The 144,179-nt window shown below is 41.6% G+C and overlaps 3 protein-coding genes and 1 pseudogene across 4 annotated transcripts; 3 read left to right on the top strand and 1 right to left on the bottom strand.

Moving 5' to 3' along the window:
• The first annotated feature begins 1,898 nt into the window (after positions 1-1,898).
• ZNF280C (zinc finger protein 280C) lies at positions 1,899-46,238 on the top strand. Its single transcript, XM_063084084.1, has 17 exons — positions 1,899-2,046; positions 4,536-4,601; positions 4,702-4,835; positions 7,570-7,681; positions 11,045-11,215; positions 11,359-11,465; positions 14,903-15,123; positions 17,717-17,874; positions 18,555-18,655; positions 19,518-19,664; positions 30,514-30,645; positions 36,380-36,684; positions 37,172-37,312; positions 42,673-42,735; positions 45,708-45,826; positions 45,975-46,011; positions 46,136-46,238. The coding sequence occupies exons 1-17, from the start codon at positions 1,911-1,913 to the stop codon at positions 46,149-46,151; spliced, it is 2,166 nt and encodes a 721-aa protein (XP_062940154.1). The 5' UTR covers positions 1,899-1,910; the 3' UTR covers positions 46,152-46,238.
• Positions 46,239-64,294: 18,056 nt separating this feature from the next.
• RAB33A (RAB33A, member RAS oncogene family) lies at positions 64,295-74,000 on the bottom strand. 2 transcript variants are annotated; one of them, XM_063084060.1, is made up of 2 exons: positions 73,252-74,000; positions 64,295-64,881 (listed from the first exon to the last, which is right to left on the bottom strand). In XM_063084060.1, exons 1-2 carry the CDS (start codon positions 73,519-73,521, stop codon positions 64,426-64,428), a joined length of 726 nt encoding a protein of 241 aa, XP_062940130.1. In that variant the 5' UTR covers positions 73,522-74,000; the 3' UTR covers positions 64,295-64,425. The 2 variants fall into 2 exon arrangements, with proteins under 2 accessions (XP_062940130.1, XP_062940131.1); XM_063084061.1 differs by having other exon boundaries at positions 73,264-74,000.
• A 5,463-nt stretch (positions 74,001-79,463) lies between these two features.
• On the top strand, positions 79,464-110,386 carry AIFM1 (apoptosis inducing factor mitochondria associated 1). Its single transcript, XM_063083509.1, has 16 exons — positions 79,464-79,726; positions 86,241-86,383; positions 92,281-92,380; positions 93,348-93,472; positions 93,598-93,728; positions 96,134-96,224; positions 100,483-100,567; positions 101,312-101,388; positions 102,479-102,587; positions 103,354-103,461; positions 103,805-103,893; positions 104,349-104,489; positions 106,401-106,543; positions 107,968-108,092; positions 109,601-109,797; positions 110,139-110,386. Exons 1-16 carry the CDS (start codon positions 79,621-79,623, stop codon positions 110,208-110,210), a joined length of 1,842 nt encoding a protein of 613 aa, XP_062939579.1. The 5' UTR covers positions 79,464-79,620; the 3' UTR covers positions 110,211-110,386.
• A 2,517-nt stretch (positions 110,387-112,903) lies between these two features.
• On the top strand, positions 112,904-114,434 carry LOC134367467 (WD40 repeat-containing protein SMU1-like; annotated as a pseudogene).
• Positions 114,435-144,179: the final 29,745 nt, after the last annotated feature.

Raw genomic sequence — 144,179 nt, 5'->3', positions numbered from 1 at the left:
GACCATAATAAATATTGTTCACTGATGAACACAGTACTATGGTATTAAAATGTTATGGATACATTTCCTTTTCTCTATCTCTCTCTTTTTTTTAATATATCCTGCAACTAAAATTTTTCATTTTTTAAATTAGCTAAGTTTAACATCAAGGTCTTGGGTTGGGATCTCCGTACTGGCCAGCTGCCAAATAAATAATAAATAAATAAATTTAAATATAAATTAGCTAAGTTTATTAAAAGCTGTGGACAAGCCTTTCCAAATCCTTCCATAGCCTCTTAACTCAATTTTCTACATGATAAAACTTGTCAGATAATTTAACAATTTACTTTTTAATCTTTTTTAGGGGGTGGCAGGTCTCCTGGGAGTAATGTTCTCCAGCCCTCCTCTGGCTGGTTGCTCCGTAAGCCTAGTGAACAGCTTTTGTCGTGGGACTTTTTCCTTTGTTTTTGTAATATATTAAATGTCATGTTTTCTGCATCTTGTGTCTTCCTTCTTGATTAAATCTTACATTTTGATGGATTCTTCCTGAGAAAGAAAAAGTGAATGAGGCAAATTTGTATGATGTTGCTGGTTTCTATTCTTGATGAAAGAATGTGTACCTCATGCTTGATGAGAAGAGTGACTGAGTATACAATTCTAAATCAAAAATTATTTTCACTAAGACTTTTGTAAGCATTATTTTAATTTTCTTGCCCCCCACCCAGATTTTAGGATATTCTCCTGGAGTTTTTCTTGTATTTTCCTTTGATTGCCTCCCTTCTTCTTTTCTTCAATTATTTTTCTGGAGCTTTTATTAGGTGAATATTGTACCTTTGAAAGTGATTTTTCTAACAATCTTGTCTTCTTTATTCAGTATATATATTTTTTGTCTTTTAGTTCCACATTTACTCAACTTAGGCATTTGGGTTTTTTTTTCTAATTGAAGTTTGGCTGCCTTATTTTTAATCTTTTTGTTTTCTGAATGTTACTTTTACAAATATTCTTGTCTTATCTCTGTAAAAATGCTGATCTTTCACATAGGACGTTTTCCTCAAATTTCTAGTGCTCATTGGTTGTCCATCCATATTTAAGAGTGAGGCACTAAAATGCTTCCTAGGAGTTCTGTGTGCTTATTCAGAACTTTTAGGCTGGCGGTATTCACAGTATGTTCTTTGCTTAATATCTTCAGGTGAGAAATGTCTAATCTGCTCTGGAATGGAATAAACTTCACTTAATTTTCCTATTTTCAGTCTAGCACCTCATCTTTACTTTGCTCTGTGCCTGGTATCCCTGAATCTGGTTCAATTTTTCTAGTTTATCTCCACCTCTTGCCTCTTATTCTTAGTTTACCTCCCTTTTGTTAATACAGATGGGTTTTTTCAGATAATGGTTAGGTACAATCCTTTTTGTAGATATAATCATATTATAGTCATATAACTGAAACTCACTTTGATTGGATTTGATCCTAAAATTTATTGGCCACTGTAAATAACTTCTGTCCTCCATTATCTATCTATCTAGCTAAGTTGGGTTTTTTTTGTTGTTGTTTTGTTTTTTGTTTTTTTTAAGATGACCGCTAAGAGGATCTTAACCCTTGACTTGGTGTTGTCAGCACCACACACTCCCAAGGGAGCTAACCAGCCATCCCTATACAGGGATCTGAACCCGTGGCCTTGGTGTTATCAGCACCACACTCTCCCAAGTGAGCCAGGGGCCGACCCTAGCTAAGTTTTACTAGTTTAGATCTTACAGACTGAGTTCTGAGTTTCTTCCTTTTGCTGCCATGTACTAACTACTGATACCAATTCAGTAATTGCTGTTAGAATTATTAAAGTACATCTTACATATAATACTCTGTATTGCAGGAAAAGTATTTTTCTTTTTGAAAATAAGGTTTGCTTCTTTCCTTTTGAAAATTAGGCAGTTCAAAAATGTCCCAGCTCGTCTTGGAATGTGAAGAAGAAGATCTGGAACCATGGCAGAAGAGAGTAGAAGAATCTAATGATGAAGATGATGATGAACTGATCTTTGTTAGGGAGATATCAGGTTCGAGACCAGCCATTTCACGTAAGCATTTACTTTCAGTGAAGTGAAGTTTTATAAGACGGTTTCTAATAGAAAAACCTGTGGGCTGTCTTATATGTCCTTAATGTCTTTATTTTTCTGTAAGGAGTTGGAGGTAAGAGGAAGGGTAAAGGTCGATAGGAGCTTGTGAGAATTGGGGGGTGGGGAGTGTGGTTGGAGACCGGAGTAATGAGGTGAGAGGTTAAAATATCAGGTGGGAGAAGAGGGAAATAACTAAGTTAATTATGGGTTAAGATTACCAGACAGCATTGTAGGCATTCCGTGATTGGAAACCATAATTTTTAATGGAGCCAAGTAACCTGTTTATTTAATTTAAATTTTCTTTTCTCCTTAAAGCCCAGATGTACAGAAAAGGAAGTGTTCAGAATGCTTTGCTTAAATCGGAATATACTAAATAAGTTTGTGTTAGTGTCTGATGGGGATTTTAATGTCTAAGCACCTGCCTTATCAAAGTGTCATCTTGATTCATGGCTACAAAATGCATAGGTGCTGCATGATTGTGCAGTCTCTGGTCTGTATACCAACATGTGCTGTAGCTTCTGGCTACACCCATCTTCCAGCATCTACTGTTTATATTCATGAAGGAGGGAGGACATGGTCTTCAGCCACTGTACTTGGGCGATGCAGGCAGTCAGCACACTTTAAGTCCTAGAAAAAGGTGTCCAGTGCCTTTGGAGATTATTAGATTTCTCTTAGAGTAATCAGACTTGTTATTGTTATAATGTCAAAGTAAAGATGCTGGTGATACTTGTTAAAATGTCCTTTCAAAAACGTGTGAAATACGAGGGACAACATACTAAATTTCAGAGGAGAAAAAGGAAACAGATCCTTTCCCATTTTATTTACTTTTTTTAAGCCTGTAGCCAGCATGTAAGTTTTCTTGCCTAGTTCTTCCTTTTCTTTCTTTTTTTTTCTTGCCTTTCTTGACTCTAAACTTGGAGTAGCACTTCTATTCAGTTTTATGAGAGATAGAATAATTTAGCCAGTTAAATTCTCAGTATCATTTCCTGTAGCAAATTGGGAGGTGCTAAGTGAAATGCCACTTTAAAATGAAATAGGTGTATGTTTGGCATGTTTATTGTTGATAGTGGAACAGAAATTCTCTTAATTATTGTTTCTAGTCACTGTGACAATTTTTATGCTGAAATATTACCATATTTCAAAATTGTTACTCAAATCATCTTATTGAAAGTATGACAATTAAGATTCAAGCTGGATTTATATCAATTGTAGGTGACTGTTAGCAGTACTCAACGATAACAATGTGTATTAGTTTTAAATGATTCTATCAAAAAGAAGATTGATCCCCCAGTGGAATTTCTTTTCTAAATTTTGACTCAGAATTTAAATGATTTTATTGATGTTTTATGTGTAAGCCTTAAAATATTTTTAGCATATGGAATATGAGCTAAATGTTTATATAGAACTATCGTAAGGGGCTGGCCCCGTGGCTCACTCGGGAGAGTGTGGCGCTGGTAGCGCTGAGGCTGTGAGTTCGGATCCTATATAGGGATGGCCTGTGAGCTCACTGGCTGAGCGTGGTGCAGACCACACTGTGCAGAGGGTTGCGATCCCCTTACCGGTCAAAAAAAAAAAAAAAAAAAAAGAACTATCATAAGTGGAGTGGGGGGAGGGAGGGATTGTAAAAAATTCATGTTTGCTAGACTGCAACCACCAAAAAGTAGGAATAGCTCTTTAATGGCTTAAGTAAATACTTATCTTGAATTTCTGAATGAAAACAATATAAAGTTGTTTGAGTAGATTGTTCTCCAGGAAGACTTCTGTAGTGCTTAGTCACAAGGGTACTGCATCTCCATGATTAGAAAACAACCGTACTTTTGTGTGATCCTTTACTTTATAAAATTGTTTTATGGGATCTGGTTCTTTTTTACTAGGAGAGAAAAGGAAAAATTTTGAGGATTAATGGGATTTTTTTTTTATGCTTTGGACTTTTTCCTGATAAACAATTTTAGGTAAATCTCTGCTCTTTCAATTTTTGGTTTGATTCCTCAATATCCTAGAAGTTCAGAAGTTCACATGGCTGCAAGAGTGAGCAATCCTAAGCTGATCCAGAGCATCCTGTCAGGCTGAAATTAAGTTCTGGTGTAGTAGTAGATTTGAAACCCCTTAAGTTAATCAGATACTCTAGTAAACTCTAGGTTCAATTTAGTCTTCAGTCTCCTATAATTTCCCATTTCAGAACTCAAGAGTAATGATACAGATAATCCAATCAGCTTGTGCATAATGAAACTTTCAGGCTTTTATGGGTGTGAATGTGGAATGGGAGTTGGGAAAGGGCTTGATTTCAAGTCACGGGAACCTAAGTCTGTGCACAACCCTGTCACTATTAAGGGAAAGAAATACACTTCAGTTATTGATTGTGTATGTATATATTTTTGGAAAGTTTTTTTATTATCTTAATATATATTTTATTCAAATAACAAATTTTTAAATAAATACAATTTTTATAGATATTTTGAACAGAGGTAACTCCAGCTCATCTTCAAAGAGAGTAAAGGATGATGCTCTTGATCCAGGTACAGTATTACTGCACTCTTTTAATTTTAAAGTAAAATATTTTGACACAATTGGTTATATAGAAATATATTCACTATATTGTGTAATTTTAAAATGCAGGTATCCCTGCTATATTCAGGTCTGCAAATCAATGCTACAAAGACTCAACATCAAGTCCGGTGGCTGCCTTGCCTAGATTTAGTCCTGGATCTAAATCTTCACAAAGCTCTGCTGTTCAGAATGAGTCTAAACCTGTAAGTGTTTCTGAAATTATACAGTCAGCTCAGGGACACATTGGATATTATAACACCAAGTTAGAATTGTGAACTGTCATAGCTAGTTACCATTCCAGTAGAAGCATATTCACCATCAGACAATGTCACCATCTTTATAATATAGCTTAACCAGTATCCAAAGTAATAACTGCAGGAACAAATTATCCAGTATTGTTAAGAAATCAGGTAATATGCCTAACAGGTATAGTATTGAAAACTAGGCTATCTAAGCGTGAATAAAAAGGTATAGTCAGTAATAAATATTGCATAATGGCAACATTTTTAAGATTGTAAACGGAACCAGGTGTTCTTAACTGGGAAGATTGTACTGAAGTCATTGTTGCCATTTATTCTGAAAGCATATCTTCATAGTTTAGTTTTTAAAACTTTTAACAGAAGTAATAGATAATACTTAACATTTATTGGGCTGTTAATATGTGCAAGTCTTTGTGCTAAATGATATATGTAAGTTAATCTTACTCAGTTCTTATGACATCCCTATAAGTTAGGCATTATTATTATCCCCATTTTATAGTTAAGGAAACTGAGGGTCAGAGAGGCTAAATGATTCACTCAGGGCCACACAGCTGGTAAATGATGAATCTGTGATTTCAATCCAGGTTAACCCAGAGTTTTTAAAATATGCTTGTATACATTTTCATCCATACATTTAAGTATATACTTAAAAAATGGAAGCATTGCCTTACAGTTAAATGGTTTAGTCCACAGACCCTTGGGGTTCCCAGAGACTCAGGGGTCTGTGAGGTTAAAATTATTCTCATAACACTAAGACATTTGCCCTATCACAGTATTGCCATTTTAAAACTCCAGGTGATTGTAATGTGCAGCCAGGATTGAGAATGACATATATGAGGGTACTTCAAAAGGTTCGTGGAGAAATAGAATTGCAAGATAATACAAATCTTTCCATGAACTTTTTGAAGTACACTCATATGTTCTCAAATTGAGTATTCTATGTAAGGGAATTTTCTCTAAATTTTTTTAACTATTTCATTCTCTTCACCTCACAACTCTTTCAGGCAGGGAGGGAGATTATTATTATTATCTCTTTTAAAGTCAGTTTGATATAGCCTAAGGGCCCAGTCTTTGTGATCAGACAGATGAGGGTTCTAATTCCAGCTCCATGATCACTAACAAGTTGAGTTGTCCTGGGAACCTTACTTAACCACACTCAACCTTAGTTTACTTATTTATAAAATGGGAGATAATATTAGGTCTTTATTAGTACTGTTGTGACAGCTACTTGATATAATACATGTACTGTGAAATATGCAAGTACATTTAAAATACAAAATTATTCGTGGCTATTCAGTTGAAAGGATAAATGACTTGAAGCTCAGAAGTGACTTGCCGAACGTTGCCATAGTTAAATAAATGGACAGATCTTCTGAATTCCAGTCTATTGCCTATTCTACCTCACCGTTGTATTTGGTATCTTTCTGAAATATATTATGAGACACAAGAAATTCCCAATTGGAGAATTATTTTAACTGTTGAATAATGTGTCTGCTCTCTGACATTGTGGTACTTAGTTGACCAGAGTTGTCACCTCAGAAAGGGTTTAAAATGTTAGCTTTATTTGAGGAACTTCTGTTAAAGAACTATTTTTGGAAATTGCAAGTGAATATTTTCCATTTTTAAATGAACATATTTAGAGAAAATATTTACCTTGCAGGAAGATTGTGCTTGGTTACAATTAAATCATAGCCATTATTGCTTTTATGTAATATACATTAAGGTTCAAATGCAGAAATTTGCCTGTTATGCCTCATATTCTAGGAATGGAATGGTTTGGGTCAATTCAAAATCTGTCTCCTTAACTTCTTAACAAACCCGTGTCATTAGAAAACTTAGTAGCAGAGTAAAATTTGTAATACCTAATTGTCTCTCAACTTGTAAGCACAAAACAAGCAAGCAAAATCTTTATATTCCCATTATAAAAGTAATGTGTATGGGGAGCAGGTTAGAAAAGAGACAGAGAAGCATACATACTGAATTTTGATTTTTGTATTCTGAAGATGGTTAGTGTGGCATGTAGACTATGTCAATCAGGACCATACATATACATATTTGATACCTATTCCTCATTTTTCACTGAACATTGTATTGGGAACATTTTTGTTTGTCATTGGATATTTCTCAAAAACATGTTGTTCCATGATAGTCTGTCATTTAATTTACTTAACCATTCATCCATTGTTGAACATAAAGGTTTTTATTTTTTGCTATTATAAACAATTCTCCATTAAACATTTTCATTTCTTTAGCATAAATTTTTAGAAATGGAGGAATTAGTATAATTGATTCAAAGGATATGACCTTTCTTAAAAAGCCCTTGATAATTACTGCTAAAATTTTCTTTGCAGAAATGTTGTACCAAAATATAACCTTTACTTTGCCAATAGTATTATCTTTATTTTTTAATTTTAACTTTTTATTTCAAACTAATTTTAGATTTCCAGAAAAATTACAAAATAATACAGAGTTCCCATATACCTCTCACCCAGTAGATGCTAATTTTGGCAGAGAGTAATAATTACTTTTGTGTTTTATAAATTATTAGTAATTGATTCATTAAGGTTACCTTTATAGTATTGGTATGGAGTTAAATTTACCTTTATAAAAGTTTATGAAAAAATAAAAAATAAAAAAATAAAAGTTTATGAAACAAAAGAATTGTAACTTTTTACAGGATTTTACAAAGAATTCATCGCAAGTTGGATTGGATGATTCTTCAGGCTTACTGTTTGACTTGACCCAGGATACAATATCTCTGTCCCCAAAACCGACAACTTTTACAGAAGGTTTGGTTTAGCACTTTTTTATAAAAATCATAAAAAAGAGACTTGATGAATATACATATTTAAATGAATTTCTGTTTTGAAGTCCATAGCTTCATGTTAAGTTTTTCATATATTGTAAGATGGAACAGAGCTAATTATTCCTGAATGTCTTCTTTGGGTGATTTTGTTGTTGTTGTTGTTGTTGTTGAATTTTTTACATTTAATCTTACAGTAAGGAATGTTGCTATAGATTGGCACAAACTCTCAATGTCATAAAAGAAAAGACTGACATAGTCAAAATTATTTTTTAAATTCTGCATGGCAAAATATACCATAAACAAAATAAAGGTTGCATAATATTTAGTACATTGTAATACATAACACAGACAAAGTTTATTTCCTTTAATATTAGAAGAAATTCCACAGACCGGTAAGAAAGGATGAGTCAACAATCTTGGGTGACTTTTTATAAAATCGTATTTAGGGCCGGCCCGTGACTCCCTTGGGAGAGCGTGGTGCTGACAACACCAAGTCAAGGGTTAAGATCCCCTTACCAGTCATCTTTTTTAGAAAAAAAATAAAATAAAGTCATATTTAATAATAGAATATTTTTCTTTCTATTAAGTTGGCTGGCATGTATTCTTTGAGCTCATTCTCACTTGGAACCATCCGTAGGCTGAAAAATATTAATATAATTTCCGTGAGTCAGGGCAGTTTCCCTGATACCTTAAATACTCTGTAAAAAAAAAAAAAAAAAAAAAAAAAAAGTATTAATTATTTGGAAGGCTATTAGTATGAGAAAAAGTATGTGGTCATAGTTAGTTTCTTAATAGGCTAGTATCTATCCAAATAAATGATGTAGTTAAGTATGATTGTATTATAAAATAATAGAATTGTATTATAAAATGGCAGAACTAAAGAAATAGTGATTTGCACATAGTAAAGTACTCAGTAAGTATCCACTGAAGAACTAATGAAATTTTGCAGTTGAAGAAGAGTTACAGTTCTCTGATTATCTACTATAACTTAGTTCTTCATTAACCTGAAATGAATTAGTATGCCAATGAAGGAATTTCCTCTAGTTGAAAAATTCCCTGTAATCAAAGCAATGACTATTTCTAGATTTTAGCTAATTTGATGTATTTCACTAAATGAAGAGAGGGACACAATGTTTTTGAATGTTTAAATTGTTGACTAACAAATTTGAATATACAACATTTACCAAACCAAAACAAAAAATTTATGGTAATATGAGTACCAAAAATATTTTCCCATTTTGGTAATACTTGTTTTGATATTCACCTATGTAGGTGTTACTTATCAACTTGGTAAAATAGCCAAGAACTAAAATAAATGGGGAGATAAAATGGTTGTCTTAAGTCTGATTTTACAAACTACATGGTCTTTCATAGAAAAATTCTGAATTCTTGAAGCTTCTAGAGGGTAAAGACAGTGACTTCTACTCTCTCTCTCTAAAATTTTATACTGCAGAGAGTGGAACTTTGCCCTGAATGGTAAAAAGGGTTATAGTTGATTAGGAAGATATAGGTTTAAGATTCTGTTCTAAAGATTTTTGTGACCTTTATCAAGTTACCTAACTTCTTTATATCTCAATTTTCTCACATTATTAAAATAAATACTTCTATTTTTCTCACACAATGCATTTATTCTTCAGACCTGAAATAAGCCATTTGGAGATAAAATTTTAATTCTTGCTCTGCTTATCTCAGAGCTTTCTTGAGGCCCAAATAAGATAAGTGAAAAGTAAAAAATGCATTATCAGCTTTAAAGACTTGACAACAAACATTTGTTAGGATGATAATTATGAATGATAGTATGTACTATGTGTTCAGAAGCATGATTAATGGACTCCTGTCTAGGATCATCATGGAATGTTCTTAGAGAAGGGTAGATTTAAGCTTGATTTTTAAGAACGAGAATGGGATTTTTATTGACACAGATAAAAACAGATGAGGGTAAGGAATAGCACGAGCCAAAGGCAACAGAAATAAATAAGTTAAAGGGTCAGAATTTAAAGCTATTGAGCTCAGAGTGATTTTATTTAACTTAGATTTTCTTGTGCTTAAAAAATGTATATATTAAAACAGCGTTTTTACTATCGATCCCATTATATAATCTGTTACCTGGTTCAAAATTGGTTGTTCAGCTAACCTAAGCATCTCAGAAGAATGTTAGTGATCACAAAAAAATCAGGCCCAAGTGCCTGCAGTATAGCTGTCAGTAATCATATACTTTGAGGATAGAAAAAAATCATTTCTATGTTATTTCAAAGAATAAAACAGATTTGACAGAGGAGCGCACTAATATCATACTCTTATTTTCCTGGCATATATCTACTCTACTGCTTCTCCTATTAATATACAGTTGAAAGCATTAAAATATGATGTACAGTTTTAGAACGTTTATCACAAAGTAAAATGGTATGTTATTTTCAAAATCACTTTTGCTGGGTCTGGTTATAGCCTAAACGGCCCCATTTCTCTTGTGAATGCCCTCAATTATATAATTCTTTGGCCTTTAAGGTGATGATTTGCATACTCAAAACTATTTTTAGCAATGAAATTCCTATTCAAATAAAATTTTATGCAAAAGCACAATAAATAAAACATAAAAGGAGAATTCTTTATCTGACATACCCATCATAATCCCTAAGATGGCCCCATTAGTATCAGGGGAACATAGTTTGAAAGCTATTATACTAACTCCAGACCTCTTCATATAAATGAGTAAGGTATTATTGTTCAAGATAAGTTATTTCCACTTTGTACAGGCAATTTAATCTAAACCACCTGTCAAGTTGTTAGGTGGAAAAAGAATCAACTTGAATTTTTTATTAGACATCTTAAGTTTTTTGTTTTAAGTATCTTAAAGGGTTTATCTAAATTTTTAGAATAAATTTTTAAAAAATTTTACAAGCTCAAATGCATGTAAGCGTCTAAAGATAAATTAATTTACAGGAACTTAGCTCAGGGTGTTCTCTGTGCTTTAATTTTTATTTATTTTATTTTATTTGTTTGCTTGGAATTTTTTGGTCTGACTTCTTTCATGATACCTGTATATGTGTTTCTTTATTTGAAAGCATCTTTAGAATTTTCTTACGTAAAGTTTGTTTTATGAATTTGTCGAATATATGTATTCCATAGTAGCTGTTTTTTCAATTTCTTTCTACCCTTTGATCATATAAATTTTTATCATTCTTTTTTCTCATTTGTATAATATGATAATTCAATCATATTACCTTCAATTTAGCTCCAAGATATTCTTAATTTTAAATGTAAGGCCATTTTGGTAGCAGTTTTATATAAGCAATAGTCTATACTAAAATATTTACCAATTTCTTTTCTACTGTTTAAATTTTTGTAGGTAAAGATCAAACTTTGCCTGTATCAAAATGTCCTTCTACTTCTAAAGTAAGCAGTGTTGATTCAGAAGACTCAAAGACCTATGAAGATGTTTTTGAAATAAGTTCCTCTGGTTCATTGTCTTTAGTTAACTCTCCTTCGCTGACATCTTCCCAGTATGTTCTATCTCAAGGTAAATATGAAATCTGGCTTATAAAAAAGAAATGATATTATTTATACATAAATTTTAGAAATTGTGATAAGTTTTAAAACTTTTACTGTGGTTTTTAAGGTTTTGAAAAAATGGATTTGAGTCATAAAAGTCTTTTGTTTTAGGTACGAATACCTCAACTCAATATAAAACTGGAGTGGCTTTCCTAAAACCTTGTCCAAAGTGTAACGTTCACTTCGATCTTTTGGATCCTTTGAAATACCACATGAAGGTAAAACTTTTTTGAGAATTCAATTATTAAAAATGTTTATAAATCTCTGAAAATAGTGATACACAGTAAGTACTGGTTTGTCCAGATATGTGAATAAGAAATCTTCTCATATTGGTATTTACATATCACTTAAGTAGAAATTAATATTCACAATGATTATCTTTAAACAAGATTTAGAAGTTCTTCCCAATCATGAAACTTTAAAAATTAAGTTTATATACACTATAGTATATGCAAATTTCATTTTCATTTTAAATGAAAATAATGTATTGATCAGAATATTTTACTGACTAAATCATGCCATTCTTCAAACTTCTTGTAAAGCAGGCATTTTATTAGGTGCTTAATCTTTCATATAACTTAAAAATTCCTTTTGTTCACTTTATTTTTTGTCCATGGTAACGTATGCATATCAGTAAAAATCTTAGCTTTGCATATTGATTTTCAGCACTCAGAAATAAACTCCTGATGATGGAGCATTTCATATGAAATGATAGTTTTAACTCAATCCAGAATATAGTTCGTATAGTTATAAATGAATTCTAGCTTTATATTGGTGTAGGAATTTTCAAAGTACTAAAGAAGTATGGGGTTTAGATAACACTTCACTTAAAGTATTTTAGTAGATATTATAGTATTCTGTTGTGTCTACGTAAAGATAGTCTGTATTCTCCTTGCATGCCCAGTGTAAATGACAGGAAGAGGGGAAGGAGGCAAGAAAAAAGGCAACATAGATTATAAATGGGAAAGAAGGGATGAGAAGAGTTCAAAGCAAAGAAGCAATTTAGGAAAAGGTATTTCCCACTATTTCAAAGACTGGAAAATTTTTATTGAAATTCAGCATTTTACAAAAAAGTAGGGAATAAAAAGGAGTGTTCTAAAATCACAAATACGAATCTCTTTATTCTGGGGCAGATGTGCATTGGGTCGATCACTACTTCCACCTCCCTGAGTGTGTTTGAGAAAGGTGAATACAAGTCTCACATTATCACTATTTTCTTTGATATCTTTCAATTCTGTTTCATGGTTTTGCTCTTTAGGCTATAGATGGGCTATATCTTATATCTTCACTGTAAATGCACCGTTTAGCATTTTAATAGTGTACTTTTTTGTCTTATTGTTTAATACTTTTTAGCCTGAATTCTGTTTTGTTTGGTATCGGGCTCACAACCCTTGCTTTCTTATTGTTTCCATTTCCCTTTTATATTCTTTGCTTATCTTTTATTTTCAACCCTTCTATATCACTTTGTTTTTGGTATGTTTCTTGCTTTCACCAGAGCTGTTTTTTCTTTTGTGACCCTATATGCAAATATCCTTTAGGAGTTGAGTTAAACCCATTTATGTTCATTGGTAGGAGAGATTTAATTGATCTGATAGATTTCACTGGTCTTGGTTCTGTTACAATTTTTTGCTACGCTTTCTTGCCATATCTTTTTTTTTTTTTTTTTAAGTCCCTCACTTTGTGGTGGTTTTGTGTCTATGTACTTTGAGTTTTTAGGAAAGTTTTTGTTTCCACCCGAAATTGTTTTATTATATATTCTTGTCTTTTTTGTTAACCACTTTTTTTGAAGTATGATATACATACAAAAAGCTGAACATATTTCATGTATACAACTTGATGAGTTTGGAGATAAGTAAATAACTGTGAAACCATCACAATATATACCATAAACACATCCATAAGCTCCAAAAGTTTCCTCCCCCCCTCTTTATTATTTTCTTGTGATAAGAACACAACATAAAATCTGTCCTTATAGCAAACTTTTAAGTGTGCGATACAGTATTGGTAACTATATGTGCTGTGCTAAACAGTAGATCTCTAGGACTTGTTCATCTTGAATAACAGAACTTTTGTACCCTTTAACTAATACCTCCCTGTCTCCCCTCCACCAGCCCCTGGCAACCACTATTCTACTCAGCATCTATAAATTTGACTATTTTAGCTTCCTCATATAAGAAGAATGTTGTGGTATTTGTTCTTCTGTGACTGACTTATTTACCTTAGTATAATGTCTTCCAAATCTATCCCTGTTGTCACAAATGATAGGATTTCTTTTTTTGTGACTGAATAATATTCCCTTATATGTATGTACCACATTTTCTTTATCCTTTTATATGTTGATAGACATTTAGGTTGCTTCTGTGTCTTGGCTATTGTGAATAATGCTGCAGTGAACATGGGAGTGCAGATATCTCTTCCAGATTCTATTTTCAATTCCTTTGGATATATACCCAGAAATGAGATTGCTGGATCATACTGTAGTTCTACTTTTAATTTTTTGAGGAACCTCCATATGTTTTCCATAGTGACTGCACCAATCCATATTCCCATCAACAGTGCACAAGGGTTCCCTTTTCTTCACATCTTTGCCAACACAAGGGTTCCCTTTTCTTCACATCTTTGCCAACACTTATCTCGTCGTTTTGATAACAGCCGTTCGAACAAGTATGAGGTGATATCTCGCTATGGTCTTGAGTTGTATTTGCCATATAATTAGTGATGATTAGCACCTTTTCACATTCCTGTTGGCTATTTGTATGTCTTTTTTTGAGAAATGTCTATTCAGTTCCTGTACCCATTTTTAAATCAGTTTATTTGGAGTTTTTTGCTACTGAATTGTAGCAGTTCCTTATATATTTTGGATATTAGCCATTTACAGACATGTGGTTTGTAGGTATTTTCTCCCATTCTATTTTTGTTCTCCAGTTATTTTTAGAGAATTCTTCTAGAGAAATTCTACAGCTGAGAAGTGTGTACAATAAAGACCTTAGTTTTATCTTATTGGGGGGAAAAAGGCTCATGTATGAAAATGTTCCACAGTAGGATCAGTTTATATGAGGTCTTGATTTTACTCATGAAATTTATTTCCCCTTTAAATATTTAAGCATTCTATATAGAATATGTTGAGGTTTTCAAGGTGTAATGATACTTCTTTCTCTGTGTTCCATGCATTTTCTAGCACCTTGAGTCTAGAGAATGGCAAGTTAGCTGTGCTCAAAGTCTAGTTCCAACCAGGCTCTACTGAGATAATGTTATTTGGTAATTAAGCTTATACATAATAGCACGTCTTACCTTATAAGCTATATTCTGACAAAGATATGAAATATAATTTTTTTTGCCAAGAAACAGATTATTATTGAATATTTACATCTGAAAAGAAAAATAACAAGGAAAAAGGTATTAGATATATAGACATCCCTGATCTTGAGGTTTTCAATTTGTTTTTGAAGCTATTTCTTTATTAAGATAGTAGGTATTCATTGTTTGAATTTTTTAGACTATATAAAGGAGGAAGCCAACATTTGGTGAATATCTTTCCAGATATATTTCCAAGCATGGTTTTACATGACCTGGCTCTAGCTGTAAACACAGAATCATTTTTTGATATATAATTTTAAAAAGAGATACAAGGCTTATATATTTTTTCCTCTTTCAGCATTGTTGTCCAGACATGGCAAATAACTATTTGGAAAGTGTTAAAGCAGAACTTTCATATGCCGAATACAAAAATAAGACTGGTTCAGAGAAAGAAAAATTGGTCATGTTAGTAAATGACTTTTATTATGGAAGACATGAAGGAGCCTTTGGGGAAGAAGAGAAGACTTATACAACCTTTAAATGTTTCAGTTGCTTGAAGGTTCTTAAAAATAATATTAGGTATGTAAGTAGTTATTTTTCCTATTTGAAAATTGAGATACTACAGATATGAATATTGTATCTATATTTTTCTGTGCCATCCTAGGTAAGCTATTTTAATGTTCTGCTAAGAACAGAGGCAGGTTATCATGTGGAAAAGCTTGTGTTCTTTCCTGTATTCACCTGGATTCACCTAGTTTGACTCCTGAATTCACCTAGTTGTATTTTTTCAACTTAAGAAAGGACAAAATGTGTTTTAACTTCGGGGAAAGTTACTTATTTTTTGTGTATTTATCATTGAACTAGGAGTTATAATGAGATATTTTTATTTTCTAGCTGGTTTTGAATCTCACTTTTCTTCATATCACAAGAACTACTTTATCCAGTTTGACCTCCTTCATAGTAATCTTATTTAACGGTGAAATTTTTCAATTAATATTTATAACTCTTAGCACATTTGCCTTGTAAAGAAAGTGATTTTTTATTGTTGCTGTTGTTGGCTAGCCAGTATGGGGATCCTAGCCCTCGCCTTGGTGTTATCATAAAGTAACCTTTTTTTGATGATCTTCTTTAGAGAAGTATCAGGTCTGTGAAACATGTCTGCTTTGATTTTATAATTTAACACATTTTAAAACACAGAGATTTAATTCCCAGTGGAATTTTCAAGATTTTATACATATGCTTTAAATTTTAGGAACTTGTTCTTTGCAATTTTTGAGTTATATGGCATGTTACATATATGTCATGTTAAGTGCAATAGTAACAGGACATATCTATCAGTGTTTTACATTGCTTATATAGCTTGACATTTATATTAGGTGAAGTTGTTTTCCAACATTTTGTTATAAAATTTTTCAAATATTCAGCAAAGCAAAGTAGAAAAATGTGTACAGTGAACATCTGTCAATTTACCGTGTCAATTCTATCATTAAAGATTTTACTGTACTTGCTTTACCACATATCTATTCAGCCATAGAACCCATCTGATCTTTTGGATACTTTTCAAAGTAAATTGCAAACATTTACCAAAACCAAAAGAGGAAAGAAGATATTTCAAGGTGTACCATAACCAGGTCTAATGAGAAGTAGTGTTTTAGAGACATGAAAAAGAAATAAATGTTAAAACTTTTATGATGATTGATATCTAGGTTGATGACATTATCACTTCAAGATTATTTCCTTTAAGGACTCATAGTGAATACAGGTTGAGCATCCCTAATCCAAAAATCTAATGTCCAAGATCTAAAATGCTCCAAAATCTGAAACTTTTTGAGCTCCAATATAATGCTTAAAGGAAATGCTCATTGGAGCATTTTGGATTTTCGAATTAGGGATGATCAGCCATTTACGTATCTATAAATCAAAAATCCAAAACGCCTCTGGTCCCAAGTAGTTCTGATAAAGGATATTCAACCTGTAATTGTAAATGCAAGTAGCTGACCCAGTCTTAAAATTGTTGTTTTGATTGAATAACTTTACTTTGAAATTCAGCAAAAAGCTTGAGTAAACTCTTTGAAATAGTTATGCCCATTTATATTTTACTCTCTGCCACTGAAGGTCATAGTGCCTTCTCACAAGAAACCTTTTAGGGAAGCTGAAATAGCAGAATGTAAAACTGAAAAATGGACAATGCTACAAAAAGCAGTCTGTAAGGAAAAATGAATAGTTTGTGCTAGCAGTTACCAGTATCATTAAATAAAACAAAAGGTTCTTGTAACTATAGGCATTAAAATTGCTATTACATGCATTTAGAAACTAAAACACAAATAAAAATACCAATAATTTGTCTTTTAAGCAGCTGAATCCTGTATATCTTCAGGGCCTTCACAAGGTTTCTCATAACTCCATAGCTGCTTTTGGTGGTAGGATTTCCTTTCTTTAGGTATTTTATTTTTAAATGTAAATAGTATTTCATGCATGAAAAAGAAGCCTGCTATTTTTCTTTACCAAAAAAAAACTTTTTAAAATGTGAAATAATGATGAAGATATAAAGCATATGAGTGATATTTCATATTAACTACATTAATGAATTATTTTGAAAACAAAGATGAAAAAAATATTTAATGAACCACTTAAAGTAAATTATTTAAAGTGTGCACTTTTCTAGAGGGCTTAGAGTTGTTATTTTAGGTCACACAACTGCATTTTAAAAATTTAGGTCCTGGGCCGGCCCCATGGCTCACTCGGGAGAGTGCAGCACTGGTAGCGCCAAGGCCACGGGTTTGGATCCCATATAGGGATGGCCGGTGGGCTCACTGAGCGTGGTGCGGACCACACCGTGCCGAGGGTTGCAACCCCCTTACCGGTAAGTAAGTAAGTAAGTAAATAAATAAATAAATAAATAAATAAATAAATAAATAAATAAATAATTTAGGTCCAGATATAGGGATGGCCGGTGGGCTCACTGGCTGAGCGTGGTGCGGACCACACCGTGCCGAGGGTTGCAACCCCCTTACCGGTAAGTAAGTAAGTAAGTAAGTAAGTAAATAAATAAATAAATAAACAAACAAACAAATAAATAAATAAATAAATAATTTAGGTCCAGATACTTATTTGTGAGATTTTTCTTCGGTTATAAATCTGAATTTTTGCACCTGTTGACAATCATTTATAGGTTTATGAACCACATGAAACACCACTTGGAACATGAGAAACAGGACAGTGAAAGCTGGGAAAACCACACCACCTGCCAGCACTGCTATCGGCAGTATACCACACCCTTCCAGCTGCAGTGCCACATTGAGAGCACACACACACCCCATGGGTTTTCTAGTAAGTAACAATGTTATTGAAGACCTGAATTTTATTGATTTTGATCATCTGAACTATAAGGAAACCTTAAGAATTCTAAGAGAAAAACAAGAATAAGAAACAGATTTAGTAATTTGAGGGCAAAATTGAAAAACAAGTTATAACTTTTATACACTTAAATAAAACTTGTTACTAAAATTGAAGCCTCTCTTGTAAATAATTCATTAGTGGAAACTTCCTTGGCATAACTCAATCATTAGGTATAGGGGACTAAATTAGAGCTCCCAGTTTCAGTGGTTTTAAAATTTGAAATCAATGGCCTTGATTTGTACAATGGTAGTTAAAATTTATAGAGTCTGGGAATAGGACAGCTTAGATTCAGATCCCAGCTCTGCCTCTTAATATAGCTGTGGGATCTCAGACAAGTTTACTTACACTTTCTCTGCTTCTGGTTCCTTGTCTGAAAAAATGAGGATAAAAAGAGCAGGACCTCCCTCAGGGATGTTATAAGAATTAAATAAGCCAGTATAAGTGATGTCATTAGACCAACGTTACAGAGTTAACAGCTATGGAATTGTCAGAACTACCATCACTATTACTACTACTACCATTACTATTATTACTTGCTGTTGTTATAAATGTACAAAGTAAATATTTTTTTATATACTTCCTTAAAGTGGTATGTTTTTTTCTACTTTCAGCTATTTGCAAAATTTGTGAATTATCATTTTCAACAGAGCGTGTTCTTTTACAACATATGAAGGACACTCATAAACCTGGTGAAATGCCATATGTTTGCCAGGTACACACATTTTATTTAGGTGTCTGTTTAATTTTCATGTGCTATGAGTTAGTATTGTTCTTTTGATTTTTTTAACCATTTAAATAAAAATAGTTACTGTACTAAAATTGAAGACCTTCTTCATTAGTGGAAACTCCCTTGGTTTAACTCATGCATTGTATGTGGGCATGGTGGACTAGATTTTACCTGCAGGCCATAGTTTGGTGACCTCTATACTAGATAAAGAAACACCCTAGTGGAGAAACAAACATATGGGCTCCTCAAATAGGGAAGAAAATAGACATGCCAAGGAAATAGGAAACACTCTTTGTTATAGAGAACCCAATTAAATCCTTTGGGACTAGTGATTTTTCAGAATTTGAAGTGACTCCCAGTAACAAGAAAGCAAGATGAAGGTAAATTTCCACTGGTATGGCCTGGATGCTATTTAAAATTTAAAGAGAGTACTCTGTTTTATATAGTAGGAGAAACTTTACAGAACAAGAGGTGTCAAGAGCTTGAAAATTCAAGTCAAGGTAGGGGATGATAGATCTGAAAAGAAGAATGGAGTCTAGCTATATTTTGGAATATATCCCTAAATTTGGGAGGATAACTTTTCTGTTTCAAAGATTGTCTTTACACCAAGGTCATGGGTTTGGATCCCCTTACTGGGTACCGGCCAGCTACCAAAAAAAAAAAAAAAAAAAAAAAAAGGACTATCTTTATTACTTGCAGTAATGAAATTCTTGGTTGTATAGACAGTAGAGCTGGAGTAGTTGTACATAATGTTCTTCTAAACAAATGACCTGCCATTGATTGCTACTTCGATTGTATTGCATATAAGTTATAAAATTTCAAATTAACTAAACCTTTATGTTTCTAGGTTTGCCAGTTTAGATCATCAGCCTTTTCTGATGTAGAAGTTCATTTTAGAGCATTCCATGAAAACACTAAGAACTTGCTATGTCCGTTTTGCCTCAAAGTTAGCAGAATGGCAACCCCCTACATGAATCATTACATGAAGCATCAGGTGAGATTTAGCAGTTCTTATTCGTGCATGTTGTCTTTGTGAAAAGATATAAATATCTATAGATGTTGATATAGATAAAGACTTAGAACATTGGTTAGATTTGTTCTGGATGGACAGCAAAGTTGTTCCAAGTGGCACAATTAATTTACAGTTCATGCTCAATTACTTGTGAAACCTCCACTTCTTTTCCTTGCCTGCTTTCTGATGATGCTGAGGGTCATAAATAGCAAAAGTTCTGGAAGATAGCTAGAAATAGAAACCCCAGAGTGGAGTAAAAAAGGGAAGATGAGTGAAATATTTAGGTTGGATATTTTACAGTCTAAGAATGGTGGGAATGGGATGATTTTGAAGGTGATCACCAAGAGTCGGAAAAAGGATAAGTTTGAACTGAGGAAGATAAGATTGAGGACTCATAACCTTCTGTTTTCCTCTTTCCCTTCAAGCCTTATTTTCACTCTCTAACCCACTTTTTTTTTAAAAGATGACTGGTAAGGGGATCTCAACCCTTGGCTTGGTGTCGTCAGCAGCACGCTCAGCCAGTGAACTAACCGGCTATCCCTATATAGGATCCGAACCCGTGGCCTTGGTGTTATCAGCACCGTACTCTCCCTAGTGAGCCACGGACCAGCCCTCTAGCCCACTTTTTACTGTGAGAAGACATATGGTTGTCATCAGTGACCCAGAGTGGTCTTTTGTAGCAGCGAGTAACAAAGGAAACAGCAATGACACTTATCACCAGATACGTGAACTATGCCAGAGAATTATAGTTAGGTTATAACTTGTTTGCTGCATGACTTTTGCCAGTTCTGCTATGTAATTTTTGGGATACCAGTATTAGTGCTTACACCTTTGCCTTGAATTCTGATTTTATGCTTACTGATTCTTTTCCTGAAACTATTAGACCATCCTTTGTGCTTTGATGAAACAGTGAATCTATTCTTGAGTGTTTGGACTAGCAGCAGTGCCTTTGCCAAAATCAGAAGTCAGTGGATTTACTGAATCTGAATCAAGTTTTGCCTTCTCTGATCAGCTCATTACATTTTCTTACTATGGATTAAATTGTCATGGCCAATTTATTTAGCACTGGTGCTAACATGGCTTTTGGTTCCAGTCATTAAATAATCATGAAATGAACTTGTAGTTGTTAATTGGAAAAAACCATAAAAGTAGAATTTCCAAATACATTCAAGATCACCTATGTTATGATTGGAATGGTACCAACATACTTATTTTTTGTCCTGGTAGGCCACCTCATATTTAAGAATATTTTAAATTCTTAAATTTAAAGTTCTTAAATTTTGCCACCTCTGGCAAAATCTTTCTAGGGTTTCCTCAACAGTGTTCTATCAGATGTTAATAGATGTTCCCCTCTAAAATTGTTCCTTGTGAAAGAAATTTGGTAAATGGCTGTATTTACAAAATTAATGGGGGTTTTTGTTTGTTTTTAGAAACAAGACTTTTCAGAGTTTTTAATATGCTAATAGATATTATAAATTTCCAAGAATGGAACATAGTATATAATGTTCCCCAAACTTATTTGACCATTGAACCCTTTATATGCATAGTACCATTAGCATTTCTTGAGAAATCTCTGTTCTTGAGGGCTCTACCTTCATTACCTAATTACCTTCCAAAGACCGCACATCCTTATACCATCACTTTGAGAGTTAGGATTTCAACATATGAATTGGGTGGGGTGGAGGAGACAAAAACATTCAGTCCATTGCAGATGCTCAATTTTTTTGGTCATTTTGGAGTACCTAAGAGGTAAGCAATCAGCAGTAAAGAGGAAAGAATCTATTGACAAGAAGGATCATCAGGCATCCCTCAAGGTATTTGCAGTTTGCATTATTATTCACAAAAGACTCAAAAATCCAGAGCTGAGCAGGATTATAAGCTTGTAATGAAATGACATTACTAGTGCAATTAGTGCAATTCTTATTAAGAATTGTTAAATCTATGGTTCATTTTATTTTTGAAGACTTTGGTTACAACTTTTTCCTAAAAAGAATATATTTTCATGTATTGAGTGATTTTAGAGCTAGAAAATCAGGTTGTACAACTTTTAAGGGAGATTCCAGATGTGTTAAATATCCTCATTAGCTCTTTAATAATAACAATAAGCAGTTAACTTATACTAATCACTTGTCATATGACAGCCACTGGTGCTTTTATGTGCACTATCTTGTTTAATCCTCACAACCACCCTGTGAAGCAGGTATATGATTGTGTCCATATTGTAGATGAAGAAACAAAGCTTTATAGCGAGTAAGTAACTTACCCAGTGTCATATTCTCTAATAAATGGCACAGCCAAAAATTGACTTAGAGCCCAAGCTTTTACCACAGATTCATATTTCACACTGACATTAAATCTAAAGGCAGAAAGTACAGTCAGAATTATCCTTGAAAAATCCCTCAAATCACCCCAAAAATATAGTGTTTGTCAAAAAGTTCAACACAGACAACTTTTTCTCTACCCTTGGAACAAATCCTGTTTATTTGGTTGAGCATTATGTTATTAAAAAAATGTATTGGATCATCATTGTCCTTAGCACATTGGAAGCATACATGCATGAGAGAGATGTGCAAGATTTGAGTCCAGTTAAGGGAATAGTATATTAATGTCTGTTATCTCAGGGCTCTGGGCAAATGTTCGTTGAATGGAATGGCAGACATTTTGAACTAAATTGTGCCTGCTGCCCATGTGTACTCACTTTAAGTCTCTTGTTGTCTGCCTCACTACTTACTTAATAAATACTTATTGAGTGCCTAGTATGAATATATGCCAGGGACTGTTTTAGGTATTGGGGATCTATATATAGACATGAGCAAAGCAAAGCTTGTGCCCTCTGGAATTTGCATTATGGTGGAGAAAAATAACGTGTGTGCGTGTGCGTCTGATGTCTGAATGTATACATATGCAGCTGGTGGTAAGTATCATGGAAAGAAAATACAAGTGGGTAGGGAGTGCTAGGGCTTAGGTGAAGGAGTGGTTTCTCTTTTTTATATAGGGTGGTCAAAGAGTGCTTCTCCAAAGGGAATAAGGGAGTGATTCATATGGCTATCTGGGAGAGAATGTTCCAGGCGGAGGAAACAGTAAGTAGGCAGTGAGATGAGTATGTACCTAGGACGTTCAGGTAACAGCAAGGAGGCTAGTATGACTGGAGCACCGTAAACAAGCAGGAGGAAGAGTAGTAAGAGATGAGGTTGTAGGAACAGAATGCAAGCCAGATCGTGTAGGGCCTTGAAAGCCAGAGTCAGGATTCTGGAGTGTTATGGAAAGCCATTGGAGGGTTTAAGCATGTGAAAGATCTGTGGCATTTTAAGATCTGACAGCTATGGGAAGGATAGACTGTAGTGGGAGAAAGGGTGGAAATGAGGAGAAGATACACTATTGGAAGAATCCATGTGAGTGGCTTAGACTAGTATGGTAGCAGTGGTTGGAGATAATGAGAAGTGAAAAGATTATAAATGACTTTTTAAGGTGTTGACAGATTTTATTAATGGGTTGAATGTAGGGTGTAAGAGAAAGAGAAGAGTTAAGAGTGACCATGGTTTTTGTTTGTTTGTTTGTTTGTTTTGGTTTTTTTTGTCCTGTGCAGCTGCAAAAATGGAGTTCCCATATACTAACATATTGAGAAGACTAGGGAAGGACCAGATTTTGTGCCACCCCCCTTCCCCTATAAGATGGGTAGGAGGGAATCTAGAATTCAGATTTGTTCCTGTTGATTTGAAATGCCTATTAGACATCAAGTAGAGATGTCAAGTAGACAGTTGGAAGGATGCTATTTAAAGCCATGAAACCGAATGAGGTATCAGTAGAGGTAGAGGAAAGATTTCTGGGAACTGCACTCTGGGGAACTTTGTGTGTGCCCTGTTATCTTGCTATCTGTTTCTTGACTGAGTTTTTCCCTTTTCCCTCTCTCTCTTGAGCACATATAGGTGAACCTTTTAATGTTGACTGTACTTATGATATGATCAAATGCACCACACTTCTAAAACAGTCTGAAGATGAAACTGAACTAGTAATACACACACATTGTATTTATGAGGGGTCTTCAAAAATTTATGGAAAGATTCGTATTGTCTTTTAACTCCATTTTTCCACAGACTTTTTGAATCACTGTCATATACGTTGTTTTGAACTTTTAAAGAACTTTTATTCATCAGATGCCTGCTATGCACCAGTAACTACGCTAGGCACTTTCATATACATTACCTCATTTGGTATTCCTAAATGATTGTGTTTTTTGTTGTTGTTGTTTGGGGGTTTTTTTGTTTGTTTGTTTGTTTCTAAAAAGCATATTATTTTATTATATTACAGGTGCTTATTTGCTCTTTATGCGCCTTTTTCTAAACTAAAGTACCTTCATTCTCTTCCCACTGCTACAGGAAGCTTTCTCTTTGCTATTACTATTTTTTTTATTGGTTATGAATATTCATGAGATATAAAGATGATTGTCACCCCTCGTACCCAAGATGTGAAGGCCAGAATCATACTGGCAGCGTACACATTACCACAAATTGCATTTTTACCCCATGTCCCCTACCCAATTATCTCCAACCTCCCTCCTGCTTCCCTCCCCCAACACCGCTTTGTAGCCCAAGGAATCTCCCTCTGCAAGTCCAATGCACTACTGTGGTCTTTCTTTTCTTCCTTCTTTCTCTCTTAGCTCCCACGTATGAATGAGTACACGTGGCGTTTATCCCTCTATACTTTGCTTATTTCACTCAACATAATTTCTCCAGGCTCATCCATGTTATTGCAAATGGGAGAATTTCATTCTTTTTTATGGCAGCGTAGTAGTCCATGGTGTATATATACCACAGTTTCCTTATCCAGTCATCCATCGATGAACATTTAGGGTGGTTCCATATTTTGGCTATTGTAAACAGAGCTGCAGTGAACATGGAGTGCAGGTATCCCTTCAACATGATGATTTCCATTCCTCTGAGAATATACCCAGAAGGGGATTGCTGGATTGTATGGAAGACCTATCTGTAATTGTTTGAGAAACCTCCATACCATTTTCCATAGTGGTCGTATTAATTTACAGTCCCACCAACAGTGTAGGAGTGTTCCCTTCTCTCTACACCCTAGCCAGCATTTGTTATTCACCTTCTTTTTGATTATAGCCAGTCTAACTGGGGTGAGGTGGTATCTCACTGTAGCTTTAATTTGCATTTACCTGATGACTAGTGATGTTGAGCATTTTTTCATGTACCTGTTGGCCATGTGTATGTCTTCTTTTGAAAAATGTCTGTTCAGCTCCTTTGCCCATTTTTTAATTGGTTTATTAGTTTTTTTATTGTATAATTGCTTGAGTTCCTTGTATATTATGGATATTAATCCCTTGTCAGATGCATAGTTAGCAAAAATTCTCTCCCACTCTGTAGGTTGTCATTTCACTCTGTTGATTGTTTCCTTTGCTGTGCAGAAGCTTTTTAGTTAGATATAGTCCCATTTGTTTATATTTTCTTTTGCTGCTTGTGCTTTTGGGCTCATGTTCATAAAGTCAGTGCCCAGACCTAGTTGCAGAAGTGATTCACCTATATTTTCCCTTAGTAATTTCATAGTTTCAGGTCTTATACTTAAGTCTTCAATCGATTTTGAGTTGATTTTAGTTTATGGTGAGAGGTTGCATATCTAGTTTCGTTCTTCTTGCATATGGATATCCAGTTTTCCCAGCACCACTTGTTGAAGAGGAGGCTTTTCCCCAGTGTAGATTTTTGTTACCTTTGTCCAGTATCAGATGGCTGTAAGCCTGAGGGGTGATTTCTGGGTTCTCAATTCTGCTCCACTGGTGTGAATGTTTATTTTTATACCAGTACCATGCTGTTTTGGTTACATTAGCTTTGTAGTATAATTTGAAGTCAGGTAGTGTTATGCCTCCAGCTTTATTTTTTTTGCTCAGACTTGCTTTGGCTATTTGGGGTCTTTTGTTGTTCCATATGAAATGTAAGATTGTTTTTTTCCATTTCTGTGAAGAATATCATTGGTATTTTGATGAGGATTGCTTGAATCTGTAGATCACTTTGGGTAGTATAGACATTTTCACAATGTTAATTCTTCCAATCCAAGCGCATGGAATATCTTCCCATCTTTTTGTGTCTTCTTTAATTTCTTTCAGATGTGGTTTGTAGTTCTCATTGTAGAGATCTTTCACCTCCTTGGTTAAACTGATCCCTAGGTATTTTATTTTTTTCATAACAATTGTAAATGGGCTTACTTTCTTTATTTCTCTTTCTGTTAGTTCATTATTTGAGTATATAAATGCAACTGATTTGGGGGCATTTATTTTGTATCCTGCAATGTTACTGAAGTAATTAACCAGCTCTAGGAGTTTTTTGATAGAGTCTTAGGTTTATATATATATAGTATCATGTCATCTGCAAATAGAGAAATTTGTCTTTGTCTTTTCCTATCTGGATTCCCTTTATTTCTTCCTCTTGCCTGATTACTCTGGCTAGTACCTCCAGTACTATGTTAAATAGAAGTGGTGAGAGTAGGCATCCTTGTCTTGTTCCTGTTCTTAAGGGAAAAGCCTTCAGTTTTTCCCCACTCAGAATGATACTGGCGGTGGGCTTGTCATAAATGGCTTTTATTGTGTTTGAGATACTTTCCTTCTATACCTAATTTGTTGAGAGTCTTTATCATGAAGGGATGTTGAATTTTGTCAAATGTTTTTCAGCATCTATTGAAATAATCATATGGTCTTTGTCCTTGAGTTTGTTGACACATTTATTGTCTTCTGTATGTTGAACCATCCTTGCATCCCTGGGATGAATCCTACTTGATCATAGTGTATAATTTTTTTAATGTGTTGCTGTATTCTGATTACTAATATTTTGTTGAAGATTTTTGCATCTATGTTCATCAAGGATATTGGCCTGTAATCTTCCTTTTTTGTTGTATCTTTATCTGGTTTTGGTATCAGGGTTATGTTGGCCTCATAGAATGAGTTTGGGAGAGTAGCTTCTGTTTCAATTTTTTGGAATAGTTTGAGAATTGGTATTAATTCCTCTTTAAAAGTTTGATAGACTTCAGCTGTAAAGCCATCCAAACCCAGACTTCTCTTTGTTGGAAGATTACTGATTACCTCTTCAATCTGTTGCTTGTTATTGGTCTATTCAGATTTTCTATCTCTTCTTGGTTCAGTCTGGGTAGTTTGTGTGTGTCTAGAAACTTATCCATATCTTCCAAATTTTTATATATGTTGTCATACAGTTATTTATAATAATCTCTAATGATTCTTCATATTTCTGTGGTATCAGTTGTAATTTGTCCCTTTTCATTTCTGATTTTTGTTATTTGGGTCTTCCGTCTTTTTGTTGTTGTTGTTAACCTAGCTAATGGTTTGTCTATTTTATTTATCTTCTCAAAAAACTAACTTTTTGTTTTGCTGATCTTTTCTATTGTTTTGGAGTCTCTATTTCATTTACTTCTACTCTGATCTTAATTATTTCTTTCTGTCTACTACCTTCAGGTGTGAATTGTTTTTCAAGATCTTGAGGTATAGTGTTAAGTCGTTTATTTGAAGTCTTTCCATTCTTTTGATGTAAGTATTTATTGCAATAAATTTGCCTCTCAGTACTGCTTTTGCAGTATCCCACAGGTTTTGGTATGATGTATGTTTATTTTCATTAGTTTCAAGAAATTTATTGATTTCCTGTTTAATTTCTTCTTGGACCCATAGGTTGTTCAGGAGCCTATTATTTAGTTTCCATGTATTTGTATAGTTCCCAGAGTTTTGCTTATTATTAATTTCCAATTTTAGTCCATTGTGGTCTGAAAAGATACTTGGAATGATTTCAGTTTTTAAAAATTTGCTGAGACTAGATTTGTGACCTCATATGTGGTCTATCCTGGAGACTGTTCCTTGAGCTGATGAGAAGAAAGTATATTTTTTAGTTGTTGGGTGAAATGTTCTGTATATTTATCTGCCAGGTCCAGTTGGTCTAAGGTATAGATTAAATCCTGTGTCTCTTTGTTGACTTGTTGCCTGGAAGATCTGTCCCGTGCTGAGAGAGGGGTGTTCAGATCACCCACTATTAACATATCAGGGTCTCTTTCTTTCTTTAGGTCTAAGAGTGTTTGCTTTATGTATCTGGGTGCTCCAGTATTGGGTGAATATATATTTATGATTGTTATGTCTTCTAGCTATTTAGATCCTTTTATCATTATATAGTGACCTTCTTTGTCTCTTTTTATGTTTTTTGATTTAAAGTCTATTTTGTCCGATAAGAATAGCTACTCCTGCTCGTTTTTGGTTTCCATTTGCCTGGTATATCTTTTTCCATCCCTTCACTTTTAGTCTGTGTGTGTCTCTACAGGTGAGGTGGGTCTCTTGAAGACAGTATATATACTTGGGTCTAGCTTTTTTTTTTTTTTTTTTTTTTTTTTTTTTTTTTTTTTGTCTTTTTGTCTTTTTGTGACCGGTAAGGGGATCGCAACCCTTGGTGTGGTTTCGCCCGCACCGCGCTCAGCCAGTGAGCACACCGGCCATTCCTATATAGGATCCGAACCCATGGCGGGAGCGCCGCTCTCTCCCGAGTGCGCCACGGGGCCGGCCCTGGGTCTAGCTTTTTAACAGTGAGTTTTGCTCTTTCTTGTGTATTTGTGATAGTGGTCATCATTATTCATATACTCCCTTGAGAATTTCTTACAGGGCCGGTCGTGTGGTGGTGAACTCCCACAACTTTTGTTTGGGAAATACACTATTTCTCCCTCATTTCTGAAGGAGACCCGTGGTGAGTAAGGAATTTGGGGCTGGCAATTTTTTTCTTTTAGTATTTTGAATGTATCATTCCACTTTCTTCTGGCCTGTAGGGTTTCAGTTGAGAAGTCTGCTGTTAGTCTGATGGGGGTTCCCCTATAAGTGACTTGGCGCTTTTCTCTTGCTGCTTTTAGAATTCTCTTTGTCTTTGAGCTTTGCAAATTTAACTATAATGTGTCTTGGGGAGGATCTTTTTGGATTGAATCTGTTTGGGGACCTTTGAGCTTCCTGGATCTGAAGGTCTATATCTCTCTCTACACCTGGGAAGTTTTCTGTTACTATTTCCTTGAATAGGTTTTTAATACCTTTTCCTTTCTCCTTCCCTTCTGGAATACCCCAAATTCAGATGTTAGAACACTTGAGATTGTCTGCTATCTCTCTCAGATTTTCCTCATTATTTTAAATTCTTTTTTCCTTTTTTTTTTTTTGTCTGCCTGAGTTATTTCAAAAAGACCATCTTTAAGATCTGAAATTCTTTCTTCTGCTTGCTCTACCCTGCTGCTCAAGCTCTCAGTTGTGTTTTTTATTTCATTGAGTGAGTCATTTCTAGAAGTTCTGCTGCACTATTTTTTAAGGTATTAATCTCTTTGTAGATTTCCTCCTTCATAATCTGGATATTTTTTCCTGTTTCATTGTGTTCTCTAATTCAGTCTTTTATTTCTTCAAGTTTTCTTAAGATCATTGCTCGAAATTCTTTTTCAGACATTTCAAGGATTCCCTGTTCCGTGGAGTCTGACATTTGATCATTACTGTATTTTTTCGGTGGTGTCATTTCTTCTTGTTTATTTGTAGATCTAGTATTTTTTCGTTGACATTTGGTCATTTGGTAGAGGGTTTGCTTCTTCTGTTACACTGAGGTTAGCTGTGGAGTGGCCTTGACTGCTACTGTGGTGGGAAATTGTCTTTGCTTGACAGTAGGTGTGGTGGTGGTTATGTTAAACACCTTGGGACCTGTTCCAGAATCTGTGGTTGTAGAATGAGACCCCAGCACCATGCAGGTCTCCTGGGCTCACCTCAGCGGGTCGGGCCATGGGGGCTGGCACTCCCTTCCGGGTAAATGATTATGTTTTATGTGGAAATAATGTGCTGGTGAAGCTTCAGCTTTAGAGAAAACATTCTTTAGTATTTGTATGTTGTTCCAAATTTATATATAAATATAATTTTTTTAAATTAATGAGAGCATATACATGAAGATTTCAATTGATAATATATAGTAGAGAAGACACTACCCAGCTATGGGAAAGCAACTTAAATTTCTCTCGGGTCCTATTTTCCGTTGGTAAAATAATAATAGGACTAGGTTTGAGGAGGGACTCAGTCAATTGGTTCTCAAACAATAGATTGGGATCAGTTTTCATTTATGCTTCTATACCTATGCTGTCCAATATCATAGCCAGTAGCTTCACGTGTCTATTTAAATTTAAACTAATTAAAATTAAATAAAATGAGAAAATCATCTTCTCAGTTGCACTTGCCATATTTCGAGGTCTCGGTAACCACATATGGCTACTGGATACCATCTTGGACATTGCAGCTATAGAACATGATCATCATTGCAGAAAGTTCTGTTGGACAGCACTGCTTCATACAACAATTTCTGTAGCATAACTTTCTTGGCAGTGTCTGGTTAGATCTGTTTTTAGAAACTTTAATGTATTTTACCAACTTGTGAAACAAATGGAAATAGCAAAACTTAAAAAGAATTTACTGTTTGCAAGGATAAAAATATAACTTGTTTTTACAGTATAATGTGTTTGAACAGTTTATACTTCAAATTTATAATTAAAAGAGCTTTCACACTATAATTGACTTTTCCCATTAGAACCTAATTGATATAATTTTTATATTGGATGCTTATATGGTAATAATAAGTACTTTTAAAACTAAAATTCTAATGCAGTGAGTGCTTTTTAAAAATGAAATAATATTTTGCTATCTGTAGTGGGAGATGGTAAAATACTGGTTTTAAAGTTATTTCAATATTAGAAACAAGAACAATTTCCAGTCCCAGGATTTGTGGTGGTACAAGTTATTATTTCTAATATCAATTATAATATTTTCTGTGAACAGAATAAAGGAATTCATCATTGTACAAAATGCAGACTACAATTTTTGACCTTCAAGGAGAAAGTGGATCACAGTACACAGCATCGTACATTTATAAAGCCTAAAGAACTAGAAGGATTGCCTCCTGGAACAAGAGTGAGTTTTAAATATGTTGAATTTTAACATTTTGTATGAATGATAATAGAAATAAACTCCTGCTTGGTTATCTATTGAATGTAATATTAAAAATTGACTTCTGATTGTTATTAAAACCTTAATTTTAGTTTTCATCATTTTTATGCTTAAAATGAAAATCTAACCATTGTGTTTTGAGTTGATTGACATGTGCTTTGTTGGAGTGGTATTCCTTTGTATCAAGTGCAGCTGGATTGACTACAGACTGAGTCAAGGGGTTGTTTCAATATGCTGATTTTGAGCTATTCCAGTTGGCAGTGTATACATTTTCAGTTGCTAGACTATAAGGTGTTTGAGATCAGGAATTATGTTTAATTTATCTTTGTGTCCCCAGCATCTGTCATAGTGCCTTGAATGACATAGGTTTGTTGAAGTTGGTATTATTGAATCTGTTCTCGGAGAAGCAAGTTCTGCTCCTAGATAGCATTGCTGTTTTTAGTGAGCAGGCACACATCTGACTACAAATTTCCTTTTCCCTGTTTGCCTTATATGCCTGTGTTTTCTCTGACTTCTTTTTACGACTATAAAGTGAGCTTTTGCATATTTGCTCCATTAGAAGGATAGGTAAATCCAAAGCAGAATAATCCCCAAACATTTATATTTGTCTTTGAGTACATACATTTGAATGTGAGTGTGTCTACTATTTGAATTTCCTAAAATAATGTAAAGCAATGCTCTGAACATCTTGAGTGAGAATAACTATCTAGTGTCCTTCCCTACAATCCACTCATTCCACATTGGGACTAGACATGCAGAATACTAATGTAAGCAGTGCAGTCCTTTGTCATATCTTCCCTTACTAAAAATATAGCAATAGTAGTGACAATATTTTAATAACAATGATATTAAGTGTCTTGTAGCACTTTAAAATTAAGCTTTCAATGTACTTTCTCATATGTTCTATTATTTAATTCATGTAGTGATCCAATAAGGTAGGCAAGGCAGGTATTATCCCCATATTATAAATGAGGAGGCTTAGAGAGGATAAATTCCTTACTCAAGGTCATATGTCTAGGAGGAGATACTACTGAAATTTAACTTCAGGTCTTTTGTCTCCTAGTCCAGTGCTTTCATATGATACCAAACCCCGTGTTATTTCATAGGTCTTCATATAGGCTGTTCCTCAAGTTCATTGGGGGAGTTTAGTCAAATAATTAAAGAGAATGTTAGTAGGTGACTGTTTTCCATTATTAACCAATGGATATAATTGAATATTTTCTTTTTCCAAATACTAAGTGATAAATTTTATATTAGTTCCTGATAAAGAAATTCTGAGCATTATTAAAATCTTCATGCTGTATTGATATAATTGATGTAACCTCCACCATAACCTTTGGAAGCAGAAATCCCGCACAATGAGTCCCCAGAAAGAGATCCCATTTAGTGGATGTCTGTTTTACAGTAACCAAAGGGTAATGCAGGCCTTTCTGGAGTTATTTCAGGCTTTAAGATTTAAATTTAACCTAACCTCTATATTTGTGAAGCCTTTTTAGGTATATCAAAGCGTTAAAATAGCCGTGGAATGTGCTCTTTTGATATTCATATAATTTGCACTAACTACTAATTATTCATTAATATATGTGTTAACATATAACTGCTATCAATATAAAACTACAATATAACAGCAAATAAATCGTCAAGGTAAATTTTATTTAATTAATAATTACCATTTAGAATAAATGGAAGACTTATCTGATTGTAGTTTATACTTGCTATTTCCAAAAAATGGTTTTTAACTTTTTGTAACGTAGTGATTTTTTTAACAGCTTTATTGAGATGTAATTCATTAACCGTATAATTCTCCCATTTAAAGTATACAATTGCATGGCTTTTAGCATATTTGCAGAGTTGTACAAACATCACCACAATCAATTTTAGACATTTTCATCACCCCCATAAGAAACCTTGTACCTTTTAGCAGTCACACCCTATTTCCCCTCTATCAGCCCCTTGCAAACTTTGATCTACTTTTGGTCTCTGTGGATTTTTCTACTCTGGACTTTTCATATAAATGGAATCATACAATTTGTGATTTGGGGGGAATGGTTTCCTTCACTTAGCATAATGTTTCCTAGGTTCATCTATGTTGTTGCATGTTTCAGTATTTAATTTCTTATGATGGCTGAATAATATTCTCTTGAATGGATATTCCACATTTTATATATCCATTCATCAGTTGGTAGGCATTTGGGTTGTTTCCTCTTTTGGGCTATGATAAATAATGCTGCTATAATAATGTATGTACAAGTGTTTGTGTGCACATATGTTTGCATTTCTCTTGGGTATATACCTAGGAGTGGAAATGCTGAGTCAATATGGTAATTCTTTAATATTTTGAGAAGCTGCAAAACTGTTTTCCAAAGTGACTGCACCATTGTACATTGGATTCTCATTTCTCTACATCCTTGCCAATACTTATTATTATCTGTCTTTTGTTGTTGTTGTTGTTGTTGTAGTTGTTGGCAGGCCAGTATAGGGAACCAAACCTTTGACCTTGGTGTTACAAGGCTGCGCTTAGCTAACCAACTGACCTAACCGGCCAACCCATATTATCTGTCTTTTTATTGTAGCTATTCTTGCTGGTGTGAAGTGACATCTCATTTGGGGATTTGATTTGCATTTCCCTAATGACTGTTGAGCATCTTTTCATGTGCTCATTGGCCATTCATATATCTTCTTTGAAGAAATGACTATCTTATTTTTTTCTTTGGTTTCTTGTGCTTTTCGTGTCATATTTTATTTATTTATTTATTTATTTATTTATTTTTTTAAATAAAATTATTTTAATGGTAAATAACTTGGAATCATGTGTTACTTCCAGCTGGTCTCCTTTTTCTAAGCTCTGCTTACTTTTTCACCATCTTTTACATTTGTGCCTCGAGTAAAAACACAAACATACCTTTTTTGCCCCATTTTCAGCTTTGGTCCCCCATGTCCCTAAACTTCTTTTTCAAGCTGTATTGTACTGTGTTTCTTACATTTATGGTATAGTTTTATATCTTCATATTTTTGCTCATACTCTTTATTGTATCTAAAATAGTCTTCCTTTCCATTTTACTCATCCTTTAATGCCCAGCTCAAATGTCAGCATTACTCTGAAACGAGGTAACCTTCCCTTTTCTCCCCTACTCCACCTTTTCAAAATTAATTGGTTTCTTCTTTTTACGCCCATGGCTCTTTGAGCATTCCACTATTATAGCTCTTGAATGATGTAGCTGTCTGTATATTGACTTGTTTCCACTCAATGGTGAGTTTTTCTGTTGACAAGGATTAGGTCTTTGTCATTTTCATACCCCCATAACACCTAGCATAGTGTCTGATACAGAGTTGATGTTTAATAAATGTTTATCACAGAATGATGTTTGTCTTTCTCAGTTAACTAAGAAGTAGCTCTTCTACTCTTACACTCTTCTAATTGTACATTAGTTTTCTTACTATTTTATTTATTTATTTATTTTTTAAATTTTATTTTGTCGATATACATTGTGGCTGATTATTGCTCCCCATCACCAAAACCTCCCTCCCTTCTCCCTCCCCCCCTCCCCCCCAACAATGTCCTTTCTGTTTGCTTGTCGTATCAACTTCAAGTAATTGTGGTTGTTATATCTTCTTCCCCCCCCCCATTTTGTGTGTGTGTGTGTGTGTGTGAATTTATATATTAATTTTTAGCTCCCACCAATAAGTGAGAACATGTGGTATTTCTCTTTCTGTGCCTGACTTGTTTCACTTAATATAATTCTCTCAAGGTCCATCCATGTTGCTGCAAATGGCAGTATTTCATTTGTTTTTATAGCTGAGTAGTATTCCATTGTGTAGATGTACCACATTTTCCGTATCCACTCATCTGATGATGGACATTTGGGCTGGTTCCAACTCTTGGCTATTGTAAAGAGTGCTGCGATGAACACTGGGGAACAGGTATACCTTTGACTCGATGATTTCCATTCCTCTGGGTATATTCCCAACAGTGGGATAGCTGGGTCATATGGTAGATCTATCTGCAATTGTTTGAGGAACCTCCATACCATTTTCCATAGAGGCTGCACCATTTTGCAGTCCCACCAACAATGTATGAGAGTTCCTTTTTCTCCGCAACCTCGCCAGCATTTATCATTCGGAGTCTTTTGGATTTTAGCCATCCTAACTGGGGTTAGATGGTATCTCAATGTGGTTTTGATTTGCATTTCCTGGATGCTGAGTGATGTTGAGCATTTTTTCATATGTCTGTTGGCCATTTGTATATCTTCCTTAGAGAAATGCCTACTTAGCTCTTTTGCCCATTTTTTAATTGGGTTGCTTGTTTTCTTCTTGTAAAGTTGTTTGAGTTCCTTATATATTCTGGATATTAATCCTTTGTCAGATGTATATTTTGCAAATATTTTCTCCCACTCTGTTGGTTGTCTTTTAACTCTGTTAATTGTTTCTTTTGCTGTGCAGAAGCTTTTTAGTTTGATATAATCCCATTTGTTTATTTTTCCTTTGGTTGCCTGTGCTTTTGGGGTTGTATTCATGAAGTCTGTGCCCAGTCCTATTTCCTGAAGTGTTTCTCCTATGTTTTCTTTAAGAAGTTTTATTGTTTCAGGGTGTATATTTAAATCCTTAATCCATTTTGAGTTGATTTTAGTATATGGTGAGAGGTATGGGTCTAGTTTCATTCCCCTGCATATGGATATCCAGTTATCCCAGCACCATTTGCTGAAGAGGCAGTCCCCTCCCCAGTGAATAGGCTTGGTGCCTTTGTCAAAGATCAGATGGAAGTAAGTGTGTGGGTTGATTTCTGGATTCTCTATTCTATTCCATTGGTCAGTGTGTCTGTTTTTATGCCAGTACCATACTGTTTTGGTTATTATAGCTTTGTAGTATAGCTTAAAGTCAGGTAGTGTTATGCCTCCAGCTTTATTTTTTTTGCTCAGCTTTGCTTTGGCTATGCGTGGTCTTTTATTATTCCATATAAATGTCTGAATAGTTTTTTCCATTTCTGAGAAAAATGTCTTTGGAATTTTGATGGGGATTGCATTGAATTTGTATATCACTTTGGGTAGTATGGACATTTTTACTATGTTGATTCTTCCAATCCAAGAGCATGGGATATCGTTCCATCTTCTTGTATCCTCTCTAATTTCTCTCAGCAGTGGTTTGTAGTTCTCATTATAGAGATTTTTCACCTCTTTCGTGTCATATTTTAGAAACCATTGTCTGGGCCGGCCTGTGGCTCACTCGGGAGAGTGTGGTGCTGATAACACCAAGGCCACGGGTTCGGATCCCACATAGGGATGGCCGGTTGCTCACTGGGTGAGCGTGGTGCTGACAACACCAAGTCAAGGGTTAAGATCCCCTTACCAGTCATCTTAAAAAAAAAAAAAAAGAAACCATTGTCTAATCCATGGTCACAAAGATTTACTCCTATATTTTCTTCAAAGAGTTTTATAGTTGTAGCTCTTAAAACTTGGTCTTCTATTCATTTCGAGTTAATTTTTGTTTATAGTATGAGGTAGAGGTCAAATTCATTCTTTTGTATGCGGATATCAGTTTTTCCAGCACCATTTGCTGATAAGGCTATTCTTTCCTCCATCGAATTATTTTGGCACCCTTTTCAAAAATCGATTGACCATAGATGTGAGGTCTTGCAGTGACATTTTTAATACTAATATGATGATTAATTTTCTAAAAATATATATTGCCTTTGTTTTTATAGGTCACTATTCGAACTTCGCATGCATCTTCTCAATCATCATCTTCATCTTCCAGTTGTTCTCCAGGCACTTCTCTTCAGGTCTCACCTCCAGATTCAAGCAATACAATTGCTAAAAATTTCACAAAGTCTTATGCAAGTAAATATAAGGCAAGTGTGTCTCAGGAGAGTGTATCCGTTGCAAGTAAACCTAATACAAGTATGCCAAGTCCAGGAGGTACATCTAAAAACAGAGCAAAACCCTCTTACAAGCAAAAGAGACAACGCAATAGAAAAAGTAAAATCAGCATGGCTTTGAGGAACTTAAGGTAATATCTTTTATTCCTGATATACAATACTAATTTAATCTTAAACACTGAAAGTTTATTTTAATATAATTTTCCATATCACAGAACCCTCTTGCACATTTACATGATAATCACTTTATACCATAAAGGCCAAAGAAATGATAAAATGTTACTTTTTATAACTGCTGAGAAGAACTTAAATTACTGTGTTCTATAATTTTCATTTTTTAAACTAATCTTGTATTTTGAGCTTTTATTTTGTGATAGTTGAACTGGTTAATTTGATCCTTTTCATTTCAGGGAAACATTAACTGTTAGATTTTTAATACTTATTTTAGCTTGTTGTTTCAAAGCACATTTTCAAATTATGTCTCTGTTTAAAGATATTAATTTAAACGTCTCGGCTTCAATTAATAAAATGTTTATAAGATTTCCCTGATTATTTTTGTTTTGCAATGCATTATTTTGTCTTAAAATATATTTTTATCATTTTTTCTATCTTCTGAAGGTGTCATCAGGGAATTCACAAGTGCATTGAGTGTCATTCCAAAATAAAAGATTTTGCAAGCCACTTTTCTGTATTTATCCACTGTGATTTTTGCAAGTACAACACTAATTGTAACAAAGCCTTTGTAAATCATATGATGAGGTAAGCATGTAAACTGCCAATCAAAATTGCCATTCAGGAAGTTAGTTTTTAGAAAACAAAGTTGTCCTATTAGAAGCAAGTTTGTCTCATTAAAAAGCTAAAAGAGTCTAGCAATAGGGAACTTCTAGGATGTTCCTTGTACTATTTTTCAGCATAGTGACTCATGAAATTACTGGAACAAAAATTGTAAGAACAGTGAGACTAATGACATTAGAATGGGTTTGTTATGGAAATTTGTTTTTCTATGGGATTTTTTTAAGTGTTTCAAAAAGTGGTTATTTTTAAACATAAGATTTTTAATGTTTTCAATATACTTATAAAATAAATACATATTACCACATGAGTGTTATCCTCTTCAGAGCGGACACTTTGAGAGGCTCCAAGTTTTTAATGATCTTAGGAACATTATATTTTTATTTCTCTCTCTCTCTCTCTCTCTCTCTCTCTCTCTTTTTCTCTCTCTCTCTCTCTCTCCCTCCCTCCCTCCCTCCCTCCCCTCCCTTCCTCTCACCCTCCCAGCCCCATTTATCTGTCTGTACATTCTTCTTTTTAGCATCTGTCTTTGTATTCATTCAATAAAATATGAAATGACAGACTATAGGGATATTCCAGTCATGATGCTACTGGAATATCCTTTTCATTGTTGAATTTACTGTTGAAATTCCTTTTTATATATCAGTTCAACTTACATTATTTGAGCACCTACTATGTACTCTATACTAGGGAAAGACTTCAGAGCCTACATTACTTTGATTTGGACCTCTTAGTAGGGGCTTGCTTTATTCCCTCAGGATGGATTTTTTTTTTAAATAGCCAAAAAGTGTTCAGATATACATATGATAAGTTGATTATTCAAACTGAGATAGTTCTGTTTATTTTCAGTTAGAAATAAGGTATAACCAGTAAAAATGGTTTTCTTGCAGATCATATAAAACCTCTATGTTACTTTCTGTTCATAGTCAGCTACCCACATTTTTTGAAGGCTTCAGCACCTGACTCACAGGGCTTTTTCCCCCTTGGTGATCAACCTAATCTCATGGTACCTTCACTTCTTTAGTGCTAGCACTTCACATCCACCTGTCACTTGTATCCCCTTTCTTACCACAGTGCCATTTTATCTCATCATATGCAATAATGATTTTTACCCTATTACTTCCAGTCCAGCAATGACAATACAATTTTGTAGTCCACCTCACCTTCAAGGTCATCTGTTTTGAATGCTGCTTTATTTTTGTCCTAGAATTCTATTTTCGTCCTAGAATCTTCAGCTATGCTTATCCTTGCTGTCTTTGAATCTCTTATCTTTTTTTTTTTTTTTTTTTGGCAGCTAGCTGGTACAGGAATCCAAGCTTGTAACCCTGGTGTTATCCTGTCGTTTTTGATCTTTCTCTATGCTCAGTTCTAGATTACCAAACTGAGCTTGATTCAAGCTCTAAATTTGTGATCCTTAACTTTAATTTGGTCCTGTCTTTTTAAAAATGCCTCTTCGTCTTTATGTACAACATCTGTTTAAAACTTTTTCAGTACCCTCAAGATTTTATTCTAGCCTCTCAGATGTTAACTTTGCCTACTAATTACTCAGAGGTCATCCTTTTGTTTTTTCCAAGATTAACTTTTTCTTATTGCAATTTTTTTCTTCATCCAGACATTGATCTCAGAAAACAGACATATCCAGCTTTTTCAAAGTTAACCATGCTCCTCATCTCCTGCATTTCCTCTGCAACCTTATTTTGAACCTTTGTTTCCTTTCTTTCTGCCACGTTCTTCTGCCTGCAAATATTTTCAGTTATTTTTTTAGGATGAGGGCAATTTGCCTTTACTGTGCATAGTTTCTTGTCTTCCTTTTACCATCAACATTTGTAAAGAGTAGTCTTTACTAGCTTGTCTTTTTTTTTTTTTTTTTTTTTTTTTTTACTCTTTGTAATTTGAGTATCACCCCTACCTACAGCTAAAGCTGTTCCTTTAAAGGGTATTAATTATATCCAAATCACTAAATAAACTCACTATTTTTCATTCTTACTCCTCTGTGATTTCTTTAGAATATTTGACAGTTTTGGTCGCTCACTTTTGAAACTCTTCTCCTCAACTTCTGTTAAACTGTTACCACCATTTTTCTTCTTTTTTGGCTACTCCTATATGTAATTACCTTTTCTTCCTTCAGTTCTTCTTGCCCCTTTATGATCCCTTTCTTGATACCTTAACCACTTTCAGAGGTTTATTTTTTACCTTCCAATTGTAAATCCTCCAACTTTAATGCTGAGTTTTCCTGAGATCCAATTCTTCATGTCTAAGTATTTGGTATTTTCACCTTTGACTCACTGGCATCTGTAATGAACAAAAACAAGTCAAACATTATTGTCTGTCTAGGATTCAAATTACTTTCACCCCAATACTCTTTAAGCTCAGTCTGTTTCAGGGCATCATTTGCATAAACGTTAAGCACCAGCCAGAAATAATTCACTGTCCCAAGTTTCTGAAGGCCATGGAGTTCTTTTATTCTGCCACCATACGCCATGGCTTCCTGAGAGACGACCTTAAACGATTTACCACTTTGCCTCCCCGTTACTACAGTGGTTCTGCCCCCATACCCCAGTTGCTCTAAACCAGGACCCAGCCAGCCTTTCCCTCAGTACATTGCTGGGAGCAATGCTGATCTCTTATTCTGTGCCAAACACAGGACTACCCTAACAGGGCTCTAATTCTGCCCCTAATTTATTTTTGGCATTTCTTAAACCTGCATGTCATCCTGTTCTTCCCTCTATCATTTTCCATAGGTTCCCCAGGTGTCTTGCAGGACCTCCAACCCTGTTCTATCCCCAGACATTCTCAGTTGGCCCCAGGCTCCCTTCATAACCTTTTTCTCATTTTCAGTGAGACCCAACCTTGTACTGTCACCACACACATTGAGCTTTTACTCATTGTTAGCCTCATATAGAACTGAAAGCTACCACTTCTACTCTTCTAAGGGCTTATAAGTCCCTTTGCTTTTCCCCACCTTTGATGGCACCTTGTTTCCCTCATTGCCTCAGGTGCCACCCCCTGAATGGTGCACCCTCACTCTTACCTGGTGTGCACTTTTTGTAATAAGCTTGAGCTCTGTACATGCAGAAGCTTCATTTTCTCAGAGGTTGAGTACCTTTATTACCAGCCCATGCTAACTCTATTGCCAAAAGACAGGCCACCAAACTTATTAATCTTCACCAGAGTATACTTTCTCCATATTCAATATTTAAAGTGGCTTTTCCTTATTATTGATTATTCCCTGGAATGACCCTCTCCTTTCCTCTCAGTTTACCTTCTGTGAAGTATCTGATCATCACAGCCACTTGGATCATTCATTTCTTTGAGTTCTGTAATATTCAGCTGTTCTGCCTCATATGTGTCTGTGTTAGCTCCTTGAGAGAGGAGTTCTTTGTATTCACCATGGCATCTATTCTGAGGATATTTTCTTTGGATTATAGCTAGCCAGAATCTTTCTTTTCCCATATGTATATAGTATGGTGGTGATGGTTACTTTCTGTCTGAAGGTAACTGTTAACCCAGTGTGTTGACTAGTTTGGGTTTGTCAGTGCAAGATAGGGCTAGTACTTCTCAAACTTTAGCTTACATAAGAATCAGTAGGGAAACTTGTTAAAACTGGTTTCTGGGCCCCACTGCCAGAGATTAATTCAATAGATTTATAGTAAGGCCTGAGACGTATTTCTAATAAGCTCCCAGGTGATGCTGATGCTGCTGGTTCATGGAGCATACTCATGGTAGTACTGTGCTAGGCAGATCCTGGCTAATCCTGCCTGGATTTCTGACACGGGAAAGCTTTCCTTATCAGTTTAAAATGGGGTATAAAACCTAATACCATTGGCTGCAAAGTTTGGTTAATGGTTTTTTATTCTGTGATTAGGAGAAGCATCGTTTTAACTCATGAGCTCTGCTTCCTTTCATTTGTTTTCTTTAAACTTTTTCCTAGTAATTGCAAAGTACTCTTTAAATGCTTCATTTTATTGATGTTAAGCAATGGCATTTAGCTCAAGTAGCATTTACTTCCAGGATCACTCAGATTATCCCCCCCGTCTCCAGACATATTAAGATTAGAAAGTAATAAATAATTACTATTCATAACAATTTCTGTTATAGAAAAATGCATTATTAGCAACTATCTTTTAAATTGTGTTTGCTCTTAATAGTTGAAAATTTTAATTTGATGTTCTTTGCATTTTTAACTCTTTGAGTATTTTTTTGTAATGGTGAGGTACTGATCATCTGAGAATATTCTCAGAAAAATGTGTCATTAGAAAATATACAGGTAATGTACTCCCATGTTTATTGCAGCACTGTTTACAATAGCCAAGAGTTGGAACCAGTCCAAATGTCCATCATCAGATGAGTGGATAAGGAAACTGTGGTATTTCTACACAATGGAATATTACTCTGCTATAAAAAAGAATGAAATACTATCATTCGCAACAACGTGCATGGACCTAGAGAAAATTATATTAAGTGAAACAAGTCAAGCACAGAAGGAGAAATACCACATGTTCTCACTTATTTGTGGGAGCTAACAATAAATAAATAAATATACAAACAAATAAAGGGTAGTGGGGAAGAAGACAACAGCAATCAGAAGAATTCCTTGAACTTGTTAAGACAAGTGAACAGATATGATGTAATGGGATCGGAGGGGAGAGAGGGAGCAGGGAAAGAGGAACTGGTAAAGGGACATGAAAATCAACTACAATGTATATTGAGAAGTTAAAATAAAAAGAAAGAAAGAAAAAATATATACAGGTAAAATGAAATGTAAGATAAAAATCTTAAATAGAGATGACTCTTAGTTTGTTCCAAGTTCTATAACAAAATACCATAGACTGGGTAGCTTATATATAACAAATTTATTTCTCATAGTTCTGGAGGATGGGAAGTTCGCAATCAAGGTGTGCCAGCTGATTTGATATCTGGATATACATAGTCAGCACCTTCTCACTGTATTCTCACATGGTGGAAGGGGCAAGCTAGCTCCTTGGGGTCTGTTTTATGAGGGCACTAAGATATATACACAATAAAATACTATTTAAAAAGTAAGGGCACTAATCCCATTCATGAGGACTCCACCCTCATGACCTAATCATCCCCCAAAGGCCACACCTCCTAGTACCATCACATTGGGGGTCAGGATTTTAATACGTGAATTTGGGGTGGGACACATTCAGACCATGGCAATGACCAACAGAATTTTATTATTTAGATCATAATCTTTTATTCAAAACTGAGAAATTAAGCATAGGCTGGAAATGTGGTCATAAAAATAATATGATTTATTGTATAATAAAATATAATAAAATATTTTTTGTCTCTTGTCTCTCCAGCTCTCACAGCAACCATCCAAGTAAACGATTTTGTATTTTTAAGAAGCAATCAGAAGCTCTTAGGTAACTAGTTGATCTTTTTCCATTTTCTCTATTGAAAAATTGTAGTAACTTTTTATACCTGATGTTGGGATGCCTAGTTTGAAAATCATTGACTATTGCTGGACATGATAGTGCTCTGTTCATCATATTCTTAGGCCAAAGTGGGGGGAGAATAGCCTATCAGCTCTGGCTAAACTTTGGTGTCAGGCATTAGATGAAACCTTCATGTATTTGCATTATAAAATAACAAAAATAAGGCTCTCCAACAACATTTGAATAGAAGTAAGTTTATTAAAACACTGTAATACTTGAAATCAATATACAAAAGTATTTCAGAAAGTTCATGGAAAAATAGAATTAAAAGATAAGATGAATCTTTTTATAAACTTTTTGAAGTACCTTCATGTATAGCCTTTGTAATTCTTAATTTTTTTCTTTTTGAATTAAAGTGCACAACTTGTTTACTGTACAGAAAGAATTGATTTACATTTCTAAAGGCATAGATAATTAACTTTGGTTTTACCACACACAATTAGCTCAGAATCCACTAAGCATAATTTTTTTTTTACGTTCTTCTGATTCCTTTTGACTTCATCTTCCTTTGTTTAATTATTTTGCTCATGTTGTCAGACATTTGCCAGGCATTGCATAGTGCCTGGCATATAGTAAGCACTTGGTAAATATTTGTTGAGTAAATTAATGTATACTTTGGAAACGACATATGTGGGTGATGTTGGACCAACAGCTCATAAGCAGAGGAAAGTTTGATTCCATTCTTAAATTATGTTAATGCTATTTTAAAAACATTACTGAAACAAATTTATCAAAATAAAGGTATATTTGTTTGCTCATAGTGATGAAGTGTTTTTAAGTTAGTAATTAGGGAGAGTTATAAAATTGACATTGTTGGTAAACGTAAGGATTAACAACGTTCTATTAAAAATAAAAATTACTGAATTCAAGGAATTAGAAAAGAGTAAGCTATATTAGGTATTACCTTTACTGAAAATTTTTTATAAAAATGAAAAAGGATTTACTTATTCTAAAAATGAGACTTTAATTTACATCATTTTTGTCAAGCTCAGTTGTGTGCTTGGTTTTTAAATTAACTGTGTGATTTTAGAAGTCTGAGATGTTTTTTTCTCAACTTGGGTGAATCTCAACTCTAAATAGGAAATTGGCCGATATTTGTGTATGGGACTTAGCATATTTATAATTCTATAGAACAATATTTTTTGTAATTACTATTTTGTTAAAATGAAATGTTCATTCCTTAGCTATTTATTGTGCACCTATCATGTATAACACAATGTAGCAGGTCCTATACAAATGACAGTGAGGAAGAAGGCTTGGTACTAACCTTCAAGGTGTGCACATAAATAACTATGGTAATACAAGGAGGTTTGTAGTAAGTGCAGTGACAGTACTGATTTCAAAGGGGAAGAGGGTTTCTACTTAGAAGAAGAAGCACAAGGTCATTCTAGTTGGAAGAAATAGCATGAATAAAAGTGCAGAAAGGAAAGAGTAGAAAGCATACACATTCTTCTGAGTTAATGAATTACTAGTAGTACAGTTTGGATGCAGCATGCAGTTCATTTAACATAGTATTAAGATCAAAGTCTAGGGAAATAGTTTTGAGCTTAGATCCAGATTGTGAAATCCTTAAAAGCCAGGGCGTTTTGACTTAATTTTAATTTGGAGGACATTGGAAAAATCATTGATATTTTGAGTAGAATCAAGGGTACTGAAGGAAAATCAATTTGGAAGGGTATACGAGGTGAGTGGTAGTAGCTGCATGAGGCACATAGACTGGTTAAGGCTATTGTGGTGATTAAGACTGATTTAATAATGACCCAGGTTAAGTTGGTGAGATGGTATCATGTCATGTTTAAGAACATGGGCTCTGGAATCAAAGGGTTCAATGTCAAATATGGTCATGGCCTTGGTAGGTTACTAAACCTAACCCTGTCCTCTATAAAAAAAAAAGTGATAATTATAGCACCCACCTCTTTGGGTTGTTATAAGATTTAGATCAGATTATATGTCTAAAATCCTCAGCCTGCCACAGAATTAGTGTTCAATAAATTGTTAATATTATAAAATGTTCGAAATGTTGAATGTTTTAAAGAAGAGGAGAGTCAGAGATAACTACAATTTTGAGCCTCAGTATCAAGGAAATGGCATCATAAGAGAGACCAGTTTTCAGGAGGAAAGCACAGTTCAGTTTTATGAAGGTAATTTTTGACGTGCAGGAGTGATAGCAAGATGTAAATACACAACAGGCTGTGAAGAGTAGAGCCACAGGGGAGAACTCAGTCTAAGGTATACTACTGGTTTTTATTCCTATACAGATGAAATATTTAAGTTTAAAGTATCTGATAAACTTTGAAAGTATATTTATGCTTTGTTAATAAACTGATAATAATAGCAATAATTACATTACATGATATATTTTTAAAAACCCTTGCACTTTTTTTCTAATTTTATCTTCACTTAAATAAGACACTAGATTATAGGCTCCGCAGATTATACCTTTTTTTGTTCGCTGTTGTATCCACAATACCTAGTAGTACAGTGCGTGTAAGGAAGGTCCTCAGCAAATGTATATTTATATATTTGGATGAATGAACTTTACATTCTTGCTTTGCAGAGAGGCAAAGGCATGGAAAGATTGTGATTTGCACAAGTTACACAGATTGTTAATGGAGCGAAGACTGGGCTTTAGGTCTCTTGATGCCTAGCTTTTAGAAACAAGTTAAGAGGAAACAATTTATAGAGCATTAAATGTTAGCATAATTTAGACATGTCTGTGCCATTTTCTAGAGAACCATTTTAAATATGTCAGATTTATATAACAAAATTGTGAAATGATGGTCATGGCACATGAAATGCAAATCAAGAGTTATTACATGGAAAAATAATTATGAACTTGTATATGGATTTCCATAAAAGATAAAAGCCATCTCTTTCTTACTGTCTTCTTTTTTTCCTAGGGGCATTACTCTAGTGTGCCTTAAATGTGATTTCCTAAGTGATTCTTCTGGCTTAGATCGTATGGCTAAACACTTAAGTCAACGTAAAACTCATACTTGCCAAGTTATAATAGAGAATGGTATGTATATAAAAGTGTGATACTTTGAATTTCTGATTTTTATTCCAGTATTTTTGAGCAGCCACAGCATGGGCTCTTAAATAGTAAATCAGTAGTACCACTCTTCATATATACTGTTTTAAATATAAAACTCTTCTTTTTATTTCAGTTTCCAAAAGTACCTCAACTACTGAACCCACTTCTGAGTAAGTTTAATTTTCATTCAGTGCATTTTACTTTGATGGATTTTAGCAGCATTGCATTTTTAAATGTATCATTAATAGAAATGAAAAATATTAAAGTGTTTTTGTTTCTGTTTTTGTTTTAAAGCGACTTGTCGGAATAGATTCCCACTCTGTGGAGCTCATGCAACCTGGTGCAAGACAAGTTGGAATTTCCTAAGTTCAAAGTTCTGAAGTGTTTATTCACACAAAGGCAGTTAAACAGCCAACTTCATGACACTAGCTCTTATTCAGCTCTTTTCAGCTTTCAGATAACTCTAGATTCTTATTCCATCTTACCTTTGTGTTAGGTTAACATATCTTAACATATGTTTGTTTTTCCTCCATTGGCTCTTTCCAAACATAACTTTTGTTGCTATAGTCTTTTCTTGCTTTACTTAAAATAATTTGTGTTTTTGTCTGCTATACTTGCCTTCAGAATATTACATTCCAAACAGTATTACTGTTCATCTTTTTTTGTCTGTTTTTTTCTGCTTTCTTAGTTAACTTCTTAAAAGCCTTATATCTTTAGGTCAGATAGTTGTTTTTTTGTCGTTTCCTTGTCTGTCATTGTTCTATTTTTCATATGTTTCAGTCGCAGAAGCAACACAGAAATTTCAAAAAATGTCCGGGGTACTCCTGGACAGTGTCCCTCTTCAGTGGACAACAACTGATACCTGTTCTCTGTTTCCAAGGAATGTGAATTATTTGACTGTGAGACCTCCTCTAGTTTGTGGCCTTAAGAAATCAAATTTTGAGGGCCGGCCCATGGCTCACTTGGGAGAGTACGATGCTGATAACACCAAGGCCACGGGTTCAGATCCCTATATAGGGATGGCCGGTTAGCTCACTTCAGAGAGCATGGTGCTGACAACACCAAGTCAAGGGTTAAGATCCCCTTACCGGTCATCTTTAAAAGAAAAAAAAAAGAAATCAAATTTTGGGGAGAGTCCCTTCCTACCTGACTGGCCTCCCATAAGGCTGATGCTGATTTAGCCAGAGATGATCTCAAGGCCTGACAAATTGAGCACAACTTCCCACTAGGGTCTTTGGCTCTTGATCTTAAGCTTATAGGGTCAGTTCTATCCAAGAAAAGCCCATCAAGTCAATGCTTCAACATCCAATTTGAAGTTTCATCATTTTGACTGCTGCCTTTTAACCTTCCTCTAGTATGCATGCAGTTGCAGTCCAAGGAATATAAATATTCTGGTTGTATAGGGAACCAAAGTTAGTTTCATTCATGTCCTTGGAAAAATAAGTTTTCTAAAATTACAGTTCCAAGGTCACAAGTATTTGTATTGTCATTTAAAGTTTTTTTCAGAATTCTAGTTTTCAGTAATACTAATATTCAGATTTTTAAATTTTAAGAAAATTTCATTTACTTTTGGTAGATTGATTTTATGTTGTTCATCATCAAATTTATTGATGTTTACTTGATCTTAAGCTTATGGGGTCAGTTCTATCCAAGAAAAGCCCATCAAGTCAGTGCTTCAACATCCAAGTTGAGGTTTCATCATTTTGACTGCTGCCCTTTAATCTTCCTCTAGTGTGCTTGCAGTCCAAGGAATATAAATATTCTGGTTGTATAGGGAACCAAAGTTACTTTCATGTCCTTGGAAAAATTTTCTGAAATTACAGTTCCAAGGTCACAAGTATTTGTATTGTCATTTAAAGTTTTATTCAGAATTCTAGTTTTCAGTAATACAAATATTCATATTTTTAAATTTTAAAAAAATTTCATTTACTTTTGGTAGATTGATTTTATGTTGTTCTTCACCCAATTTATTGATGTCTATTTTGTTATGTCTACTTTTGTACTTCTCTCTTTTAAGCTTTGTGTGTGTGTGTGCGTGTTTGTTTTATTTTTGTTGTGAACTTCAAGAAATTAGATTCTCTACAGATTTCATTAACTACCTATTGGTACCTTCTTAATTTGATACTTCTTCAGACCATTAGACATTATACACGCTCTATCTCCAAGCTATCATTAACATTATCTTATGATTATTATTTCAAAGACCTTAAAGAATTGGCAAGAACTCTTTTTACAGACCTTAAAACAAGTTTTAAAGTTACATTTCTGTACATCTAATACATAATATCTTCTTAGTCATTAATGTAATTCCTTTGGATAAAGATAATATATTCAAAAGATATTGGGACCAAAAATGCACTTGTTTCTTGCCCATATATATATAAATGTATATTTTTTTTAATTTGGTGTTTATTTTGGTTACATTGAATATAGATTTGCTGAACAGTTTTGATGTTATTAATTATTTTTTTAATAAAATTTGTATTGTTAAAGTGCCTCAGGAATTATTTTCTAATAAATAACTTCATATAAAAGCTGTAGATTGTTGGTTAGAGCCTGGTGCTGACAACAACATCAAGGGTTCAGATCCCCATACTGCCCACCCACCAGAAAAAAAAAAAAAAAAAAGCTGTAGGTTGTACCATATAACTAGAAGCATTGCTTTGCTTCTTTTGCTTGGCCTGCAGACTGAGAGCTTTATCTACTGAGTGCATCTTGCACTTTTTCCTCCAGCATAGTTAAAAGCTCACTATTTAAAGTTTACCGATTACATGGACTTTAAAGGCTAGCAAAAGCTCTTTGTGATCTTAATAACCATGAAGGTGAGCCCGCTCTGAAGTCATTTGACTCAGTTATGAGTGGTTTTTTAACTCAAATCAGAACTTCTTGAATGTACTTAGAAACATATTAAAAGCCAGTTTCAGTGTACTCCTTGCAATCCATAATCAAAAGAGTTGAAGCTATTTGTTTTTTAATTCTCCAGACTGACTTCTGCTGTAAATGATTTTCCAAAATCTCCAAAAGTGGCTTGTTTCTGCTGGCTGGTTAGAGCATGAGGTTGATAATACCAAGGTCCAGGGTTCGATCCTTGCACCGTCCAGCTACCAAAAATAAATAAATAAAATATTTATAACATTAAATTTGTCATTTTAACTATTTTTGAGTGTACAATTTGGTGGCATTAATGACACAATTTTTTTTTAGGTTTTAAACGGTTGCCCAGAAATAACTTTTTTACATTTTTAACATAGGTTCTCTTTTTAGTTACTGATATGTTCTCGCATCTGTCATAGTTCAAAAATATGAAAAACCATACTCTTCCTATAGCAGTATTTTAGGTAGGGATACAGCTTTGTGTTCTTCCATAGGATTCTATTATATTTGTATCAGGTTATTATCCTTAAAGTGTAATACTCTTAAATTTCTGTGTCCTGTAACATCATTTTTCTTTTTACTTCGCTTAAATAAAACATTTCAGGCAGTCACTTGTTATAGGCAGTTAGTTGAGTTTTAATTGGTGCTAGTAAGTTTTAGCTTGATAGTCTGATGTCTCTTTACCTTCAGGCTATTCTAAATAGTTCTTTCACCTGAATCAGAAAAAAGACCACAGTGGTGCATTGGACTTGCAGAGGGAGAGAACATACCTTGGGATACAAAATGGAGTGGGGGGGAAGGGAGAGGGAGGTTAGGGATAATTGGGTGAGGGACACAGGATACAATCGCAATTTGTGGTAATGGGCATGCTGCCAATATGGATCTGGCCTTCACATCTTGGGCACAAGGGGTGACAGTCAGCTTTGTATCTCATGAATATTCATAACCAATTTAAAAAAAAGCCATCTAGAGCATGCGTGCTTTTTGGTTTCAGCTGAGTAAAAGGTATGACTGGCTCTTTTTCAGTCTACCACCATTATTAGAAAAATAACCTCTAAACGGCAGAGACTTAGATTCTTGCCCTTCTTTTTGTCACACTTTGTCAAAACACCTCATTAGGCTTCATTTATTTGTTTAGCAAATATTTATTGAGCTCCTATATGTGCCCAGCAGTGTTCTAGGTGCTGGAAATACAGACTGAAATCTCCGCCCTCGTGGGGCTTATATTTCAGTGGTGGAAGACTGACAATAGAAAATAAATAAGAAAATTATATGGTATGTTAGATGATGGTCAATACTATGGAGAAAAGTAAGGTAGGGAAGGATAGCAAATATGGGTTAGGGGTTGAGAGGTTGCCATTTTAAATTTGGTGGTCAGTGTAGGCCTCCTTGGGAAGATGACATTTGAGTAAAGACCTGAAGGAGGTGAGTAAGTGGGCTATTTGGATATCAAGAGCATTCCAGAGAGAGGGAATAAGTGCAAAAGCCCTGATATGGAAATTGGAACCCTCATATGTTGCTGGCGGGAATGTAAAATGGTTCAACCACTATGGAAAACAGCTTGGCAGTTCCTCAAAAAGTTAAATATAGAATTACCATATGACCCAGCAATTCCACTCCTAGGTATATGTCCAAAAGAATTCAAAGTAGAGACTCAATTACTTGTAGTGCATGTTCATAGCAGCACTATTCATAATAGTCGAAAGATGTAAATAGCCCAAATGTCATCAACAGATGAAATGATAAATAAATTGTGGTATTCCACAATGAGACTTCTATGTAAAAAGTAAAAAAAATATTGTGGTATATCCATACAATGGAATATTATTTTACCATAAAAAGGAATGAAATACAGATACACCCTACAAACATGTATGGACCTCTTAAACATGCTTAGTGAAAGAAGTCAGTCACAAATGCTCACATATTGTATGATTCCGTTTATATGAAATATCCAGAATAGGCAAATCCATAGAGACAGAAAACAGTTTAGTGGTTTCCAGGGGGTGGGGTGGGCGAAGAAGGGAATGAGGAGCAACTGCTTAATGGGTATGGGGTTTTGTTGGGGGTTGATGAAAATGTTTTGGAACTAGATAGAGATAGTTGTTGCACAATATTGTGAGTGTACTAAATGCTGCTGATTTGTTCACCTTAAGATAGTTAATTTCATGGTATGTGAATCTCACATCACTTTAAAAACAAAAAACAAAAAAAATTTAGCAGACTAGGGATACGAAGGAAAGAAACCTCCTTAACCTAACCTAAAGGAAATCTGCAGCTAACATAATGATGAGAGGAAGCTGGTGGGTAGGGGAGGAGGCCCTGAGGTAGGTTCATGCCTGGATCAAGGAACAGCAACAAGAATGATGGGGCTGCAATGGAGTTGGGGGGGGAAGCAGGAAGGAGATGGGGCCTGAGAGGTCATGTGAACCATGTAGTAAGGATCCTGGAAAGAATTTGGCTTTTATTCTGCAATAGGAAGCCATTAGTGGATTTTGAATAGAGTATTTTATACCTCTAAAAAAAACGAATGAAAAACAAAAATCCTCAAGTAGAGTCTTAACAGGATCACTATAGCTTCTCTTTTGAGAATAAGCTGCAAACAACCAAGGGCAGAATCAGGGAGACAGCTAGGAGGCTGTTGCAATAATCCAAGTGGAAGATTATGGGGGCTTAGACTAGGGTAGGAAGAGTGTAGGTGATAAGTGGCTCAATTTGGGGTATATCTTGAAGGTTGAGCCAACAGAATTTGTTGATGGTTTGGATGTGAGGTGTGAAAGAAAGTGTGGAAGACAGCATAGTCATTTAGTCTGGGCAACTGGGAAGATGAGTGTTGATATTTATAAGACGGAGAAGACTAAAGGAAGAGTAGATTTGGAAGGGAAGATGAGGACTTTGATTTGGGACATGTTTGAATTTGAGATGCCAATTAGATATCCAAGTGGGGATGTCATAAACATTTGGATATATGAGTTTAGAGTTTAGGGGAGAGTTCGAGGCTGTCAGTAATATTTAGTTTTTCAAAACTCAAAAAAGACTATATGAGGTCACCAAGGGACAGAATAGGGACAGAGAACAGAAAAGGTCCACAGACTTGAACCCTGGAGTATTCCAACATAAGACGTTAGGGAGAATAGAAGGAATCAGCAGTGAAAACTGAGGAGTAACCAGTGATGTGAGAGAAACACCAGGGGAGAGGCTCTGTCCTTGAAACCTCAAGTGCCCTCTTTGTAAAATATGGACACTAACTAGTTCTAGAGTTCTTGGATTCTATGATTCTATTTTGGTTATACCTAAACATCACTTATAATTTGTTCTTAGGAGAAAATGAATTCAGAATGGTAATCATTTCACAATGTGTACATATATCAAAACATCACATTGTACATCTTAGATATACAATTTTTATTTGTTAATTATACCTCAATAAACTTGGAGGAAAAAAAGAATGCCACATAACCACTATCCCCAATAGCAGCAATGGGACTCTTTCGACACTGAGAAAATGAAATGTCCCAATTACTCTTAGGCACAGTTAACTTCCTACATGTACTCTTGTAAAAGTAATACTCTTCCATTTCTGTAAAAGAAGGTACCTAGGGAGTTCCAGTCAAGATGGCAGAATAGACGGTCCCTAGCGTCACTCTCTCCCACAAATCAAGCAATTTACAGCTATAAAAATGTAACATCAGCCAAGCTGGGGCTACTAGAGCTCAAGGGAAGTGGAGGAGAGACCTATGGAGTTCAAGAAGGTGGGAGAAAGCACGAGAGAGAGAAAAAATTGCTCTGAGTGTTTCAAGCTGCGGCCGCTTTAAGGCTCGAGCTGCTGAGTGCATGGAGCAGGAGCTGGCAGAAGCTGCAGCTGTGCCCTTCAGACGGAGTTACTTGGAGGTGGTAGGGGAGAAGAGGGCCTTGGTGGCCCCCAGGACAGCAAGACCACTAATAGAGTTCCCGTGGACCCATGCAGGAGTGAGGAGCCAGAACAGCTGAAAAAGGGAGCCATTCAGAGGCCGGTGAGTCATTGCAAGGGACCGGAGCAGGGCCTGTGGGAAGTGTTTGGAGCATGGAGAGTGGGGGAGACGGGCTCACTGGGAGAACACTGGGACACAGCAAGGACAGCCAACCCGCCCCCCAATCAGCACAGGACCACCCAGAGGAGACAGGTCAGGAATGCAGAATTGCATGGGGTACAGTTTGTTGAAAAACCTCAGGCCCAGATCAGAGTTTCTACACAACCCAGGTGCACCAAGTCTCTGGAGAGCTGGAAGTACCTATAAGGTCAACCATTAAACCCTGAGCTGCACAAAAAGCCTTCCCTAGGGAGACAGAAGCAAAGCAGCAATTTAGCCCAACCACACAGCTCAAGTACTGGTTCCCATAGGAAGTTCTCCCGTTTTAGAAGTAAGCAAAGGACAACAAATTAGTTCTGGCCCAGGCATGCCACCAGTGCCTTGGGGCCTGCCAGGGGACATGAGGCATGGAGAAGGGGACTGGACCCCTGCCCACAACCACTCATACCACCAGCGTCTCAGGGCCTGCCCAGAGACCCGAGGTATGGAGAAGGGGACCAGACACCCCTCCCACAACCAGGCACACAGCGCCAGTGCCTCGGGGCCCACCAGGATAACTGAGGCTGGATCTGGGGACCAGACCCCCCTCCTACAACCAGGTACACCGTGCCAGTGCCTTGGGGCCTGACTGGGGACCCAAGGCATGGATCCAGGGATGAGACACTCTCCACAACCAGGCACACTGCCAGCACAAAGGAGCATGCCAAAAACATCACCTCCATGTGGGCGGCCCACCACAGCCACCACAATAACCATGGCTGCTACGAAAGCGGCTAGATGCCACAACCACCATGCAGATGGTCTGCCAGCCACTGGAGTGCATTGACACAAGGAGAGTCACCAGCAGAGATAAAAGAAGAGGATGTCTCTCCCCACAAAACCCATTTCAGAGTGACAGAAGAAGCATCTGCACTATGATAATATTGGGGGACCTGAACATACCTCTCAACATTGGACAGATCATCTAGGCAACAAATCAACAGAGTAACCATTATTCTTTCAGAAGGAGAGAAGAAATCTAGGGTAATTAGAGGGGGGAGGGGGAGGGAGAGGGGGATGGGGAGAGATTAGACAAGGGGCATAAAGAACAATTACGATTTGTAACAATATATATGCTAATAATATTGATTTGATCAACATATCTCAATGTTGAACCCCAGAAATATGTATAATCAATTTTAATTCAATAAAATTTTTTTTTAAAAAGAAGGTACCTAGATCTAGAACTAATATCCGTAATTTATAAATAGTCTGCAAAATAATGGTCCCTAGGCCAAATAAATTTAGAAAATGCTTAAATAAAGTTCTTTATTATAGATTTTTCATGTTACATGTGGTCTATGATTCTCTAAGAGAAGATTTAGAGGACACTTATTTGACCCTGGAAAATCCACACCCTCCCCCCAACCGCCCAATACTTAGTAACTTACTGATGTTAATCTCTATAGAGTAGTGTGGAGAATGCTGATCTAGAATAATCATTAGTCAGGTTTTATGAACTGAGAAATAATAAGTAGTTGGGTGAGTATGTTTTCTAAGATGAAGTTCTAGACATTTCACTTAATGTTTATGAAGGCTAGCAATATCCATTTTCATATTTTTAGAAAATCATGTCAGGAGTCATTATTTTGTTTGTAACATCTAAGAAATACATAACTGAAACAGACCCGTTATTTGTGTGGAGCATATGGTCACTTCACATGACTTCAAGCTCGAGAAGCTTCAGACTATCTTAATTATGTCTAGCTTCTCTCTAAAACTCATGCTTAGCTTATTAATCTACCCACTTTGTTACTTTTCTGGAACTATTACTACTTTCAGCCTATTATTACCTATTAAGAAGTTTCTTAGTAAAATTTTACTTCCTGCTTAAACAGCTTCAAGAGATCTTTCTTGATATTAGGATGATAAGATTCGAGATTCAATACCCAACTCCACAATAAACCCACGCTGTACCTCTAAAGGGGCAGGGTGATGAAGTGGTTAAGAGCCCAGATTCTGCAGTAGATTGCCTAGGTTGGAGTTCCTGCCCTACAAGTGGCTAGACATGTGTGACATTGGGCTCTATGACTCAGTTTTCTCTTTTGTAAAATGCAAGTAACAGCATCTACTCAGAGGGTTGAGGGGATTAAATGAGTTAATATTTGTATATACCACTTAGAACAGTGATTGGCACACAGGAGTGTGAGTCATCACTGTCCTAGTATTGTTAGTCTGTTACTACCCCTCCTGATTTTATTTCTGTCTTCATTTTATTCAGACAGAAATGGCTCTAATCTTTACCCGACTTCTATTTTTAGGGCACATCCATGAATGCTCCTAGTTTCATTTTAGTCATAACTGTGTTTTATAAATAGTATTGGGGAATTGTCCCTAAATTATACTGCCTTATACTTGGTCACACCATGCCTCACCTCATAGTCATACTCATACACCTCACTTCTCTGATTTTGAGACTCATCTACAACCTCACTCTTGTCACTTTGGTATGTAACCACCCAGAAGAGCTTACTGTCATTGACAAACTTGGAGATGCTGCTGTGCTTCTCTCCTACTGTTTTTAATCCTCCACACTGAAAAATGTCTGTTTATCCATACAGCTGTGATGAGGGGTGGTGTGAAGAGAGCACAGCCTTGAAATAAGACAGTCCTAGGCTTAAATCCTGGTTTTGTATCTAACCAGCTGTGTAGCCTTGAGTAAATTACCTGAACTTGTCCAGTCTCGGTTTCCCCATCAGTGAAAGGTATGTAATAATTTCCTTGCAAGGTCGCTGTAAGGAGTATATATGTGACATATATATACAGACATATATTATATATGCATATATATTTTATATATGTTTAAAATTTGGCACTGGCATGACAAAAAGTAGGCACTGAATAAGTGATGTCAGTGTTACTGCCATTTCTGCTGCTGCTGAAGCTGTTATTGTTATTTCTCTTGCTGCTGTTACTACTATCACTGCTGCTACTACTGCTAAGAGGAGACCCTAGAAACTACACAGTAGTGGAATCTGCTCACTGACAGTTTTAGTGGTAATTTGGCTTATAGTTCCCAGGTCTTGCAATACATTCCTTCAAACTGCTGGATGGGATGACACCTTATCACAGTGGTTCAATTACATGTGGTACAATTTTCTTACATTGGAAATGAGTATAGCTCTGGCTTTTCCTGTCTAAAGACTATGAAATGGCACTGCCTTGTTGAAAACTAGTACAGAGTCTTATCTACTTAGGAGGAAAACCAACCTTTTGTGCTTAGGAAATCCTTTCTTTAAAGGAAACTTTTTTTATTGATTAGTGCCAGGAATTCATTTCCAGAAATCTTGGCTACTTATCCAATACTATTAATTTATGAAAATGTGTAATTATAAATAGCAGTAGTAAAGCGCCCTTTCCTTTTGTAGGACTTAGAAATTATTTTTTAAAATACCTTGCTTTTTCAGACATTAGGGATATTGTCACTCAACCCAGGAATTGCTCTTTTCTGTCTGTTTGCCCCTTATCTCCATTTTCCCCCTCCTCCACTTCTCCAGTATACCTGCCTGAATAGATTCATTACAGCACAGAATAGAAGGAAAGTTTTAAGTTGTACATGTTTCTTTTTATCGATAAAACATTGGGAATAGAATGGGATATTTCTATCTAGCAGAGCTTCAGAGTTTCAGAACATAAAAGTCCTTGGTAAATCAGATTCCTCAAGCTTGGAACACAGGCTATTTAACCAGTTGTCTGTCTTATTGAATGAATCAGATGTCTTAAAAACCACAATCTGAAGTGATTTGATTTAGGTCTCTTAGTGACTTCATAGTGGCTTTGTGGTCAAGTTACCTCAGTTATGAATAATTTAAAAGAACGGTATATTCAACACAGGTTTATTTTTAAAACTGAATGATTGGGGAAAACCTGAATGATCTTCCATATTTGTTTCTTCTTAGTGTCCTTTAATCAGGAGAATTGAATAAAGTATAATATACAAATGTTTATCCATAAACTACATTTCACATGTTATCTTAATCAAATCTTCTAAAAAATCCTGTAAAGATGATTTTCAATCCCATTTTCAGATGAGGAAACTGAAGTAACTTGTCATTCTGAAAATAAATGGTATCAGGAAGTACTGACTTGTTCACATTACATTAGCACCATTTTCCCAGCTCCGGTTTTAATTAAATCAGAGCATTTTCTTTAGTGGAAGATCTATGCTATTCAAAGCTGACTTCTGATCTGTGGACAAGGAAGCGATCCTTATCCAGAGGACTAAAACTTCATTATCTTCATAGCTGTCTTAATGTGCATATACCATAGAAACTAGTGCACAATCACACTGTCTTTGTTTATAGGAATGGAGAACTGAAAAGGATCTTAGAGGTCATCTGTTCTCATCTCTCAAATGGTGCAAGAAGCTCCTCTAAAATACCTTTTTTAAAAAAGTTCCATTTAGAGCTGGCCTGTTCCTAGACTTTTCATTCCTCTGCCCTGTCCGCCCCTCCTGGGAGGTAGTGTGATCCTCAGGTGCCTACTCCTCCCCTACCCCCAAGATCTGGGCCTTATCCTGACCTAAGAATGATTTCACCAGCTCAAGCCCTGGCATATAGCATTAACTCCCATCCAATCTACTGCTTAGTCCTGAATGAACAGAGATGGGGCCTAACCTTGGGCCTAGGAGCACATCCTCCTCTCAGGCTCCAGAGAAACAGAGAAGAATAAGAAGTTAGTATTGTGGTTCAGGCTGTGCAGTTAGGCAGGCCTCGTTTCTCCCCTGCTGCAACACTGGGAAGCCATATGACTCTGGGCAAGGTGCTTTGATCATTCTGGGCCTCAGAGGTTATTGGAAGGATTAAGCACGACAGTCCATGTCAAGCACATAACATAGTACTTAGTAGTGTACAGTAAACACTCAATAAATGCTAGCCACCATTGATAATTATCATTATTTCAGTTGCAGGCATAGAGGCTGAAAAGCAAGCTTGATCCAATATCCTTTCCATTTAATGATCTCCCTGGAAGGACAGGCAGGACAGCAATACCCAGGGTACCACCCCTTTGCCTGAAGCACCAGGGTTTCTACCTGGGATTAGTGGGTCAGGTCTGCTAGGTTTCTTTTTTTTTTTTAAAGATGACCGGTAAGGGGATCTTAACCCTTGACTTGGTGTTGTCAGCACCACGCTCTCTCAAGGAAGCTAACTGGCCATCCCTATATAGGGATCCGAACCCGTCCGTGGCCTTGGCGTTATCAGCACCACACTCTCCCAAGTGAGCCACGGGCCGCCCCCAAGGTCTGCTAGGTTTCTTATCCACGCTTTTACCTGAAGCTTCCTCTGGTATTTAAGATTAAAATCAGAGGGTCCTAATACTTACTTTATCTCTGGGGAAGGGATTAAGTACCAACTGTAGAGTCAAATAGGGTCATGAGGTTAATTTCGCATTCTAGTTCAGCTGTATCATGGTCTAAGGGAATCTCTCTGTGTCCCCAGTGGTCTCTCTTAAGACCACCAGGGCTACTTACCAACCCAGCTTCAAACTCTATCTCCCTGGGCAGGTGAGGTGCTTCTTAATGCCTGCCCTCCCTCCCTGCGGCCAGGATATAGCTCTTACCAGGTTTCACGGACTTCCCTTAGGAGAGTTAAGCCCTAGTGATTTGGTGGAGGTAGCTTCAGGGCATCCTCAGCCCTTTCCCTTTTAGAAGAGTAACCTTTCTAGTTCCAGGTATCTAAGTGCCCAGATTGGGACCCGGATTAGCTCCTTCTGTTTTGGCGTCCATCCCTGGAAATGCTCAGTACCTGCCAGAAAATCTGCTGGTAAACACTTTCCTGCCTTTCCTAATCCTACCAGCAGGAGGCGCATGGCAGACACGCATCTCTATTGTATTATCAATCTCCTGAGGCGCCTTGCATCCAGAGCGGTACTCAGTGTGGAGGTGTTTATACTCAGTATTATTCAGTTGTCTCTCATAGTTAAGAGGCTCTTGCCTACTAGTTTCAGGTGAACAGCCCAAGGACATTGAGTGTGATGGAACAGTTTCATTTTGTCCTAAGTTTAAGGCCTGAAAGGATCCGCCTCACCAGGCTAGTTGCCCTGGGGTGTTTGCACAGCTGGTTCTGAAGCTCTGGCTCAGGAAAGGTACTTTCTAATTTCAGAGCTCATCAAGAAGCCTAGAAGTAGCTCCACCCCCTACCCCCTCCCTCCTCCCCACACACGCAGGGGGCTGGTGTATTTAAAGATACCAACTTCTTGGCCTTGTCCCCAGATCTACTAGATCAAAATGTTTGGGGCTGGTGCCCCAGAAATTGATACTTTAATAATTTCCCCTCTGGCTTCATGCAGTCGGCTGTGGACCAGCATTTGGGAAATACTAATCTAGGGGAATCTCTGGGGTCTCCCTCTCAGTCCTGTTGCCCCAGCACCAGCTGTTAGGGTTGTGGATAGTCAAGGGGACTTGGAGTCAGAACAAGGTTTTAACCCACATAGCTGCTCCATTTGATTCATGATGGGGTCTTCAAGGGACTTGGAGGTGACTCAGCCCTTCCAGAGGGAGCAAAGCCCCTGCCAGGGAGGTGATGAGGGATGGCGGGTGGAGGGGGCCTCTGTGAGGTAAGGCAGCATCTCTGCCCCCTTGGGTGTGATGAGAGAATAAACATGGGCCTCTCTCTACAACTGCTGGTCAAAGTTGCGGGAGAAGCCGAGCCTCATTTTCCAGGGAGCTGTCAACACATCTCCAAGCCCTCCTGCCCCCAACACACACTCAGGTAAGCTGCAGTCTGCTCCACTTGGGGGGGTCACCTTCTCCAGCTACCTGGGCTGAGTATCCCTCTCTGGCACTGCTATAGGTGGTGGTGCCCCCAGCAGCATCCAGTCCTGGGCTCTCTGGCCCAAGGACCCTGCTGGGACAGTCCTCGGCCTCCTGGAGCATGGCCAGAGCAAGTCCTCAGGCTGGACCCGGTGGCCTGAGCAAATGAGCAGATATTGGGGTTAGCTCAGCTCGTTAGAGTGCTGTCTTATAACACCAAGGTCAAGGATTTGGATCTGGTACCCACCAGCCACCAAAAAAAAAAAAGACAAAAACAAAAAATAAACAAAAAAAATCACAAATGAGCAGCTTTTGGGGGTGGGAGAGTTCTGGGAGCTCAGTCGCAAGATCCTTTAGCCCCAAAGGCAGAGTAGCCGAGTCTCCCTGGCTGTGTGGCTCCCAGCTCTTGGCCAAGGTAAGGACATCTTAGGGACTCCTTTGGCCCAGAGCTGACACTTCTGTCAGCCAATCAGGCTTCTTGGAGGTATCTGGTCAGGGGCATCCTATTCATGGAGGAATGCTCCAGAATAGCCTCCTGTATATTGATTGACATGCTGGCCAAGGCCCGATGGGCCGGGAAGAGTGGCTGGAGAAAACCTGAATCCCTGCAAGGGGTTAAGTCTTGGAGCTTGGAACTAGCTGGAAAGACAGTATAATATCATAGAAAGGCCTAGACTTGAAGTGAGAAAGATCTCACTTCATCACTCACTGCCTTGGACAAGTCATTAAATCTCTCAGTGCATCCATGTTCTTGTCTGTAAAATGGAAATCATTATCCCTACCTCATAGGGTTGAAGAAGCGCTAAGTGAGATAGTGAATGAATGTAAAGTACGGGTACAGTGCCTGGCCGCACCGTGCGTTGATATCAGTACAGTCGGCCCTCCATATCCATGGGTTCCGCATCTGTGTATTCAACCAACAACAGACTGGACTGAACATATTTTTTAAAAACTGCGTCTGTACTAAACACGTATAGACTTTTTTCCTGTTATTCCCTCAACAATACAGTATAACAATGTTTACATAGCATTTACATTGTGTTAAATATTATAAGTAATCTAGAGATGATTTAAAGTGTACAGGAGATTGTGGGTAGCTTATATGCAAATTCTACCCCATTTTATATCAGAGACTTGAGCATCTGCAGGAGGTCCAGGAACCAATCACCTGCAGATAACGAGGTATGGCTGCAGTTATTTCTCTAGGTCCTGTGTATGTAGCACAGGTAAAGACTCAAAGGTACAGGTCTGGATAGTGAAGGGGAGCTGTAAAGGAGAGACAGTAGCCATCATGGATAATTCCAGAGACATAGTGAGGCCGAATGAGGGTCCTGGAAGCACCCTACTTCCTTTTAACCCCTCCGCTCCTCATAACTCTCATAGCAACAAGGGTCTCATGGTTCTCTGGCTTCCTGGGTTCCCTTCCACCAGGTATGTGCTGGGTCCAGCCCATTCCCAAATCTTCTCTCTCAATCTGAGCACTATTCTGTCACCCTGCTGCTGCCATCAGTCATTTCTGAGGGTGAAAAAGGGATATTACTAACAATGCTAGAGTCCCATGAAAATATCCCAGCTCCATGTTGGGATACCATCTTCCCCTGCATCCCACGCCCTGGGAAAGAAACTGGGGACCCCGGTAAGGGACTGAGAAATCTAGGTGGAGCCTGGAGATTCTCAAGATTCCTGGCACCACAGTGGGGAGTCCCAGGACTTCTTGGCTGTCCCCAGGAGGCTGAGGGAGAGCAGTCACACTTCAGGAAGGGATAGGATCAGGCAGGTGAGGCACAGGGGATCGAAGCAGACAAGATTTGTGAATGCCTGCTATTCACAGCAAAACTACCAGAGCCTTGGCAGGACCAAAAGTGACAGTCCAGGGGAAGTTTGCAGAATCTGGTTTTGAAGATGGGGGCCAGCCAGGATGGAAGTGGCAGCCATGAGGCTCACACTCAGGAGTCACCCAGGAAGGGTTGTCTGTCTATCCCAAAGGAGCTAAGAAAAAGTGATGCTTTTCCTTCTTGCAGGTTGGCAAGCCTGCTGATTCTTTCCAAAGGTTACTGGTTCTAGGTGGTGCTAGAGCCCACTGGCTTCCTACCACCCTTAAATAAACCCCAAACTCCCAGTCATGGACCACAGGGCCCCAGTAGACCTGGCCTTACCTACTTCTCTACCTCATCTCCCATCACTCTCTCCCTTGCTCTCTCTATTCCAGCCATACTAGTTCCTTTCTGTCCCTCAAACACACCTACCATGTTGCCCCCCCCCCACCTCCCTCACATTCTATCCATTTGTCCTGTTTAAGGCCCTCGGAGTCGTTATCACACTCTCAAATGACCTCATTGAGGCATCACATTTCTTGGTTAGTGTCTGTCTCCTTTAGGAGAGCAGGATTTTATTTGTTCACCTATGTATCCCCAGGGCTTAGAACAGTGGCACATACTGGGTGCTCAGAAAATGTCTGCTGAATGCCTGAAAGGTCTCAGAGGCAATCTAGGTCTAAAAAGAGGCAGGCCTGGTTAGAGGACTTGGAACGTTGCTATCTTGGCCCTGTGTAGTGGGCTGAATTGTGTCCCCCCAAAACTCACTGAAGCTTGAATTGTGTCTCCCAAGTTTTATGTATTAGAAACTTGGCCTCCACTGTGACTGTTAAGAGGGTGAGAAATCCTATTAGGTAATTGAAAGGTGGAGTCTGGAAGTGGTGATTGGATTGTAGGACCACGCCGTATTGAATGGATTAAAACTGGTGGTCATGGGCATGGTTTGGAGGGCTTTAAAAGGGGAGCACGAAGAGTCTCTCTGCTCCCTCTGTTCTCTCTGCTCCACCATTTCACAATGTGATACCCTGCATCACTGAAGTCACCACCAAGACCCTCACCAGACATGTTCCCTAGACTTTAGACTTCCGAGCCTCTGAAACTGTAAGCAATAAATTACATTTTCTTATAAATCACCCAGTTTTAAGTATTTTGTTATAAGCAACAGAATCAGAGTAATACACCCTGTTACAGCAGAAAGAGACCCTGACCAAGAGGAGCCAAGACCCAGACTGAAATGCCCCCATTAGGACAGATGAGTGTTCCTGCAGTCACCGAGAGGTGGCCCAGCCCTGCAGCCGGGTCAGAGGTGCCAAAAGGCACCACGACAGTAGGTCGTGTCCTGGGCAAGTAGTCAGTGTGTGGAGTCTGAAACAAGGTCATGGGGTATTCCATCTAGGAGAAGCATAGCAACTGGGGTTTCAGTAGGCAGCTCATCAACAGACGACAGGACCTCAACCCCTTGGCTGAGATTCAGGGGCAGGGCATTGGGCGGTGACAACTGGTAAGAAAACCAGCCCTAACTGGAGTACTGGGCAGGTTCCAAAGACTGGGATACAGGCAGAAGCCAAGTGATGAGAACCAGACTGGGGGCTGGGCTGGGCCTGAGGCCAGGTGAGGATGGGATGGGAAGGAGAGGGCTGCAGGGACAGCCAGGCTGGACCAGACAGGCTTTTTGTTGGGGTGGGAAGCACATCTGCTATGCGTTACTCTTTGCTGTCTGGGGGCAGAGCTGCATACATCTAACAGAGGAAAATGCTCAGGAGCTGTCTTCCCGGGACCCTCTCACAGCGGGATTCCAACAAGAGACCCCCGCAAAGGAGCATTCCCCAAGAAAAGAAATCAACCTGGGGCTATTGTAGATACATCTTTGCTAGCTGCTTTCAGTTACCTTAACAACTGGACAAGGAGCTTTCACATCAATAAGACCAGATGTATAAGAAATAACTACCGCTGGAGAATCACCAAAAGCTCCCATGGGATCAAAATACAAGTACAAACTGATCTGCCTGATGTGCAGACCCTCTGCTCATCACTAGGTTCCCCACTAGGGCTGCTCAGATGCCCAGTTTCCTCCTGTCCAACCCTCAAGGTCATTCCTGCCTCCCTGCTTTTGCCCACTCCCCTCCTTTTCATCAAGCCAAATGTTACACTTTATTCAAATACAAAATAAGTCCATTGATTTTTTTCCTGAGCCCTCCCAATGTTCTCAGTTCCCATAGCACAACCTCACGCTTGAGGATGATGTCTAAGTTTTGTTCTCAAGTAGTTTCAGTGTGTACATTGTCCCTGTAACTAGATTATAGGGTCTTTGAATAGAGGGGACGGGTCCTCTTGTTATGTTTCTTCCATAGCACTCAGCAAAGGTCTGGGGGTATAATAGATGTTTGTAAGCTCGAGACTTGCCCCATCCAAGAAAGGGCAGGGGCGAAACACTTTTGGTGTCCCAGACTGCTTGGTGAAAAATGAGAAGCAGGATCTAACTATTCTGGAAGTAACTGGGCCCATTGGGAAACCTATACTTTTTATTTTTAAACTTTGGGAAATAGGGAGAGAGCACCCTATCTTGACATCTCAACATCCAAGGCACACATCTAGGGAACCTGGGAAATAATGATGAGTCTGCATTTCCTTTCAAGACTTCTCTATCCCACCACCTGCATTGGCTCACTAGAAAAACATATCTGGCCTGTGTCTGACCCCAGCTGGTGTTTCTGCCACTGATGACACTGAGTAAGAGAATGATCTAGTCCTGAAGTGACTCAAACAATGAGAATTTCAGATAGCATAGAAGGCTGGTAGGGAGTGTGCCTTGGCACGGATATATCACTGTAGTAGGGCAAGCTGCTTCTTCTACTCATTACAATCAGAAATGTCTTCTTGGAGGAAAGCAAGACATAAAACCATGTGATAATCTATACAAATTTTATTTGATATCAATTTGTATGGAAACAAGCAGGTGTCAGCGTTAGGCAGGCATGGAAAAAAGGGAAAGAAAAACTCCAGTGCTAATTTATCTTGTATTTACACCATTTGGTTTCAACAAGGACAGGAAGCTTTACTGTTGGCTTCCTGTGGGAACTCCAGTTTCTGCACCTTCCCTTGCTGCCTCTCAGCATCACGATACAGCAAGGATTTCTGGGCCTTCAACCGGCAAGCCAGGCACATGAAAATTGACTCCACGTTCTGGCTCTCTTTGGGGTCCTTGGCTGATGTCTCAAACAAGAGCATGTTGTGGGCATCGGCAAATTTCAGAGCTAAATTGGAGGGCACCTGGATCTGTTCCCTCAAGTCACACTTGTTGCCCACAAGCACTTTTGGGACTAGTGGAGGTACAGCATGCCCATTGCATTCTTGGATCCACATTTTGAGGTTGGTGAAGGATGTCATCTTGGTGACGTCATAGACAAAAACCACTGCATGCACATTGCGGTAGTAATGCTCGACCATGCTTTTGCGGAAGCGTTCCTGACCCGCTGTGTCCCACACTTGAACCTGGAAGATACAAAAATCCATATGTGGAGTCAGAAAAAGAAACGTGAACAGATAGGAGAAAACATGGTTCTGTAGCATTATACAAATGAGGTTGTAAGCCCTGACACAGGAAGTGGTTCTTTGACAGATTAGCAGAATGGATTTATCAAAGTGTAGAGAGGGCTTTCAGGGTTTGTCAAGTTTTTCTTAAGAATGTCAAAAATCTTGAGTTGAAAAATCTTCAAGTTTTTAGTTGAAAAACTGGGGTGTAAGTTAGTCAACTTTTCTGGACAGCAATTTAGCAATGTTATCCAGAACGTTAAAAATGTTCACAACTCTTACAGCCTGTAATCCCACGTCTAGAAATCTATACAGAAGAAATAGAGATGTGGTGAAAATTCTGTACAAAGTTCTTTTTTTTTTTTTTTTTTAAGCTGGCTGGTATGGGGATCTGAACCCTTGACCTTTGTGTTACAAAGATCTTAATCACTGTGTTATTTATACTTTTTTAAAAACAGAAAGCTACCTAAATGCTCACTAGGAGAGGAAAAGCAAAAGTGTATATCCATGCAATGGGCTATTTTGCAGCCATTAAAAATAATGTTTTCAAAGACTAAATGGTGAGGAAATGCTCACAAAATACAAGTAAGTGAAAAAAAGCTGGATACAAAATTTTTCATATGGTATAGTCCCCAATTTTTAAAAACCATTAAAAATAGACATACGCATAGAAAAGACTGAAAATGTATACATCAGAACATTAATGGTTATTTATGGGCAATGGGACTATAGGTGATGTTTATTTTCTTCTTTTTTTTTTTTGGCATTTTCCAAATTTTCTACTGCAAGCATGCATTACTTTGTTTTGTTTTAATTACTTTTTTTAAAAAAACAAAATTAGTGTTAAAATCTCACCTCAATTTATTTTTAAGTTCACTTCTTTGTTATGTAAAAGGTAATTTAACTCACTGGATTTTTCTTCTGCATCTCAGCTTTTGGGATACAAGCCAAATTAAGAAGGAAAAAAGTTGATATCAATAACATATGCAAAGACACAACTCCCAGGGGATACTTTGGAGTTAACACACATTCAGCCCAATCTATTTCCCTTCATACATTCAACGTCTTGGACAAGTGAAATTCATGCTCAGAAAGATGGTCCCAAGGCTCTATACAATTCTCAGTTATCAAAGAAAATTTGATTATGGCCACTAATTGACTACTATGGCTCTTAAAACGAAGTATAGCCTTTATTTGGTGTTAGCAGTCAGTAAGTATAATCTAGTAAATATAATTGAATCTCTTTGCTGAGTGAAGATGTTACAGGGCCCCAGAGTCATCATTCTGAACATCAGTTTTCATTGTCCAGGCTCCCCTTCATCTCTATCAACGTGGCCTCCAAGTTCCCTTAGCACAACCTTTGGATTTACCCTTTTCTCTATTCTGATCTTCATGTCCCTCGGCCAGACCCTCCTCTTCTCACTCCTGGACTACAGCAAAGTCTTTTGGATTTGGGGTGTCTCCACTGCAGTGCCTCCTGAATACTGCTTTCAGACTAGCCTTCCCAAATCCCTGCTTGTATCAGCGCACCATCCTCCTCTTCAGGAAATTATGATAGCCCTCTACTGCATGTGGCATCAAATGGAACATTTTCTGTCTGCCATAATTTGACCCCTCTCAACCTGGTTTCAAACTACTCAGCTACACATGGGTTATTCCCTCCTCTGTACCTTTGGTCCTGCTGGTCCACCCTTCCCCTACAGAACTGGTTGCCCCCTCACTGCCCTATCCAAATCTCACCCATTCTTCACGGCTCCGCTCATGCCCTCACCTCCTTCCTCAAACCTTGTCCAACTTATCTTTAATTCTCTTTTCTTAGCAATTTCTATTGCACTTTGAGTCTGTGTCATGTCGGTTAGAATATATGTGTTCTCTACTTGTTTCATCAGTGCTCTTGGCATCTCTCCAGCTAAACTGTAAGCAGTCATTTTCTGCATCAGATCTCTTATCATTGAAGTTGTCATCATCATCAGCATCATCATCCAAAAGCAGTATTGGCCTAAGCCACCAAAACTACAAGCAGTCTGGCATCCTAGGTATCTGCCATGGCGATTTCAGAGAGAACATCTGACTTTGGTTACACTGAAAGACAAGTCTTCAAAGACCGATCTGCTTCTGCAAGCAGAGATAGAAAAGATTTTCATTTCTTCCACTTCTCCGGTGCTCTGAACAGGAAGAAAGGGAGAGCAGGCCAGGAGAGGAATGGAGGTCAGTGGGAAGAGAGCAAGTACAGCCCCAAAATGTCATTACTGCATGGGTTTTGATCCCCACTTCCCAACCCCACCCCCCAGTAGTCTTAACTCTTGCCTCTTGCCTCTGAGTAAGGCTGAATCCCTACCAGCACTCAGGCATGTGGCAGATGCTTTAACACCATGAGCTCAGGACTCTAAAAATACCTGCTACTAGCAGGAACATGGGTGGGAGTGTGTGAGGTATTTGAGGCTGAGTAAGGTTGGCCGTTTGGCTTTTCTTTGGCTTCATAATTGTGTACACCGCCCAAGTTGCCGGAACTGCGGGGAGGGCCCTCTCTGCTGGAGACCTCCTCTGCCTTCCCAATGCTATTAGGAGCCTCTGAAGCTTTTATTTAGAGGCTCAGAATTTAGTCTGTAGGCACTGCTCCCATTCCAGCTCTTTATAACCCTCACCCTGAGTTATTTGCACCCCTGTCTATGGTGAAAACTGAGCTGCTCCTTGGAGCCATCAGAAAGGGACAGCGCCACAGTCAGGCTCACTGGACATGTGATACAATCTCATTTTGTTTGAAGATTTGGTGTTCCTTTTCTCCTCAGCATCCTCGTAAACCTCTGGCCCTGCCAGACAGTGAAAGCATCTCCTTTGTCTTTTGCAGCTGGCTCTTCTGTCACCCATTCCTCCCTTCCTGCAGGCACTGCATCCACACGGTGGACAGGGCTGACCACTGCCCCTTAGCCACATACACGCTCCCCAGATTCTCCTTTCTCTCAGAAGGCCAGTGGAGTATAGTGGAGGGAAAGCAACTCGGGTAAAAGTCTCAGCCCCCAAATCATGAACTAGTTAGGTGTCCTTAGGCATTACTTACTCTATCTTCAGTGTCCTCATCTGGAAAATGAAGATAACACTAGCAATCATGTAGGGACACTATGAGGATTAGCATTCCTTGTAAATACAGGACACGGTGCCTAATACACACTCTCCCTTCCTCCCTGGCCTGAAACCTCCACCATTAAGTATGAATAGACGACTACTTGAGTGGGTGCTGTTGGAAAGGGAGCGATCCAGCTCCTCTGCTTAGTAGCAACCAGGCAACTTGTTTAACCTCCCTGAGCCCCACTTCCCTCATCTCTATAATGGGAACTTGATCTTCCTATAGTTGCTGGATGATCCAATGAAATAACACCTGAGAAAGGGCTTTTGCAAAATGTAAAGTGTTCTGTAAGTGTTGTCTCAGAAAGCCCATCAGCCCTCTCTCGTTAGTACTGTTCCTTGGATCCATTGGTGCTCATCCTGGAAAGCACAGAAAGCTTGGCTTCTCGAAGAAGAGATAGAGCCAAGGTAAGGGCAGTCCAGTGGGGAGGAGGAGGAGAGAGGAATGTAGGCCACATGCCACGGGTGGCTCGAGGCAGGCCCAAACTGATGGGGGGCTGGAGAAGCGTGGAGGGGCACAGCGTGGGGAGCTGCCCCAAATAAATCTAGCCTTTTAAACCATTTTCCTGGGGCTATTCCTGCCTTGGCGAGCTTGAGCAAGCCCCCCACCCCCCTGCATGTGCTCTTAGCTGACATGGGTATTTCTTTTCCCTAGAGAACATATCTGACATCTTCCTATAGATGAGGCATGAATGTCCTTTTGTTGGAGGCCGATGGGGGAGGGCTGAAGTGCAAAAAGGGAGACAAATACATCTGTAACCTTTGAAGGATGCCCGAGTGGGTGATGGGAAAAGTTTAAAAGAAATCTTTTTTCAAATAGCAGGACTGTCCCACCGGCATCTAAGAAACAGACACAAAGCTGACACAGAGAATGGTAAAGGAGGACAGAGACAAAGAGAAACTCAAGCACAGAAAGAGCGGCAACAAGGGAGGCAGAGAAACACACACTGATGGATAATTAACCACGAAGCAACTGACAGAAGATGGAAGCTCAGGAGCCCTAAGAAAGACATGATGTCATTCTGACTGCCGGCAGCTTCCGAGGAACACTTAGCTCAGCCTCCATCCACTCGGTAATGGAACACAGGAAGGTAGGTTTTTTTCCCAGTGATCAGCAGAGGAAGAGAAATCCACAGTCCTGGGCCACACCTGCCCACAGCCATGGCTGACCTGCAGTTTGCCTGGTCCCCAGGGCTGGGGAAGAAGGGGTGCCCAGCTTGTGGGAGGAACCAAACTAGACAGAAGGGCTGCTACCCTGAGAATTTACAAAGAATGGCTCAAAAATTAGTTTCTGAGCCTCCCCTCTACTAGCTACACTCCCACCTCCACCCCCCACACAACCCTATTCTCATTTTCTAATGCTTTTAGACTGAAACACACTCAGTATGATTTAGCTAAGGCTGTAGGTGACAGACACAGAATAGTCATTAAGGGAAACTCCAACTTTCCTTTGGAGGATGCCTCCACCTTTCCTAGGCTGATGTTAGGAAAGACTGTCAGCTTTCCCATATGATGTCTCTCTGTGTTCCTGTCACAAGTAATCTTGTGGGGTGGATGGACCATGGGGCTAGCTTGGAGTGGGTTCTGTGTGCTCTTCTAAGCCAGGCAGTGTGATGTGTGGAAAGAGCACCAGAAAGGGAATTAATAGACCTGAGTTCTAGGCCTGGTCCTGTGTGATTTTAGGCAAGTCACTTTCCTTCTCTGAGCCTCAGTTTCCTATCTGTAAAATGAGGATGTTGGATTAGAGAATCTTTAAATTCTCTTCTCATTCTCTGATTCTCATGCCCAAGATGAGACAGTCAAGGTGCAAAAAGTAAAACCCAGGTACTCAGTTCAGTGTCCTGGGTGCAGATGAAGGAGACATCTTGAAGGTTCCTGGGTCCTTGGGCTATAACCCTGGGTCCCTGGCCTAGAGGAGACAGCCTAGAATGGCTGCCTGGCATTCCACCTCCCACTGTGCACAATCCCGCTCCCTGGGCTGGCCATTGCCCCCTAGAGTAGAGTGCAGTGGTGAGGAGTAGGGGCTCTAAATCTGGATTGAAATCCTGGCCCTGTCACAGGGAGGCAGAATGGTGACATGGGGAAGTGCTTGGGCTCAAAAGGCAAAGATCGAAGCTCAGATCCATGTGCCATTGGGCAAGTTACTTCACCTCTCTCAACCTCAGTTTCCTTATCTATAAAATGGGAATGACAACAATAGTACTAATTTCACAGGGCTGCTGCAAGGTCAAATAAGATAATGCATGTAAAGTGCTTAGCCTGGGCTCTTTGTTTATTCAGTAAATAGAAGTAGTTATTATTATTGCTTACTCATGAGAGGCTTTTCTTGATGTTCATGTTAACCACGAGACACTGGCTTGTAAGTGTTATGATGGGGTGGGGGTGGGGGGACATAGTGATTGGAGACACAAAATGGGGCTTCAATCTCCTAGGGATGGCCCTGATAATTAAGAGCATAGCCCCAACTACACCAAATCAGCCGTCCCCCAGCAGGGGTTGACGTATGTGCTACACTGGAACACATGGAGGCAGCCCAGGAGGGCCCACATCCTACTCTTGGACTGAGGGGAAGAGCTGGCTGAGACCTCTCTACCACTGTCCTGTGAGGGCTGGTATTTTATAGCCCAGAAGCCTTCTATTGCTGGCTGTGGTCTAGGGCCACCTCAGCTTGTCACACTGGACTTCTCTCTCTCTCCCAAAAGGGGAAGCCCTTGGCAGTACCTCTTAACATGGCTTTGGCACTGTTCCTTGAGAAACTCCAAGCCAGCAGAGCATGGGGCCAAATCTTCTCCCATCTAGGTCATGTGCAGGTTGCCATGCTCTGCCGTCTTTCCACGGACATGCTGGTCTCTCACCTGCTGGCTTTGGTCCTGAGGTTGCTTCAGCTTTACAAGAGGCAGGGTCACCATCTCCCCACTCTGCCCCGAGTTCCTTCAGAATCTACCCTCAGAGGGCTCCTCCATGAACAGTGTCACAAGATTTTGTCCTCTTGAAAATATCATCTTCCCAAAAAAGCCCATATGAAGCACTTATCTGCACGTGGTGTTGTGCTGAGCTCTGTTTCTAGTGAGTCACACTGTCACAGGCTCTGCCCTCTGGGAAAAAGTCCGGAATCTTTGGCAGAGACTGTAAAATCCAGTTTGGCTGAGTACAGGGGTGTTAGAAGAGAAGGAATGGTTTAAAAATTCCCCAAGGCCTTTAGGCTGTGACTCTCTTGCACTCGTTTCCACCTCCCATTCCTCACTTTCCAGCTTCCTCCTCTCCCCTCTCCTCCTTCTTCCTTCTCCCTCCTCCCCTACACACCCGAACACTTCCTTTTTCCAGCATCTCAATTTCAGATGGACTTATTTCCCCCCTTTTAAACCCAGGGAACTTTTGGCTTACTGTAACACTTGATTTTAAACAAATAGCATTAAACTTTAAGGGTTTTGAGGGTTTAAGAACCCATCCATAAATATATTTGTACTTTGGATAAGAAAGTGATGGTGTAGAAATTCCAGACTCTTAACAGCCTTACATTAAAGAAGCCAGACATACTAGAGGAAGTCTTAACCAAATGTCAAGATAAGAGCCCTATGAAAGGACAGAGAGAGATACCTACTTTGATTTTAAAAGGAAATGTAGCAATTGCCCTCCAAAACGCAAAGGGCAACAAAGATCACAATTTCAAAGTAATGCTCTATCTTCCTGATCCTGAGACTTGCCCTTATGAGCCCAGAGCTGTCCATATTCATGATGTCTATTGCCTTGGCCCAGTTTCTGAAGCCATTTTATTTTATTTTTATTTATTTATTTATTTTTTTAAAAAGATGACCAGTAAGGGGATCTTAACCCTTGACTTGGTGTTGTCAGCACCATGCTCACCCAATGAGCTAACCGTCCATCCCTATATAGGGATCCGAACCCGTGGCCTTGGTGTTATCAGTGAGCCACGGGCCGGCCTATGAAGCCATTTTAAAACATTCATTATCAAGGAGTCAGGAGTCTTGCACAGTTTGGAGTGTTTCATGAGTCTCCGCAGTTACTCAGCCCTTCTCTCCACGTTACTCAGGAGAGGAGACTTGTGGTCAGTTTGTATGTTTGACCAGCAAAAGGGAGGTTTACGTCCATCCTGACCCTGTCTAGGATCCAACTATAGGCTCAAGTAAAGGCCAGTTGTGGGTCTAGAGGAGTCTTGGGTGTCCCCAGTCCCCACAATCCTGACCCTCCTCCCCTGACACATGAAGTTGCCTTTGCCATGTCTTCCCTCCTGCCACCCCTACACATTGACATATTCCTGTCCTATTGAGTTTCTACCTTTCCTGAACTAAAGGTGGGCACAAATGGTCAGACAAGAATATTTGCACTTAGCCTATTTGATGAACTAATGGGGGAGGGGGGACCAAGGCACTTTCCTTGGCCCTCAGATAAGTTGCTCTACATTTTTACAAAGGCCTTCTCAGCACCACACTCTCCCGAGTGAGCCACGGGCCGGCCCCTGTTACAAAGGCCTTCTGTGGACAGTACCAACAGAGCAAGTAATGGGCAGTTCATTCATTAGGTACCCCAGCCAAGTCAAGTAGATATCATTTGAGGGGGGACTGTTCCAAAAGAACAAGTCTTGTCTATTATGAAGGGCTGGCGGGTGACCATGTCTCAATTTCATTAAAAGGGCTCATGGCTTCATGCCAGAACCACCCCACTCCACCCCCATCCCAACTCAGCCCTAAACTTAACTATATATCGCAATTTAAAATAAAGTAGCTTTCATTCTCTATGGATTTTCATCTTTTCCTACCCTCTAATGCCTCGCGCTTAGCCAAAGTGATTTTTTGCAGCCTATTGACACCCTAGAGGTAGAAGAGACCTCAAGAGGTGTAAAGTGCTTTGGGATCCATCCCACAGACTAGGACCGAGAGATGCCTCATGCCTCCCTCTGCCCACAAGTGCCGCTGCTCCGGCTCAGGGTCAAGGATGGGATCAAACATTCTTTTCCTGACAAGGGCTGTCAGGCAGGAGTAAAGGGTGAGTATGCAACCACTCCCGCCTGCCATAAAATTTCTGGTGAGGTGGAGACGGGGCCGCGGAGACAGGTGAAAGGGGAGGAAGAGATGCCAAGGGTCTTGGGGTCAGCAAGCGGCCATACAGCCACGCACTGGACGTCTGCAACCACTAGAGCTATGCCTCAGGCAAGGCCCCCTCTCAGGTCCCTCCCTTCCCGGATCTGACCGTCTGGATCACCTTGATCTTCTCGCCCTCGATTTCCACAGTCTTCTCCCTGAAGTCCACGCCGATGGTGGCTTCAGTCTTCTCCGGGAAGGTACCCCCGCAGAAGCGGAAGGTCAGGCAGGTCTTGCCCACATTGGAGTCCCCAATCACGATGATTTTGAAGATGCGAATCTGCACATACTGGTCCAGCGACGAGTCGAGCTCCAGGGATGCCAGCCCAGCGGCCGAGGCGGGCTGCAGGCTCCCATGGCCCAGGATGGGCTGCGCCATCTCCCCCGGACCGGACCGGGAGCCCAACCCCCCTTGAGGGCTCCACACAAAGAAAACGGCCACGTTAGTGCGTTCGAAGCGAGGGAGCTTTGTGCGTGTGTGTGTGCGTGTCTGTGAGTGTGTCCGCCCGTGTGTGCGTGCGCCGGCAACGTGTGCGCGCGCGCGTGGAGGGGGTGCCTCTCACCCCAGGCGGCCCCCCCTCCTCCAGCGCACCCTCCTTGCAGCTCCGAGGCACCAACACAAAAGCCAGGGAGAGGAAGAGAGGTGGAGGCGAGTGGGCAAGCCGCGAGCCTTCTCCTGCCGGTGTGTGCCCTCGGACGGACGGGACGCTCGGGCGTGCGAGCTCCCGGCACTTCCCAAGTCGCTGCCGCGCCTTTGCCTAGACCCTCCCCTGCCTGGACCCCAGGGACACACCGGAGAGAGGAAGCCTAAGCAGGAGAGGGAGGGGGTGGGGAGAGAGGCACACACCACCCCGGGAGAGACTTCCTTTCTCCTTGCCCCCATTTATGTGATAGGTTTCGGACTCCCCACCCCCACTTGCTCGGAGCGCGCGGGGTCAGCGGGCAGGGACCACAGCTGGGGAGGACAAAGAGAGCTGCACCCTCAGGCATCACTGGGGCGCTTCGGCCTCCGAGCAACACATCTCGGCGGGGGTGGGGCGGCGGCGGAGATGCCTTTCACCTCCCGAGCGAGCGGCTGGCAGCTCAGCCTCGCCTCCGCGTCCCCTGCCCCCGCCCCGCCCCGCCCCGCCTTGGGAGAAAGGGATGCTCTGTCTTATTGAGGGAGCAGGTGCACTCGCGGACCCCAAGGAGCCGGGGAGGGCGCAGCCAAGACACAAAGTGGGCTGTGGGGGGCCCGCGCAGCTGAGAGGAGGGAGCCAGGGGGCGCGGGTGTGCGTGTGTAGGGGGCGTTACTGTCTCTGTCAAAGACTTGCCAGATGTAGGGGGGCGCGTACCAGGCACCAACCTCCCCTCATCACACCACGAGCACCCATCCTCTGAATGTTCAGGAGAGCCGCTCCCATTGGCTGCCGCAGTCGGTTGTGTTTGGCTGGCCAATCGGGAAGGCCCGCCGCGGGAGAGAGACACACAGAGGGTTGGAGAAGGGGGGAAGCTAGTCGTGGCAGCTCCAGCAAAAGGGGACTTTGTTTCTGGGGCTAACCATTACAGGCCCAGGTGGAGGAATCTTGGGACATGGCATAAACCCCATACTGCCTTGCATTCCTGAGCTCTCCATATAACTATAAGTCCTTCTAGAATGGTGGAGTTTCAAAGAAAGTTGGGAATTCTTAGGAGGGTTCACCCCCCCTGCAACTGAATGTAGAACAAAGTGGTTGGGTCTAATTTGCCAGAAGCCTAGATTACGCTTGGAAGATGATAAATGAACACAACTTTCTTATGGTTTTAAGGGGCAGCTTGCCAAGGCTTACTAATCATCACACATCTTGGTCAAGACCAGTATTCCCTCTCCCGAAAGTGATTTGCAGGTTCAGAATTTGTTGGGTTTTTTGTTGGTTGGTTTGAAATCAACTTTACTGATATACAATTTACATACTGTCAAAGGACAGAATTACAACAAATGTAAAGATCTCAATTGGCTTTATTGCAATTCTAGAATTGGGCAATAATTCATTCCATAAAATAGAATAAGTGTTCCAATGAGCCCAGCAGAGGAAGTTAGTCTTATAGACAGAAAGGGCTGAAGAAAGCAGACACAAAGCAAAAAGCAGATTGGTCATTTCAAAGTTACTTTCCTTGTAAGGTGGGGACAGGTAGACAGAATAGAAAAATAAGTGATTATTTAACATCAGCTAACTTAAGGCTATCTATTTTGGTGTAAGGATTAAAGCAGAGGGAACTTCATTATCATGCCTATTGAAGATTTAAACTGGCCTGTTTGTGAAATTGGCTATCTCCCTCTCCTGATTTCTTGGAATGTCAGCCACAACTTAGTTTAGGTTTGGTGAAGTGGAACTTAGCAGGGGTGACGCCATTTTGATTTTTAGTTTGGTCTTTTGGGACCTAGTGCAGGAACTTAAGTCCAAAACAATGGCCTCCTATAATTTTTATTTAATAATACAATAAAGTACACCCATTTTATGTTTGTTTTTAAAACTCTACCCCTCCCCACGCATATTTCATAGGCTCAGATAACACTGACATATGCCAGTAGCACCAGCATGAGTTATTGCTAATGCCATCAAGGCAGGGATTCAAGCAGCACATGTGAGCTGCCATCTTATCCGTGTGTGAGGCTGAGCTGCAGGAAAAGACAAATGTGACTAAATCCATTCCCACTAAGGGAAAATGATTCAGTGCATTGGTGTAAGCACTGTAAGCAAATTGGAATGTAACTGTTCAACCAAGTCCAAGTTACTTGTAATGGGGTCTTCCAGTTAATAAGCTTATTAGTTGAGTTAACAGACATATTTATAGCTAACCCTTTTATTATATATGTGGGTTGACAGTTTTTTAAACACAAGATTATACTATTCAACACTAAAACCATCCAGAGAAGGATTTAATCTTAGTCGGCTAATTCAAGGTCATCATTATGAATACCAATTATCATTGTACCATGTATCAATCATCATTGTACAGTATTTTGGTTTTTTGATGTCTAGATAATAGTTTGCTGGATCATTCTCGTCTGTATTTGAAGCTAATGTCCCTAGTGATCTTTATCTACAGAAAAATATCTATAAAAAAGGGGGGATAGCTATTAATTAGGCCAATCCTATACATAAAGTAGATGTTTTTGTCAACTCATAGCTAGAATTAATGTTAACTTCCACAGATATATAAAAAAAAAAAAAAACTATATCCATATAATCAGATTATTTAGATGTATGCTTCTAGCAAAAACTTGTCACTGAGTCTATCTTTGTAAGGTAGAAACTTTAATTTCTGGAAATGTGGTATCTCAAAATGGGCTCCTTGCCCTAATAAAAAGTGTGCATTACCTATATGGGGTGAGATTTTGGGGACTTCCACTTATATTTTTGGAATTAGTTTGATAAGCTTATAGTGCTTTGGCAAAAAAAAAAAAAAAAAGACAAAATATAATTTTTAATTGAAAGGACAAGAAAATTACCTCATTGCACCTATTGCAAAAAAAAAAAATTAAATGTGCCATACAATGACTTTTGTGTTAATTGTGTGTTATTAAATGATTATCTTTCAAATATATGCAGTTGATTTTTAGGGACCTGATTGTCATGATTTTAAGTGTTTTCCAAGCCTCTTTCACCAACAGATATGATTAATTTTGTATTTGACCTGTACATGTTTATTACTCGTTTTTAGAAACATCAATAAACATCAATGTCTGTAATACCTTTATTTTATTTATTTATTTATTTTTTAAAGATGACCGGTAAGGGGATCTTAACCCCTGACTTGGTGTTGTCAGCACCACGTTCACCCAGTGAGCTAACTGGCCATCCCTATATAGGGATGTGAACCCGTGGCCTTGGTTTTATCAGCACCACACTCTCCTGAGTGAGCCATGGGCCCGCCCTGTAATACTTTTAAAATATCAAATAAATATACACAATTTTTACCTTATTTTGGAATTGATATTTTTGTTACAGGGGGGCACTCAGCTCCTGGCTGAAGTGACAAAATCTTGTTATCAAACCCAAATCCGGCTGCCTGCCCCCTTTCAAAAGCAAACCATTCAAAAGTCAAATTGTTGGTGAAAATGGAAGTCAGCTTTTATTCAGGAATCCCAGTGATTTGAGGAGACATGTTAGGTAACTCACCTCTCTGGTAAACCTGAAGGAGAATGGCCTGACTAACACCATCTCAGAGACTCATTTACTGAGGGGTTTTTAAAGAGGGGGTTGAGGGTGTGGAAGGTGGGAAATGAAAAGCAGGAGATAGGGGGATGTGAGCTGTGAGGGCTCTGTGCAAAGAGCCAGGTGCAAGGTCTCACCAAGGCTCCATCTGATTTCTGCTCCCATCCATGTTATCTCAGGGTCCTGATTTGGGGTGGAATTGGCATAGCTTTACTGATGTCTTCCCTGGTTTCTCAAGTCTGGATAGTACGTGTCTCATAGCAAGTCTGCAGCTCCCGGCTGACTGGAAAATAACGTTACATTCACGTAAATAATGTCATCTTGCCCTGTAACCAAGGTTCAAAATATTAAAAAACCTTGGGAAAAAAGGGGAACTCAGAGAAATGCATGCTAAGAAAAAAACTGTCTTTTAAAAATCTTTTAGAGCCCATGAGGTTTTAGGTCCCAAATGGATAGCTTCAGTCCTACTCACTACAACATTTTCAATATCTATCCCCCAAAGCAGCTCTAGGCAAAATACACCCATTGCCTGCAGTTCCGAACACCAATCTATTCCACTTAATGGGTAAGGGAACCCTGGATCATTTTCACCCAATAAAGACAGTTTCCTGGGTTAAACTTAGGAGAGCAATGCCTTTGTAATTTCATTCCCTATCCCTATTCCGCCAAAAAAAAAAAAAAAAAAAAAAAAAAGCAACTTCATCACGTACAAGATTAGGGTCAAAACACTTTGGCCAGTTCAAATCTGGCCCACCATACTTACCTGTCCTTAACACTAACTACTTCCTGGTATGTACTCTCTGTCACAGTCCCATGAAAATGTGCCGGGTTGTGTTTGTTTTTATACTTTCAGGCCTTTTAATTTAACAAACAGCATGGTGCTTCCTCTAAGACACTACAAATATTAGCTCATTTAGTCTTCCTAACATCCCTGGGAGATTGGTAGATGAGGAAAGTGAGGCAGTTAAATGACTTACCCATTCAATCCTGGGTCCATCTGGATCCAAGGTCAACATACTTAACCACTAAAAATGTTACCTTTGGTCCCAATGTATTCACCATCAGAAATATCATTCCTCCTACACTATTTGAATTTTACTACTAATCCTTCAAGGCACAGCTCAAATAATATTTCTTGCATGAAGTTCTTCCTTAGCGATTCCATCCCATACTCTTCTCTCTTGTTCTGGCACTACATCAGACATTATTTATTATTTTAGTGACCACTATATGTCATCTCCCAAACTAGACAGTGACCACTTCCTATATTTTTCACATCCACCAGAATAAGCCCCTTTCATAGTACGGTCCAAGCGGCAAGTGCTAAATAAATACTTGTCAAATGAATATGTAACCCAAATTGAAAAAGGCATATGCTGTATTCTGCATACATTAAAAAAAATCAATTTAGCTTACATTTGGCGGAGTCAAAACACTATTTACACTCAGCCCCTCACCCTACTCTTCACACAACTCTGAAAGCCCTGCTTAGGATTTCTCTCACAGAAAGACTGCGAAGCACAAACTTTTTGCTCTCAGGCACCGAAGCCGTAATAGCAGGAGACTAGCCGCAGCATCTGGTACAACATCTAGGACACAGAACTGCTTTATATAAAAGTAATACGGGGAAATAAAGTGAAGAATGATTCCCAGTCCGGGAGACAGGAGGTGAGTGAGAAAGTGCCAGCAACTGGTAAAAGACGGAAGCACATTCCGGATCTGGGAAGACAACGGCCCTGACTCGGACCCATGGAAAGACTGGAAGCGGATCACAGCAAGAGGATCGGAAGGCTTAAGTACTTAGCTCGTGACCTAAAAGAGGACAAAGTGCGGCGCTGGGACCACTCTTTGTGAGGTGCTGTCATCAGCTCTCGTTACCGACACAGCGGTAGCACCAGCCACAACCGCCAGACAGAGCAGCTCCACGGGTCCCTCCTTGGACAGCCTTCCCAACTCTCTCAGCCCAGTGCTTTACCACTAACTGGCGGAAACCTGCTATCCGGAGCCGGGGTCTTGGCAAGCAAGCGTACAACTAAGCACATGCGCAACTCCTCTCACTGTGCGGACCAATCGAAATACGGCGCCTGCTGCTACGCCTGCGCAGTAGGCCTCCGGTCGCCGTCAGGCTCTAGCGGACCGGCTTCTCCGTCCAATGCCTACCCGGAGCTGGGAGGAGGAGCCTGCGTAGTGTGCGTGTGAAGGGAGGAGGGAGCGGGCCCGGGCCAACGGTGTTTGACCCGTTTGTCGGTCGGTGAGTGGAAAGGAAGGGACCGAGGAGGTCCGGAGTAGCGGTGGCCGAAATGTTCCGGTGTGGAGGCCTTGCGGCGGGTGCTCTGAAGCAGAAGCTGGGGCCCTTGCTGCGGACAGTGTGCGTCCGAAGCCCGAGACAGAGGAACCGGCTCCCAGGTGACTGACCCATCTCGGGCAGCCCCCCACTTCAACGTCTAAGGGCCTGGGCGCCTTAGGCTCCCTGTGCCTCACAGCCCTCCCCCTTCCCCTCGAAAAACTTAACACACTCACAGTCGCGTGAATTCCGAATTGGCGGGATCCAAACCCTGAGTTTTGCAAGCAGAGGAATTGGCGCAGCCCTGCCGACCTGACCTTCAAGAGATTTGAACCCCAGTAGTTAGTTTGAGGCCTTTTCCTGGGAGGGTTTGCTGTTCAGGGATAACAACAGCTGGCCATCACGTATTGTCCATCGCCGCCTCCCCACCTTTTTAGAGCGATGAGGTCGCGCAGACTTTGTCATTTACCGATTGTGAGACTTTAAACAGGACGTTTAAGCCCTACGCCAAAGTTTCTTCTGTAAATGAGGGGATTACTTGCTCTATCTTCAAACCCTTAGATTTGAATGCTCTATGAAACAGAAGCGGAGCAGTTCAAGTAAGGAGTCAGTTGTGTACCAGACACCAAGAGAATTGGCCCAGAATACATTTGAGATGCCTGGTCAGTGTAATTTTTGGTGGTCTTTAACACTTCAAAGAAACAGTTTGTAGAACACATTGTGTTTGCCCTCCATGAAGTTGTTTCATCACATTTTAGAGCTGGAAGGAATTTTGTAGTAAAGTTCAACCCACTCATTTTATAGATAATAAACTGAGGTACAGTGAGGTGAAATTACTTGCCTAAGGTCACATAGTTAATTAATAGGTAGAGCTAAGGATAGTTTGCCAGTTTCTAGGCCCCTAATCTCCTTTAGTGCAACTCTACACTGCCTCCTAAAGTTTGACCTCAAAAAGTTAAGAATGAAGTCAGTTCCCTTCCCAGTAATTAGCCTATTGTGCATCAGATAGCCATGAATTTATCTGAGCATGGCTTGAGCCTGCTTGTTTTCAACCTGCACAACTTCATGGAGGTAATAAATGATCCACTTGTAGGAGGTGCATTTTATCAATAATCCTTGAAATAACCACCCCAGGGCATTTGCATTTGCAATGTCAGAAGTTATCCTTGAGGCCTTTAAAATATGGAAACACCTTCTGGGTGCTTTAAAAATAAAAAGTGCAAAATATTTCCCTTAGGTTGTTAGGGTCTTTGCAAATGTATATTTGAACAGTTTTCCAGTTGCTATGAGTCAAGAAAATGTTTCCTGATAGGTGCATCTGAGTTATGTCCTAGGACATATTCCTCTTGGAACTTAATCCCTACCTTAGCTTTTCAACTAATGCCCCATCAATGGATGTCATCTGCGTGGGTTTTCTTCATTAAAATGATGGTGCTGTTTGCAGGTTGCACAGAAATTTACACAGAAATTCAGATAACCTGAAGACTGCCACACTGGGCTTTCAAATTTTGTGTACTGGAGGCTGGCAGGTTAACTCAGTTGATTAGAGCACAGCCTTACAACACCAAGGTCATGGGTTCAGATCCCTGTACCAGCCAGCTGTCAAAGAAAAAAGCAGAAACTTTGTGTACTCATTTTACTTAAGATTCACAACTTTTACCAGCATTCTGAAGTCTGACCAAAAGTTTTCATCAATTAATTATGCATTTGCAAAGTTAAATTGATTTATTCGACATTTGAAGGTGGTTAATGATATTAGAACTCCTGAAAACTACAGACTCAAGTGGTTTTTTCCCATTGCATGGCATTGAAGGCAGTCTGTTGTAGAATATATTCTGACTTCTTGACCTAGCCATCCATCTCTTTATACACACTTATTCTTTGTGCTTTGGCCCTGGACCAGAGTATGACATCAACTGCCTTTAAAAATGGGTGGGAGTAGGGTTACAATTTCAAAAAGAAAGTATGATACTCTCATTTTAAGAATTAACTCTACATTGTGGCTTGATTACTAATTGCTTTATAAGTCTGATTTTTTTTTTTTTTTGGTGGCTGGCAGTAAGGGACAATCTGATTTTTTCACATAGTAGCATCTACCATATGTTTCTGCAGAGGTGGGGAAGAGGCATTGTTTATTTAAACACCATTTCCCCCTGCTCTTTCCATTTCCTCCCTTCCCCCAACCCGATTCTTTGCCAGGATGTTAGCAAACTTTAATCCTACCTCGAAACTATCTCATCCACATCTATCACCATTGTCAGGTTCATTTTCATTATATGTTGCCTTTTGCCTTAAAACCATAATAGTTACTACTTCTTTATTTATTTGGATGCTCTGCCTCCTTTCAGAAATGATTGAGGGTGACTAATAATCACCACTCTATGTCTGCATGCATTTAGCACTGAGGAGCAGATGGGTTTGGTAATAGATATTTTCTGTTCTGTAATATTTTATTTAGTCATCAAACATTGTGCTGTCCATGTGATCAAACTGATCACCAATTTCCTGACCTGAGTTTCAAATGTTTGAACATTTTTCTCTATTTAGAACCTTCTCACCTCTTTAAAAAGGAAACTGAACTTGTGGGCAAGGATCCTGGCTTCCTGGACACTGCCAAATGACACTTTTTTTTTTTTTTTAAACCTAGCAGATGAGTCTTCCCCAACTCTTTCTGCTGAGACAGGGCTTTCCAGAAGAAAATCTTTGTCAAGTGAGTCTTTTCTACAACCAGTTAAGTTAGATTTTCTAGAAATTTTTTACCTTTTTGAGGGAGTTGTTGAATGTCTTAACTTTCTCCTAGATCATGTTTCCAAAAGTTGCCTGGTCATATGAATCAAATGGAGGACCAACCCCAAACCTACTCCAGGATCTCCAGGAGAGAGTCCTGGGAATGACAACGAGGAGTGAGAATCTCCAGAAGACAGTCTAAGAACAAGAATGAAAAAGAATCTCCAGGAGATATTCCTGGGAATCTGTCTTTTAACAAGGCCTTTGATGTAAATCATATGATCAGGCAGGTTTGGGAAATATTGTTTTGGATGAGTAGTGACTCTTTCCCTTCTTTTCCACTGACCTAAGGATTAAAAAACCAAACTGAGCAAACTTGGGTCTCTTGTGATTTGTATCAAGCTAATTTTCTCATACTCAGAATACTCATACTCAGCCAATCTCCCCTCCCAATACTACCTGAGGACAGGGATTATGTCCTATTTATTTTGTGTCTTCAGCGTCTTGTAGTCTCTGGAACATGGTAAATTCTCAGTGACTGAACCTTAGTACTGTGAAGTACTTAACTTTGCAGAACGGAGTTAGATTTCTTTTTCTGTCATTAAATCATTTTTCCTTTTGTGCCTTTCATCAGAGTGGTTCACATCATAAAATAGTTATTACTACACTGATTCTTTTAAAATTCCAGTAAGGATTGGTGCTAAAAAGGCTGATAAAGTTAAATAGTTGGATTCTTTATAAAGAGGCATCCAGCTGTAGTGGACAGACTATCTAGGTTTGTCCCATCCTGTGTTTTATCTGTGTTGGAAAAGTCAGGTTGATACTCAAAAAACAAGTCTCAAGAGCATGTAGACCTCTTAACCATTTGGAATTCCTAAGTGCCTCAATTATGTGGATGATTTTCTGGAAAAGGCCTTCTGGGAGTATGGAAAAACAGATTATGACACCTGCAGAAATGAACTTGCTGGTTTAGGTACTATTCTAATTCTAGTCTGTGGTGTTTGAGGTTGCTAGTTTATTATTAAGCAAAGAATTCTTTTAAATGCTCAGTCACTATCAGAATTAGGAAGAATTTCCTCCCTTCCTTCATTAATTCAACAAATATTTATTGAGCAAACACCTACTGTGTGTCAGGCACTGTTACATAGAGCAAATTGGCTTGTCAAGAATTAAATCCTAAATGTGAGGAAGAAAGCTCAACTTCAGTATATGTGGTCTGATGGCAGAAAATCTAAAACAAGTAAACTGGCGCAGTAATGATAAGTCAAGGAGTAAACTGGCTTTTCACACGTTAGTAAGACAAGTGAAAAGGCGTGTTTCAGTCATGATGTAAAATTTCCTAAAATTTTTACTCTATGGGGAGAAAGGTAGGGAAGTAATTTCATGGGTAAAAGAAAATTTGGATTGGAGAGGAAAATAAACATCCATATAATACTTATCTCAGTACTTTTTACAAAATTAAAGTCACTTTGTAGGTGTGTAAAAGGTTGGTTTGTTAATGATAATGGCATTGTATTACATTTCTTTTTAAGCAATAGTTTAAATGTTAACCAATTTACTTTTTTAAAAATCAATTTATTTTTAAATGTCTTTTATCTTTTCCTTTTGTAAAATGGAGGCAAAAACTGATGAACTTTGCCAAATCTACACTCTTAGTTTTCAGTTTGTAAAAAGCAAGCAAAAGCAGAATAAACACATCAGTGTTATATTAAAACAAAGTTATTATGATGTCTGTATTTAAGATCTTCTGGAGGGGTAGACTGAATTTTTTAAAAAAAACATTTATTCTCAGTAAATGAACCTGGGGTGGAGGTGGGGAACAAAATAAATTTGTTGAACTAACCTTAACCATGTGGAACTTTTTCTAACCAGTTTCATTTTCTAAGCTCTGAGAGTTACCAGTTTCTATTTCTGATGCTTTATCATTTTTATGGGCTTCTGAAAACCAAAAGCTTGCCCACACCAAAATAAGCTTCACCCTGCTTTCATGTTTTTATTTTCATGATTTGTTGTTATTTTCAAATATAAACCATTTTATTTCATGTGGTGATGAAGGATTCTAAAGCAGGTAAGAAATAAGAACAGTAAAGAAAAATACCTTTCCCTTTCTAAGAGTATAGGTCTTTTATCTATAATTCAGAAATCAAGATAGGACTATAAAATTTTTGTAACCAGTGCTGAATTGGAGAGAGGCTACTTATAATCTTTTAAAAATCCTACTTAGTGTGATTGGTCATAGAAATATTAATGTGTTTGACTATGGGTTGCTTCACCTTATTGTGCTGGGAGTCACTATGTGGTATATGTACTGAATACTTCAGACCAAACAATTCTGAAATTGTTACATATCATCCCATGAATTTCAAATAAGAAGAGACTGCAAAACTGTATTGAGCTTGTCTTTACCCCATCTGTGCCCTTACATTGTGAAAGAAAGGGGGAAAGCTCCCTATTTCTAATCTCTATAAGTATATATGGGATAGTACTACCAGTGCCCATTCTGTTTGTCATTTAAAGTCTAGTCAAGACAGGTTATCAAAGTGTGGTCCCCTGCCCTAACAGCAGCGTTATCATCATTCAGGAACTTGTTAGAAATGCAAATTCTTGAGTTCTGTCCCTGATTACTGAATCAGAAGCTCTGGAGATGGGGCCTGGCCAGCTATGTTTTAAATCCTCCAGGGAATTCGGATGCACCCTCAAGTTTGAAAACCACTGTTCTAGGTCTGGGTCTGCAAACTACAGCCACAGGCCAAATCCTTCAATTTTGTATGCCCCACGGGCTAAGAGTGGTTTTTACATTTTTTAATGGCTGAAAAAAATTAAAAATAGGCTCTTTTGTGACACATGAAATTTATGTAAAATTCAAATTTCAGTGTCCATAAGTAAGGCTTTATTGGAATGGAGCCATGTCCGTTCATTTATCTATTATGTTGTCTATGGCTGCTTTTATGCAACATAAGCAGAATTGAGTAGTTGTAGAAGGACCAAATGGTCCACAAAGCTGGAATGTTTATTATCTGGTCCTTTACAGAAAAAATTTGCTGCTGTAGGTCCATAGTCAACAAATATGAGGACGAACAAACAAGCAGAGAAGGTATTGAGACCTTCCTTCATCTGAATATGTCAGTATCCCCCAGGGAAAGAAATCTGTGAAACTCTTACATTTCTATGTGCAAGTGTCGTGATCATGAGATCATTACATAGCTCTCCATAGTTTTACATCAGAATAACCTTCGTATTATTTTGAAAGCGTAAGAGTCAAGGAGTTGGTGGACACTTTCAGTTTTGTCATTCTAAAAAATATTTTAGAGTATGAAATTATTCAGTTCTTTGGGGAAGATAAATTCATTTTTAAACATTTTTTTTCTTGATTTTCATCTGAGCTTTAACATTTCTATCTTCCAGGATACATTAGCTCTCATGCAAGACTAAACTGTATCCTGGATAGGTTGTGTTACAGGGTTTTATTTTGTGCAAGATTTGAGCCATTTAGATTACTCTTTAAGTGGTTGTTATAATGGCCCATGTAGCCCATGGTTAACTTTGTATATCTATCTATTCAATTATCTCTGTGTTTACTTTATTTATGGTGAAAATGTGAAGGTAGAGGTATTTGATGAACTGCTCATATGTTTTTCATGATCTTTTCCGAAAGCTGTAAATTTCCTCACTGGGCAACATTAAATTGTACTCTTAAACTTCAACATTTTAAGAGTGTGCATTCAGATATCTGTAGTATTTAAGTGTACAGTTTTGATTATATTTTTCCTGGTCATTTAACAGTGAACACCATGCAGCCTGATGGTCAGTAAGTCTTTACTTGTACAATACATTGACATTCAGTCATAAACATGTATTAACTGTTTTATTTTTGTATGTGTGTGTGTCTTAATAAATTATGTTCCTTAGGCAACTTGTTCGAGCGATGGCATGTTCCTCTAGAACTCCAGATGACAAGACAAATGGCTAGCTCTGGTGCATCAGGGGGCAAAATCGATAATTCTGTGTTAGTCCTTATTGTGGGCTTATCAACAATAGGAGCTGGTGCATACGTAAGTAGAAAAGTACCTTCTGTAAAGAAGCTGCCTAACAGCTCCCATTAATAGACTAAATACTACTCTGCTTTAAAACTTTTGCAACTAATTCCCCTTTTGGAAAAATTTCCAAAAAGCTGCCTTTAAAGTGCCTACTGTGTAATATCCTATGGGAGCTAATTTGGGAATGACTGAAATTTAATCTCATGTTGATTGATATCTGCTGTTTCACTTGTCTTTTTACTCTTTACTCGAAAGCCACTGTGCTTTCTTAGATTTGACTAACCCACAAAATTGTACTCGTTCTCTTGGATGTGACACACTAACCTGTGAAAAGTCAAAATTTATTGCAGCTCCTTAGCACAATATTTGATTTTGACCCATTTGTCAAATATTTCATTTTTCCTTAGCTTGAAATTGACATTAAAAAAAGAAAAAAAAAGAAAAAAAAGAAAACAGCCTTCAATCAAAAATATTAAGTTTTCCTAAAAGGAAAACTATCCCTGAATTCCACCCAAAGACTAAATTATAGAAGCAGGCCTAGTAGTATCTCTGATTTTAGAAGAGGGTTTGTGTGAAGTGAGAAATATAGAGTTTAACTGCTATGTACTATTGACAATTATATCTCCTTAAATGAACACTGATCAGCTTAGCAGGTCACAGAGGAATTATTCTGTGGGTGGTGGGTTTTTTTGTTTTTGTTTTTTTGTTTGTTTGTTTTTTAATTTGGGAGGGTTTACCGTGACTAAGCAGATCAGTCTGAAGTTGGGTCCTGTAAGATTGAGTGAACCAACTTAGATAACACCTAGTAACACCCTTGATTAAAGAAAGGTGTTTGTTTTACTTATTATGAGCAAATGGTTGGAAGCCATTACAATTGGTGGGACAGTGAACTTGTCTTTGTTTCTTGGTTACCAGATTTAAAAAAGAGACATGAAAATTATTTGAAGTTACCTATATCCTTATACCTTGACCTGACGCCCAAATGCATAAGCAAAGTAGACAGCCCTTGACAGTTGTGAGTCAAATCAGAGTAAGAAATAGGCAAAATCTAATAACAAACTTTAATGAAATATACATTCTCCTCTAGTCCTGGAGCAGCATTTTTTCTTTTTTCCTTTTCAGCACAGGGTAACCAAAAATGCTTCCCTGCCTTTGTTTTGAATGTTTCTTCATTAATACTTAGTGCTTTTTCTGTTTCCTTTTGTTTCTTTCTTGGCCTTATCTTTACCTACAGTTGTGCAGTGTCATCACCTAGGATCCCCTTCTAGATCACTAGAAACTACAGGTGCTTCTGGGAAAGATGGCAGCAACCTAGTATACTTCTTAATTGTAGGAGCAACAGTCACTGGGGCAGGAATTTATTATGTAAGATGCTTACACTAAAATATATTTTGGGGTAGGGTGGGTGAGACCATGGCACTGATGAAAACTTGATCCATTAGAATATAGTAAAATATTCACAACATGTGCTTTCTCTAGGTATTTATTAAAGGGACATTGTCAGTCACTAGAGTGTCCTCAAATCTCATTCTTCATACTGTTGACATCCCACCAGATATGTCTAAAGCCGTAAATTTAATGATTATTACAAATCCTCATCATCAACCCTCTCTTTGAACCTTTTGCCAATTTCATAATTATCTTTTATGATACTAAATTATATTGTGCTTTAGTGCTGCATGTCTAACAAAACAGTCTCAAAGAGTAAATGTTGAACAAGCAAGCAAATAAAAGTAACTTGAACACAACCCATTTTGAATCATTTTGGTAAAATGTAATTTTTATGTTTTGTGGGAAATGATCAATTAACCAGACTTTTATTGTGAAAAGGCATTTTATTGAATGCTTCTGAGGACATCCAAAAAGCCACAGAAATTGCAATATTCTCCCCACCATCCCCCGACCTCTATTTCAAATTAAAGTAGTTTGGCAGTGTCCCTTTTGTAATGTCTAATTTGGCCAAACTAGTGGCTGAAGTACAAGCTAATACATTCATGTAGATTGCTTTCTTAAATGCCTCTCATTCATAATTCAGATACTACCCTCTGAGCCTTAACTTTTCCATTTCATATCTCTCTCAGCATTTCCTATCAGTTCCTTCCATTCATTTAAAAATAGATTTACAGTGTTTGTGTTTGATGTGTTTATAACAATTTAAACCTATTAAATCTCTGGTTTGTGTTCCTGTACCACAGTTGGATGGCCTCCACAGAGTTGATCAGGCAAATTCTCTTGAGGTCAGGCCACAAGACAGGGCCAGTCATCATTGCTTTCTCATGCTTTAGAAATGTCTAAGAAGCACAAGTTCCTCTCAAGTCATTCAGTTAAATGCCTCACTGCTTTCTGTGTTTATCCAACACTGGTAATAATAAAGCTACTATATTATAGTGGTTCCAGGTTAAATGATAAGCTTTTGTCTACCTATAACTCTTATTGAGATATTTTGTACAGTTTTGTTTTAGGTTTTAAATTGTTGGAAACTTGATCTGAGGTGGCTTAAGTTTTTTGTTTTTTTTTTCTGAAGTTGGTATTAGTCTCAAGAGAACTGTTAACTTAAAATCAGCATTCTGATTTGATGAGATATGGCTATAAATTGTTAGTATTCTTATGAATTTCTTGACTGCCATAACAAAACACCACAGACTACATGGCTTAAACAACAGAAGTTTACTTTCTCATAGTTAAGGTCAGGCTTAAGACAGGATTCACTTTGTGGTGAGGGCTCTCTTCCTGGCTTGCAGACAGCCACTTTCTTACAGTGTCTTCACATAGTTGTGGGGGAGCGCGGGGTGGAGAACAAGAGATTGAGCTCTGTTGTCTCATCCTCTTCTTAAAAGGCTGGCACCCTATTGCTTTAGGGCCCTATGCTTTGTGACTTCATTTAGCCTTTATCACCTCCCAAAACCGCATCTCCAAATACCATCAAATTTTGGGGGCAACCCAAGCATTCAGTCCATAATAATGTTCTTTCATAACTTTTTTCTCTTGTTTGAGGAAATGTTCCTAATTTATGTGTAAATACTATAGCAATTCCTGCACTGGGAGCTCTTTACCTTCCTCCCACTCCACTCACCAAAAAGAAAGGAGCAAATCGGTGGCTTTTTAAAAATTTTACAATGATCCACAGTAAAGAATACCTTTTATCTTGCAACCCATTATATAACTACAAATACATAAACCTGAAACAAAAATTTTTGTTGATTTTTTTTGGCAGCTGGCTGGTACAGGGAGCCAGATCTTTGACCTTGGTTTTATAACACTGTACTCTAACCAAGTGAGCTAACTGGCCAGCTGAAACAAAATTTTAAGAAATGTTACTAGGTGTGATGCACTGTAATATTTTCTATTCTGTTTGTTGGGTTTTTTCCCCCCTATTACTGGTTGTAACCTGATAAATTGATTTCACAGCCCACTAATGGGTTGCAAACATAGTTTGAGAAACACTAAGCAGCGCTTTTGCAGCTCAGATTGTAAATATGAACTCCTGATTGGCGTTGATGTGAAAGTTTTTCCTCCTCTTGCTGATGACTTTCTCTAGGATCTTAGGCAGGTCCCCTAATCTCAGTCCTCTGTTACTTGTCAGTGAGCAGAGCCAAAGTACCCTTTAAAATATTTAATGAGATTTAGTATCGGGGTACTCTGCCATTGTTCAACTGATAGGATCACATTGCCTCACTCAGAAAATGACCTGTTTCCTTTCAAATTCCTTTAAGTTGAATAAATGGCACTATATCAATCTGTTTAGAAAAGTTGTCCTCACTAATGTTTTCCACAAATTTGTAGTTTTTCTTAACCTGACATGTATTCATGTCACTGATTGGAAATCTATGTAAACTAGGACAGAAACCCTTGGGGGAAAGAAATTTTTATTTAATATATCTGTAAACTTATTTTTATATCAGAACATTGAGCTTAAAAACTGATACACACATACACATGGTACATGGGTACTTCAAAAGGCCCATGGAAAAATAAAATTAGAAGATAATATAAAATATAAAATAATATGAATCTTTCCATGAACTTTTTGAAGACTTCCCATGTGTGTGTGACATATAAGACAAACCTCATTCTTTCTTTTTAAGCCTACACTTCTATTATCCAAAATTTGCCAAGCCAGTGGGTTTGCAGAATTCAGTGGTCTCTCTCTCTTTTTTTTTTAATTAAAACATAATTGATTATACATATTTTTGGAGTACAGGTTTGAATATCAATACCTGTGTATAATGTGTGATAATCAAATCAGGATAATTAGTACCATTTCTTGGTCTGCTTCTTCCCTCATGTGTGAAGCCATTAGGTAGTGTGAGCTGGGCTTAGGCTATTTTTGGATATCATTCTTAATGTGAACATGGCCCCAATTTATTTCTTTGTTCACTCATGTTGACCAAATTAAGCCATCTTTTTTAGGTAAAAGTCTCTTTCTTAAAAGAAATATATATTTTTTAGGTATAGATAAATAACTCGTGTATAGTATCTGATGTAAAGATAAGAAAACTTTCTTCCTAAAATTAATGTTAATTGAATTCACTTATTTGATAAATGTAGCAATAAATTGAAAGAATAATCATTGTCCTTTAACATGCAGTATTTAACTTTCTACTCCATTCATCTGGTATGTTAATGTTTCTAGGCTGACAAATGTTAAACCCAGGTCTCAGGGTTCAGGTTCCCCAATTGCAGCATGTTGCCTAATGGGCTGCTCTGCAAGGGGGTCATAGGACTATTCTTAGGATATGTTTTATGATACTTCCTCTGATTGTCTTTATTTTCTCCAGCAATTAATTAATTAATCTGGTATTTCATTTGACATATGGCCACTTAAATTCCTATCTTGTTGACCCTGTGGGGTACCAAAGAGCAAAAGTTTTTTAACTTAAAAAGTCATTCTTGTTTACCACTTTCTAGAAAGTCTCTAATAAACAAACTCTGGTGCCATATGTTAAAACAAAACAAAACAAAACAAAAAAATTAGTCCTAATGCTAAATTGCCCTTCTTCAATTTGAAAGGGTAGAGGAGAAAGTATTCATATATTTGAAATACAAGTCTTTAAGCAGGGCGTTTGGCCCTCAGGAAATATCTTTATTATTATTATTATTATTATTATTATTTAATTATTATTCTCCCTTAGTAAATATCTTTGTGTAGTATTTCTGAATGAGACTTCCTCTATCTCATCAGTTTAGGAAAAAGATAGACCATTGAGGGAAAGATGAGTTACTCTGTAAGGATACAGGCAGCCACGTTTCCAAGCATGATCTGCATACCCCGCAAAATCTAGCACTTCTGCCAGGAAAACTTATGTCCCAGCTACCTACCTAGGATCATATAGATTGATTTCACAGTTAGTGTCCAGCATAGTCCCAAACTCCTTTCTGTACTTGATATAAAGCTAAGCACTTTATTCTTCTGGTATAAAATGTTTTTCTTTTCTCTTTAGCTGTACCTTCAGAATTAAATATGAGGAGAGTTCTTTACAGAGAGCCTAAGAAAATCTGAAATTGGAACATTTTCATCTGCTTACATATATTCTTTCCATACCAAGTATATGAACACGCAATATTATTTATTTCTTAAGAAAGTAACTTTCCCTTAGTAGTTTTTTTTTTTTTTTTTTTTTTTTAAAGATGACCGGTAAGGGGATCTTAACCCTTGACTTGGTGTTGTGAGCACCACGCTCAGCCAGTGAGCGAACCGGCCATCCGTATATGGGATCCGAACCCGGGGCCTTGGTGTTATCAGCACCACACTCTCCCGAGTGAGCCACGGGCCGGCCCTCCCTTAGTAGTTTTAACGTAGAGGAACTAACCTTATGTAGACAAAAGCTTCTCATTTAATTGAAAGATAATATTACTTATGGTATGAACTAGCTGTATGTTGAAATAAACTTTCTCCGTGTTTGGATCTGCAGGTCTACAAGACTATAAAAGATGACCAAAAAAGATATAATGAACGAATATCAGGGTTAGGGCTGACACCAGAAGAGAAACAGAAAAGGGCCATATCATCTGGTGAGTATTCCCTTAGTTCTCAGTATGATTTGAGACTTATGAAGGGAAAGTTATAAACAGTTTGGGTGCTATGATTTATGGATATCTTGTAGAAGTGATGATGGTGGTGAGTTTGTAAGCTTCCAGAAACTATGGTATTATCCCAGAACTGGGAGAAATTTGTTAAAGTATTTGGCTGGAATTTGGGTGTGAAAATAAACCTAGTGACGATTATGATTGGTTGTTTTTCTCTATACTAGACTCTTAAAAAGCAAGCTTGGCAAGGAAAATTATTGGAAAATAGGTGAAAACCATTTTTTCAATGAGGAAATTCTTTTGGTCTGTTTTGTTCCCCTTTCGAGTCTTTGGAATTTCGAGTTGTTAAAGATAATACATAGCCATAGCCGTCACTTCCATCCCACATGATTTGCTTGATTTTTCAGAGAGGAATGTTTTAATTCTTTAATAAGCCCCACAACTCTGGGTGGTATGCCTTACTTCCTTCAATAATACCTCCTTATTCTTGAACATTGTATAATAATTCCCGCTTGACCTCCCAGATTTTCCCCCTTTTTTGCTAACAAGAAGTGAAACTGAACTTGATATTTTCCTGGTGGTCACTAGAAAATTAATGGAAAGGGCAGAGACCTTCTAATGTATACTTTCTAATATATTTTAGAAATAACTAAATATTTAAATTAGGTCCTAGTTCCAGTATAGACCTAATGAATGAACGACATTGGCAAAATCGTTCACCTCTTTTATTTATTTATTTATTTGTATTTTTCACTTGTGAAATGAAAGGGATACTTGCTTTTTGTCTCCCATCAGGATCTTGTGAAGTTTGTTAAGATTAGTGTAGGTACCATACTTTGCTAGCTTTATGTAAAGGATTGAGATGAGTGCAAGGTGATTTTTTTTTTTTAGTAGTGGCAAGGAGTCATCTGGGACTTTAAGAACATTCACCCGTCTGGTCTATTGCTTTCAGCTCCAGAAGGAGAGCCAGTTCCTCAAGTCAGGGCACCAAGTCATGTTCCTTTCCTGCTAATTGGTGGAGGCACTGCTGCTTTTGCTGCAGCCAGATCCATCCGGGCTCGAGATCCTGGGGCAAGGGTAAGGTGCACATTATTTTGCTTTGCACAAAGGGTATAGTCTACAAACACTTAGCCAATGTGAACACTTTGACATTTGCCTCTTAAGTGACTTGACTCTAAGTATCATCATTTTTGCATCTAAAGGTACTGATTGTGTCTGAAGATTCTGAGCTGCCATACATGAGACCTCCTCTTTCAAAAGAACTATGGTTTTCAGATGATCCAAATGTCACAAAGACACTGCGATTCAGACAGTGGAATGGAAAAGAGAGAAGGTGTGTTTGCTTTTGTAAAATGGACCTGATTAGCAACTTCAACTATGCACTAGGAGTGGGTTAGGATTTTGCCATTGACCATGTGCAATGAGTAGGAGGGATGACTTGGCTGTACACCGGAGTCCACTTTGGTATGCATTTGGTACAGCTTAGAAGCAACAGGCTGCAAAGGGCAAGATTCTGTTACCAGATCTACCAACAACTGACGGTGTCATGTTGGACTCTGAAATACTAATGATCCTATTTCCAGGACCTTTGGGTTAGACTTCTTGGTGAAGATCATCTCAGCCCGTGTTATCACTTCTTTATACTTGCTTGGATGTGTCCCACAAAAGCAAAAGTAAAGGAACTGTTTAATGGCACTTTGTTTGACACCCTACCTGGCATTGAGAATTGCAAGGGTATAGTGGGAAGACTGTAAGGAAGAGCCTCTTTATTAAAATGTTTGCATAAGATGTTTAGGTGAAAGATATGTCAACAATTCTGATTAGATCATTATACAGTATATGCATGTGTTGAAACAACAAACTATACCCTATAAACATGTACAATGAAAAAAATAAAATTTAAAATTTTTAAAAAGTTTTAAAAATTAAAAAAAAAAAGAATGTTTGCATGAGAGACTTGGAGATACAGGTCCAGAAAACTTTTACTTCTCAAGGAGTCCTTAGATCTCTCAGTTCCAGTACCATGTTCTGTGGGTTCCAATTTTTTTCTTATTAGTGATCCTTTTGGTAGTAGGCCAAATTTTACAAACCTAGCTGTCTCCCTCATCTCCACTGTCAGACTCCCCCCCACCCACCCCCTTTTTTTTTGCAGCCAGTACAGGAATCGAGCTCTGGACCTTGGTGTTATCAGCACCATGCTCTAACCAACTGAGCTAACCAGCCAGCTCTAGGTTCCATTTTCAAGCAGGATGTGTACTTCCAATTAAGTTAGCCACCCGTTAATTAATATATTATATTTTGAGGCAAAATTATCTCAGGAGCTAAACCTAGTTGTTCCATTTACTAGCACCATTCTGTACAAGTCATTCTGGTGGATATGTGAATACCAGCTCCTTGGATGCTCCTCTTGTTCTTACTTTGAAATTAACTTAAATCTAGAGTAGGGTTTCTCAACCCTTTGGGGCAAGATAATTCTTTGCTGGTGGTGGGGGGCTATCCTTTTCATCATAGGATATTTAGCAACATCCCTAGCCTCTACCTACTAGATAGCAGAATCCCTACCCAAGTTGTTATAACGAAAAATGTCTCCAGACATTGCCAAACTTCCCCTTGGGGCAAAATTGCTTCTATTTGAAAACCACTGATCTAGAATACCTCTATATAGGCAAGTCACCATCAAGATTTAGTGGCCTCAGAGAATTACTTTGGAAAGTGTTCCTAAAAGTTGTTCATAATGGAATTAGTTTTATTAAAACTGAGGGGGGGGGTTGCCAACAGGTATATGAAAAAATGCTCAACATCACTAATCAAAAAGACAGAGAATAACAAATGCTGGTGATGATGCAGAGAAAGGGGAACCCTCCTACACTGTTGGTGGGACTGTAAATTAGCACAGCCATTATGGAAAACAGTATGGAGGTTTTTCAAACAACTAAAAATAGAATGATCATATGACCCAGCAATCACACTTCTGGGTATTTATACCCAGAGGAATGGAAATCATCATGTCGAAGGGATACCTGCACTCCCATGTTCATCACAGCTCTATTTACAATAGCCAAGAGTTGGAACCAACCTAAATGTCCTTCAACGGATGACTAGATAAGGAAAATGTGGTACATACACACAATGGAATACTACTCAGGCATGAAAAAGAATGAAATTCTGCCAGTCACAGCAGCATGGATGAGCTTGGAGAAAATTATAAGTGAAATAAGCTAGGCACAGAAAGAAATACCACATGTCCTCACTCATAAGTGGAAGCTAAAAAATATATAAAAAAGAAAGAAACAAACAGCCAGTCACAATAATATGTTGAACTTTCAGAAACAGAGAACAAAACTGGTTACGAGAAGGAAGGGGGAGGGGGGTCAGCAAGAAATTAGTTAATGGACACAAAGAATGATTACGTATTGTAATGATGAGTAAGCTAATTGTCCTGATTTGACCATCACATATTGTACACTAGTGTTGATGGTCAACTCTGTACCCCACAAATACGTATAATCAATTGTTTCATTTGAAAAACAAAACAAAACAAAACAAAAAAAACCTATGGGGGAGGCTGACCAGTTAGCTCAGTTGGTTAGAGCACAGCCTTGTAACACCAAGGTCAAGGGTTCAGGTCCCCATATCGGCCAGCTGCCAAAAAAAAAAAAAAAAGAAAAAAAAAAACTGTGAAAGAAGTGGATAGCAGTTCTAGGTGCTTATAGTATTTTCTCCCTCTTCTCCATACAGCATATATTTCCAGCCACCTTCTTTCTATGTCTCTGCCCAGGACCTGCCTCACACTGAGAATGGTGGTGTGGCTGTTCTCACTGGGAAGAAGGTAAGCTACTAGGCTGCTTCCTTTGTCAGGCGCTGTGTATGTGCCCACCAGTGTATATGGCGACATGTATTTCTACTACCATTTATTTCTGTCCTGCCGTTGTAATTCATCTAAGAAGGGTCAAGTCATTTCAGTGTGATATTGTTTAGTGTGTCTTTGTGAGGGAGCACTAGTATCAAAGCCTAGGGTAGCATTCCGACTAAACTTTCGCAGGGAAGTCAAATTGTTGGAGACCATGACCCTAAAAGCTGTTACCTCTCCTGTTTGCTCTTCTGCCTTTCCTCCTTTTTCCTGTTTTTCCATGCTAACTTTTCTCTGGGATTATTGATGACAGGAGATTGACAAATGCATATTATTCAGGACAGTAAAATAACTCAAGCGTAACTCAGCATGGAATATTGTTAGACTTTACAAAGGTGAGTGCCTGAGTAATGGCGGCAGTTATTGGAGGGCATTTGTGGGGCCCCAGGAGGGTTTTGTTGTGTTATGTTTTGTTTCTGTTAGAGGGAGTTACGAAAGTGTGCTTATAAACTAATGGTGATGTTCTAGTAGAAAGGGAGGGGTTCTCTGAGGGAGCAAAGCCCAGAGTAGAAGGGATCCAGAGCACGAGTGGAAGGATTTACTTTTGATAGGGACAGGCCCACTTCTCTTCTAAGGGGACATTAGGCAGAGAAGATGGATATAGGTTTGTGGATAAGCTGGTATGAGACACTGTGTGTTTAGTGTCTCCTAAAATAACACACAGGCCCTACCCTCTAGGGGCTAACAGTATTAGGCAGAAATGTGAACAGATATCATAACACATAGATGTTTGATAAGAGTGAGAGATACACCGTGTGTTGTGGGAATTACTGAAGAATCCCTGGTAGAATGACGGTTTCAGGAGGGCTTCCTGTAGGAGAAAGTCTTATAGAATGGGAAATCTTATGCAATAAAGGGGCATTCATCAGACTAGAGAAGAGTGCAGAGCGTTCCTCAGACTAGAGGAGTGAAAAAAGCTGAAAGTACAAGTTGGAGTGGCAAGAGATGAAACCAAGAAGTTACATAGTTATGATGTGCTTGTGGAGAGCTTTGTTTGTCCTGCGAAAGAGCTTGGCCTTAATCTGCACTGGAGAACTGTTGAGTGTTAGGCAAGGATATAAAACATTTGGATTGAATTTTAAATAATCACTGTTGGCTGTGAGGAGGATGGATTTCAGGGAGACAAGACTAGAGATAGACCATTTCAAAGATTATTGCAATAATCCAGGCAAGAGATGATGACAGCCCAAGTTAGGATAGCAGTGGTAGTGATGATGATGATGATGATGATGAAGAAGAAGAATAAAGTAAGAGCTAAAATTTATGTAGTACCTATTCTAATCTTGGAAGCACAGTTTTTTAATGCTTTATGTGTATTATTTCATTTTATCCTCATAATAATCTTATGAGGTAGGTATTACTATTTCCATTTTACAGAGAAATAAATTGAGATTTTAAAATAAATAAATAAATTTTAAATAACTGGGCTGGCAAGTTAGCTTGGTTGATTAGAATATAGTATTATAACACCAAGGTCAAGTGTTCGGATCCCGGAACTGGCCAGCCACCAAAATAATAATAATAGTAATAATAATAATAATAAATAATAACTTGACTAAACTCACCTAGCTTATTAAAGTGGCGGAGACAGAATTTGAGCCCAGGTTTGTCTGACTGCAGAATTGGAACCCAGCCATTCTGATTCCAGAGCCCAAGCTCTTTAATACTCCCACTGTATAACTTCCTGATGGAAAAGTGGTGAAGAGTAGGGAACAGACTTGAGGCATGCTTGGGAGGCAGACTTGACAAGGCTTGGTGGTTGATTGAAGGTGGAAGATGAAGGAGAGGGAGGAGGCAGATATGACTTTCTAATTTCTCCTTGTGTGTCTGAGTGGGTGGTGGCATAGCCCCAAATGAGAAAGACATTACAAGAGGAGGAACTAGCTTAAGGGGGAAGAAAAATTTCAGTTTGGGACTGTTATGTATGGCGTGGAATATCTGCGTGAAGGTGTCTTCTGGGCAGCTGGATATATGACTACAACGCTCAGAGGAGGGGTCTGGGCTCAGATAGAGATCTGGGAATCATCCGCATATATGTAGGAGTTGAAACCATGAGGGTGAGTGAGGCCTCCCAGGAAGAACTTTTCTAGTGAGGAGTGGGGGAACGACTGAGTCCTAGGGAACCCCAGCTTTTAGGAGGTAGGCTTAAAGAAGAAGAGCCCACAACATAGACTAGGAAGGAACTTAAAGAGCAGAATGAGGACCCAGGACAGGAGGCAAGGTTGTAGGGAGTTTCAAGGAGGTTGTGATCCACAGTTTTACTGTGGCAGAGGAATCTGGGAAGAAAAGAATTGTAAAATGTCCCCGTAGATTTGGCAGTTCACATACCATCATGAATTCAGAAAAGAGGATAAACTACTCTTTCAAAAAGTTTAAATGAGAAATGGGAGATGGAGATTGGACAAGAGCTTGACAGGGACATAGAATCAAAGGAGGGACTTACCGATGGGACAAGCATGTTAATGGGCTGAGGGTAGAAGATGTCAGGGGTGGCGTGGGAAATGAGTGGGTGACTGATGGGAGAAGGTTTCAGAGAGAAAGGAAGGGATGGGGGTCAGACACAGAAACAGAACAGAAAGGACCCCTCATCTCAGAAGCTGGAAGAAAGAAAGTAAAGGTAGATATGAATAACTTTTATTCAGAGGCTTGGGGAGGTGGGAACCCTTATGGGAATCTGAGGAAGGTCACATCTAATGGCTTCACTTGTTTTTGCAGTAAAATAGGATGTAAGGTGGCTGTATCTGAGAGTGAACTGCGTGGGGGCTGAGTAGTGGGATTGGATTGAAGAGGGAGCTTACCAAGGACAAATCAAAGAAGGCCGAAGAAGCTACTCATTCATCAGATCACAGTTGATGTCATTGCCTCTGGAAAGCTTTACCCAACCCAACCTGACCAGATTGCCCTTTCCACTCGTATCACATTCATCACTCTTGATTATTGTTAGTACTTGTTCAGTTGTCTCTCTTGGCTACTAAACTCTGAAGGCAAGGAGGCTGTCAGTCTTTCTCATCATTGTATCCCTAGTACTTATACTTAGCACAGAGCCTGACACATAGTAGGTGCTTAATAAATATTTTGTGAATGAATGGTCTCACAGCTAGTAAGGAGTGGAGCAGAGACTGGAACCATTGTCTGTCTGACTCCAAAGCTCAAGCCCTTAACCATAAGAAGGAGAGTAGGATGCAAAGGAATTAAGGGAGAGTAGGATGCAAAGGAATTAAGGGTGCAGACAGGAGAACAGTTTGGATGATCTATCGCTGGCCCAGATTAGTTGGAATGGAACAGGCAGCCAGGTAAACAGAGAAAATTGAAAGCAAGTATAGGAGACAGTGGGACAGATAGAAAGCTGGAAGGATAGAAAATTGTGACCAAAGAGTGGGATATTTGATGTAGAAGTAGCAGTTTAGGAGATAACAAGATTCTAGATATGGCTGAGAGGGAAAGTATGAACCAGGTTTCAAGGTCTTCAGTGAATGAAGAGGTGTGGCCAGGTGACTTGATAACAGTGGTTTGTAGGGATATAAGTTTGTGTCCCTCAGAGGAGAATAAAAGTACAGTATAAGAATCTGGAAGCAGCAGCAAGAGTAACCTCAGGAAGCCTGGAAAATGCCAACACCTCCTCCTGGCCTTGTGATGTGGGTTGTGGCTGAATGAAGTCTCTACATGTAAGCTATCCTTAGGGGAGAGCCAAGTTTCAGTGAAGGCTTAGAAGGTGGAGAAAGAATTCTGTAAAAAGGTGGATGTAGGAGACTTGTTAACAAAGATATAAGAGTTCAAAACAGCCAAATAGAAAAGGCTGTCCCTATTCTCTATTTCCACAAATCATGTAAGACCTCTGGGACTGTTGTGGCTTGCTCTAATGTTGGCTGCTTAGGAACTTATGACCACTTGAAGAAACTGGGTACCAGAAGCTATGGTTCCAATGATTGCTTAGAAATGGTTTTGTAAGGATCACTTTGAGTCAAGAGCTAATTTTTCTCATTGGACTGACAGCTAATAGGTTCAGAGACTTTTGAAGGAGTGATGGAAATATTCTAGAGTGAGATAATGGTGATGGTTGTACAACCTTGTGATTATTGTACGTTTTTAAATGAATTTTATGTTATGTGAATTATATCTCAAAAATTTTTTTGGAGCTGATTCATCTCTACCTCTTTTGTGTATGTGATTGTAATAGGTAGTACAGTTGGATGTGAGAGGCAACATGGTGAAACTTAATGATGGCTCTAAAATAACCTATGAAAAGTGCTTGATTGCAACTGGTGAGTATTTCTGGAGATGACTTTCTTCCCTGATACAGCTCATTCAAGTTTTAGAGTCTGGCCTTCTCTATAGAAAGCATTACTACTTAACCTTAAGAAAACTGAAACCCAGACTCTGAAGTGAGTGTCTTCTCTTGATGCAAAACCTGGTTAAGTGCAGGTTCACTAAATGTTCTGGATCACCTGCCATTCTGGTTTATCCTTGCTATTCCTTCTGGTAAAGGCATGATGAAGTTTCCCTTTTTTCTCTTCCTGCTTAGCCCTTGCCCTGTGCCCTGTGCCCTGAAAGTGATACAGCCGTGCGGCTTCATTGCCAGTTCCATTCAGAAATAAAGAGAGGAGACTGAAGCAGTTGATTAAACCAGTGTAGCTATGCTAACTGGTGACTCTTGTGAGAAATAGAAGGGAATGAAGAAGCAAAGAGTGAGGCCTTTTGGCCAGCTATGGGCAGGGTGGGGAGGACCTTGAAGAGAGACCCTCAAATCTGCTTCTCAAAGGAAATTGATTTTTAAAAGCCTGCTGTGAGATGAGTTGAAGGAAAATAAAGCCATTGTATACTGTTGTTGCTGACTTGGCACCAGTAGGGAGCACGTGTGTGTATGTGTGCATGTGCATGCGTGCACTCCCCCCCCCACACACCCCACATACCACAGTCCTAAGTGAAGAGGGCTCTACCTTTGGGGGGCATTGTTTGAGCTAGCTCCTGCTTGTTGAGCTAAAGGCTTTTCCTCCTCTTATTTCTAGGAGGCACTCCAAGAAATCTGTCTGTCATTGATAGGGCTGGAGCAGAGGTGAAGTGTAGAACAACACTTTTCAGAAAGGTAATTGTCTGCTTTATTGTTTTTGTTGTGCTGTTTTTGAAGAGGTAGTGTAATCTCGTGGTCGCCAAGTACCCACCCAGGGATTGGGAGAACCAAGTTCTATTTATGGCTCTTCTGTAGACTTGTTATCTGGCCTTTAGCAAGTCACTTCCTCTCCCTGCACCTCAAATACCTCACTCAAGGGTTTTAAGCTCCTAGGAGAAAAATACACGTAGTGCTTTTATTGCTTACTATAATTCCTTCCAGTTGCCCTCCCATAGTTGTTTTTTCCTGATGCATTTGATTCATTGGAACTCCTCATAGCCTCTTGGCATTTTTCATTGCAAGTGCTATGTGGAGAAAAGTTAAAAGTACCTAAGTAAAAAGGAAGGGGAAGGGCCAGCCCGTGGCTCACTTGGGAGAGTGTGGTGTTGATAACACCAAGGCCAAGGGTTCGGATCCCTATGTAGGGATGGCCGGTTAACTCACTTGGGAGAGCGTGGTGCTGACAACACCAAGTCACGGGTTAAGATACCCTTACCAGTCATCTTTTTATTTTATTTATTTATTTTTTTTTTAAAGGAAGGGGAATGGTTTGCTTCTTAACACTGTGCTTTGCTTATAAAAACTGCTGTAATTTTCCAGCCACCCTTAGGCATATTTGATATGATTTCTACGATCCTTTAAGTTTTTAACAGAACAAGGTTTGTTAACCTCAGCACTATTGACATTTTGGGCTGGATAATTGTTGTGGGGGGCTGTCCTGTGCATTGTAGGATGTTAGCAGCATGCCTGGCTTCTACCCACTAAATGCTAGCAGCATCTCCTTGCCCTGACAGCCAAAAATATCTCCAGACATTGCCAGATGTCCCCTGAGGAAAAGGGGGGAAAAAGTGCCACCAGTTGAGAACCGCTGTTGATAGAAGGAATGTTACAATGGAGAAGGAAATTTGCATTAATAACATAGAGGCTATAATTGAGCCACTTTATATAATGAGAAAATTTTATGTGCAAATTACTGTTGTTGGAGATTTAGAGGAAAATATTTCCTGGTATTATTATCTTATGCCCCTTTGGGAAATTAGTGGACTAAACTGGTGTGATCCTGCAGATTGGAGATTTTAGAGCCTTAGAGAAGATTTCACGGGAAGTCAAGTCGATTACGATTATCGGTGGGGGCTTCCTTGGTAGTGAACTGGCCTGTGCACTTGGCAGAAAGGGTGAGTATTGAGTAGTAACCTTGGTTTTCTTTCTTAGTCTTCTATCACATGCTTTTTGGTGGGCTCTCACAAATTCCAGAGATGCCAGGATCAGTAGAATGAGTTTGATTAAGGTTTATATGGTGAAAAGTTAAGCACTGAGATTAGTTCTGGTGAGGGATCCCTTGGTGACCAAAAAGCTGGCATCTGACCAACTTAACAGCGCTTCTTTCTTTCTTTTCCTCTAGCCTCTATGCCAGAACTCCTTAGAAATAAAATATTAAGGAAAGTGAATTATTAAGATGATAAGGGCAATCAGTGCAGATTACAAAACTTTGTGTGTCTTTGACCTGCTGCTCCCTGCTTCCTTCAGGTACATGATAGTTCTCAGCTTGACAGATCTGTGAGTTCCAGTTTGAATGTTTCATGTCAACCATTTATCTTAATATTATTTTTCAGCTAGGTAAAATCAGGGCATCTTCTCAGGAGGATGCTTCCTATTCAGAGGTCGTGAAGCGCTTGTGTAAGCCTGAGGTGACTGCAAGTGTGGAAGTGCACTGAATTCAATCTGTAGCTTAATCCAGGGACAGCAGTTCTGGCACTTGTATTTGCCTTATGAATGAACTCAAGCACCAAAGCCCTTGTGCACACAAGTGAAAGCTCTGGCTTGGACTGCACCTTTGCCTAGTGTTTAGTAAGGGCTGCATAGTGCTCCTTTACTTCTCTTCCTGTCTTTCTAGGATTGGTTTTTGCCTCCTACTGTAACTACTCCATTTCTTCTTCCTAGCTCGAGCCTTGGGCACAGAAGTCATTCAACTCTTCCCTGAGAAGGGAAATATGGGAAAGGTCCTCCCTGAATACCTCAGCAACTGGACCATGGAAAAAGTCAGACGAGGTAAAGAGACTATGTCCATATGCTGCCACTCTGTTTCCTTTGCATGTGGCCTAAGGCAGTTATATCTTCTTTGGGAACCCCCTTGACATAAGCCCTGTTCACCTGGCAGGTGTAATGTTTTCATCATCCTCCAGTCAGCCAAGTTCATCTTTGTGTTCTGAATGTGATGCACCAAATTCCCGGAAGTGCTAAAAATGAACTGTGGGTACAGGTTCTCGTGGCTCTCCACACTGCCTACGTACTGATGATTATTGGTTTTACTATGGGGGAGGCCGCTGGTCATCTTCCCTACTTCTCCTGATGGGCTCATGGGCTCAGCCTTGGGTCTTGTTTGCCTTTACAGAAGGGGTTCTGGTGATGCCCAATGCTATTGTGCAATCAGTTGGAGTCAGCAGTGGCAGGTTACTCATCAAGCTGACAGATGGCAGGAAGGTAAGTAGGGGAAGACCGGCTGCCGGGAGACCGTCCAGCTGTCCTCTCCCCTTTCCTCATTCTTACTCCTTCACTCGACACTGGTAGATTAGTTTTCTTGGCAGCCACCATTAACCTGTCATAATTTTCTGAATTAACTGGCCCCCATTAAAACAGAGAATGATGAGACCCAGAGCAGGCACCTATAAACCACTTTCCCTTAGCCCCTTCCTATCTGTATCACAGATTTTTGAGTCCTCGCAAGGGTGGCAGATTTTTGTACAGATGATATGGGGTATGTGTGAGTGGGGGACAGGCAGGGTCTATGAAATAGAACTTAAAATCTATTACTAGAGGTAAGTTAGCCCTTGATTTTTTAAAACTCCAATTCTCGATGGCTTGATGTGCATTTGTTATGTCCGTAGGCATGAGCGGAAACTATGGTATTTGACTGAATTATTTCTTTTTTGCCTCAGGTAGAAACTGACCACATAGTAGCAGCTGTGGGCCTGGAGCCCAATGTTGAGTTGGCCAAGACTGGTGGACTAGAAATAGACTCAGATTTTGGGGGCTTCCGGGTAAATGCAGAGCTACAAGCACGCTCTAACATCTGGGTGGTAAGTGTGCTACAGTGTGAGTAGGCACAATTCATTGTCCCCAGCCTGTGAGCAAGTCTGCTGATGGTGTGCTAAAGCTCATCGACAGCCTAATCAAATAGGGTCAGAGTGTTTGGAAGCTGAGGGTAGAGAATAGAAACTTGTGAACTGCTTGATTTAGAAAATCAGGTGTGGCTCATCTGCAAGCTAATGGGAGATGAAATGAACAGTGTGTATGCCTACAGGAGTACAGCCCTTCCAGTTCTGCTTGTTGATAGCAGCCATTGGCATAACCCTTGGCGGGCACATGCACAGGTCTCAAACGGATCTGCTGTTCTCTTTGCTCAAACATGAGTCCAGGGAATGGAGGATGAAGCAATTTTATAACATGTTCCCTGGAAAGGAAAATTACTCTGTTTTCATTTTCCTTAAATACTATTTTTAGTTGTTTTAAAAATTTATTATGACATAAGACTATAGTATGTAGGAACCATGAGGTAATTTCCCCATTGCTAGATCATTACAAGTGTATTGTGTTTGATTATGAACTCTGCAGCTAAGGGCATAGGAGCCTTGGAAGGATTTTTTTCCCCCTTTAAAACTTGGTGGTTTTTTTGTTTGGTTTGTTGTTTTTTTTTTTTAAAGATAAAATGTACTGGATTTTTTTTAACCTGTTATGAAAGTAACGTGTGCCCAGTGTAGAAGACACAGACAAGGAGAACAGGGGGAAAATCACTTGCAGCAACCATTAATATTTTGGTGTATTTCCTTTCCTTTGTTTCATGCACACAGGTTTTTTTCTTTGTCTTACATGGTTGTGACGAGCATTCTATATATAAACATTTCTATTCTGCTCTTTTTCACTTAACATCATAAATGTAAGCATTTTTCATGTTGCCTCAGACTCTGTAAACAGTTTGACTGTATAATATTCATAGTTATAAGTGGATTTCATAGTTTACTTTGCCATTGCTCACTTGTTTGATTTTCAGTTTGCTTTGGAGAAGTCTGAACAGCCACAAAGATGAACAAAGGGTTAGAGAGCTGAAATACCACATCCTTTATGAAGGTGGCTCTCTTCACCTCCAGGTGGGGGTTGAAACACTTAGCTGCTTGAAACACTTAGCTCGTTTAATCTGTACTTCTTATATGGCACATTACTTGTTTACATTGCACTGTAGTGATGAACAGTACTGCATCTTCCTGTACTAGGTTATACACACCTTGTAGGTGAGGTTCATGTCAGTTTTGTCTCAGCAACCCAGACAGCATAATGCTTTTGTATGTAAGTACTCCCTAAATATTTGTTGAATGAATGAATAAACGAATGAATACTGAATGACCAAAAAAAAAAAAATCTTATGGTGGAAAAGATTTCTAGGTGAGAGGCAGTCACATGGAAAAACTGGTTTCCACATGTAGAAGAGTATTCTGCAAATCATGGTTATCAGATATCCTGTCCACTAGGATAGAATGAGAAGAAATAGGCGTAAGTAAACTGAAGCATAGAAGATTTAGGTTAGCTTTGTGGAAACAGAATAGTCTTTTAAAAATGAAATCTCGGGCCGGCCCGTGGCTCACTCGGGAGAGTGCGGTGCTGATAACACCAAGGCCCCGGGTTCGGATCCCATATACGGATGGCCGGTTCGCTCACTGGCTGAGCATGGTGCTGACAACACCAAGTCGAGGGTTAAGATCCCCTTACCGGTCATCTTTAAAAAAATTAAAATAAAAATAAATAAATAAATAAATAAAATAAATAAATAAAAATGAAATCTCAACTGTTTTTGATAGTTTAGGTATGATTCTGTCCTATAGTTGGAAAACATTAATTCGTTAACATTGCAAGGTTTCTTTGAGCCCCCAAAGTTCATATTCTGTCTTTTGCTTGCTTTTTTATCATGTGTTCATGTTATGTATTTGTTTCCAAAGGCAGGAGATGCTGCATGCTTCTACGATATAAAGCTGGGTAGGAGGCGGGTAGAGCACCATGATCACGCTGTTGTGAGCGGAAGGTTGGCTGGAGAAAATATGACTGGAGCTGCTAAACCATACTGGCATCAGTCAATGTTCTGGTAATAGTTGCGTGCCTTGGGGACTCAACTGGTTAGAACTCAGTATTCATAGGATCATAACACAGGATTATGGTTTGGTTTTCTTGTGGGCCAGTTAGCTTCATATAGAGGGGAAACAATTCCATCTCATGTCCACACATTCTATTCCCAAGCGGCCATCTGGTAAAAGTGTCCTGTTTGGCATAATTTAGACTATGTGAATGAATGGAGATAGCACCGGCACTTCTGGCAAAATAGCCCAGAGTTTGAGCTACAGTGGGTGGTACAAAGTTTGCTCTTAGGTATAGACAGCAGTATATTTTAATTTGTTCTTTACTGGTAACCCTAACAAGCCCAACATAATGAACAAAAGGCAGCCCACTCATATGTAACCCTTAAGATCAGCAGTTCAAAGTCAGGTATGTATAGGTAGTTCATTGGATGAAGAAGGGTTGGCAGTGGACATTCCTGAATACCAGAGCTGGTCCTATTTGACACAGTTTCATCTTGTTTATTTGAAAGATGGGATACATAAAAAGAACTTTGAGGTTTCAGAAGCTTCTAAGTGGTTTCTGTTGGGGATATTCTCAGCTGATAGAAGTACATTTTAGGACAGTTACGTACAGTTTTATGACTGGGCAGCAAAAAAATAACATGAATTTCAGGGTCAACACATAGAAGATGATACAATTAGGAAAAAATAGTCCATAACTTTACAATGATCAGTTAGGTCCTAGGAGCAGATTCCCAAGAGTCATTGTAGACTGTTCCCTGAAGGCACCAGTCCACTGAGCTACTGCAGCCAAGAAGATAACAAAATGTAGAGCACCAGAAACAAAACAGCTAGAGTATCCTAGATTATTACAAACAACCTGGTAATTGTCTGATTCAAATATTGTGAAGTTCCTAGCATATTAAAAAAGGTATGATGATGATAGGGAAAGTTTCCAAGAGCAATCAAAATAAAATGACCAAGTGGATGAAGGTGCCATTTTATAGAAGGCATTCCAGTCTTGAAAAATGACAGCTATGGGGAAATACTGAAGGTCAGTGAAACCATAAAACATCTCAAATTCTGAATTCCATAATTAGAACACTCTTTACAGCTTCAAAACCAGTTAGGACACATTAAAAGAAGGTAGCCAATAGCAAAAATGGGGAACCCATCACTCCCCAAATGTGGCATGGCATAAAAGTTTAGATCATTGTATGGATACGTGATATGTATAATGGCTTCTTAAGGAAAAATAAGAGCTGTTTGAGATAATCCTGTTTTCTCGTGATTGTCCCCAGATGCCCTAGTGGCAACAGATCAGCTTGGCATTTCTATTGTTGTTACACCTACTAAGTTCTTTGGTTGGCATGAGAGTATGGTGTCATGGAGAATATGTTCTACTGTGTCATTCCTTACAGTCCCTTGACAGAAAACCTTTCTCCTTCTTTAGGAGTGATTTGGGCCCTGATGTTGGCTATGAAGCTATTGGTCTTGTGGACAGTAGTTTGCCCACAGTTGGTGTTTTTGCAAAAGCAACTGCACAAGACAACCCAAAATCTGCCACAGAGCAGTCAGGTAAGGAAGCCTAACCACTTCTCTTGGAAGAGTGTTGAGAAGCAGTGGTCCAAAATCCCCTGAACAAGGAGTTGCTGTATTGGCCAGAGGGAGCTGTCAGTGAAAGCCTCTCTTCATGTTGTGCTTTAAAAGAAACCAAACCTAAAGTCTTCACTCTTTAGTGGTTTGAGATCTGACAAAATCAGGTATCTTGGTCAAAGCATATACACAAATATCGTGAGTGTCCGTCCTAGACAGTGGACAGTGTAGCCTCAATGACTCTGTCGTTTTGTTTGTCTCTAGGGGATAGGAAGAACTGTGATGAAGAAAACTTGAACTTTTTAGGTTTTGTTTTTGATTTTTTTTCTCCTTTTTTTTGGAGGGGGGGGGGCTTCATGCTAATCTCAAGCACCAGGTGAACCTTACTTTAGGACCTGCTTTCTTCCGTGGGCCCTGGGTAGCAAAGAACTGGGCTGAGTAGTTCTTGGGCTGCCTCTAATTCCATTTGTCAGATCTTAATGCCAGGTTTTCTTTAGATGGGAAGCACCTCTTGGAATGGACTTCTCTCCTACACATGTCTCTTTTATTTAACTCCTAGGCCTTATTCCATGACCTTGGCTCAAGTTATTTAACCTCTGTGTCCTTTTGCCAGAGGTGTTTCAAGGGCAAGCTGCTGTTTAAGGAGAAAGCAAGACATATGGATACGTAGGTCCTTTTCCTGTGTAATTCAGGTGTATTCCATACTCCTTAATTCTGATCTCTCCTGGTAAGTGAATCCAGGAGAGGGACCCAAATACTTATAAACTCCAGGTCACTGCTGTGTCCACTGGGCAGTATTATTTGGAGCCTGGTGTTTTCTCAGGAGACCCCCTTCTCATGTTGCCATTCTCCTCCTTTACCTTCTAATTCTAGGAAGAAATGCTTCCAATATGGTTTTTCCACATGAAAAGTGCCTCCTTCTTTGACTAAAGTGTCCTTCTAGCACTGTCCAATAGAACTTTCTTTTATGATGGAAATGTTCTATCTCTGTCCAGTAAAGTAGCCACTAGCCACATGTGGCTGTTGAGCACTTGAAATGTGGCAAATGCAAATAAGGAACTGAATTTAACATTTTATTTAATTTGAAATAATTTTCATTTAAATAGCTATATAGGGATAGTGGCTACTGTACTGGACCATGCAGCTCTAGAATGTTTTTTAGAGGGCAAGAGTAAGTCTTCTGCAGTTTGAAGAAATCCAGATACCAGGAAATATCCATAGTGTAAAGTGAGATAAAATGAGATAGTAAGGGAGGGAAGTTGTGGGTCAGACTGACCCTGTGCCTGAGAGCTGGCAAGGAAGAATTTTCCTTGGCTTTGTCAGTGGAGAGAGGTTGGAGAACGCCAGGATTTACCGAGAGGGCATAGAAAAATCATCTAGAAGCAGCTCGAAGGAGGTCTTGGAAGACACTTGCCTTCTAGAATTTCCCAAGCTCATAATAACTAAAGCTTTGATTTTGTATATTTGTTTGTTTGGGGGATTGGCCACAGGAACTGGTATCCGATCAGAGAGCGAAACAGAGTCTGAAGCCTCAGAAATCACTATCCCTGCGAGCACCCCTGCAGTTCCACAGGCCCCCGTTCCAGGGGAAGACTACGGCAAAGGTGTCATCTTCTATCTCAGGGACAGAGTGGTGGTGGGGATCGTGCTATGGAACGTCTTTAACCGAATGCCAATAGCAAGGAAGGTAGGTGCCTGTCAGAGCTCTTAGAGGAAGATGGGAAGTGTGGGTCAGAAAACACTCCTGTGGCTTCATCAGGTACCCTGAGATGCATTGTCCACCCAGGTCAAATTATGCCTAAGCAGAACAAAGGTATAGCCTTGGCTCAAGAACATTTCTTTTTTACTTGGGACTTAGCTGGGTGGCCTGGGAGTTGGCAAGCTGCTTATTTTGGGTTAGTAGAAAGCTGTTCCCACAACTCCCTCCCAGTGTGATGTGGGTCTGACCTAGGTGGCCCGATTGTGTGGGCCTGGCATGACCATCGCACATGGAGTGAGTTAGAGACCTATTGTTACTCTCTCCCTCAGATCATCAAGGATGGTGAACAACATGAAGATCTCAATGAAGTAGCCAAACTATTCAACATTCATGAGGACTGAAGCCCCACAATAGACTAGGCAAGCACTTTACCATCCCTGGCAGTGGGTTGGATGGGTAAAGGAGCATTTTATATTCAGCAAACTTTCTCTTGTGTATGAACGTGAATGATCACGTCCTTTGTGAATATTTTCAACCAGGTAGGCGAATTCATGAAATAAAATTTGATTCTTCTAAATTACATTCTGTTCTCTTTTAAAAGGGGCGGGTGGGTGAAGGAGAAAAGCTATGCATCTTAGAGGGCAAGTAAACGGCAGCAACTACTAAGTGCATGATTTTTCTCGGCCATGCATTCTCTACTCCACACTCTGAACTCCTTTCAGTTCCCTCACCTTCCCCCTCTAGCCCTTCCAGACCTCTCTGCACATTGCCTGCTGTGGCCTCTGCCTGTGAAACTTGACCCTTCTCCTCTCCTCTCCCTCTCCTCTGGAAGAGTTTGCTATCTCTGTGAGGACTTTCCTGACCCTTCCAAGCCAGATCCTGGTTTATGTGTCTCCCTGCTAGCCCATGGCTTCCTGGAAGCAGGATCCACAGCCTTAGGTTTTGCTCGTGGTTATATCTAGAGCTTAGCACAGGGTCTGGCTCATAGAAGGTGCTTAGTAAGTCACTGTTGAATGAGTGAACAAATAAACACACAGAATAGACTCAGCTTTACCTAGAACAACAACTCTCTCAGAACTGAATTGGTCCTGTAGGGGGCAGAAAGGACATTTACTGCAAATAGAAAGAAGGGTTCAGAGACTAGTGCTTTGGGACTAAACCTGGAGATGGACTCTTTAAGGGGTCATGATCTCTTGACTCCTCCACCTGCTGTACCCCAAACTAGAAATCGGCCCTCTCATAACTCCTTTTCTCTAAAATATGCTTATAGGCATATGTCACTTTACATATGATTTCCTGAGAATACAAATCAATCATAAGTCAACTCATTTTTTGGCATTTTAAAGTGCTTAACTTGGGCTGGCTGATTAGCTCAATTGGTTACAGCGCGGTATTACTACCCAAGGTTGGGGTTTGCCCCCCTATGGGCAAGCTGCCAAAAAAATCAAATCTTATTTCAATTAAGAGGAATTTTTTACTACCCTCAAGAATCCTATTATGCGTGGTCAGTTGGTTAGAGCACGGTGTTACAACTCCAAGTTCCGGGGTTCGGATCCCTCTACTGGCCAGCTGCCAAAAAAAAAAAAAAAAAATCTTATTATGAATCTTTCTGTAGAGAGAAAATTACTAGCAGTCAATTTTTTGAAATATTGGGTTTGGAGAACATACCCGGGATCCTAGGCTGGAGTCGAAGGCAGCCCCCTCACCACCTGGAAGCAGGCAAACAGCAGAGCTCACCCGGTTCCTAGGTAGGAGCCCAAGGGCAGCACCCCCATCCCCCGCCCTGAGGCAGGCAAGAAACAGAGCACGACCAGGGCAGCAAACCCCACCAGGAAGCAGGCAAGGAGCACGCGGAAAATGCCACTTCCACGTGGATGGCCGACCACAACCACTGCCACACTGCTGCAAAAATGGCTCTACACCACAGCAGTAGCCACAGCCACCGTGCAGGCATCGTGCCAGACACTGGACTGCATTGACACAAGGAGAGTCACCTGCAGAGACCTGGAAAAGAAGAGGTCTTTCTCCTCAAAGCCTGCTCCAGAGTAATAGAAGCAGCAATGGCCGTACCTTGCCCCTGCTTTATTTCTGATTTTAGTAATTGCAGTCTCCTCTCTTTTTTTCTTGATCAATCTAGATAAAGGTTTGCAAATTTTGTTGATCTTTTTAAAGAATCAACTTTTAGTTTTGTTTATTTTCTCTAATGCTTTTAAATTCTGTTTCGTATTTTTCTATTGTAATCTTTATTTCCTACGTATATTTCATTTTGGTTTAGTTTGCTCTTCTTTTTCTGTTTTCTTAAGATAGAAGTTTACATTGCTGATTTGAGATTTTTCTTTTCTTTTCTTTTTTTCCCCAAAGATGACTATTAAGGGGATCTTAACCCTTGACTTGGTGTTGTCAGCACCACGCTCTCCCAAGCGAGCTAACCGGCCATCCCAATATAGGGATCTGAACCTGTGGCCTTGGTGGTATCAGCACCACACTCTCCCGAGTGAGCCATGGGCCAGCCCAAGATTTTTCTTATTTTTAATATAGGTGTTTACAAATATAAATTTTCTTCTAAGCACTGCAAAATAAAAAGTTTAAAATTTAGTTTTTTGTTTTTTGTAGTTTTTTTGCTGTTAAGAAAAACTAAAACTCAAATTTGCATTTTAAAAAAAGAGAGAAAAACTGGGTGTTAGACTGAGAATTAATGTGCTTTATATCTTTTGACTGATTGGGAGTGACCTTTTCCAAAACTTTAGTTTCCCTATATAAGAAATGCATTTTCAAATACTTTTGCTATATTTACTTCTTACAATTCTTGGTAAAAATTAATGTGGTGATTTCTGTGCCAATCAGAATAGGCTAGTTTATGCTGAAGAAACAAGTAATTATAATATTGGGACCAACACAGGGAAGGGGAATCTGAGCTACGGGAATGTAAAGCATTGTGCTGAGGCCCAAGCAACCAGCATTATTTATTGCTCTTAGATGTATATGCTTAAGGTTATTTTGCAGAAAGACCAGATCCGGGGAACAGCATGCTCCAAAAAGCAACAATGAAACTCCTGAGGAGTGGAGGAGGGCCTGGGTCCAGCAAGATATCACTATGTCGATCAAAATCAAATCTTCGGATGTGATCCGCCTCATCATGCAGTACCTGAAGGAGAATAGTTTACATCGGGCATTAGCTACCTCACAGGAGGAGACTACTGTGTCTCTGAATACTGTGGACAGCATTGAGAGTTTTGTGGCTGACATTAATAGTGGCCATTGGGATACCATTTTACAGGTTATACAGTCTCTGAAATTGCCAGACAAAACCCTCATTGACCTCCATGAACAAGTTGTTCTGGAATTGATAGGGCTCCGTCAGTTGGGTGCTGCCAGGTTGTTTCTGAGGCTGACTGACCCCATGATCATGTTAAAACAAACGCAGCCAGAGTGGTATATTCATCTGGAGAACCTCTTGGCCAGGTCTTATTTTGATCCTCGTGAGGCATATCCAGATGGAAGTAGCAAAGAGAAGAGCAGCAATTGTTCAGGCCTTAGCTGGGGAAGTCAGTGTGGTGCCTCCATCTCGTCTCATGGTATCGCTGGGACAGGCACTGAAGTGGCAGCAGCACCAAGGGTTGCTTCTTCCTGGTGTGACCATAGATTTGTTTCGAGGCAAAGCAGCTGTTAAGGACATGGAAGAAGAAAAGTTTCCTGCATAGCTGAGCAGGCATATTAAGTATGGTCAGAAATCACATGTGGAGTGTGCTCGATTTTCTCCAGATGGTCAGTATCTAGTCACTGGATCTGTTGATGGATTCACTGAAGTATGGAACTTCACTACTGGAAAAATAAGGAGGGATCTTAAGTACCAGGCCCAGGATAACTTTATGATGATGGATGATGCTGTCCTCTGCGTGTGTTTCAGCAGAGATACAGAAATGTTAGCAACTGGGGCTCAAGATGGAAAAATCAAGGTATGGAAGATTCAGAGTGGACAGTGTTTAAGGAGATTTGAAAGGGCACACAGTAAAGGTGTCACCTGTCTAAACTTTTCTAAGGATAGCAGTCAGATCCTTAGTGTCTCTTTTGACCAGACAATTAGAATTCATGGTTTAAAATCTGGGAAAACCCTGAAGGAATTTCGTGGCCACTCCTTTTTTAACGAAGCAACATTTACACAAGATGGACATTATATTTGCGCATCCTCTGATGGCACCGTAAAGATCTGAAATATGAAGACCACAGAATGTTCAAATACCTTTAAATCCCTGCGCAGCACTGCAGGGACAGACATTACTGTCAACAGTGTGATCCTGCTTTCTAAAAATCCAGAGCACTTTGTAGTGAGCAAAAGATCAAACACGGTGGTCATCATGAACATGCAGGGGCAGATTGTCAGAAGCTTCAGCTCTGGTAAAAGAGAAGGTGATGACTTTGTTTGCTGTGCCCTCTCTCCCCGTGGTGAATGGATCAACTGTGTGGGGGAGGACTTTGTGCTCTACTATTTCAGCATAGTCACTGGCAAACTGGAGAGAACTTTGACAGTTCACGAGAAGGATGTGATTGGTATTGCGCATCAGCCTCATCAGAATCTGATTGCTACCTACAGTGAAGATGGACTCCTAAAGCTCTGGAAACCCTAATGAGACTTTTCTTTTCTTTTCTTTTCTTTTTTTTTTCTTTTTTGGCAGCTGGCAAGGTATGGGGATCTGAACCCTTGACCTTGCTGTTATCAGCACCAGGCTCTTCCAAGTGAGCTAACCGGCCAACCCCAACTTTTCTTTTTAAATTAGTTTGAAAGCATGTACTTAAATGAAGACATATTTATGTGTTGCTTTTTTTTTTAGGTCAGCTTTTCTAAGCAAATGGATTGTCTGAATTAGCCACAAGAATAATTTTGTGAAAATTCATGTTTAAGTAATAATTACCCTTTTTTGTATATTTTTAAGGTATTAGTTTATCTGCATCTAACTGGGGCAGTCACTTAATGTCTTCATTAATCTTCTACCTGGAGAGTGAAATACTGATATTTCTAGAAAAAATCTGTACTCCTTTGATTATTTGAAATGCTGATTAAAATGTGCCTCCCATAGTAAAACTTGTAAATAAGGAACCGTCCCATATTCAGGAGCTGTGTTTCATTTTTTTTTTTGTAAAGATGTTAATAAACTTTACACCTTTCTGGAAAAAAATAAAATAAAAAAGAAACTCCTGCGCACAGACCAGTTTTCAGGGCTCCTTTCTGGGCCCAAATGCAAACTAGGCTTCAAGAAGAGACCAATGAGTTGTGTTCCATAGTCATCCAATCCAAATCAAATAAGTTTGCATCCTCCATTTGCATAATTGGACCTAAATGAGGACCTAGTGGGGAGTTGGCCGGGAACTTAGTCTATGTAGGATACCCTGTTTTTTTTTTTGTTCAGAGAGACATTGCTTTGGTGATTATCCCCAGTGTACTCCATTACTTGTTACAAGTAATAAACCCTACTATGCAGAAAAATAAAGAAATATTGGGTTTGATCAAAGGGAGTTGCAGCTACAACCAAATCCCTTCTGAGTACCAGAAGAACAGGCCAAATATCCACTGTATTAGCTGCACTAGAACAGGTTACTATATGCATACCATATGGATACAGGTTTAGTGGAACATAATCTGATGCATGACATATCCAAGTACATATTAGAAAACTCATCTAGTATCCTGTGTGATAGGAATTATTATACTGCAATAATTACTGCTTACAAAGATGGGCGTAAGATCCTGAAGTGTTTCACAAATTATTTTTAAAAAATCAAATTATGATTTGTTTTAGTGTTACGTGTAATTTAGTCTAATTCTTTAACAGTTGTTATCCTTGTGTGGTATGTCATTGTAATTCAGTTAATTAAAATGAATTGACCTATTCATTTAACCCATGTTCATTGAGTGCCTACTATGAGCCAGGTAGATGCCAGAATTGAAAAATGGATAAGATATGGCCACTACTCATAAAGACCTCCTGGTGTCAGTAAGGAATGCAGACACGTGGCTGCAGAAGTACAATACGGTGAGATTGTCTCTCCATGGAGAGACAAGAATGAAGAGATCAACCAGAGCGCCATCCTCAGTCAACCACTACTGCTAGATCATTTTCTGAAACATCACTTGGTCCGTGTCCCCTCCCTGTTTAAGAATGTACAGTGCCTCCCTGTCACCAACCAAATTAAGTGCAAAGTCTCTCAGCTTTCCATGCTCTCAGCCCACTCTGCCTGTCTGACCTCCTTTCCCATGACTTTTTATTTGTTTGTTTGTTTCATTGTTGTTTTTGGCGGCTGGCCAGTAGGGGCATCCGAACCCTGGGCCTTGGTGTTGGAACACCACACTCTAACCAACTGAGCTAACCAGCCAGCCCCTCCTATGACTTTTAATATGCACGCATACACACACATATGGTTTATTGCCACCTTCAAACTTGTTTGTGCTCTTCACAGCTGGAACACCATTCTTCTTCCCTGTTACCTATCCAATCCTGCTTATCTTTCGAGGCCCAAATCAAGTCCCACCTTGCAGGTGTGGTACCAGCTAGACCCATGCATGATTTCTCTCACCTCCGAACTCCAGTTGCCCTTCCCACCTTTGAACTTAATTGTTCTCTAAGTCATTCTAAAGGGATTGTAAGCTATCCCAGAGCGGAAAATGTGTTTTTTTTCTCAGGATGGGGACAACATGCTGCACACCCCACCCCCAAAACTCTGACAAAGTGCTGAACGAGCACTTGGTTGATTGGTTGGATGCTAGACAACAGGGCTGGCTATACAAATGAGCCTCTATCTTGTAACCTCTGATCTCCGTGATTCAGGCTGATTGTGGGAGGACATTCAGACCCCTATCACCTCACCCACTGCCACAACTTGCCACTTCACCCAGGATGTGTTTCATGTGCCTAGACACCAGAGGATCCTAGGGTCTGATTTCTGACTCCACAGACAAGCAGTACCAGTTGAGGTTTGACCCTCGATAGCTGGTCTGTCATTAGCTGGGCCACATCACAGTGCAGTACAGGGCTGGTTACGCTCTGGGAAGAGTCAGGACTTTGCCAAAATATCAAGCATTTGAAGCCCACCCCCTTGACTTCAGCCTCGTTTTCCTTTGCCATTTTACAGGTGATTTCACATGGCACCGTGGCACCACTTAGTGATGGTATTAGCCTTTGCCTGGCTACTTGTAAGGCACAGCAGGAGATGTCCTAATATTTTAAAGCTGGAGAGACGGAACTGAGGGAAGAAAGTTTGTTTGATTGGAAAGGGGTCAGATTAAGCCTCTTAGTGAAGGATGAGGTCAACGTAAGTGATTTTTTTGTTCTAATCAACAGGGCCTGTTTTGGAGACAAGAGGCTGAAAACAGAAAGAGATGGGGGTGGAAATCCACAGTGACTTACAGCACGCTGCTTCCTTGAAGGAAAATCAGCAGCTCCTCAAGAGACCAATTTATACAAAGGAACTCTCCCCTCCCTTCCACCCCTACCCCTTCCCTTTCCCGCTCCTCTCGAGTTGGCTGCAGCAATATCCCTTCTGTGCGTGCTTCCCTGACTCCACCTAAAGCTGGGCACCCATGCTGCCCTAGAGACTGTTGGGACTCAATCCCAGTGCCTTACTTTCTGGGCAGAGAGGAAGTCGTGCTGGGCCCAGGGGTGAAGTAGGACTGCCTCTGGCCTCTTTCCCATCTTATCAGGGTATTTCTGGCGGGCACAGACACACGTACACAAAACCACATGCAGATGCACACAGCCCAAGCCAGTGATGACGTTCCTCTGCCTGGCTGGTTCTACATATGGGTGTGACTGGGTCAGAGTACAGGGAGGGCCTAAATATTTAGATACTAGACTGCCAAACCCTGGTTGGAAACCAGGGATTATCTCAAAATGGACATTTTGAGGAAGAAAAGCAGCCCCTGACATCCAGCAGCTGGCCTGGTACTCTCGGCTAGGCCTTGGTGCTGCTGCCGGCTGGCCTGGCACTCACAACTGGTCTGGGTGTTCTGTCAAACATAGATTCACAGGACACTGGCGTCACACAAGGCCATTCTATGACCATGATGGGTGGAGGCAAAAACAAGATCATTCCATAATCACGTGTGAACACAGACAAAAACAGGAACATTGCCCAAACCACAAAAATGATGATCCCCCCCCCATCCTGGCTAATCTGAGTGACTGCTGCTTCCTTACCAATTGCAGCTTTAGCCTTGCTCTAGTCTGCCCTTCTACTGAATAAGATTTATTTAGTAATATACCTAATCCAATTATAGCATTATCTCTTTTTTCTGACAGCATCCAATCTTAGAAAAAACATGGCTTCCTTAAACCCTCCCACAGATCCCCCAACCCAACCTGAATCCTATAATAAGTCCTTTCCAGCACCCTCTTCCTGAGACATCCTATGGCTCTCCACGGTGTGCCTTCTCCCTTGCTGCAATGAGCAATAAACCCAACTTCTTTGACCTCAAGAGTGTTCCTGGTGGTCTTTGGCTGGAGGGTGTTGACAATTTGGAGGCAAAGAGCCAACATCTCTTCTGAAGGTCCACTACCAGGCAGAGAGCCCAGTGAATCCGACTACTTCTGTATCTTCCGGTGCGTTTCACCTAGTCCCAGTGGAGCCTCCAAGATCTGTGTCTGTTGGGGAAAGCCCAGGAGCCATGTCTCATTTTGGCGGACAGAGTTACCTGGCTTCCCAGGCAGGTTTTGCCTGGGATGTCTTGGCATTTGCAGTTCAATACAGAGATGCTTCTCAGGGAGCACCTCATGTGGGTGTTGAATTTATAAATACATACACACAGGCATCAAGGTATTCATTTATGTAACATTTTCTAACGGACATTTTGTGAGCAACTACTGCGTGCCATGATACTGAGCTAGGCCCTGGAGATAAGCTGATAAGATGCTGGCCGGTTAGCTCAGTAATTTAGAGTGTGGTGTTGTAACACCAAAGTCAAGGGTTCAGATCCCTGTACCAGACATCTGCCAAAAAAAAAAAAAAAAAAAAAAAAAGCATCATCAGCAGCTGAGTAATGCTCATATATAGTTCCCGGCTTCAGTGGGTTTATAACCTAGGGGCAGACACAGACAAGTCTACAGGGACTATCAGTACTACATAAGTGCTTGAAGTATGATTGGTGAGTTCCCGTTGTAACCTCATTGCTCCTCAGATTGCTTTGCTGTCCTGCCTCTATCTATTCCAGGCTTTTCTTTCACTGATCAAATCATGGTTATTCCCCCATTCCGTGGTTATATCTTCTCTATCGTCATTAGGAACAGAACATGCTATGCTTAATAGAGGATGGAGCTGGCAGTCCTTTCGCCCAAAGACAGCTCACACCTCTTTTCTTCACACTTTTCCTCAGGCCTTTGATTCTCCCTCCTTCCTCTCCAAATCTTTGCAGTCTTTCCCCCTTGTTTTCCTCCTCTCTGTGTTTCTTTCTCAGGTCTCAGGAGGTGCTCCCTGCCCACATTTTTTCTCCTGAAGTACTGGAGCACATTGGAACGAACACTCTTCCGGATTTCGGGCTCAGTTCTGCTGCTCATGCTACTTTCCTAGGTCTCAGCTCCCTCATCTGTAAAACAAGGGGGACAGACTAGATCAACTTTCCACCCTCAGCCCTCACCTCCTGTGTGTGGCAAAGTCTCTGGGTACTTGCCCAGGACTTTCTTCATCTGTCCATGGGCTCAGGTGCCTTTCATCTCCGAGGTCTAGAGCAGATGCTACTGGAACCCAAAGCCCTAGGCCAACATCTCCCCACCATGCTTCGGCTGGCCTTCTGGCTCAGCTAGATCTACAGGTTTGTTAGTTTGGTTTGTTTGTTTGTTCTGTTTTTTTAGTTTATGGCTTATGATTCTTCTTTGACCCAGCAAGTTACATCTGGACTTAGGACCCCTAAAAATTGCACCTTGCCTGATTTCCTCTCCATGGAGAGTTTTACAACCTCAAAACTGGGCTCCATGAAACATGACACCCCTCAACCCCTAAACCAAAGTTTGGTTTCAAACACAGAATTTCCCCCAGGAAGGCTCGACAGTTGGACTATTCTCAGCCATGATCCTAGCACATTCCTTCTTACCCAGCCATTTAATAGCTCCCAATCCCCAACAAACACGCCCTGCAGAGCTGGCAGGTGGACAGCCACCATAAGCCAGGGTAGCTCTCAACTTAATGCTGAGATAAGAGCTCAGAAAACCTCCCTCATGTCATGTAAGTCCCAAGCCAGAGACCAGCCCATACACCCCCCTGGCTCTTATCTTAGTCCCTGGCCATTTCCACATTGACCATGGCTTTGGCAGAGCCATGCCCTGAAGTGGTAGGTGAGCCAAAGCGCTTGCAAACTTTAGCACCTGGCTCTGACCATACAGACAAAAGGAAATTGCACACAGGGAAAGAATGACAATCCAGTACCGTGATTTGCTGGGTGGGATAGGATGCTTCAGAATCATGCTCCTCTGGAAGAAAAGGGGATCTTTAGGTGTTTCCAAGGCCAGCAGAACTCCTCCAGCTTGAAGCATGCCCTGGTCTGGGCCTGAGGCCCTCAGGCACCTGTTGAAACTAATATTCCAAGCACCCAGTGTGGAATTCTGGTCTCCTACCCCAGTGGAGGGGTGATGAGACAAGCTTCTCGTCCTTCCACTGTCCTCAAACTAGTGGCACAAGGGGGTGAGGTGAAAACCGAGAATCCATGGCCTCAAAGTCACCCCCACCCCGACTGAACTGGCCAGTACCAAGCTCCAGGATGAAGGGCCACAGTGATCTCTCAGGCAATCAGCTTGACTTAATGCATCGGTCCAGGACAGCTCAAGGCTCGGAGCACTCCACACTTGTCCTCTTCGTGGCACAAGCCATCCCAAGTCCAGCTCAACGCAAGCCCGTGTGCCCACCTGTTCATTGGAACAGAAAGTTCCAAAGAAGAAATCTCAGCTTCCAGGTGAACTCGCCAATCAGTCCCGAGGCCCTGAGGGAAGGGGATCCCCAGGAGCCCTCCCCACCGGCAGACACTCCACGTATGAGGTGGCTGATTGCAAAAGGATACCTCAGTGGGAGCTTTGCCCGGAATTGCAAACATGCAGTTCCCTCCCAGACATTCCCTATGTGCCCCAGAACAGGGCAGAGTGGCCAGGGCGGAACAAAAGCACGCAGGTCTCCACGGGGACTCTAGCCCACCACTTCTCCCCCATCTGTCCCACCAAATCCCGGGAGCCCAAAGCCGCCCTGGTTCGCCTGACGGGATGGGAGGAAGAGGGGGAGAGCAGGAAAGAAGGGATTGAGGGGGAAGTTTCAAGGGGTGTGTCGAGAAGGAGGGTTGGATTCACATTCTCATGAGTCAGCGGATCGGGCCCAGTATGACTTCACTGCTCCCGAGAAGTGGCGCCCGGGGCAGGAGGCCGCTCAGAGTGCAGCAGCAGGAGTGGAAGGTCGGAGTACCGGCTGCCTGCGCCTGGCAGGGCGCGGGACAGGGCTCGGGGCCGGGCTGGATGGACCTCTTGGGGCTGGGGCGGCGAGGGGAGGCCGCGCGCCAGCCGGGAAAGCTCGGGGCAGAGGAGCCGACCTCTCCTCCTCCTCCTCCTCCTCTTCCTCCTCCTCCTCCTCCTCCTCCTCCTCCTCCTCCTCGGACACCGGTTGCAGCCGCCGCCGCCGCAGCCGACACGCCGCCAGGCGCGCATTGTGCCTGTAGGTGGCGCTGCAGAGGCGCCCTGGGCGCGCTGTGGGGGGCGGGGGGGGGAACTCAGCCCCACCGCGGAGCCCGCGAGGAAAAGGCGTGAGGGGCCGCCAGACCCCCCGCCGCCCCCGGCCGGCCTCCGGGACTCCCACCCAAGTGCGGGACAGTCAGGAGAGCAGCCCTGCCGCGCAAGCGCCCCAGACGTGGGGCTGGCTCGTGCGTGCTTCTTCATAGTCCCTCGGGCCACCTCCCAGGCCCCGCAGAGCTCGGGCGGCTCTTCACTTCAGCAAAGGGATTGTGGTTTGGGGGCCGTCTTTGCTCCGGGGATGCCGCTCCTGATCCGCGGGCACCAGAATGGAAACTTTGAGTCGCGTCTCGGGCGTTGGGGGTGGGTTTCCCTGAACAGCTACTCTGTAGCCTGGCTCCCTTGAGACCGAGAATGCATCTCCAGCACACGGTGGACACTGTGACCAGGGCTGGGGCGCAGTCTGGGATCAGGGCTCAGCCTGGGGCTGGATCTAGGGCGAAGGTTAGGGGTTCCGCGCTTGACAATCCGTTCTTCTGCAGCTATGCAAGAAAAAAAGCTAAGAGGCCCCTGTGGGGCTCTAACTTGCAACCTTGATCTCCGTAGATAGAGCTTTGTGTCCTAACTACTTGCAGGCCTTGAGCTCTGGAAGTCACGGTGCTGCCTTGGACCTCCCGTGGTGGTTCATGGTTATGTGGTGGCTGTTCAGTTAACATATTGAGAATATCAAGGCACAAAAATAACCTGTGGTTAGGCACCTTTGAGCTGGGGGGGGGGGAGTTGTGGGGGGCTCTAACCTCACCCTTTCTAGAGGCTAGAGGGGCCATTTCCGTGACACAACTTTACATATAAAACATATGGGCAGAGTGTGTCCCCCTTTCCAGTGCCAAGAAATAAAAGCTGCACCCTGTGCTAGTGTTCTGGGTCCCTTTTCCCCTGTCTGTTGGTCCAGCTCTCCTGCTTTCAGGGTGTCCAAAGGCATCTGAGAAAATTATCTGAAGACTTTCCATAAAGAAGGAGAAAGGGGGGAAAAAACTCAAAGTATCCTAAACGTTCCCAGGTTTCTCTGAGTGCCAGGAGAAATACCGACTGCCTGCCGCCCAGACCTCAGAGCCCGGGCCTCCTTCCTACAGGGCGGTGCCCAACTATTCCTGGAACCCCCCTCATTCTACCAGCCCCCTCCCCAAGGTGTCTCCTCCCAGAGCACGACTGAGGAAAAGGATCAAATTGGCAAAGCTTGAGAACCCCCTGCCCCCTCTTTCTGTCCCCAACCTGACCCGCAGTCCTCAGCCTGCGCCCTCCCTGGATGCCACCGTGCTGGCTGCTTCTCCCGGAGCGAGGCCGGAGCTATGAGCTCTCCCTCCAGCCTGGCCCTGCGCCCCACTAGGTGACTGGGAGAGGATCTGATATACTAATTTGTGTTAATGTGATAATGGGCGTTAATGGGGTCACGTGTTGCCCACGGGCCAAGTTCTAGCCCAGCGTCACTGCCTCAACCCCAAGTCCAGGCTGCAGGGATGGGAATTTCAGGCTGACTAATCTCCGCAGCCGGCTGGAGGGGGCGGGGGAGTGGGAGGAACCGAAGCCTCGGACGATCCCAGGGTGCTGGTGCCTTCGAGCCGCTCCTCGGTTTCAGTTTCATCCTTGGCTGGCGCTTTCCTCCGACGAGTGCAATTGCTTTGGTTTCCCTCCAGCCCTTCTCCCCTCCCCTGCCGCCCCCCTTTTGGACTGCTGGCTTCCCTCGGTCAGCCCTTCACTGCGTGAGGGAAGAGATGGGAAGATAATTTGGCAGCGATGAGGAAAAAATGTACACGTAGCCACCCTCAGACGCACAGGCTCACATACCGTACGGCCTTTCAGACGCACTCATGCACACGTCCCCCACGAACACACTCGCACTCACGAGGGGACTCGACACTCGCATGCAAGACTCAAGCCCCCCGCGCCCCACGCGCACACACCCCGACCACGGTCACGCCCTCACTCACATCTGAGACCCACACAGACACGCCGATGTGCACAGAGGCAGGCGAGGCCCTGACAGAGACCCGTCCCACACACACCCACACGCCCGCTCAACACACTCACACGAAGCGGCAGCAGCCGCCGAGTTGGATGGCTTCCTCAAAAGAGGGCTGGAAAGTTTGTTTGCTGCCAGCGAAGGGGCCTAGACATTCCGTGAAATGACTCATACTGCACCTTTATTAAATGTTGTATTTTTCTGCATTAAACAACAACCACCACCCTTAATCCCTGATGTGGGGCAGGCAGGGTGGGGAAACTGAGCAGTGGCTGCATTCCCACGGAGCCTCTGCTATGCCTCTGTCTAGCAAATGTCAGGCTCGTCTGCGCTTCTCTGTGGGATGGAGCCATCCTGAAAGAGCAGAATCTTTTATTGCCTGGTCCAACCCTCTGCCGGGCCTGTCTCTTGGCAGACCGCGAAGTGGATGAAATTGGGGGCTCATGAGTCCCCCTCACAGCCTTACCTTCATCCCATCTCATCCCCTGTCCCTGGTATCTGGGGTCCCCACTGTGGTGTCCCAGTCTGAGCCCTTCCTGATGTCTCCTCCTATCAAAGCATCCCTCCCCAACTCTCTTGTGTCTGTCCTTACTACCACTTCCTTGCACAACTCCAGGGCGCACCATTCACCTTACATAATATGTAGAGCCCCATGCAATGAGACTGGAACCCCCTCCCCCCCACCGCAGTCTCTTCTCCATCGGGGGAGGGAATGCCAGCTTCATGGCTGGTTATGTCCCTGTCCCTCAGCACACTCAAGGGCCTGCGGAAATCACTTGGTGCTCCCTCCAGCAAAACCTCCATGGGCTGTGGGCAGATCAGCCAAGGCCAGGGCCTCCCCGTCTTCACTCTTAGGATAATTCAGAGGTCAAAGACAGGTGTTGGGCCAGCAGATGCTGAGAGCTGAAAGGTTAACTCTGGCTCCACTGGACATGGCCAAAAACCCCTGGATGCTACACTGCCTCTGATAGGTGCCCAGAGCAGGTGCCTGCCTCTCTGCCCTGGTCCCAGGGACCTCTCCAGGCCAAGCCCTGGTTGCAAGATAGGGGCTGGGAGCCAGTGGGATTAGAGACTTCAGGGGGCTTGCCCTTATTTGCTGAACTCTGCCCCACGCCACTTTTTCCTTATTTTCTTTTTTTCAAAAGAACCCGAGGCTTGGGTCCCTCTACCTCCTCCACCCTCCAAATTTCCCACCAACCCAGAGGGCCCTCCCTAAGGGCACTGAATTTGTTTCCTAAACACCAGGCACCGCCCCAGCTGTGCACGGGTTAGGACAGTGCTTCCCAGCAGCCACTGCACCCAAGGTTGACATACTGAGCACCTCTCAGGGCCAGCAGCCCCTCCAGTGTCAGGCAGTCATCTCCCTCCAGACGATCCCCCCGAAGTGCTGTCCAGTCGACGAAGAAGCAAACCCCAGCAGCCTTCCAGTGTTTTGTAGGGGCTCTCAAGGTGCTGGGAAACATACAACTCTCCATTTCAATGATTTTAAACTGAGCAGGGGTGAGGTGGGGGGACCAAGTGACTTTCTGAGAGCCCCAGTCAGGCATGCTCTCCAGCCAAGGAAGGTGGCTGGTCAGATGAAAGTCATGATCTGGGAACTCCATCCTGCCATCTGCATGCCTGGGCTTTAGCCTGGGTACACTCCACCCCCCGATACGGGCCAGGGCAACAGACCATCATCCGGCAAGAACTTTGGTATAACCTATCTCAAGGAATTCTATTTCACAGCCACTCAACAAGCTTTTTAGAACAAACACTGCTTACGCTGACCAGCCACAACCTGGGACTTTGAGATTTCTGTCTGTCGTTTGGCTACCTAGGGCCTTGTCACGTACGTAAACACAATAGATGCAAACCTGGGGTTATTGAACTCAACAGGTGAACAATTACTGGCTTTATAGGGAGGATTATAGGGGCTTCTCAGCTTTATAGAGGGAGGATTCCTTTTAAACTGCAACTTCGCTCCCGGCTTTTCAATATGCTTCTCGTTCAATAGGCAATGATTCTAGCATGTGTCTATGGTGAAAAGTAAGGGTCCTGGCACAGAAGCTGTGGTATTGTGGTATTTTGTTCTGGCTACAGGTTTGAACAGAATTTAAGGCTAAGGGGTAAAGTGAGGGTGGGGGGAAGCAACCAGCCACTTTCCGTAGAAACTGGGTGATGTGCAGAACAGGGGCTGTAAGGCACTGCTTGAAAAAGGAGACAGAGAGGGGCTCTGAAAGCTGTCAAGATGGAAGAGCCAGTTGAAGGGGAAGTTGCCAATGGAGAGGTGGTCCTGCACAGGCTGTCGGCAGGACCCAGGTTCTGACGCCTGAGAGCACGCTGAGTCAGGGTTGGAGAGCAGGGGGATGTGGCTGGAATGGAAGGAAAGAGTCTGAGCTGAGCGCGCACTGCTGGATGGCGCGGCCTGGGCATCCACGGGCAACTCGAGAAGGGGAATTCCTGCCAAGGCAGGGAATGAGCCATTGGCAGAGACAGCGGGGCTGTCGTCAGAAGAGTGGTGATCTCAGCCTGGCTGGCCCCACCTGGCTGGGGCTCACCCAACGGGTAAGTGGAAGAGTGGGGAGCCAGGTGAGGAAGGGCTGGCAGGCTGGGGAGCAGCAGGGTCATGGGGAAGGGCAGCCAGGAAGGTTATTCGGGTGGCCTCTGGCTCCCCAAGGAGAGGCAGCACAAGATTTTCATCGAGGGGATGGGGTTTGCTTTGGCTGCAACCCCCAGATCATGGGGCTGTGGTCAGTTCCGAGTGGCTGGGGAAGGTGGGAACTTATGGGATTCCCACAAGCCATGGGTTGCAGGTCACCGGCAGGCATAGGGCCAGTCACCATGAGCTGGTCGGCAGTGCCAACCTCTCTCCCTGCCCTTCCCAAGAGGAAGACCTCTCCTCATGCTCTGCCTGTAGTCTCCAGCTGTGGTTCAAACCACATACACTCTCAGGAGGAGTCCACCATTAGTCCTCAGCAACTTCTGCCCTGGCCCTGTCACACTCCCGCCACTAAGAGCTGGGTTGAAAAAGCGAAATGAAGATGATGCTGAAGACAGCTAGTATTTACTGAGGGTGTACTAGGCACCAGGCACTGCCATAGATGTGGGCACCACAGACTTGGGAAGTAGGTTCTTATTGCCCCCATTTAAAAATAAGGAAAGTAAGGCTCAGAGGTTTAAGTGACGCACAGCTGGTAAATGGTGCAGCTGGAATAGGAACCCAGGTCTGTCTGATGTTAGAGACCACTGAACTCCTAGCAAAATGGAAGTGTGTGTGTGTGTGTGTGTGTGTGTGTGTGTGTGTGTGTGTGTGTGTGTCCATTAGTGAATGTTAAGGTGAAGGCAAAGAAAGGGGGCTTAGGGACGCCTGGGACCTACCACAAATTTGAGAGGAGAGCCTCACAGGCAAGAGGCCAGCAGAAAACTGTTTTCAGGATCCAGAATCCCCTGGGGAAAGCGTGCCCACTTGCAAAAGTAAAAGAAGTGGAAATTTGCTCTTGGCACTTATTTCAGGGACTTGGCTGTGGGTAGCCAGGAGACTTCAGGGGCCAGTGCCCCAGTCCAGCCACTAGATCTTTCCTTGGAAACTTGTAATCTGCAGCTGCCTTCATTGCCATCATCCACCACCACTCCTGTCCCCTAGTCCTGTGCCAGGGACTATCCTTTCCCAAGGTTGGGGAAGCAGGCAGATGCTGGTGGCTGAACAGGTCCCTGAACCTCAGGTCCTTTGGCCACCCCACGCCTCAGAGGGCCCTCCTCCCCTGGGGCCCCTTCAGCTTTGCAGCTTGCTGCCAAGGTTGAGGCCCGGCTGGGCCCCTCCCCCAGACCACGGAGAGCTATAAGGAGTGACAATTCCCAGCAGACTCTCTCCCAGAGCCTCCTGGCTGTAGGATCAGGTAGGGGACTGGTATGGATGCTGAGGGAGGTCAGAGGAGAGGGCAAACGGGCGATAGAATGGGAGACCGGGGTTCAAGTGGGCCCCTCAAGGAGAGCAGCCTGGCTTTGGACAGGAGAAGGGTGAGCATGGGCTTTCTCACAGCACCCCAACTCGGGCTGCCTTTGCACCTGCTGTGCCAGTCCCTCTCCCCGCAACCCCTGCCTTGATTCATATCCCCCCGGCCTTCCCCCGCAGGAGGCTTGGGCTTCCGTAAGAACTCCCCGAAACTCTCCAGTCACCCCAACTGCACGATGTATCTGGCCCGAGATTGCGCGGTGTTTGGCACATCGCTCCCAGATTATATCCTCCGGGCATCTCCCGGCCTCACCCGGAGCTCGGCCCGCCCTCCTGCCGGGTCCGCACACAGTAGACGCTCAATAATGTGGAGTGCAGGGCTCAGGCCAAAGGCATCAAGCGACTGGCGTGCGCAGGCCAAGGGGGCTAGACGCAGTCTCCCAGAGTCCCCAGGGTGTGGATTTCTCTGCGGGGCATCGTGCGGGGCTTCCCTCCAGGAAGGGCCCCGACCAAGCTGGTAGCGACCGGGCGCCCGTCCAGTGCTCGCGGAGTGGGGGGCGCTGGCTGGGGCAGTGGCGTGCGACGTGGGCTCTGCGGGAGCCCTGCCCTCGTCGTGCCCCGGGGGCGAGCGAGCCGCAAGGGGAAGAAGAGGCGGCGCGGGCCCCTGGCACGGCTCCCCTGCCGTGCTGGCGACCGCGGCGGGCCGGGGGTGGAGGGGCGCTGTTTCCACCGAGATGCCTCGTTCCTCCCTCGCTCCCTCCCCCAGCCCGCCCCCCCCCCCCCCCGAGGTCCCTCCCGTCGGTCCCTCCCTCCGGCTTTTCCCTCCCTCCCGCCCTGCCTCCTTCGCGCCCGCCCCAGACGTCGCCTGCGGGGACGTGTGTGTCTCTAGCGCAATTTCCCCTTTCGCTCGGTTGTCTCAGTGCAGGTCTTGGCCGGCTTGCGTCCCCCTACCCGGGCACCCCCGCCGCCCCTCCCCGCCGTCGGCCACGCTCCACCCCGGCCCCCGACTCGCTTTATCAGGGGCGCCGGCGTCTCACCTGGTATTTGCATCTCGCCCTCCAACTTGCCATTGGCGGCGCAACGTGTGGGAGAGCCCTGTGCCTCGCCCGCCCGGACCAGCCTGCCCCGGCGCCGAGGTGAGTCACGGGCGCGAGGCGGAGGGGGGCAGGCCGGCAGGGACGAGAGGAGGGAGGGCAGGAGGGGGACGGCGGCCCCGGCGGCCGCGGGGACGGACCGGGCGCCTCACTCAACTTCCACTTCTCCTTTCGCCTGCGCCGATCTCCCGGCGCCCCTTGCCCGGTCCGGCTTCTAAGGGGAGAAGGCGGGCTGGCAGGGCTGGGGACCCACATCTTGGCCCCTGGAGCGGGGAGGGGACCACGGCGACCAACCCCGGCCCAGCAACTGAGGCTGGCCCCGTAAGCTACTCGGCTTCAGGTACGTCGATGGCGCCGATTCTTCAAGCCTTCGGGAATCTGAAAAAGTTTGCTTGATGGCGGGAGCGAGGGCTCCGGAGCCCCCTAGCGGGGCTGGGGGCCCGAGGAAGGGTGGGAAAGCCGCCGCGTGTTGAGTGCCGCCCTTGCCTCGCCCCACCGCGCGCGTTCCGGGGAGCCCGGGTTCCCGATCCCGGGATAGGAGCGGAATCGATTCCCCGAGCCGGGGTGGGGGGCCGGTTTTCTCGCTCCCCGGGCAGCCCGGGTTTCGTGGCAGGGCCGATCGTCATAGCGGGCCCCCAAAAGCTCGGTGCCCGAGGGCAGGAGGTTGGGCGGACTGTGGCGGGGCTGCTGTAGATGGATCGGGCGGCCCCTAGAGCTTCTGGGGACCAGGCGCGTTAGGGTCACACACACACGCACACAGATCTAAGACTTGGAGAAGTGGATCGCCAAAATCCAGACCTCTTGGCAGGGGCCGGAGTTTCCGTGTGAGCTAGCCGCCAGCCTTCCCGCTCCCGGGTTCCCGCTCTCCCCGCTTCTCCCGCCTCTCTGTCCCCCCCCCCTCCCCCGCTTCCACCAAAGGGACTCAGCAGCCTCACAGCGCGGGGTCTCCTGACGCCAGCGCCTTGCTTGGGGGTTTGGGGCACTGCTGAGGTGCGAGAGCCTTCTTTATGAATTCCCGGCCCCTCCACCGCGCCCTAACCCTGCCGCCCTTTCCTGAGGACTATGTGCCCGAACATGGCCCTCCCGACCATGAGAGTCACCTCCTCACCCCTTGGCACCTCGGTTCCTCGAGGTTCTACCCTGCTGCCCCCCCCCCCACCACCACACCCCAGCCCAGGGACCTGATGGCCGTTTGATTCCTGCCCTCATCCCTCTGCCCAAGATAGAGGCCTGTCTGGTCCTGCAGCTTCTTCTGGTTAATGTTTGACAGTTCATTGTAGCTAATCATTTTAATTAGCTCTTAAAGTGGGGAGGAACAGTTAACCTTGGACTTCTCTATTTTGGCCTGGTGGGGCCTCAAATGGGAGGAGTACTGGGGAGGTGGGGAGGTAGGAGCGGAAGTGAGGTCACCACCCCAGGGCCTGAGCCACCACTGCTTGGGCCCCAACAGCTGGTGGGCACGCCCATTGGGGACTCAACCCCTGTGAACTGATCCCTGGCCCGAGTGCCAGGTTGGAGGGAGGTGAGGGGAACAGATTAGCTCTCTCTTTTGGAGAGACAGGACACTTTGGTACTGAAAATGCCTAGGGAACACATATGCCAGGCAAGAATGCCAATCCCTCTTTGCAGTTAGTTGCACAGTTTTCCTGGTTATAAAGTGCTTTCTCAATCATTAATTCAGTGCATCGGGTGCAGAAATAGCCTTGCAGGAGCTATCTTGAGTTAAGTGAAGATTATCAGGGAGGACTTCCTATCCCCACCAGTTGGTGTGGGGAGGAGGCTGCCTTGCATGTGGCTGTCTTTGAGGCTGGGTTCAAAGCCTGGGGTCTCCTGTTGGGGGGGGGGGGACTGAAGGCGGCTTCACGTTGCCACCCTCACCCAGCCTCTTGCCGTGAGCCAAAGGAGTGGCTTGTTTGCAACTATGTCTGGCATTCCTCCCTCTGCTGCGCTGTGTTTGCTCGGTGGTTGCTCAGGAACTGGCGCCCACCGCTGGACAAGCTGGGGGCCCGAATCCACCCTCCCCCGCTGAGTGCTAAGTGGTGGCACAGTGGCTTCTGTCTCCTCTGTCGTGTATATTGGGGTCTCAAAATGAGGGTGCTGTGGTCTCTCATGGGCCTGATTGATAGCATGTCCAAAAATGCCCCTAATCCAGCAAAATTCATGGGTTTTGTCTCAGAGAGGCCCAGCCAGACACAAGCTGAGGGGATTGCTTTCCCAGGGAAACCTCTGCTCCTAAGCTTAGCCTTGGTCCTCTCCACCTCCACCCCCACTCCCAATTTTCTCATTTTGCTTTCAATCCCCAGAGCTAGACTGGGTTGAAATCTCAGCTTTGTTGTTTACTATGTGATCCCAGTCAATTATATGCCTCAGTTTCCTCATATGTCAAATGAGACCTACCTCATACAGTTGTAATGAGGATCAAATACATTAGTACATATAAGCTGCTTACTAGAAGTGTGTGGCACACAGTAAGCATGAACTGGCATTATACTGTTGTCCAGTGCAGTGCCTAAAACTCAGAGCCAGCTCAGCAAACATTTGCTGAGGACCAGTCCCAGTACTGGCGCCAGCGAAGTGGCAGTGAAGGAAACATGGATGTGAAGAACACGACAGCACCTGCCTTCCAGGATTGTGTGTACCTTCTTGTGAGGGCTGGAGTGGGGCCGGGGACATGGGAAGAGGCCAGGGAGAGTGGATAAGTCATCTATACAAATAATCATAGTTCAAAGCCAGACTTGAATCCCTGAGCCACTGTAGGAAGCAAGGCACCCTAGACCTGGAGGCTTTTCCTTGTCTGCACACCCTGGCTGGGTTCTGGTCTGTATGTTTCCCCCCTTCATGTACACACACACACAGAGGCCTGCCTTGGGGTTTGGGTGAATGAAAGACAAAGGGACACTGGTTCCTGCATGGGCTGCAGGTGGCAAGCATTCAGGTGTGATCTGTTGGGTTCCAGGCAGGATGGCATCACTTAGGGCCATCCCCAAAGCCTCTTGGAGCGGCAGGGCCCATGCCTGCCATGCCTCCTGCATCTCCCGGGGTGGGGGGGGGCGCTGATCTGGAAAAGGCCTTGGGCAGCCTCCTCTCCTCAGGCTTGGGCCTGACCCCAACCTGGGCTTCGTTATCTCTCCTGGATTTCTAAGCTGCAAAGAGGTTTCTGGCTTCACTGCCAATTTATTCCCTTTGTGGTTCTCAGGCTGAAAACTAGTTCTGCAGGGGAGAAAGGAAACTCCTGCAAGGTACCCAGAATCCCATGGGCGCTTTCCTAGGGGTCAGGGGCTTTTCTCATCAACACCAACCTGCCTGCAAATCTCTGGCCGCTGAGCCTCGCGGGTCCCGTAATAGCGGCCGCACTGCTAATGCCCTGTAGTCGGGGCCCCAGCGCCGGTTGCCAAGAAACTGCTGGTCGGGGTGCTTATGAGGGTTCTGACCTCATAGGGGCTGCTGAGTTTCAATTCAACAGACATTTATTAACATCTACTGTGTGCCCAACCTGTGCTGGGCACTGTGGGGGAGACGAGAGGAGGAGGTAGTGGGGAAGAGATGACTAAGACACTGAAACAATCAGAGGCGAGGACAAGCAGCCAGGCCAGTGGCCGATCAGGTGCTAATTGTGCTCCTTGGGGCAGAGGCCAGTGCAGCCGGGACGTGTGGCCAGCAGCAGCTGGAGGAGGGACGGCTTTGTGAGGGATGCGGGCTCTGGCAAGGCCTTGAAGCGGGGGAGACAGTGAGGGGGGGGGATTCGGCTCAGCAGAAAAGGGAGAAAAGACGCCTTTCTCTCCATTCCCTGGCCACCCGACTGACCTCCGAAGCCCGCATAATTGTTTGGCGAATGCGTGTCACATAAAGGACCAGGTCAGCGAGTGGGGGTGGCTCAGTGCAGACTCTGATCTCCACTCCAGGAGGTACAAAGTGGCTGGCTCAGACAGTGCGCCTGGCATGAGTTGATAAGCCTGGTCACAAAGGGTGACCAGGCTTCCCTGCCACCCAAGTAGAGGATTTCATTTTGAAACCTTCCCCACTCCACAGGCCCTGGTGGGGAAGGTGGGGAGGAGAGAGGTAGGGGGCACCAAAGGGACAGGAAGACTGACACGCTACAGGTGTTCATGGCAAACACGGGCTGGCTGGGTCCCACCTTTCCCCAGGGTTCTGGGATTTCTGTGCAAGCCCAGAAGTTCAGGTGGAAGACAGGGAACCAAAGGATCTAGAGAGTTGCGCATGTTTCTGCCCAGACCACCAAGGACTGGCCACATATTCTGCCGATTTTGTGTCTCTCATGGCTGGGAGTGGAGGGGGACTTGACCCTTGTTGGGTTTAATTGGATAAAAACATCCGGTCATCCCCCCCCCCCCCCCCCGTCCCCCGCATACTCATCATTTTTCCTCTCTCACTGCCCTCTTGGCCTGTCCCCCCCACCCACTCCCCTCCAGCACATTTCAACACTGAAGGGACATACCAAAGTGCCCTGACTTCTTGGTTGGGAAATCGTGCCCTAAGGTGAGTTTCTTGGCAAAGAGACCCCAGCCTGCCCCCATGGTGAGGAGGACAGTCAGGCAGCAGGGAAGAGTGTTCCATGCAGGAGGGCCTGCAAGGGAAAATGCTGGAACATTTTTCAGAGGGACTAACCAATAGCAAGAGGTTAAGCAACTTGCCCGGGTTGAGCAAGCTTTGCCTTGGGTTCCCACCTTCTTGATAGGCCATTTTGTTGTTCCAGTGCTGCCATTTCCTGCCTCTCAGTCCACCTGCCCTTCTGGAAGTTTCCTTTCTTCTTCCAGTCTGACCCAATATCCTTCCCAAGAAGCATTATTGTCTAGAGGAGGAAGAGCACAGGCTCTCTGAATTCATATCCCAGACCTTTCACTTACTGGCTGTGTGACTGTGGGCTAGTTACTGAACCACTCCGGGTCTCAGTGCCCACCTCACAGGATCGGAGTGAGGATTAAATGGGATAATGCATAGAAAGCACTCAGCATAGTGCCTGGTGCACAGAGCCCATCCCATAAGTGTTGACTGTTATTTTTATTACCCCTGTGGCTGTTATTGTTGTTGTTATCATTTCCCCTTCACACACCCTTGACTTTGCCAGGCTCCTGGGATCAACCACTTACTTCTCTGGCAGTGCTGGCAGGGCACGCCATACCCATTCCTGAAACCAAGAGGGAGATTTTCCAGGTGTTTCTGCTAACTTTTTTGTTAACTCTGCCATTGCACAGTATAAGGAGATGTGGAAGCAGATTGTGTGTGTGTGTGTGTGTGTGTGTGTGTGTGTAATACAAAATCTTTCTGAGTGGCAGTCAGTGCTTTAGTGAAGAGCAAAAGTCAAGTCTTTTATATTTGTATTAACATTGCCATTTCTACCCCTTCACCATTTTCTTTTCTTTTTTTCCAAAAAAGATGACGGGTAAAGGGATCTTAACCCTCGACTTGGTGTTGTCAGCACCACGCTCTCCCAAGTGAGCCACGAGCCAGCCCCCACTTCACCATTTTCATCTTGAGTATCATGTGCTGCAGAAATAAGAGTGAGTTAGTTTCTTTGAGAGAAGGCCTCATTTGTTCTACCCCTAGGAACTAGTTAGCAATCATCAGTTTGTTGTTATTACCTTACTGAGTGTAGAATTTTGGGAGCCAACTGGCTGACCACCGCTCACTTTTCTTCCCTGTTGCTAGAAGAGGTGATGGGTCCATTCGGGGCCAATGCCCAGAGGCCTTGGGTTGGGGCTCAGAAGAGCTCCCTGGGGGCCGGGGACTTTTCCCCTTCCGAAGGTCCTAGAAAGTAACTTGCAGGTTCCATGTGCTATTGACTGGATTATGTTTGCTTGAGGAGCCTGTGACCACCCACAGGGACAGGCAGCCCAGGCTAAACTGGACCACCCCTGAGCAGAGCACACCACTCAGTCCCTTGGTCCCCACCCAGCAGGTTAGAACTGGCAGGCTGTGGGGGGGATGGGAGGGTGGGCAATTAGTCTTAACCTCCCCAAATTCCTGATGACCTGATAACAAGGAGGTACTTAGACATAGACTTAGGGGATAATCTGTCTTTTTCCCATGATGCCCCCTGAGGATAACAGAGCCCAACGGATTCTGTGAGAATCTGTGCTCAGAAAACACCTGTCTCATTAGGGGACCACTTTCTCGGCGCCATGCTGATCCTAAAGAAAACACACCAGGCCCAGCCTCCTGCTCAGGAGGACCTAAACCCCGTTCTAGAGCCACAGTAATACATATGCCCTTAGTCCCATAGCAGGCGGGAGCTCATGTGGCAACCAGCATGTGGCACCTAAAATTTGCAGATTGGGGGATGTTTAGAGAAAGATCATTCTTCTGCTTCCTCAGCTTCATTGGGGAAGGCTTCCTGGAGGCTAAAGGAAAGATGGCCTTTCAAAAGAGGAAAGAGACCATTGGCTGTGCTTTAAGGGGCATTCTGGGCTTGGTGGGACAGTAACATTGGCATGGGTGTGAGTGAGAAACAACGCAAGCCCACTAGTATCAGCACTCAGTAAGTCCCAAGGTTCAGAATTTGTCACCACTGGTGGCACCAAGGAATATCTTTTCTAGGACAGCATGGATGTTCTTGCTTTTTTTGTCTTTACTGCTATTACAGAGTAATTTTACATAGTAAAATACATACTAATATTACATAGTAAAATTATGTGCTAAGTGTTTGCTGTTTGTTGTTACCTTTGTTATTTTATCCAATCTGGAGACCTTTTTTCTTTTTTCTTTAACAGCTTTATTGAGGCAATATTGACATACAGTAAAGTGCACATGTTTCCAAGTGTGCAATATGATAATATTTAGCATATGTATACATCCATGAAACCATCACTACAATCAAGAGAGTGAGTGTATCACTCTCGGAAAGTTTCCTTATGCCCCTTTGTCATCCCTCCCTCTCATCCAGAGACAACCACTGCTTTGCTTTCTGTCACTATAGATTAGTTTGCATTTTCTAAAGTTTTATATAATTGGAATCATATAGCATGTACTCTTTTTTGGTCTGGCTTCTCTCCCCCAGCATGTTTACTTCAAGATTCATCCGTGTTGCTGTACACATCAGTATGGTATTTCATTCCTTTTTATTACTAAGTAGCGTTCCATTGTATGGGTAGACAATACATTGTTATCCATTCATCAGTTGATGGACTTTGGTGTTTTTTTCCAATTTTTAGCTGTTACAAACAAGGCTGCTATGAGCATCTGTGTACAAATCTTTTTATGGCTACATATTTCCTTTTCTCTTCATTAAATACCTAGGAGTGGAATAGCTGGATCATACAGTAGTGTAGATCCAACTTTTTAAGAAACTGTCAAACTGTTTCCCAAAGTGGCTGCACAATGTTATATTCCCACCACCAGGGTAGGAGAATTCCAGTTGTTCTACTTCCTCACCAACACTTGGTACGGGTGGTCTTTTTACTTTTAGCTCTTCTAATAGGTGTGCAGTGCTATCTCATTGTGATTTTAACCTGTATTTATTTCCCTAACGACTGATGATGTTGAACGTCTTTTCATGTACTTATCTGTCACCCATATACCCTTCCTGGTGAAGTGTCTGTTCAAATCTTGTGCCCATTTTTAAATCGACTTGTTTGTTTTCTTGTAGTTGAATTTTGAGAGGTTTTTTTGTATATTCTGGATACAAGACCTTTATCAGATACATGCTTTGCCAAGACTTTCTCCTAGTCCATGGCTTGTCTTTTCGTTGTCTTCACGGTGTCTTTTGAAGAGCAGAAGTTTTAAATTTTGATGAAGTGCAATTAATCAAATTTTCCTTTTATGGATCATGCTTTTGGTTTTGTATCTAAGAACTCTTCACCTAGCTCTAGGTCACAAATATTTTGTCTTATAGAGGTTTTATAATTTTAGGCTTTACATTTTGGTCTATGATATATTGAGAAAATTTTTCTGTATGATGAGAGGTATGAATCCAAATTCTCATTTTTTATTTTTACATATCGATATCCAATTGTTCCAGCACCATTTGTTGAAAAAGCTGTTATCAGCCTACCATGATGGTCCTTATATACGTGGGCTTATGTCTGGCTTCTGTGTTTCTTTTCTATTGATCGATCTATTTATCTTTACACCAGTACCAGTGGTTTTGATCACTGTCGCTTTATACTCATTCTTGAGATCAGGTAGTGTTAGCCCTTCACTACCCTTCACTACTAACGTTGTTCTTTTTCAAAGTTGTTTTTGGCTATTTTAAGTCTTTGCAATTCCCTATGAATTTTAGAATCAGACGGTCCATATCATTTTCTTTTAATACTTGAATTTATCCTATTTGCATTAATGGTTATAACAGATATGTTTGGACTTGCTTTTGTAATCTTATTTTAAAATCACCTTTGCCCCTGATGTTACGGTTATTTTAGAGGACGCTTATCTTTTCAATGATATTCTTAGGCTAAAGAGTTCCTTAACTTTACAATGCATTTGTAAAATAGGACTATTATTTGCCCTATTTATAACCCATTTTTGGTGAATAGGTCCATGATTATCTGCTCCATACATCATTTTATTTATTGTTTTTTAAATTTTTTTGTTTCCATGCATCATTTTATAGATGCCAATAATATCACTTTTCAACGTTGTCTAGACGTCCCCCCTAAGTAAAAGTTTGTCCTCATACCCCATTGTCTTATCCTCACACCCCATTGTCTTGAATCATTTTAGCTCTTTGACCCGATCCAGTATCATGAATTGTGATCAAATCAGCACCCAATATTCCCAAGGTAGAACCACTGTGGTTTTGTAGAAAACGAGAATGCTTTGATAATGACCTGATCATCAACTGCCTGCTTGATGCTTCTTGGAATAAATGACTTTAGCTGGTATGTATTGCCCCTAACCGAGGAGTGGAACAAGAGAGGAAAAGTAACACTGGAAACCTTTGCCCCTCAACTCTACCCCTACCCCACCCCTAGACTGTAGCCCTAAGATCAGGACCTGTGATCTCTTTTCTAGAGATCTCACTCAGGTTGAGAATTTACATGGACTTAATTCATGAATGCCCAGACCTGTGTTAGAGTCCGGAGAAGATGAAATAGGCCTTGATCCTATGGATTTTACTGCCTGTTGGGGAAACAGGAGATATACGTGAAATAATTAAACTGCAATTCAAAACCTTGTGAGATTAAGAGAACTGATGGTGGAATTCAAGAGCTACAGGGGTTTAGAGAAGGGGGCTCCGTGGGTGTGGACTATAGTTATCAGGACGTACCCAGCTCCATAGGGTTGGGGAAGTCGATTGGACCTTGCTGGATGGGCACTGTTTGATTAGCCAAAAAGGAGCAGCAAGGGCATGGCAGGCCTGAGAAACTTCGTGAATGAGCCTGGAATGTTCCCTCAGGGGACCATGAGGAGACCACTGGGCTTGAAGCCCAGGCTTGAGTTGGGAAATCATGGGAAACAAGACTGAGTAGGTAGGGTGGGGTCAGACTGTGAAGGACCTTTGGAAACCAAGCAGATGAATTTGGACTCTAAGGCTCTGCAAAGTATGGCTGGTGTGGCAACAGCCGTGGATCTAAATGTTGAGTCCTGGAGTAGGAGTTGGCGCCAGCTCAGAGGCTGAGGGAGGAGCTAGGCAGAGGCAGGGCCGAGGCTGGAACTTGATCTTCCTCACTTCCAGTCGAGTGGGCTTTCTGGTGCACCAGGCCTAGCTTTTAGCTTTTCAAGGGACGTCCACATCCACTCCATAACAGAGAGCACAGGCATGGGGAGTAGATTGTGAAGGCCAGCTCGCTCCATGGCTAACGGTGTGGCGGGAGGCAGAACCACCGAGAAACACCCTCGAGCTCGCCTACCCGCTGATCAGCCCCTCTACTTGCCCTAGAGCCGCTCCTTAAGTGAAAGCATGGTAGCTCCATGTGTCTCTTAGAATGAAAATGCGTTAAGGAGAGAGATGACACTTAACTCAATATCAGCTATTAACACTGAATGGTTTCTGATTTTTCTGAGTCCAGTCCTGGGGAAACAAGATGGTGGCCTGAAAGTTTGGATGGGCAGAAGAAATGTGGAGCTCTGGTGGCTCCAAGGGTCAGTAAGCCTGTGAGGAGCTCTGGGCAGCATGAAATCCCTAGTTGGAGGAGGCCCGAGGCTGTGAGAGCCACGTGACATTGCATGCCTATGGTTACATAGCCCATTAATGGCAAAATTGCCTTAGCAGAGCTTTTCTGAACTGTCCCACCCACGTGGCTCAAACTACTGAACTGTATTCTAGAGACCTAGAAGGACAGAGTCCTGTAAAATTTCTTTGAAGTGTGGCATTTGATCTTAAGTGTGAAGGGTGCAATCTACTGCCTCAAATATATTTTAAATGATTTATCAGTAAACAAAATGGAAGCCCCTGGAAGATGAGCCAGGTTTGGACTGTGGCTTTTTCCTAATCTGGGGCTTCAGCAAGCAGGCCCTGTCCCTGTGGGACCTGCCTACAGGCAGGTCAGAACTTGAGCTTCAGGATTTTAGCCCAAAGTGCTGGAAGGGAAATCCATCACCCGCAGCATCTGCATCCGCCTGCAGTCCCTGTCCCTATCTCTCTTCTTAGTTCAAACACATTCCATGGAAAATTCTAGGCCCCTATGTTCCAGGGGAAAGTCTTTTGACTTGCTCAATGGTTCCTCTAGCCTCATCCCCGTCTTTGGGTGAGTGAGCAGGTCGGGGGGTGGGGTGGAGAAAGACAGAGTCGGACCCAGGAGGCTTTGAAGTCTGAGTGCTGATTGTCTGAGACTGTGCCGAGGCTTCCCCAACCTTGCCTGTAACATCACACTCAGCCTGCAGCCCCTCACTCAGCCCCACCTTTTGCTTCGAGTGTTTGCAGTGCTTTCCAGTTAAAAACAAATCTGCCTGGATTCTCAGAGCCTTTGGGCCTAGTGCCGCCTTCGCTCATCTCTTGCTGGCTAAGGACAGAAGAACCATCGAGGCCCTCCAGGCCAAAGTCAGCTTCCTCAGCAGCCTGAGCCTTTCATTCCTGTCCTCATAGCCTGCAGATAGAGAAGATGACAATTTAAAAAGAACGCATGCCCTCCCCAGTTTGGGCAAGCTGGACAAAGTGCTATGAATATTCAGGTTTTGTTCTGGCAGGCAAGGAAGGCCCCAGGCACTGAGGGCCTGTGCCAGGCAGCAGCCTCCATCCCCACCCCCTGCCTGCAGGGCGTTGCAGGGGGCTCCAGGCTGCGGGTGCCTGTAGTGACGAAAGGGCAGGTAGGGCCCTGGGCAGGCTGTCTGGGCGGGGAGGAGCAGCCCGGCTGGGTGAGGCCCAGATTCCCCGGGCTGATAAGGCAGCCTGTAAACAGCCAGCAAGGGGAGGGGGCAGAGGGCAGGCGACCAGATGGCAGGAGAGGGGGGAAACCGGAGCCCAGGCCTAGCCTCAGGAAGTGGGGCTTGATGTGGAAACATCCTGTCCAGCAGGGGCTAGCCCCGTGGCCATCGGCGACCCCGCCCTCCACCACCGTGGAGGCGAGCTCAGCACAAGGTGGGGCCTGCCTGGGCGCTGGGCCAGGAACCTGGCTCCTAACATCTCCAAAGGACGTGAGCCATGGGTCTCTATTATGGGCTGCTCCATCACCTAGCACTGCTGGGGGAAATCTGAATGTAGCTAAGACGCTCCTCCGAGAAGAGCCGTGTCGCTCACTGGTGCTCCATTCTGCTGTCTGGCTGTGCTTTCTCATTAGAACCTCAGAGGATCAGAGCCAGCCGAGCCTTTAGTGAAGGAGCACCAAACTCATCCACTTCACTTTACAGAGGGGGAAACTGGATCCAGAGAGAGCGGCAGGGACTCAGCCACGTTAATGGCAGACCTGAAATTAAAGCCCCTGCTCTGGAGTGGTTTCCAGTGCCCACCTGATGCTTCAGGTCCAGTCCCCAGCCCTCACTCAGTGGGCTGGACCTGCCGTGCCTGCTCTCTGAGCCTGTGTTTATCCTTGCTCAGGGTTATAGGAAGGCTGGTAGGAGGGAAGAACCTCAGGGTCAGAAATCAGAAGACTTCAACTTACCTGTGGCCTTGGCTGGGCTGTTGCCCCTTTCTGGTTCTCAGTTTTTTAAAAAATAAATAAATAAATAACAACTTTATTAGATAGAGTTCACATACAATTCCCCTACTTAAAGTGTACACTTCAGTCGTTTTTAGTATATTCGCAGAGTTGTACAGCTGTCAGTAGAATCCATTTTAGAAAATTTTCATCACCCCAAAAAGCAGTCATGCACTCCCCATTTTCCCTCAACTCTCGGTCCTCAGTTTTGGAGAGATATTTGCTATAGGCATGTTTTGGAGAAAAATACTCAACAATGTTGTTTAGACAGATGGGCTAACCCAGCTTACTGGGAGCTTAGATACCAGGAGACCCTACCGAAGAGACAGGGTAGCCCCCGTGATCAAGCCTCTGGCCATGTGCCTGGCACCTATTGGGTGCGCAGGGCTGACTTTCCATAAATATTTGAATAAACATGTGAACCAACACCCCAAGATAAGAACCCAGACTTACATTATGTGCAAGTGTATATTTATGGGGCAGGGACCATGCCATGGCTACTCCAGGTCTGGAGCCAGGAACTCTCTGGAAACAGTGAACCCTTGAGGTACAGGATTAGAGTCGGCCTCCACATTGGCAGAGGTGGAAGCCTCCTACTCCACAATATCTCTCCTCCGCATCTGGTCACAGGAGCTTAAATTGTCACCATTTTGGTACAGACTTGGCCCAGGAAGTTAGGATTGACTTAGATGGAGCTTCGGTTGAGACTGAGGCCTCGAGTGGTGGCATGGGACACGGGCCTGGGAAGCTTTTGTTGAAGGGGTATCATAGGAGCTCTGAGGATTTGAAGTTGAGTGTCATCAGCAAGCCCTGAGCTAGGGGTCCTGGTGGATGGTCACCAGCATGGGCAGAGGGAAAAGCAGGGGCTTTGAGATCAAGGTCACACAGGTCTGGGTTTGAGTTCTGCCACCATTCTTGACTGGCAGCGTGACCTTGGTCATGTTACCTGATCTTTTCTGAGCCTCACTTCTGCTGTTTTAAAAACAGAACTGTTAAAACAGAATTATTAACAAAATAGATTTCACTGAAAACAAAGTTCAAAGCGTGTAGCAGTTGGAAATAAACCTGGGTTCAAACCCCAGCTCTGCTACTTGCTAGGTACTTTGTAGGGATGTTGTAAGAACAAAAGGAGATTGCATATGTAAAGTGCCTGACATAACACCGACCCCAAAGCCCATACCCCATAACTGTAAATCCCTGCCGCCTTCCTTAGGCTCCACCCTGTCACCCTAGATTATTTACTGTTTGCCCCCCTTCCCCAGAAGCAGGGGGAGCAACTTGAAGTGATATCAGAGGGCACAGAAGAAAATCTTGCCCACATTTAAACAATCACCCACGCCCTCTGCCTCTCCCCCAACAGGCCATGGCCAAGGCCACAGTGGCCGCACCCACCGCTCTGGGCCCAGCACTGGCTCAGATCAGTGCCAGCCCCGCAAGCGCTCGCCCTGAGCTGGCACCGGTCTCCAGTGCTTCCACCCCCTCCGCCCAGGCTCGATGTGCTTTCCAAACACGTGCCACTAGCTTTGAGTCGGGTTTGTAACCAAACCCTGGCCCTGGGTTTGCACTGCAGATGTGAGGAGGGGCTGGCATGAGCCCAGGTGCACATCCAGATGTTGTCGCTGAGGCTTCCTTGGCATCCCCACTACCAGCTGCCAAATAATATTCACTCCAACTTGCAGGGGTGGAGAAGCAGGCACTCCCCTCATGGGCCATGGGACCCTATCTCAGGGAATCCATCCCTGTTTGTCCTGGGGGTGGGGGGATGGAGGGAGAGGGGAGAGGGAAAAGTGCTCTCATGACAGGAGGGCTGGCTGGGCATGGCTCTTGGCTAAATGTGCAAGGGGATGACCTCTCAGAGCTGAGGTAAGTAGCAAGATCACCTTCTCATCCATTTTTTTGCCAGCCCGTCTGGAACCATCATTTCTAGGGCTCCCCTTAGCTTCTCTCACTGCTACTTGAACCTCATGGAACATCGCCATGGGGAAACTAAGGCACCTGTGTCCATCCACCACCGAGCCCTTATGTCAGACATCAAGGCTTCTAGAACTATCATCATGTAGTAGGAGGTCTGGGAACTGGGCAGAGGTCCAGCACCTCAGGCTGCTACTGCTGTTTGGACCCAGGAGCTTGGTAAGGTCTCACCAAGTGGGTTGCCTGCCCGAAGGATCCCTTATAGACATAAAGCCCTACTGCTAGGAGCCCCACCCTGCCAGGGCACCTGGGAGGTACTTACGAGTGTGAGTCACCACACCAAATCATCAGCCACTTCGGAATGTGGGAGTTCTCCCTCATTCTGGCTCTGTCACCCAGAAAATGCCACAACCCTTGACCCACATGTGATATAATACTTTGTGATCTAATACTCCATTATTGCTTCTGTCCATTGGCTCTAGGGACAAGCTCCCTGCAAAATTATAAAAGGACATTGATTTGAGTGTCACCTGCTTTTGTCAGGCCCCCTTGCTTCCACCTGTCCCTCCATCCAAAGCCACCCTGGGCTAGTCCCTACTGGACATTGACCTCAGCATTCATATTTCAGTTTTTCATCCAATCCATTGAGGCCAAGCTCACTCCATCCCCCAAGGAGATAGCTAAGTAAAAAGATAAATTCATTTCTACTCATCTGATAACAGGAGAGGGTTTGTGGAGACAGCCCCAACCTCCCTCCCAGGTCATGCATCCCTCTGTCCCCCCCCCCCCCGCTCCCCAGCCCAAGGCAGGCAAGTAGTGTTGCTGCTGGGGCGTCCCCTTGTGTCAGCTGTCTCCTCAGCCTTCCTGTGAGGGATCCTCCCCACTCGCCACTCAGGGTCCCTCCCCTCTCTGCACTCTCTGACCTGTTTGGGGCAGGGGCAGGGGCGGGGCTGGGAGGGCCAGCAGGCCCTGAAGGGGAAACTGCTGAAACCCCTGGGACAGGAAGTGGCAGAGGGGCTGTTTCCTCTGGCAGAGCAGGGGTGCGGTGAGAGCTGGCCCTATCTCCTGCTCCACTGCTGTCTGCTGTGGGCCTGGCAGGTTGGAGAGAGGTGAGAGGCCTTTCCCCACCTGCCCCCCCCAAAAAGGGGAAGCTGTGCGCCCACCCAACTGGAGGGGAAGGGAGGGGACGGGAGGGCTCTTTCCGAGGAGGCTGGCTTCATTTTGCAGGGAGAGGAATTCAGAGGGAAGGGCGGCCAGGTCAGCAGCAGGGAGGGGCTGAGCAGGTGAGTGTAGAGAATGCGGCTCGGGGCAGCACAGAACCACAGCTGGACGCCTCCAGCCTCAGGTGCTCTGTGACGTTCTTCTCAGAAATGAGCCTGATGAGTTTATCCACACTGAGCGGGACTGAAGCCTTTAGTCCAGAGGTCAGCAAACCTTCCCTGTAAAGGACCAAATAGCAAATATTTTAGGCTTTGTGGCCCATACGAACTCTGTCACAACTACTTAACTTATAAGGCAAAAGCAGCCATAGACAACACGTAATAAATGAGCATAACTGTGTTCCAATAAAACTTTATTTATAGGCACTGAAATTTGAATTTCATATCATTCTTATGTGTCATGAAATATTATTATTCTTTGGATTTTTTTCCCAATCATTTAAAAATGTAAAAAACATTCTTAACTCACAGGCGG

The sequence above is a fragment of the Cynocephalus volans genome, chromosome X (assembly GCF_027409185.1).
Source record: "Cynocephalus volans isolate mCynVol1 chromosome X, mCynVol1.pri, whole genome shotgun sequence".
Classification (NCBI taxonomy): domain Eukaryota; kingdom Metazoa; phylum Chordata; class Mammalia; order Dermoptera; family Cynocephalidae; genus Cynocephalus; species Cynocephalus volans.
Note: the sequence above shows the minus strand (reverse complement) of the source record. Positions and strands in the feature narration are given on the sequence as shown.

Excerpts from the sequence above, each read along its gene's own strand:
- ZNF280C (XM_063084084.1), top strand. The coding sequence starts at position 1,911 with ATGTCCCAGCTCGTCTTGGAATGTGAAGAAGAAGATCTGGAACCATGG. Across the intron at positions 11,466-14,902 it reads CTTTGAAATACCACATGAAG|CATTGTTGTCCAGACATGGC; the intron begins GTAAAACTTTTT and ends TTCCTCTTTCAG. Across the intron at positions 15,124-17,716 it reads GTTCTTAAAAATAATATTAG|GTTTATGAACCACATGAAAC; the intron begins GTATGTAAGTAG and ends AATCATTTATAG.
- RAB33A (XM_063084060.1), bottom strand. The coding sequence starts at position 73,521 with ATGGCGCAGCCCATCCTGGGCCATGGGAGCCTGCAGCCCGCCTCGGCC. Across the intron at positions 64,882-73,251 it reads AGATCAAGGTGATCCAGACG|GTTCAAGTGTGGGACACAGC; the intron begins GTCAGATCCGGG and ends TGTATCTTCCAG.
- AIFM1 (XM_063083509.1), top strand. The coding sequence starts at position 79,621 with ATGTTCCGGTGTGGAGGCCTTGCGGCGGGTGCTCTGAAGCAGAAGCTG. Across the intron at positions 92,381-93,347 it reads GAAAAGGGCCATATCATCTG|CTCCAGAAGGAGAGCCAGTT; the intron begins GTGAGTATTCCC and ends TATTGCTTTCAG. Across the intron at positions 100,568-101,311 it reads AAAGTGCTTGATTGCAACTG|GAGGCACTCCAAGAAATCTG; the intron begins GTGAGTATTTCT and ends TCTTATTTCTAG.